Raw genomic sequence first — 113,996 nt, 5'->3', positions numbered from 1 at the left:
CGAATTATTTACTGCCATGTTATGACACGAGGAAACTAAGGTTTTACATGAAACATTATACATACTGTTGTAAATATAGTGTGGAAAGGTTCCCCTTCTTGCACAATGCAGTACTGTTCTGCAGACAGAAAATGCAGCCTTAACTGTGCTGAAATGACAAAAAGACCAAAAAAAGCAAAAACAAACAAAAAAAAAAAAACAAACAAAAAAAACATAGAAAAAACCATAAAGACTATTGAATATATTACAGAGTTACCTGCCTGTTATTTAAGCGAATAAATATCTATATATGAGGAAGAACACACCTGTATACTGTAGACTAAATCTGTACGGAAATCTAAGAGAATTTAATGGGAATTAAGTCCAACACCTTTTGTCTGTATGAAAGAAAAAATACATCAAAGTATTCTACAATAATAACTTTGACAAAGTCTCTATGGTCCTGTGTTGTTTGTTCACAATTATGATGATGTGATGTATGTGATGAGAGTGACACATTCTCTGGGTAATGAAATATTGAGGGCAGCACGGCAGTATAGTGGTTAGTGCCCCACAATAAGAAGGTTGCGGCTTTGGTTCCTGGCCTGGGGCCTTTCTGTGAGGAGGTTGCATGTTTCCTCCCACCGTCTAAATACATGCATGCTTGGGTTAGGTCTGAGTAGATCTGAGTCTGAGTCTGACTGGGAGTGTGAGTGTTTGGTTGTCTCTGTGTGTTGGCCCTGTCGACTGGCGACCTGCCCAGGGTGTACCCAATGTGAGCTAGGATTGGCTCCAGCACCCCCCGCGACCCAGAAACGTATAAACAGTAGAAGATGAATGAATGAAAGTGCAGAGCAAAATACAGGGGGGTAATCAATGGGGTGCCCCAGTGGCACCTGGTAGTGCACTTAACATTAGGGCCTTGTCCTGATCACAGTGGCCCGAGTTTGAACTTTAAATCTAGCCCTTTGCTGTATGTCACCCCCACCTGCCTCTTTCCCGCTGTGGGTGTCTGGATTTAACTAAGGGCTATTTGCAGGCTCATTTTGTCAAGGTTAGAACTTTCTCTGAAATCTGCTCTGAAACAGATTTTTAGGTAACAAATTGTTTCCTTGTTATTTTTTGACCACAACAGCAGCTAAGATTGTTTTCATGATGTGTGTGCGAGAGATCATGGCAAAATGTGGTCCTCCAGACAGCTGCTGTAGCATGGATATCTTGAGGACTGTGTATGTCTGGGTGACATCACAACCATTCACATACCCCAAAAATGAAAGCAGAGTTCAGGTGTTGCCCCAGCCTAACCCATGAGCCATGTAATACCATAGAACTACTTCTACTCATTGGTCAGATCATGGCTCGTGTGATCTGTTCATGAAATGATCTCTAATGGAGGAATCTGAAATTTGGAAGATATAATTATACTGGCGGGCAGCATTGGCAGTGGTTAGTGCTGTTGTCCCACATCACAAAGGTTGGTTGGTTACTGGCCTGGGGCCTTTCTGTGTGGAGGTGGCATGTTTCCTCCCACCATCCAAAGACATGCATGTCTGGGCTAACTGGTGTGCATGAGTGGTTGTTGATCCTGTCTGTCTCTGTGTGTTGGCCCTGCAATGGACTGGTGACCTTTCCAGGGTGTACCCCACCCTCGCCCAATGTGAGCTGGGATTGGCTCCAGCACACCCGCAACCCGAAACAGAAAAAGAAAAGCGGTATGAATTAATGGTATTACTGGCATTTGACAGGCATTAGAGAGTGACAGGGACAAAAGGGAAATGGAGGGGCCACAGGGGTCAGCCAGTATTGGTTCTGGTCTCAGTGGGATTTACTGAAAGTTATAAAACTACAGAAAAACAGCAGACAGCTTCCTTAAATCCACTCAGGTCTGGTTGTTGACACTATATGAATCATGTTGTTTGTGTAAATCTCCAAAAACTAAACTTAACTGTTGATGTTTCTCTTAAGTTTGATGCTTTGAGACAAAATCTTGAGTGAGCTTTTTCATTAAATATTAAAAGCATGAAAATCTGTATCAAGCATAGCATAAGGTAAAATACTTTAGGGGGATTATTTCCCCCACCTGCTTATTTATCTAGTCTATATTGTGTATTTGTGTGGGTGTGACACTTAAGCTATTTCATCAAACCATTTCCAAAATGGTGAGAGAATGTTTTTTTTCTTTTGAAACCAAAGGCTTTGATCTTAGAAAAATCATGATGCAGTGGACACACCTTCTCATTCAAATGAATAGAAAAGTCTGTACTGGTCTTTTGGCCTGTACTGTACATGTGTGAAATAGATGCTCAATTTCACACAAAACAGGAGCTGAATTCATCCCAATAATAAGCTTAATTGTTTACACAATTGGTAAACATTGGTATAAATGTATGAAAATTTACAACTGCAACTGACAAATATTCAAACCCCTGCACAAATATCACTGCTGCAACCTACCCCCCTGCTGGGGTGGTTTGGAACACATGTTTGGGAGAGTTGCAACACTTGTAAAACAAGAATCAGAAAGTTACCACACCATGGAATATGCTTCAAAACAACTGTGCTGGGGAAAGAAAAAAAATCCGGAATAATGTCTGTCTCATTCTCTTTCTACCATCACTCAAACGCACTTTCTGTTAAACTTATGAGGGTGCATTTGTGTGTGAGTGTGAATGAGTCTACTAGAACAAACTTTCATGACAATATGAATCCTTAATGAATACTGCATTGCACCTGTATGAAAAACACACTTCCTTTGGCCCTTCTTTGTGACCTCATAAGATCCCTTTTTAAAAACATCAGCAGGCACACCTTCCACTGCCTAGGTATGGTGTAAAACCATGAAAGTGTTCTTATGTTTATGTTAAGAGATAGTTGTAACACTTTTAAAACTCGTGTTACAAGCCACCCCACCCCTGTCAGCCATCATTTAGTTAAGTGTATTGGCACAGTGGTTTGATATTAGCTACACTTTTACCTACTTTAAGTCACATGACTTAATCTGCAATTGTGTAAGTGCTAAACAACATTTAGTTTTGGTCTAAAAGATTACTTTCATAGCTCAAAATCTTTTTTCTCAGTTAAATCTGCATGCACCTGTATCCAGCCTTGACAACCACCATGTGAAATTGGAGATGAAGTGGATAAATACTGTAATGTAGTGGTTCTCAAACTTTTTACACCAATTACCACCATAAGGACCAAAACTAAAATACAGTAGCATAGTAGGCTAAGCTTGTTGCAATCACCTCACCTCTCCCAGTCTGCTCACCTGCCCATCAAGTCGTCAGCCTACAGTGTATATCAACCCCAGCCCTCCATCCACTCATCACCAGATCATTGAATCCTCTTCAGTGGTAGCAGACTCTTCAGTCTACCTGCATATTTTGGGTTTCTCTCTTGGCTGGTTGGTTGGTTGGCTTATGCTAACTATTGTTCCTTTTTTTCCAGCGGGTACTCTAGGACCTACAGTCGCCTGCTTCCCTGCCTGCCTGCCTGCTTGCCACCACCATCTGCCTGCTTCTGTCTGTTCTTGCCATTCTCCCTCACCCAGCTCAGCTCTCCAGACCATTTGCATACCACTAGCACACTTTGAGAAATACTGCTTTAATGAATATATGACTTGTATCTCTTCCCTGATTGATGGAATTGGTGATGTTACAACTCTTCCCATGTTACAATCATGTCTGGTCTCCCTTACTATCAGTTGCATCAATTTATGGTTACTTAAATAAGCACAGATGAGGCTCAAAAAAGTGCATTTTATTCCATGAAAGATTGAAACAAAAATTAATCATGTATACACACAAAACCTTTATTAGTTTATCAAAAATATGGGTCTACATCTTTTTGGACGTCTGTTCACATCATTTTAATAAAATTACTTAGTTTTATGCATCCGGCCCCACAACAATAAAAGCTGTTAAATTAGGCTGACCAAACGTCCTCTTTTCCCCGGACATGTTCACTTTTTACGTCCCAGGGTTTTTTATTAATTGATAATGTCCGGTTTTCCTTCAATGTGTGTGCCCCCTGTTGTCATTGTTTAGGTTAGTGTGTGTGACGTAATCCCGAGAGGCTGCCTGTGGGCGCATCTCCAGAACTCACAACAAGAAAGCAGCAGACACCGGCGGTGCAGCTGAAGCACAAATGCACATTCACAGATGAACTGTGAAAAAAAAGTTCTTTGTGAGCAACTGAAACTGCTGGGAAATATCAGCTCTGCAGCAAAATATTCATGGGTAGACAAGGAGGATGAAGAAGATAACCAGATTTAGTTTTTTGTTTGTTGAAGTAATATCTTGTGAAGGTATTTTTTATTATTTTACATTACGCTGAACATTATGTGAGAAATATTTTGCTAAAGTTGGATTTTCTAATACAGAAGAGGTATTATTTAGAACATTATTTATCATTTATTTATTTGTCCTCTAAGACTTGAGAAGAGAGCTATTACTTTACGAGTTGATTTTTCTAACACAGAAGAGATATTATTTCTATCTTCTATCTTCTATTATTATTTTAGTCCATATATATATATATATATATATATATATATATATATATTGCAATTGAGGCATAATAAAGAATGTTCAGTAACCTCTGAAAAGCCTATCTGAATTTCTGTCTTTGAGAGATATTATTTTTTAATATAATAAAATATTCTATCCATATGTATGAAATTTAAATATATTAAAATGATAAGGAATCTTTGCGTAAACTGCAAGTATCATTTAAGCAAGCAAGCTCTGTCCACTGAGGCTTAGGTTAAGTTGCATTCACACAAGCAGAATGTGAGCCAGTCCCAGCAAAGTGTGGAACTTCTACAATACAGAACAGTATGGATAAGATGGGTGAGATGCTTGGTGCTGTATTGAATAATCTGGCTGCTTCTCCAAGGCCCACTACCTCCCAGTCTGTGACTCCCACAGTTACTCATTCCAGAGAGGGAGAGTCTCAGGGCCTCGAGGCTGTAGTATCTGCAGTGACAGTTCTCACTCTACTATGATCCACTGTCAGCTACAGCTTGTGTTTCCTGTGTCACCAACCTGGCCACATGAAACTTCAGAGCCCTAACATGTCATCCTCTGTGACTCAGTCTGCCCCAGCCTCTTCTCCCCATCAGGGAAACTAGACAGGCCACATTCTGAGGGACAACGTGAGTCTTAGTGAAAACTCCCTCAGTGATGATTTACAGTCAGTATATGAGTCAGTCTGTGAGAGTCTTCTCAGCCATAAGACAGTCATCCTCCAGAGCACACAGCGTTTAAATGGCAGTGATAGCTTATTTTACACACCTGTAGTTATCAGTGGATGTGCAGCTGTGACTGCCATGTTAAACACAGGTTCTATGGCATGTTCTGTGAGTGAGGTTGTAGAAGAAAAACTCATTGCTGCCGGCACCTTGAGCAGTGATGTTGAGCAGGATCTAGATGTTGTTCTAATTGGATGTGGAGGACAGAGAGTCCATCCACAGAGAGTCTGTGATCCACAGCTTAAAGTATATGGATGTACAGTGTAGGTGCCCACATTAGTTGTTCCTGGTCAAATGGATAAGCTCATGATAGGGACAAATGTAATCAAGTATCTGACACGTAAACTAAAGGAGTCAGACAAATACTGGGAAATAATCTCTTAAATGACTGGTCCTAACACTGGAGGGCACAACGACTTCCTTGCCATGCTGGCCGGTGTTCATCAGTGGAAAGGTGAAGACGTGCCCGACATCGTGGGCACAGTCAAATTCACCAGTGCTGTAACACTTACTTGGACATGAACATCTGGTGTGGGGGAAGCTCCCAGAGAAGTCACGTGGGCCCCTAGGCTGCGCTGTGGTTGTTGAGCCAACACAGTTTCGTACTATTCCAAGAAATGTTCTTGTTGGCAGAGTGGTGACTCCGCTGTGGGGTCCCTATGAAGGTCATAAACCCAACAGAATAGGTCAATTACAATCAAGAGAAACATGTTACAGCTGAACAGTCAGATTGTCTGACATGGCTGAAGCCATGGCAGAATGCGGCTTGAGTGATTTGTATCTTGATTCCTGTGAGGCGACAAGTTGCTATAAAAAAATGATGTGCACACTTGTTATGAAATATTCTGACGTCTTCTCAAAACACAGACTAGTCTGCAGTAAAGTGAAGGACTTTGTTCATAAAATCCACCTAGTGGATGAGAGACCTTTCGAATTCCCTTACAGGTGTGTGCTGCCAGCTCACTAACAAAAGCTACGGATGACACTAAATGAAATGGAAGAGAAGGGCATCATCAAAAAGTCATGTAGTGAGTTTACTTCACCACTTGTCTTAGTCTGGAAGAGAAATGGAGAACTGCACTGATTTTCGCTGGCTCAATGCTCGTACAGAAAGACGCACACCAGCTTCCACATCAGGCAGATTGCCTTGCTCCTCTGGAAAGTAATGCGCTGTACAGCACTATGGATCCTATGTCTGGGTTCTACAACATCCCCCTTCATGAAGAGCACAAGAAGTTCACTGCCTTTTCCTCACCTGTTGGCCTTCATGAGTATAACAGGATCCCTCAAGGACTGTGTAACAGCCCGGCAAGCTTCATGCGAATGATGATGATATTTGGAGATCATGAGCTTGCTCTACTATCTCAATGACTTGCTGGTTTTCGCACCTAATGAGGAGGAGGCTGTAAAGAGACTTGAGATGGTCTTTGAGCGGTTGCAGGCGCCCAACCTTAAGCTGGCCCCCAAGAAGTGCCACCTTCTCCGCCACTCAGTCCATTTCCTGAGCCACATCATTAATAGCAGTGGTGTGTCAACGTACCCTGCCAAAGTAGAAACCATAACTAAGGTGTCCAAGCCAGACTTGATGTTTCCTGACGGCCAAACACCATGCCCTAAGAAAATCAAGTCTGTCCTGGGCCTGGCCATGTGGTACCAATGCTTCATTCCAAACTGCTCCACTGTAGCAAAGCCTCTCTTCGGATTGGCATCTGAAACAAAGAACAACAAGACAAACAAAAGCAGAGCTCGTAAGCATGTGGGTACTTATTAAAAGCTGACAGCTGCAGACTAGAGCCCTGAATGTAACAAAGCTCTACAAAACCGTAAAGATGCCCTGTAATGTCATAGTGACTCACCTTCTCCAAGCCATTCATCCTCTCCACCAACGCCTCGTCTGATGGCTTAGGTGCTGTGCTATCCCAAGATATTCCAGGTGATGAACTGGCTCATCTCTTAGCCTTAGCTAGTAAGACCTTGAAAAAGGCCCAGAGTAATTACCCTGCTCACTGGTAAGAGTTCCTGGCTCTGACATGGGCAATTTGTGAGAAATTCAGCCATTGGTTTAAGGGTCATGTTTTCACTGCTTGGACAGACAACAACCCCCTTGCCCATATCCTCACCAAACCAAAATTAGATGCATGTGAGCCGCGCTGGGTGGCAAAGCTAGCTGCCTATGAGTTTGACATCAAATATGTCCCTGGGCCAAAAAATGTTGTTGCTGATGCCCTTAGTCGAGAGCCGTTTGCAGGGAAGAAGATCAGTGAGCGCCTAATCCATGAGCCATACAGATGTCTACTAAAGGAATTTGAGAGTCAAGCTGAAGGAGATATTCAAGAGGTCTTCAGGTAGTCAAATGTTCATCAAGCTGTCTGCAAACCTTCACGGAAAGGCAAGGTGGCAGCGCCTGAGAAATCAGCTCCATCAGTCAGCTCCCTATCTGCAGAAGAGGTGTCAGCTCTCCTCAGCTGTCATAATGACTGGGGTACAGCTGTGAGAATCAGATCTTCAGTGCTGGTTGACCACATCCAGAGTGTAATGTCCACTGGTCAAGACGTATTACCATCTATCTCCAAGCAAGATCTCAGAGAAAGATAGCGGGAAGATGCTGACCTAGGAAGAGCGATATTCTATGTTGAGCAACATTGCAGAACATCAAGGAGCGAGAGGCCCAAGGAAACTGTGAGTGCTCTGAGACTTATGAGGCAGTGGGAAAAATTGGTGATAGAAGATGGTATCCTGTACTGTGTGTCTAAAGATCCAATCACCAGGAATACGAGCCATCAGTACATTGTCCCCTTGTCATGAAGAGAGGATGCTTTACTACTGCCCTGACCAGACAGCCACCAAGTAGTATAGAAACTGTGGGATAACTTCTTCTGCTATTACAGTTTCCCTGAAAGAATACACTCAAATCAAGGTGCCAACTATGAGAGTGAGTCAGCCCTTCTTCAGGTTTCCGGTGTAAAAAAGTCCCACACTACAGCCTGTCATCCAATGGGAAACGCATCTGCTGAGCGCTTCAACCGTGCATTGGGGAATATGATTAGAACTCTCCCACCACGAGCAAAACATGTTTGCCCTCAGAAGCTACACACTTTGACATTCATGTACAATTGCACCATCCATGAGACGACTGGATTTCCACCTATCTATCTCATGTTTGGCTGAGTCCCCCGCCTCCCTGTCGACGTTCTGTTCAAATGTGCTCTGAGAGACAACAGTGACGTTTCATTCCCACAGTACATTGAGGAGCTGAAAAAACATCTCCATGAAGCCATGATAATGGCAGAGAAACATGCCAATGATGAGCAACGGTGGCAGGCCAAAATATACAACAGGAGAGTCAAAGGAGTGGAGACTGAATCTTGATCTGTGACAGAGTTATCCTAGCAAACAAGGGAGAGAGAGGTCGAAGAAAGTTGGCAGACCGATGTGGGGATGTGGTCTACACCGTAGTCAGCAGCAATCTTCAGACCCACACCTTTGAGGTGGGGGTCGGATGCTTCCATCTCAGGTCAGAAAAAAGTTGTCCACTGTAACTTGTTGCTTTGTGTAAACTTCCTGTCAGTCCTGCTTGATGCTGCTGAAAGTACCTCACGGAGCTCATCCTGCTTCATCATGCTTCAGATGAGAATGAGGCTGCTGATCTCTCCACCGAGCAACACACACAATCTGACTGTACCTCTCTCACTCCCTCCTGCGCTTCAGATGAGAATGAAGATGTGAATCGCTCCAGTGAGCAACTCACACCTGACTATACAGTGGACCATACTGCCTGCACTCAGCACTGGGTCTCAGATACCTTTGGTGGACACGCATCATTTGCCCAAAATTTTAATACCACCTGTGGACACCTGTATGACTGATAATACCTGTGAAGATGTGTGTGCCAATGATTCATCTTCAGCTAGAGGTGTCCCCCAAAGTGACCCAGCGCACACTTCTCAAACAGTTGTGCATGATCCATGTCCTGAAACTGTGCCAGGACTAGAGCTGGCCATGTCGTTAGACCTGTCAGTATGTCATCCAAACTACACCCAGACACTGCACTCATAGACTAATAAGCTGAGAACATGGGTAAATTCCTTGTTTAGTCTGAACACAGTGTAGCCTGTTTAACTTCCTCCCTAGTGAATTGTTGTTGTTTTTTTAAAACATGTTTTCCTTTTCCCATATCTCTGAGTCATAATATTGTAGATGGTTAATTTGAGTTTAATACAAGAAGTGTATTCAGGCACTTTTTATGTCATCTGTGATGGGTTTGTGATAAGCGCTACACTACAGAGCCCCAGACATGACATGGGGGAAAATATATAACGTGCGCACGAAATACTAACTGTTAATTAATAGAGCGCACCTTCTCTAGGCACAGAGAGAGGTGGGACATTCTCCAGGAATTTGTTGACATCAGTGGCGGGAGACAGCAAAATTGTCTCAGAGGCTAAGCCACTGTCTGTTGAGATTGTAAGGATAGAGTTCCTTGTGTGTCTCTTGGTTTGGTATGACTTATTGCCAGAGATCAACTTTGCAAACAAGGCGCTACAAGCAGCAGATGTCTCAATGGACACAACCATTAGAGTGATTGATTCTATGAAAGAGTTTTGCTCAAATATAGAGAGGAGGGTTTTTAGAAGTCACTTGACATTGAAATGGATGCTTCTCCAGATTTCCAAGAGAGGTGTTTTAGGAAGCAAAAGAGGTTCCAAGATGATAATTCCAGCACTGGTCATCATGAAAAGGAACCTGAGAGGCACTTTAGGTGCATGGTTTTCAATGTCATCGTAGACACAGTCCTGCAAGAGTTGTCTGATAGGTTTTCCAATCTTCAGCTAGTGTCTTAGAAATTCAAATTCATCACTAAAATGGATCACATGACAAAAGCTGAGCTGGAGGAATCAGTTACCAGATATGCTCTGACTACCTGTGATGTTTCCAGAGGTATAATTCAAGAAATATACCCAGCAAGCCATCTCCTGAAGGGTTACAAGGCTCTTGAGAAGTTAAATTTCCTCATACAAGAGAGTCTTGATATGGTGTTCCCAAATTTGACATTAGCCCTCAAAGTATTCTGGACCATTCTTCTGACAGTTGCATCTGCCAAGAGATTCTTCAGTATACTGTTAGCATGGACTTTGCAGTTAGCTTGAGGTTAATTATTTGAAACAAACAACCAGAAATCTAGTGAAGTTGCTTAATGCATGGGATAAAGCTATGACATTTTAATGTAAACTGTGTAGGTCGCTTGACTATTGGCATTCATAAAGTAAATGTACTTAATCTTAGCTAACCTGAAGGGAACATAGGCAGAGTTAAAATTGCAGCGCCCAATATACTTTAAGTTTGCAGTATCAAAATATAGATTTATTGTAACTTAGGGTTTAGTTTTCAGGGATCAGGGTGACATTTCCTTTTTGAAATCTTCTTTATGTCCCATCCACTTTACAATTTTATTTTTAACCACAAGCCATCAACACCATGTAGAAGCAGGATTTTTTTTTTTTAAATCACTGAATTGAACAGGGCCGTCACTGCACATAACTGCCATTAATCACCATTATCAGTGAAGATTTTTTCCTGCATTTGTGAGATTTTTCTTTAACTTATCTTGTAAATTAGTGAGGTTTTCCTCAATGTTTCATTTGCTCTCATTAATTTGATTTTTATCATAGATTGGTGAGTTTTCAACATAAGTGTGTAGGGAGTTTTTTTTTTTTTTTCATTTTAAGCCAAAGTTACACCCTTGATTACAATGCTTTGGAAGTGCAGATACAAAGAACAGCAGCTGTGAAAAAAAAAGCAAAACTATTTAAACATTATAGACTAAAACATGCAAGAACAGAACCATTTCCTTGTTTACATCAGGGATGCCTATGTACATTTAAATCAATAAATGCACTAAAAGTGCACTTATCCCACATTCACACCAAAACTCCAGATCAGCCACCAGGTGTAGATAGTAACATAGCTTAGTTTAGCTGTTTGTCATGTGGGTTTGCTGAATCTTGTTCTGAGAAAGCCTTGTTTACTCACCTGCACTCTGCACATCTAAAAGTAAACCATAAAGTCAGGTGCCCTTACAAAGACTGTAACTTTGAAAGTAGTATTTACTCCACTTTCAAAGCACACAAGAGTAAAGTACACAAGGAACAGAACTGGAAGAGGTTTAAGGCAGAAATCATTGGTGATGATCATATTGTAAGCCATGACAGTCGGGATGCACAAGAGCAAATGTCAGATGCAGGCGATATGGAGGACTTAGAAGAAGTTAGTGAGTACATGTACGCAGAGAGTTTCCATTGGTAAATACCATTGAATATGTTGTAAAACAAGGCAGAAAATCTCTTGCATACGATCCCATTATTCCCATGTTACAGAAGCTGCTGAAGAAAAATTATGTTTTAGACAAAGCTATGTCAGAAAATGTCCACATCCCAAATGAATACAGATCATACACAGATGGGCAGTACTCTACTGAAAATTCACTACTTGCAAGGGACGAGTTCAAAATTGCTCATGGCCTTTACATTGATGACTTCAAAGTAGCCAATCCTCTTGGAACATCAAAGCTGAAACACAAAATGTGTATGCAAATGTGCAATACCTCCACAGTCAAAGAGTGTGGTTATGCAAAGGTTCTGCAACCTCTCATGTATGACCTACAGTTGCTGGACCAAAATGGTGTTTACCTTGAGCAACTCGGTGCAAGTGTGAAAGGCACGGTTTTGTTTGTTGCAGCTAATAATCTTGGTGCCCACTCCCTTGCAGGGTTCCTGGAGAGCTTTGCTGTCAACAACTTCTGCAGATTCTGTTCAGCCAGCAGTAGTGATGCTCAACAACAGGAGGTATGTTCTGGTTTCTTTCAACTCAGAGACAAAGAGTACCATGATAAGCAGTTGCAGGAGGTGAGCAAGGACCCAGGATTAAGTAGGACCTAAGGTGCGAAAGGTGCATGTCCTTTAAGAGAGAATCTCAAGCAATTTCATGTGGTCAGTGGGTACCCTCCTGACATCTTACACGATATCTTGGAAGGCATTGTTCCAGCTGAATTGTCCCTGTGTCTTACAGACCTGATAAGCAAGAGGTATTTCACATTAGATATGCTTAATCAGACTATCGGGCATTTTAGTTACACATTTACTGACAAAACAGACCGATCTCAGATGATTGGAAAGGTATTTTCTGCCAAAGGGACATTGGTGGAAATGCACGAGAATTGGTGTCTCATAAGAATCCTTCTATTTCTTGTTGGCTACTGTGTCCCTGAGGGTGACAACACTTGGGAAACTCTCATGCTCCTCAAAGACATCACTGAACTTGCTGCAGCACCAAGGCATACTGAAGAGACACTGCATTTCCTGGAGTGTAAGATAGCAGAGCACAGACGCTTGCTACAGTCAGTATTTCCAGGTTTTCGTCTAAGGCCAAAGCACCACTATGTTGAGCACTACCCTGAGCTTATAAGAAAATTTGGTCCCCTGTCTGAGATTTGGACAATGCGTTTTGAAGGAAAGCACTAGTTCTTTAAAAGGGCAACTGGCACTACTCAAAACTTCAAGAATGTTGCCATGACACTTGCTACCAAACACCAGAAAACAATCAGTTACCATCTTGACTGTAGTTAATTTTTCAGACCATCAATTGAGATGACAAAGGTTACCCCAATTTTGCTTGCCTCTTTGAGTGTTCAGACAGTTCTTGCTCAAAACAACACCAAGGTCAGTGCTTGCTGTGTCATCTCTGTGTGTAGATGGAATCAAGTATTATTCAGGCATGATACTCTCTGCTGGCTCATGCTCAGGTCTCCCTAAATTCGTTCAGATCAAAAAAAATTTTTGCAGCTAATGCAGATATTCTCTTTGTTTGCCAGAAGATGACAGTTTGGTACATGGAACATTTAAGATCTTATCAACTTCACTGTAATGATGTCACTACTCTGTCGGTGATTGGCCCCTAAAATCCTGATCGTGTAAAGCCTAATAAATTCCTTAGTCAAGCTACCAAACTGACAGTTTTGCAGTCAGTACTTGTAATGTACTGATCCAAATATGGTCAGTCTTTATTGTCCTTTGACAATTATTTTCTCTAAAGCTTTTCCTTGTAAGCATCTAACTTTCATGGTTGTGTCCTCTACTTGTCTTTCTAGTTCTTTCTCTTGTCAGGATATAACTGGCAAGGACTTGTACAGTCAAGACTCCAGTAGGAATTGTATGCATTGATGATGAAAGTCCTCAGAAGAATGCATCTAGAGTAGGAATCATCCTGGAAGGGAGTGTGGTGATGGATGAGCTGGCAAACCTTCCTCAGGCCTTCTGTGTCCTTTTTGGATTTATTTACGCCCTGTACCTAGATTATCCCAAGTACATGAAGAACACTTTCTACTTTGTCCAACAGGTGATGCTCAACCTCAGGAAAACTGAGCTGGCACCCAAAATTCAGACACTGAAAAGTCAGCTCCAAGTCTAAAATGGGGCTTCAAGCAGTTATGCTACTGCTCCAGATATCAAGTGGTTAGTTTTTAATATTACGCCTTTAGAAAAGTGTGTTGCTGCAACTGGATCAACGACCCATGATATCAGTGCCAATGTTGTCAGATAAAGTGCAAAACATGTCAACCAGGTTTTTTAAACCAATGTATCAGCAGGTCAGAGCAGCACAGTTTGTGTTCAAAGCAAAAATCTTTTAAAATTTCAGCAATTTGTAGCTTATTCTTGGAATATTATATTTCTGTCTAGTAAAAATCCTGATAAATAAGATGATTGTATATTTATCATGTCCTGGTATTAAGAAAAGTTTTTAGTTGCCCCACTGTCAGTATTTTTAACTCAGGATGTGGTTTTGAATGGTGACTTTTTCTGCTGCCATTTTTTCAAACTTTTAGAGCGGTATATGTTTAAGTTTAATTAAAATAGAGGGATACCCAGCATATTCATCCAGATCGTCTATATTTTGATGTAATTTGTTGTTTAAGCATCAGAAGTGCTGTTGTTAAACAGCTGAAAAAACCTTTTCATCGTTTATGTGAAATATGTTCTCAGGAGCTAATGATTTAAGGTTGTTGTCCTGTCTGTTAATGCATGGGCCTTCCAACCTGAGTTTTGAGTAAGGCATAGCATTCCTTCACTAGACTTAAAAATACTGACTATTACAGAACTATTACAGACAGAGAGGTTGGAAACATCTGGTTATATGTTCAATGAATGTCATGGTGTAGTTTGAAGTTAAAACTTCTACAGCAAAATAAAAAAAGAGAAAGAGAATGCAATTTTGTCATTTGTTTTTTTGTTTGTCAAAATTAATATTGCTACTGGCTTAGAATTAAATCAAATTGGAATCAGGTGTCATAAACTCAATATATTAAGTTTAATAATTATACAAACCAATTAATACTGCTAAATATTTTCATTTAAATCAACTTGGAATTTTGTATTTATAGGGATATATATATATATATATATATATATATATATATATATATATGAAACAAATATCATGCATTGTTCTTCCCCTCAGCTACTCTGATCAGAGCGGTGTCCCTTGCAACGGTTTTACACTAAGCAACCAACTGCAGGAATTATTTTCTGTTGTTGTAACTCCTATCTCTGATCAATAGATGGTCGTATTCTGCTCATTCTCCATATTCAACCTTTAATGTTAGCATTTTGTGGTGGTAAAGCAGTGACATGTAGACCTTACAGTCATTATCTCTCTCCTGTACACACATACACACCTTGAACCCTGCCCCCCCTGTCTCACTCACTTGCATCTCCCATCTGTTTCGCACACAAATGCACACACTCTTCCTCCTTCATACCTTTCTCTCTGACACACACACTCCTTCATCCTTTTCTCTCTCCATCGTGCTCATGCATACACATGTACACACACTAGTAAGTGTGCTCTGTGATGCCGTCAACCAAATTTGTGACCCCAGGGTCTTGGGTACTTTTGACCCAGCGCCTAGCAGGTGATATAGTGACTACCCCACTGACAGCAGTTTTTAGTGTGTACCGTTCTAAAATGAGAAAAACAAACTCACCAATTGAATGTCTACTTGTTTTTTGTACTCTAAAAAAGAAAAAAAATAAATCATAAAGACTACCAAATTATGTAATCACATCTTAGCCCACTATGACCAGAGAGACAGAGCAGCACATGGCACTGTTCAATATATTTCTGGAAATTTTTGTTGTGTTTCTGGAGGGGAAAATTCTTCAAAAATTGGTTATTTTGTGTTAATAATATACTGTTGCATGGTTCAACAACACTGCTGAAGGGAGCAGCTTGATGTTATTCCAACATCTTTTATTGGCCACCATGTTTTGGATCACTATTGGGTTGAGCTCATGTGTAAATTGTGTTCACCATCAACAATATGCAAACAGTCACATCTTTTCATTTCCAATATGCATTTCATAATTGCATTGGTGCAGTAGGTATTTATACAGTTTATACTTTTGGGCTTTATAGTTAATCCATGCTAGAGGTGAACTATGTGGTTCCTTATTAGCCCTCAAGCCCTATACCTAGCAGACTGTCTACTTAATGTACAATTCATTAGTACTGCATTTAACCCATTATATGAAGGGTGCTGGGTTCCAAGAAATATCAGACGTGTCAACCAGTGAACAGCAAGGGTGGGTGGGTGCGGGGGTTATGCAGACTCTTCCACTCTGGTCAGTACAACTGATGCTGCAGTTTTTAATCTGACAGCACATCCTCAAACTAGCCTGCTGGAAGAATATACCCAAATCTGGTTTTAAGTAGGCTGGCTCTCGAAGAGCCTGTCATTGTGTTGCTGTGGCTGTCTCTGTTTCTATCTGTCCAGGGTACAACACAACCCTGGAGTTTTCGAACTTTACCAGGGTTATCCATTTACATTTGCCTCCTTTTGGAGACTGAAATTGCAGAGTAAGGTGGACTCCAGTGTATATGCAGCGTGATGTGTTTTAAAAACACATGGATCCTGAGTTCTAGCTCTGGCCATTGACAAACCAACACAAACAAAAATGGGGTTGAAACCATTACAGTCTTCCCAAATGTACCCCTACAACCAAGCAGGAACATCTCAGTGGGGGCTGTGATTCGCTGATGAGTGGTAGTGAAAACACGTCAAGGCTTCACTTGACCCAGGAAAGTTTCAATGACTGGATTTAACGCACGCAAATTATTTGAAGAAAATGGGGCTAGACACAGAGGCTGTTCAGTAAATATTTGTGGGCACTCTCAAACTCTGGGTTTTGTACTTTCATCAAATGAAGTCTTGGTCATTTTTTTTGACAACCTTTACCAGACTTGACCCAAATGATCAGGAAAAGTAAGATGTTTATCGGCAGAGAGCTTTGCTGTTCAGAAAGAGAAAGAGAAATGCATTAATATCAACAGTACAGAGCTAGACACAGAGCTGACATTTATAACTCAAACTTAATTAAAATATGATTTATTTTTCCAACATTTCTCAAAACTTCAATTACTTCAAAACAAAATGTATTGAAAGTTATGTACACATTTACATTTCATTCCACTTCACCAAAATGGGAAATACCATTACTTAAAGCAGATCATTAAGAATGTATTTACTGTATAAATGTAAATATATACTAGACATGATTCTGAGACTAGCCTCTGGTAGCATTGCTCTCAGCAATAAAGCAGCTGTAGTCAGCCCCTTCCCAAAAATGCTGCATGAGCTAAACTGCCCATACCTACATATGTTGTGGAGTTTTGGTAAAATTGGGTCAGGTATACCATTTGTTACCGATACTACCTTTAAAAAAATACCAGGGCACGTTGCAGCAGCTTGTCCAGTCTCTTCGCCTTCCACCAGCAGATTCCACTTTAGCATAAAGAAAAATAGGTGGTGCTAAATAATTGTATTTTTTGTACAGCAGTGCAGGTTCACAAAGAAATGAGCTGTTATCAAAATTATGAACACTTATCTTGCTTCTTTTGAATTGTTCCAATTTGACTGCTGATTCAATATCTCTTTGTGGACCTTCACCTTCATTTTAACATCTTAGCCTTGAGGATTCTTTGTCTTAACTCTTAGTTACATGTTAAATAAAATAAATTCAACTCTTATAACAGTAGAGCATTAACAACAGAAATGATACAGAGAATCATCCACTATCTTGGAACAAGAACTTCCTAAAGACAGAAGTACTTAAGGTTGCTGCTGAACACGTCAAGCCATTGAAAAAAAGTCTTCTCATCTGATCCTTACCATGGAGTCAAGTAGGTAAAGGTGTTCAGAAAGCCACTCATCCCGCATGGAAGATCAACCATTACCTAGAAGAAACTGTCAACAAGGTTTAGCAGTAACGTGTACTCAATCCATCAAACAAAACACATGCACATTCAGCAGTTCTTAAAATCAACAGTGTTGCTCCACCCTCAGGTTCAGTATACTGAGCCAGTCTCAATAACTGAAAACAGAGATAAGTATTTGACCCTACATTGTCAGCGATGTGGCTGCACTCTCTGCACACTTGGTGCAGAACTCCACTGAGACATGGTTCTTGTCCACATGCAGACACACACCACCAGATATCTCTTTCTCCTCCACTTTCACGCACTTCCTTGGTAGGGCATAGTCGTGGTCGTTTGGGTCAGGCCCCTGGAAAAGCGAGGAAGATAATTTCATCCCATTCATACCGCTCAGCCTGGACAAGAGCTGGGCTAACATGCTCTCATTGGCCAGCACAGCTCTCAGGTACCTGGTCTCATTTTCCAGTTCTTCCACTCTGTTGGTCAGCTGAGAATTTTTCTCTTTGAGTGCATTGTTTTCTGTTGATAGGATGCCAACTTTCTTCTCCAGGCTGTTGACATATTCTTTCTTCTTGAGTCGGTTCAGTCGGGCAGCGATTGCATTTTTATTTATCATACTTGCTGACTGGTTTTGTTTGTTCTTGATTTTCAAATGCGATGACATTCTCTCTGGAGATGAGGCTGTTGAAGCTTCAATCCGAAAATCTCTATCCTTTGCACAGTAGATACCAAGATCAGCCAATTCCATGTCAGAGACGGGAGACTCTCTTTCCAGTGTCCATCCTTCAATTCCAAACAGGTCATCTAACTCTATTCCACTAGTGTCAATACTGTCAGTTGGGAACTCCATAACAGGACTTGGCAGACATTCTACTGTTTCCAATGCATCTGCCACTTCAACCTCAAGAGGCACTGTGTTGATTATGCTGCCTCTTCTTCTTGTAATCATTGTGGCTTGGCAGTGGGTCATAAGCAGTTTACAGATGATGTCCGAATTTATCACCTGTGGAGCGAAAGAAATATACTGTTAGCGTGCAACACTGTGTGTATACTAATAAGACATTGCAAAGAAAAGCATGCCAGCTTCAGTCAGGGTGGGACCAGAAAGGTTCTCAGCTAAAACCTAAGAGTACTTTTCTTTGAATCGAAAAATAAAAAAATTACATAGCAAGAAACTGCATTTTCACTTCAATCCAAGACCCTGGGGTAGATTAAGACATTTAAAATACTATACTTTAAATAGCTTTATGATAGTTATGCAACCAGAACAAAAAAAAAAAAAACTATCGGGCAAAATTACGTCTAATCTAGTAATACAGCTATCATTTAAATGTTTAATCCATAAAAACATTCATAATGTCGTATACGTAACTTTCTGAGCCTGGAAACTCCCATTTTCTAAAAGGCGTGTATTGGCGAAACGTATTAGCAACGTAACTGCCTTCGTTCCTTATGTTAGGCCCGTTAGCATTAGCATTGGTACATTTACGACGTTGAGCGGCGGATGGCCTCTTTTTCACCCTGTCGCGTACTTCCCTATCAATCCTATCAATAACACAATCTACAAAGATTGAAATATGTTATTTATTACCTCGAAACACCTTAAGCATAACCTTGTCAACAAGGCTTTGGGTAGCACACTTTCTCTAACGCGCAGTGATAATTTATTCAGTATAACATGAACTTAAATTAAGACATACTTATCCACGCCCCGTTCCAAAAAAACTAAAAACGTTAACATGTGCAATTGTGTAACCGACATGTTCACATTCAATCTCCATAAACGCCAGCAGAGGCTGAGAGGCCATGAGGCACTTACGTTAAAAAAAGGTCATGCGTGACGCATTTCTTGAAATAGACCAACAGCTTACCGTGCTCTTTATAAAATAAGTACAATAGAAAATAGCTCCAAAAACCCAATCCCTCGATGAGACGATGTTTGGAAATCAATGTGCTTCGAGTCGTTGAGAAATCGCAGGAAAACGAACAAATACGCGCTTTCAAATGCAGAACACCGTCGATCTGCTAGGTCACTTCCGGAGAAACCCTTCAATATAAAAGTTGAACTTCTTGTTCTTCTTCTTTGAGATTTTAACGCATCTGGCATCCTATTAGTTCCATTACTGCCACCTACTGGAACTAACTTTATCTATTGTTTGGATTCTCCTTATCAATCCAGCTCTTAAAAGAAATTCAAATAAATATCTCCGGCCTTGCCCTCTTTCCCCACATTCCAGAATACTTTTAAGATCCGTCCCTATCATTCCTACTTTTCCCATCCCTGCCAAGATGCTTAGTCTTTGCTTGTTATAACTTCTATACTTTTTCAGCTGTTTTACTGATGTCACACATACCATTTGGATGTTTTCCAATTACATAGTCTGCTGTTTAAATTACTGTGTCCTATTCTGATTCTACTCATTGCTACCATTAGACTTCTATTTCCTCCTCTGTATCTCTCAATACCCACTCTATTTTGTATTGTATGAAGATGTCTTCCCTTTGTTTCCTGATCTGAGTATTGCCGCCATTCAACATTGATTTTCTTCTATACAATATTGTTTCCCTCTGATTTAGAAAGATAACAGTTTAACTGATAAGAACAATACAATTTCAACATGACGGAGTGATGTAGCCTCACACCTTTCAAGAAATGACCACAGGAAATTTTTGACACAAAAAAAAATTACAAAACACATAGAAGAAAAAACTTTGTATTTGTCAAACTAAGAACATGCAGGGTAAAAGCCCTCCATTACCAGAATTTGGGACGCCTCCCATACAGTGAAAAAGAAATTAATCACATTCCCTCAGTAAAGGTGTTTTTTGTTTGTTTGTTTTTTTTTAAACACACGTGCACAATAGAAGAAGAAAAAAAAAAAAAAAAAAAAAAACACCCAGTGCTTACAACACCCCCCCCCCTTTTAGAAGGCATTCAAATTAAATGTATTTACACAAAAAAAAAACCCACATGTATTGACTGACCAAGTAGACTTGCATGGCAGGTTTAAGAGAGGTGTCTGACAACATCGCAGTGAATAAATTTCACTGCCATGCCCATTTCTATCATAGTCTTGTTTTACCGCATGCAGTGGATGATGTTCCATATGTGTTAAATATCTGCACTAGTTCAACTTTTGTCTAAGCTATATACAGAAAATATTGCAGAGACTGCATGCAAATAATGTTTTGTAAATGCTATAAATTAGAGCTGTGGAATCCTTCTGCCTGTAATATACAATATTTGGACTGTTCAGGTGGACTGACGACATCACCTCATGCTCTGGGATATTATTTAAAAAAAAAATAAAAAAAAAAATCAGTATTTGAAAAATCAGCCTATACATTTCAGTAATTTGGTGTAATCCTAAATCATATAAGAGAAAAACAAAAAATCCTCAGTGACAAAGCAGGAACCGGTGTGGTGGTCCTGCCTTATAAGTCACACAGATAATAGCTTTATGTATTGCAATGCTAAAATCAGTAAATCAACTGCTTGACATATTTATTTTAAGTCCACGTTAAATTGTTGACTGTTTTAATCAATATCAAAAATTTAGTTTATTTTGTTAAACTGTTAAATAATCGGAATCATCAGACAGCACAAGTGCATCACAAATGTGTTAAAAAAGTTGCAGCCCAGACTTCAGCTTATTAACATCACTGTGATTCCAAAGAAGGCCCTCAGCTGTTCTTGCTGGAGCAGAGACCCCTGGGACACTTCGTGTTGTGTTGCTCTCCATCTCCACTGGTTGGTCAAAGACAGTCATTGTTGAGTAGTTTGCCACCATGAGGGATGAAGGGTCATCTGACTGTCCAGGGACTTTACCAAGAGGATAGTTCTTCCACAAAACTTTATCAGTACACAGTTGCCACGGAGAACCTCTAAGCAACTTGGCCTTTTCAGCCTGAAGATCTGCCCACTTGTACTCCTTAGAAGACTCATTCCTCTCCAGGTCAGCCTCAGAATGCCAAGGTTGGCGGTGGTTCTGTGATTGTTGAAGCTTCTCGTGCAAATTCTCTACTGTGTATATGGGCTGTTGTTTCTCTGCTTGAGAGGGCTCAAAGTCTGTGTGTGTAGTCTGCGTGTAGATGGAGCATAGCTGGATCAACTTTTGTCTTGTTTCCAAGGGGAGCGGATGCTCCATGTCATCCAAGATTAACTGTAGCAAGTGAGGAGTGCTGATACAGGGGGCATCCAGGCATGCTGTGAGTAGCTGCTGCCACCGCAGATGGATACGGTTTACAAAAATCCTGTCCTTCATTCTGGCCTTCTTCTGCCCCTTTGTTTCAAAGTGGTACTCAAATTTGTTGCTGTTACAAAACATGACTTCTGAAACCCAAGCAGAAAGGTAGAAAGCTCTGTGACTATTCTGCTCTTTGGTCAGTAGCTTCAGTTCAACAAAGAGCCTCTCCAAGAAGAGATGAACAAAGGCTGGTGAGTTGATCATCTTCAGGAGAGGCAGCCAAAAATGCAGGAAAGTTTGAGGGAGTCTGGGTTCAGTGGGACAGGGACTGGGACTGGCACTGGCACAGGTGTCACAGCCTAATGTTTCGAGTTGCTCGGCAGTGGGAATCAGAAAGCCATCTTCTAACAGTACATCAATAAGCAAATCACTTGACTCTAAAGCAAACTGCTTGATCTCACCAAGCAACCAGCTCATTTCTGCAAAGGGGGCAGGGAAGAAGCTCTTGTCTCTGTCTACAGAAGGTCCATCAAAAGACTGGTACTGCTCCTTTTCAAAGGAAATCAGAAGTTCCCGGGCGTTCTTGTACGCTTCCATTTCTTTTTGCCTCGCAATGAGCTCATCTTCCTGCCGTTTAAGGTCAAACTCCTCATCCTCGCCATCCGACTGTGACTCCCAGTCCTCATTAGACGTTCCTCCCAACTGCCTGGACCAGTACTCATGCTGAAGCCATTCCAAAACCACCTTACATCCTTTTCTGCACCATTTTAAAGCGGGAAGTTTCCTGTGAGTGAAATCATGCCTCAGGTCTACAATCCATTCTGGGATGTTCAAGTTCCCAGCCAGCCGCCTCAGTGACCGGGCTACTCTTCCCTGCTGTCGCTCAGTAATCAGGTTGACAAACCTCACCAGAGCCGCTCCGTACAGCAGGACCAGATCATCTCCGTCGAGTTGTCCCGACCGGTCCAGCACCTGGCACCGCACCAGGTCCGCCGTGCAGTCCACTGCCACGGGACAGCCACTGGCAAACCTGCACTTCCAAGCGGATATTCTCTGCAATGCGTACTTCTGTAAGGCAGAATCCTTGGAGTAAAGGTACTCTAGAACCTGGTCCCACTCAGCTTTGTTGATCCAGGCAACCACATGGCGTTTTTTCTCTGAGCTCCTTTTCTTCATTTTGATGTCGCAATTGACTCAATATATCACCTTATATACATAGAAAAGACGTTCATCCGAATAATACCTCACAAAAACAAGCATATGGCGCATACATGTATATATATATCGCAGTGCAAGAAGTTACCGTGAGGCGCGATTTAGTCACCTACCAACGCAATCACATTCCGGAAATTGCGTTTCACCTTCTTCGCGTATTCGTGAGGTTAAGGAATAGCGAAGTTGTGGACAACCGCCACCAACTGGAGTGGGAGTATGGATCAGGACTTAAACTTTATTATAAAACGATCTTAACTAATTGGTTACATTTAAAAAAAAATAGATTGATAAAACTAAAAGTAATATGGTAAAATGACACATTTTCTTGGCTACGCGTAAGTAATGTCCCTCCCCAAATCCAAGCTTTGTATCACAGTACACTTGTAATTCCAATATTCTACCAGTAGGAGGCAGACCTCAATTATACCGATCCCAGGCTGCCCAGACGGAGAAGACTAAAAAGAAGAAGGCGGCGGCGCTGTTATGTTTGGAAAATGGCGGGCAGCGACACAACTGAAAATCGCCTTGCACGGTTTGTTTATGCAGCACTGCAGGTAAAAAGAGGCTAAGTAACGTTTAAAGCTTTTCAGGTGTTGAGTGATTCGTTGACAGTCTTTCCCTGTCATATATGTCGAATTCCTTTCCAGCTTAAGGGTTGTGTGTTTCTCAACAAAAATATTTCTTCAAACACATTGTAACGTGTTATCCAGCACTGTGTTGCACCATGATAAAAAGCGGACTCCGTCTGTGTCACTTCCCTTCAAACAGTTGAAGTTAACGGCTGGAAATTATATATCTGAAGTGGCCAGAGAATATGGCAAGGCAAGGTTATTTATAAAGCACAATTCGTACACAGAGTAATTCAAAGTGCTTTACAGATACAAAAAAATTACAAGAAATCATGACATAAAATGGTCCAGTTTCTGCTGTTTGGTTATTGATAATAATGGGATGTGGGGGGGGGGGGGGGGGGCTGTTTATTAGCTCTTTTGTTTTGGTGACGTTGAGGCGGAGGTGCTTGCTGTCACATTACTCGGTGAAGCGTGTGATGGTTAGCTTAGGTTACAGGTTACAGTAGTCCGAAACAGAGTGGTCGTCTGTGAGGAAGCCAATGATAGCTGTGTTATCTGAGTGGGGAGATAGTGGAGCTAATGCAGAAGTTTATATAGCCTATAATGACAGAAATTCTATCATTCGAGTCTCCCTCAAAAATGTCCCAGTCAGTGCAAGCCAGAGAGCCTTGGAACTGGGTAATGGCATCCCTCAACCAATGTGAGGCACTGTAATGTCGTAGTTTATGGTATTTCAGTAGCTGCTTTTACACTGGGAGTAGAGAGATGATGATCATCTGTTTTATTTTCCTACATGAACCACCAACATTTTACTGTTGTTGCTGGACCTAGATGAGTAAGGTGGTGCATATTACTGATTACTCTGCCTATGTTTTGTCTGTTGAGGCTGTGTCCTGTCCTTTGGTGGATGGTCTGTACCTGCAGGAAGCAGACAACATGCTGCACCTGCTTTGTACACCCTCTCAGCACCGAACAGACATAGTAGCATGGATCTGCAGCAGGTAAGACAAACTACACGGAACATCCTCCCTGTTCTTATCTATTAAAAATCATCTAAATATGAAAATATCCCTCTCTGCTCTGTCTTGACCCATTACTTTATAGAATCAACCCAAATTTTGCCACTTCCAAGGGGATGTCAACGAGATCCAAAGACCCTGATGTTTTGATTAAAGGTTTGGTTGGTTGCTGTCTTATAAAGATCAATTTTCCTGAACTGTCTCATATGTCTTTTGATAGAAACTTTTACGTAAACTATTATACTGCTGTGGTCTGTCTTTGTACACAAAGAAATGGCTGTACTTGGGCAGGAGCTGATGCTTTGCAGAGCAGGTGACCTGGATCTGATCAGGGTGAGGGGAAGCATACAACTAGTATGGATGTAATACTTTTTTATATATATATATATTTATATATTCTTTACAATAATACACAACACAAATATTACATTTTTTTGTTTGCGTCATTTGTTTAGGGAGATACAAATCCTCTGAGGCAGCTTCAGTTCTTGGAACAGCTGTTGACTCTGATCCCAAAGTGTAGTAAGTCTGCTGGGTACAGAAGGGATGAAGAGTTGCTGCTTAACGAGCTCTATGCAGTAGAGAACCTACCTCACCTTATGCAAATGCTCCAACCCACATGTGACCCTTGGCCTGCACACATGAAGTTGGTATTCTGTCTTTGGTTATCCTTGTAAACATAACATATTGGTCTCCCCTAGGTTTTGGTCTGTTGCATGTAATCACTCTCTTTTAAGTCCACTTTCAAAAAGAGACTTCTGTGGATTTTTGTGTGTATTGTTAGGGTTATTATTAGGGTTGTAACTGTACGCTAAAGGCACAGTTCAGTTCGTACCTCAATTTTGAAATCACAGCTTGGTACGTTTTTGGGGACAAATATACAAAAATAGCAAAAAAACATGTATGTGGTTTTTCATTGTAAAATTCAAAACTTAAAAAATTAAACCTAACACTATTCCTTAAGAAAATTATGGTTCTTTTTAAATGAAAACATACCTGGGCTTAGGTAGGAAAATGAAAATAAGTAATGAAAGATTGATTAAAGTTTGGCATGTAGAAAATTTTGACTGAATTGTTAGATTAATTTACTCTGGCTTGAAAACAACATACAGGGCTTTGCGATAGTGTTCTGTCACCTGAAGGAAACAATGAGTGACGAGCAGTTTCACTTTACTTTAGCGTGGTAATATTTTCAGTATGTTCGATACACGTACCGTTACACCCTTATTTTTTACTATTATTATTACCTAACCTCTCTTATGCATTCTTAATCTCAGAGCTTTATGTAAAGGCACCAAGTCATCTGCTAAGTCAAGTAAAAATGATGCTGACGTTGGTACCCTTCTTGAGTTCACTCAGTCGGCACTGGAGCAGGCACAGTCTGAGGTAAGTCATGATGCAGTAGATGATCCTCGCAATATAACAGAGCCTTCAATTGAAGCAGGATATCCATGCCATGACATGACATGTCACTACCTTAATGTCATCATAGCAACAAGTTCTCATTTCTTCTTAGTGTGAATACCTGATCGATGAGCCACAGAGTCCCATCATCTTCTCTCCAAACTCATTGCGTGTGGCAGCTTGTGACCTCCAGCAACTTATGGCTACTTTCAGCCATGTTTATGAAACAGACTTGAATGCTTATTGCAGCAGAGACTCCCCCAGCTTCAGCACAGAGACAGCCGTCTTCCAAAGAGTACATCGACTGCTGCTGGCCTGTAACACGGTACATGAATCCGTAGATCTGTGCTATAATAAGCCTGGGTCATAGGAGTAAGTTGTACTGATATTATTTTCTATTTTTCAGGAGCTGGAAATGCTGAAGGAAGTATCAGAAACTTCTCTGTTTATGAGCGAGGGAGTGAACAGTCTACAAACACATCCTCACCACCAGGGAAGAGGAGAGAATCACATGTTCTGTAAGTAAAAAAGAAATGGCCACATGCATGCTCACTTTCTTATTGTGTGTTGTTAATACATAGGTTCTTTTTTCCTCTTCAGTAAACAAAAGTGGAAGAACCCATCAAGTAGAGCGTTTCTGTCACTATGACATTCCTGATGACAGCAACTTCAAATCCTCAGGATGATCTTTGATTGGCTAATAGAGTAGGAAAAACTTAGTGATGTAATATGATGGGCAGAGTCTGTACAACTGTATCATGAAATGTTCAGCAGCAAGAGCTGCTATTTGCCCTCTGCGGGTGAGCTGTACTTATCTTTGAAAGTATTGACTTTAAAGAACTGTTTATTTTAGGTTCATGATGTCATTCACATCAAAATGCTAGCAACATCATATTCCTTGGAATTAGCTCCATGGGGATGAGCTAATGGCTTCAGTGAGTGTCTGATGTGTTGGGATGACTGTAAAGGTAAAAGAAGATTGCAAGATCCTGCCTTTTCACTACAACTTGCATTGCACTTAGCAAAGCTCTGTAAAGGTATAGATTGTATTTGCAATAAACTTTATTTTAAACAGCAACCAAACTCTATGGTGTAGTTTTTTTATTTATTTATTTATTTTAGTAAAATGTATTTTCTGTATTGTCATGCCAAACATGTTTCCTTGCAATGATATTTCTAGGTCAGGGCAACACTGTTGAGCAGCAGTGCTTCTATGATAGTTTGATACGGTTTTAAAATACAAAGGTCTGCTGATAGAAACATCTTTACATTTTCATTAACTCTTTTTTTTTTTTTTAAGTCAGAAGTTAAACCTAAACTTGTTTCAGACTTCATCCTTCTTTTTCCGTTGCTGTTCTATCATTTTAAATAACATCTGGGGCTGAATAAAACATACAACTTAAGTACATCACACACTTGATTCACTGAAAGACAAAATCTCCAACAATCATCACCACCTTCTTTCTTATTTTAATACACAATCTCAAGATGGTGTGCCAATCTTTCCCTGCTGCTGACTGGTTCAACAATTAAATAACAGACAATTGCTCAGCTATGATATCTAATGTTCCATTGATAGATTGTATACACTAGAACACCATGTGATCTCACGGCTTCACGTCTCTGTTGTGAAAGAGTTCAGTGAGTCGTCATTGGCAGTCTTCCCATATGGACTGAAACCGGTTTCATTACTGTGGGATAGGTAAAGGGTGAATTTATGGAATTCCCAGCAGATGCTGAATCCTGGTCCTGAAGCAAGATCCTTTCAGTCCTGGACGTTCATTGGCACTTTACCACCCCAGGGTTAGAAACCTTTTTTGGCCAACCATTCCTTCAGCTCCATATCATAATGACCTTTGACTTTCAGAGTCATGGTGACCTCGTTGACCTGTGTAGGCAGCTCTTTTCCTGTCACCTCCTTCAGAAACTGCTTCACATCATTTTCCAGAGCCCAAATGTCCCCCTCCACTTTCCGTATGAGCGTTAACTTGCGGCTGCCGTTGGTCAGGTCCGTGTAAACTGGAATGTTGTGCATGCGGGAGCGGCGGATCATGTAGGGCAAAGACGGCGGTGAATCCGAAGGAGGAATCCAGCCAGACGGGGCAGGACCGGCGTGTTTAGGTGGAGTGTGGACCCGAGACGGCGGAATGAGCCGCTCTACGAACTTGTATTCTTCCGTAGATTCTAATATCCCCGCCTTCTTTCCCTCTGGAACAATGTTGGACACAAGCCTGACAGCGGCCACGGAAGGGCCAGTCCGGCTGTGCCGATATAGTTGCAGCGCTCCGTGCAGCACGATGGCGCGGAAAGTACAGTAGTTCGCCATGTTATGTAGTTTGCCAGTCCTGTGACCCGGAAGTAGTCACGAATTTCCGGTACCGGCAAGCAAATGTCGTTCCGTTCTATTAAACAGGTGATCATACACATTACTTATTTCTTTTCCTCCTTCTTCTGAAACCTTACATGATATACTATTGACATTTTAAAAAATATTTTGCGCATTTTAAGTAGAGCTTGGTGTATACGTTAAAATGATAATAAAAACATTAATCAATCATCAATCAATAAAAAAAACAGAATCTCTACATAGTCTGAGTTGATGAAGAAGAAGATTTTAGTACAGATGTGTAAATGTTTTGATCTTAGTTAGAAATTAGTTTCATTTTCTGCCGTTGTTATTCGACCATTTAAATAAAAGACGAATTCACCTAGATTCATGAAATTACGCCCCCGCTATTTTAATCCCCTAAAACGTATGTCACATAAAGCTGTTTTGTGTTAAATGTCAAATTGTTTAAAAAGTAATGCTGAGCAGAATAAATGTTTCTTGATAATTTCGTATATAATGTTACGGCCCTGAGCAGTGGGCTTTAGGCCTGGGACACACTTATGTGTGCGTGGCGTGAAAGCACGCTTTAGTATACACAGAGGCTGCGGCGCTGCTGCGCGCTGTTGTGTTGTGAAGTATGTGAACATATAACGAAATAATAAATAAATGAATAAACAAATAAAATAAATACTTTTTAAATACAACAGGATACACAGGCGCTCACAGAGGCAGCATGTCCCAGGCCTTTTAGTTCCCTCCTCCTGCGTGTGTGTGGGTGTGTCTGTATATATGTGTGCCGAATAGGACTCCTTCAGGGGGCGTGTCTTTTCCACCCCAGCAGGGATCCCCCGTGGCTGATTGGTGTCGGGACAGCACACACGAAGTCCGGTGTAAGCTCATTAGCTCAGCTAATGAGGGCAGACAACATTGGTAGAGCTCATAAATATCCTGTGTGGTTACTGTGAGTAATTACTTCGGTGTATCCCAGGGTAAAGAATATACAGATTTCCAAATATATCCAAGTGTCTTAAAAATAAACATGAATAAAAATAAAATAAACATAAAAACACTGAATTTACAGTCCCTGCCATCGGATTGTGTGTGTTTTTCCCCATTGCATGAAGTTGGCTTTTTGTTTCAGTTGCGTCATGTTGTGGGGATTTGGGTACAGGGCACTATGCTCTGTGGTAGGCTGTATGCACCTGGCGTGTGGATGAAGCAGTGTTTTCTGTGTGCCGAAAACAAATACCACCGACCCTGGTTGCATGGAAATTCATGAAAACAGTTAATAAAAAAAACTGTGAAGACATTTGAACTGATTTGATTTTAGACCATAAAAACAAAACAATGAAGTCTAAGTTCTTGGATGATTTGGGGAACAAAGAAGTTGAATAGCTGAACAATAAGCAAAATATGTGTATACATTTTAGTTTTCAGTCACTTGCATTTTTTAAAACAAACCTTTTTTGATATGCACTGTACAGTACAATGGCATCTACTGAAAATGTAAGTAGTAAGAGAATAATATATAGCATTTGAACCTTTTTTGCACTTGCTTGACTTTAGATTTACGCCAATGAATAGCCACATCAATAAATGAATGATAAGACTACCTGATGGCACAGACATGGAAACCAAACACATGTTCAAAACAAGAGGAATGTAGCTGCACAGGTCTGTTACTCCATGAAGATATCATGAAAAAAAAACATGTGGCTTTGAATTAAAGGCAGGGGGTTCTTGTCATCATTGGAAAGTGATGTCAAAGCAACAGCATCGCTGTAACTGCTGCACTGAAGAGACACAGGATGGGTGGGGTCAGTGTCCCTGTAATTGGAGGAGTTGCTCAACTTGTCAGTCCTGTCTTACCCTCCGGCGCTTGACTTCCTCTGAGCCACATGTAGCAGTGAACTCCAAGGCTATGAGTTTCATCAAATCAGCAGAGAGGCACAGTCTCCTAAGAGCTGCTCTGGAGTTATCAGAGAAAGGAACATGGACAGACTGAACAAACAGGACACACCTCTAAATAACCTGGACTATGTAGAGGTAAGCCAGACAGACTGACAGATACTTCTGCCTTAAAAGTGCCCGTCATATCGTCACCCTCTTAAAATAATTGCCTTAGTCATTTTTTTTACAAAAATGTTTTTTTTTTGCCTAAATATCATATAATGGTTCAGTTTTTTTGTGTTTCCTGAAAAATCTGAAAAAAATGACTGGCGATTATTTTAGGAAGGCGTCAACATGTTCTACCCATCTACCTATCTGTCTGACTGTCTAACAGATGGATATCAATTGAAGTATATAATTTATTTTGTCTAGGGGATTTCACACTTATTAGATCTGGAGTACAAAAGAATACTAAATAAATTGTTACTAAAACAATTAGTAATCGCAATATACAGAATATGGCATAATAGGTAAAGCTGTGATTTATGTTTTTCAATCATTCAAAGGATGGGGACAAACCACAGGTTACCTGACCCCTAAAAACAAAGTGGTGTCATCTCGTAGTGAGCCCTGTAATGGCCAGATATAGATTCCAAGGGTAAACTGTTCAACTCTGAAAAAGTCGAGTGACTCCACAGACATGAATTGACCCCTTGTGCCTTAAATTAAGTTTTTTCTTGCCACTGCCAATAAGGGCTTGCTTCTATAAAGAATTTGATCTACATCTGACCTTTATGTGACGTGCCTTGATATACTGTTACAGTTTGATGGTATGTAAATAAATTTGATTTGATTCGTGTGGTTCCTGACCTGATCTCTGGTTTGGGACCACCCCTCTAGAGTTGTTATACAGGAATGCCAATGTTGATACACCTTTGTACAAAATCAGTGTTCTCTGTCTATACTTGTCAGCTGGACATAGGTGAATGAAAGCTTTGTGAATGAGAGATAGTTGCATCTAGGTGTGATATTTCCAGTAAAGTCCTAAGAAAATTTCCTTGAAGGTAGGAACATTTGACCTGGAACAACAGCTTATCCCTCTAAAACACACAGAACACACAGAAAATCTTCTGCTCATTACAGCCAGTCAGCTTTAGTTAACTCTGTCTCTCTCTCTACACTTTGTGTCAGTACATGTTACAAATTGTTAGGATTCTGGTTTTGTAGGATGGAAATATGCATGTAGTTTCTCGTTGACTCTCTCTAGCCCAGGTGAGTCATAATCAGCTTTTCTGCCACCTCCCATTTCTCCTCTCACAGCCACACCTAGATACACAGTGACAAAGAGCATAACTTATGTTTGGTTTAAACCAAGTGTACACGCAGGGAACAGAAAAAAATAACAATTACACCATGGGTTAGGAGAAAACCATTTTAATCCTCCTCTGTCAAAAGTGGATGTGCGACAGTGGCAATAATGTTGTACCTATGTGACTTTAACAGAAGCTTAAACCTAACTTTTTTTCCTAACCTGTCCTCTCTACACTTGCAGGCGGTCACATTGCGTCCTGGAAAAGCGCATCGCCCCATCAACCTAAATCACTATGCAACTAAAAAGAGTGCAGCTCAGAGTATGCTGGATGTTGCATTGCTGATGGCCAACTCATCTCAGCTTAAGACTGTTCTCTATGTGGGGCCACAGTATCGTTTCTTCATCCCCCTCACTGTCTTGCTGTCACTGTCCATCACATTCCAAGTCATTGTAGGACTGCTGCTTGTCTTTATTGGCAAGTGACTCTAGGTTTTTACATCTCTCCTTAATCTTGCTTGTGTTTTAAAACTTTTGTCCAGGGTGTAGCAGGCATAGAAAGGTTTACTAGTTTTGGTCAATTAAGAGAAGACACCTTGACAAAGAACATCAGTAAGTAATTAATTGGTTGGTATCTGGCCAAGTTAACAATCCAGGTGTGATGAGTTAAAAATGGCTTCCTGCTTAGTAGAAATATAATGCTCTGAGGTTCCTTCTGCACAACAGCACCAGCTTCCTCATCTTCAGTTCACAAAGTGCCTGTGCAATAAAGAGCACAAGAAGTCAGCTGTTAAATGATGACTGTTTGCAGGAAAAACCCGGCAGAGAGATCAAGTTCGGTGATTCAAATTTAATAAGGTGGCAGACAGCTAACAGCCAGGCAGCAAATGGCTAGTCAAGGAAGGCATCCTGCAGTCACTCTCTCAACTTCACAAAACCATTCATTATTTATTTTTCTTTTTTTTCTGCAAAGATGGAAATAGGAAAATGCGAGTCTATAGTTCGGAGCTATAGTTTTAGCCACATAACTTTTCAGCCCACAGGCAAACTGGTGTCTGGTCAATCATATAGGCTGCTAGTGGTACTATGTTTACATTACAGATATCAGTCTGCATGATAAGAAAGCTATTTGTTATTTTTATCCCCATTTTAAGTGTACTCATACCTATATATTACTAATACTTGGTTTGGATTATTGTAATATCTCACAGAAGTCTTTTTGTTATCTATAACTAATCCAAAATTAAATGTCCCTCCAGTCTAGCGTTGTTTCTTTGCCATTAAAAAGGTTCTCTGGCTCCTGTGCAGATCCAATTTGTTTCTCATCACCAACTCTATATGTTGATAAACTCATTTTTGTTTGTTTCTAATTTTCTCCCAGCAGTCAAGTATGATTTGAATGATGTACGGAAACAAGCCAAACTGAACACAATGAACAACGCAGCAACAGTGTTTGTCTTCTTCACAGTTCTCATCAACATCTTCATCACAGCCCTTGGCTTTCAGGGCCAAACTATCAGGTGGGCTGTAACAAAACACAGTTACACACAATCTCTCCTATATATATATATATATATATATATATGTATGTATATATGTATACTCTTGTGACTTTGTTCTTCTTATTTGTTTTTCTTATTCCCAGTTCAACTACTTCACATTTGGTGGCAGTCCCAGAGACTCGGGTGGTCCCTCTGCCACACCAAAACATAACTGTTGGTCTTTAGACCAAAAAAACAAAACATATCCTTATTTGTTATATTAAAGTGCAGAAATCTCAAAGGTTGTAGTGGGACAGTGGAATTTTTACAACTTGTATTTGGCCTCCCTAATAAAATGATGACTTGGCACACAACCATCCTTGATTTCCTGCATATATTTAATGGACCTACGATCACATTATTGCATAAGAGAGGCTTTTGTGGAATGTTGTCTGAGTCCAAGATAGCTGAAGAATCACAAAACAAAACTTCAACCTGCATCTCAGGGTCCAAATTATTAACTTCAGTACAACGGAAAATGATGACCAAAAACCTCTGTTGAACAATTCAACAGACCAGTGTGCCAAGTGTGTGATGTGCCTATCTGTTACCAAATGCAAAAAATCTACACCTTTCCTAGCAAAACAATTAAATCTTTTGTAAATTTTTATTGTATTATATTAATATGTTGTGTCAATGAGTTTTGTTAAATAATTATCTTTTTGAAAAAGCCCATAATCTCTATTGTTATAAATGCATTTTTTATTAAAGCATATGGAAAACAATCATTGTTTTTGATTGGTCAATTGTGCAAAAGACATGGAATACACAAGTGTTTGCATGGCTGGAAAAGAGAGTGCAAAATTTTACACAACACAAAATAGAAATTTAAGGCAAGGGAGCAACAATAATTCTTCAATTTTTTTATTTTACTGTCAGTAAGTCCCATGAAAAGACCAATACCTTGACAACAACAAGTTAATCTCTATGTCCCCATACTTGCTGACTTTCCTGTTCCGTCTATGGATCTGAGCTCCAAGCCACTGCTTCCAACTGAAGATGGATATTTTTTAGGATTATTTCAGCAGTGGATTAATCCATAATTTTGCTACTCTGGTAGGCATGTGTAGCATTCATCTCTATTTTTTTTTCTTATGTTAATGGTGTATAGTATTATTAGCATTGCTATGGTCTTATGCACAGACTGTGTTGTGTGGAATAAGAAAATAACAACAAAATAGACATAAAAAACTGTGATGACACCTGAAATTCTAAAGGAGTAGAGAAGCCTTTCAACAAACGTTGATATTTTGACAACAGATCAGATCACTGAATACCAAAAGTATTTTCTTCATTGCTTGTGACTCGACAGTAAATGTAGTAGCCAACAGCAGCTAACACAGATAAAAGCAGAAGCAGCAGCCACATGCCGCCTCCAGATTTTCTGATCTGGTCCTTAGATTGTATTGGGCTATGATTGGCTGTTCTTTTTGTCACGTGAATCAGGGACCTGTGTCACAGGAGGAAAGTACAGTTAGAACAGGTGACAAAGTCATTTGATCAAACACAATTTATATATTATATAATATATTTATATATTATAATATATAGTTTATATTAAAACACCAGTTTAAGACTCACTCTGTTTCTTGGTCTGATTCATCACTTTCATCTACCTTGGCATTGCCTCGTCGTTTTAGTCTGTGGAAGAAAACTTTGCACTTGGATTTCAATTAAGTAATGACATATATGTATTATTTTTAGTGGTTTCACTTATTAATTATCTACTATATAAAAGTTCTAGTATTCCGCTTGAACCCCTATCAACTTTCACATTTCCAAGTCACCATGCATGCATCTTTGGAATATGGGATCAAGCTGGAACAGACAAATTCCAGGCCCCGCATCTAGGAATCATACCCATGCTGTAAGACAGTGCTAATTGCGCCACCATGCACCCCTGATTTTGACGAAATAAATATTTTCTATGATCAAATCTAGAGAAAACAATGCTGGTAAACATGTGCACCATAGCAGTCCCCAGGAACTTCCAACATTTCATCCAACTGGTTAGGTTTGAAATTATTGCCCCTTTGTCCCACCAAACTTAACTCTGCTTCAAGACTCTCTTACTCATTTTACATTGTCTTTCTCATTTATTTTCTACCGCTTATCCATAAGGGTCATGGGGGTTGCTGGAGCCAACCCCAGTACCTCCCCCAACATTCCAGGTGAGGGCAGGGTAGATCAGATCACCAGTGTTTCACAGGGGCAATGCACAGAGACAGGCAGAGATGAACAAACCATTTACACTCAACATGCATGTCTTTAGACTGTGGAAGGGAAACCGGAGTTAACGGAAACTCCACACGGAAGGGCCTAGGAATCGCTAACCACTGTGCCGCCGTGCAACATATTTGATATGTTTGCCTTTGTGTGTTTTTGTGTGTGCATGTGAAAGCTTTACTCACGCATCAGTATAACCATCACGTTTTACCTGTTAAAGTGAAACAGGATTCTCTGTGAAATTATTTAGAGTCAAAGAGCAGAGAAGTAACAAAGAGACAGGGACAAGCTCACAATTAGGACTCACCGGACTGTGGTATGTAATGTAGGTTATTTCCTCCTCTGCAAAGTAAAAAAAGACCACTTTGAAAACTCAGTGAGATATTCTAAACACCTTTTGGTTCAGTTCAACATATATGTTGAGTTCAAACTTAGATTAAAAATGTTTACTTTCAACTAAGTATTGAGCAAAATATATCACAGGTAGGAAAAAATCTGTGTAGGTTTTTATGTGTATCAGAGAAAAAAAGAAGAATGCAGAGTACAAGTTGGCATTCAGCTAGTGGTTAATCTTTAAAAAATTATCAACCAGATGCATTGCAGTGGATGTGTCATATTATTTTATAAAAATTTAATTATTGATCTATTATACTGAACAGAAGGGATAGCATAGTGTGATTTGATTATTTTGTGGATGTCTGTTGCTCCTACATGATTATTAGTTATGGGGATGTGAATAATAGATACATGAGGAAATCTTAAAAAGTTTTAAGAATGGATGTATTTTGAGTATAAATAATTTTCTGAACAATTTTCTTTTGTTCCTTCAAAAGTTTTCAAACCAAAAAAACTATTAGTAATTAATTTTCAGGATACACTGTACAGTCATTAAAGCAAACTGGACTAAGAATAAATGGAAGAAAAATAAAGTGAGTTGTCTTGTGTGTCCTTTGAGGTCAGCCAAGCTGTCTGGGCAAGAGCTGAAAAATAATCTGGTAGAACATCAAAATGAGGAGACACTGATAACAGAAATGTAGTGTTCACAGAAATTGCAAAAAATTTAATTGCTAAAAAGCAGTCAAATCAATTAATAAAAAAATACTACAATTGGCCAACACAGTATCTTTTCCGACTGTGACAGCTGGAAGTTTGAAATGCTGATGAAAATAAATACTGCCAAAAGTTGGAGATGCATCTTCTCACAGGCTGAGAGCTTCTTACCTTCTTCTCTGTAGTAGGTCTTATCAGAGGAGGCTTTCACTGGAGCGTCCTCCATGGCCCTTTCAAGCTTCTTTTCATAAAGACTTCGAGTAGAGTCTTTGTTTATACAAACATATCAACAGTGCTTAACAACACAGTGGACATCCAACCAGGTTTAGGGTGCAGATTTTTTCTATGTATTCTCTTGTTAAGGTCTAAAGTCTCCTAAAAATACAGACATCTAGGTTTTCATAGTCATATTCAATGAGAATATGGCTATTAAATAAAATGGGCTATCTATGTACGCTGAAATTGGGATGGATTACAAATCTCACTTTGAACTCAAACTGTTTAAGCACGATACTGATGGTGTGTTAATGTGTTTTCTTTACCTACTATAGGTCCATGTTTGATGCCATACTCATCAAGCAACTCAGCGATCTCCTCCACACTTTTCTCATGCAAAGCCATCTGCCGATAGATGGATAGTTCGAAAAAGGAATGAATGAAACCAGTCGAACAGGAACCGTAATTTAATATTGTTCGATATAATTTTGATTGTTTAAACAATGAAGCAATTGCCAGAAAGCTCGAGGAAAATGAAGAGTAACGACGTAAACAGACTTCCCGGCTTTTTTTTTTTTTTTTTTTTTTTTTTGTCCAGCGAGAAGCCATTGCAGACAGACAAAACTGAAGAGCTTGCTTGAAGGTGAAATGACATTATATCACTCACCTTTAATAAATATTCAAAAGCCCTCAGTTGAAAACGTGGCTGAAATCGGGGCGAAGCTGTTCAAGCTCATAGACCGCTTCAGGCACAGTGGGCGTGTCCTTTACGGATGACGTACCACGGGCCGCCTACATTTGGACTGCTCAACACGATTTGGATTAAAATTATTGCTGTCATTCCTTTTTTTTCAAATTATTTATAGTTATTTATATCATATAACATTTCTGCGTGTCTGTCGGACAATAATGTCTGAACAAAGTAAACTACATAGATTTTAATCCTGTGTGTGTCTGTGCCAGAGTCAAGTAAAAAATCATCGACATTGACTTTCATAATGTCAGTCATGTCTGTGTTTTTCCTCCGTGTCTGTTTACATCTCTGACTGTGTCTGTATGAACTATTTCTCATATAGTATGGCGCACCCACCCGGGGGGGAGCATTGCTGCACTAAATCAAAGTGTAACTACACCCCCTTACAGTAGGTGGCAGTGTCGCTTCCATAGGGCTTGCCATGAAACAGTGGGAGAAGAAGAAAGACCTACGTGTGTCTGTGTGTGTGTGTGTGTGTCTACAATCTGTGGCAGCAGACAGCATGAAACCAAATATTATACCCCAGTCACACTGATAAGCCGTTTGAGTTTTTCCATTACTCTTGCGAAAGTGTAGCGACAAGGATGGAGGTAGTACAGTGGGAATTTAAGTGGCGACAACATCACCTGGGGGAGTTTCAACCCCAGGAAATTAATGAACTTAATCCCTCCAGGGGACACAAGAGTAAGGCACACAGGTTCAACTAAACACTGGCATGAAGCCAGAAAGGTGCAATTTTTTTATTTTTAACAGTATCTTTTAAAAGGACAAGTCCTCAGGAATAAAACAATGACCAGAAAATCACTGTCTGCGTTGGTGGAGGGGCAGACCAGCAAAGGAGCGGGGACTGGTCCAAAAAGAAGCCCTACACACCCCACATGAGGCAAAGGGAAAATATCACTGCAAATTAAATGATGAGTGGTGGGGGAGGCGGGCACACCACCACCAAGAGGTCTGCCTGCCACCGGCTCGCACCCCACTGCTCCTGCCCAACAGAGAAACAGTTATCGCCAACCACACACAAACACTATACCCCAGAAACTAAAAAAAATCACAACTAAGCTCTCCCAAATAAAGTCAAACAATCGTCCATCCTAATCCTCACAGAAGTTATAAAAGACAAAATAATCAATTATCCAATGAAATCAATAACAACAACAAAATCTTACATTACCCAGGGGTTGGAGGACATGCCTGTGTGTAGCTTATGGCAACCAACTCCCAGACCACAAACAAACCTCAACACAAAGACACAGGAATGAAAAATCAAAAGAACCTAAAGTGAATTGAAACTAAGAAACAGCACGTAGTGATCCCACTAAAACCTAGCTGTAAGATATAGTCAACTTGTGAATGATCAAATAAAAGACGGTTCTGGAAAGCCTTGTGCAACCAGGCCAATTCAGCCACATTTAAGCATGGACAGAGTCAGCGGAGACAGAACAGCAGCCTGCAGGTGGTGGAGGCTGTATTTATTTTGGTGTTGCATGTTGTGTTATTTGCGGATGATGGTGTGATGTGGAAAAGAGGAAGGAATATAAATCATACTGTAAATAAGATGCAACATGTAGTAGATACGGTTCAAAAAAGCAGATGTTTGACTATGTGGTATTGCGTGTATTGTGTGTAGGTCTGTAGGTCTGTGTGTAGTATACAGTATCAAGCTCTAAGGGCTTGTAGTGGAGCTATAAAAACTACACCTGTGGCAGCTCTACAAGTGGAGCTGGGAGAGATGCCTTTCCATCTTAGGCAAGACCAATTATCTCTTGTGTCATTAAAGTGGATCATTAAAGAAAAGGCAAGAGAAATGGAGTTAGATCATTCAACTGTGTGTCCTACAGTATCCTACCCTGCTGTTCCTTTGTGGACCCTTGAGGCATCCTGGAAGCAAAGAATTAAATTCAAGAAATGAACACATAGAATGGTATTTTCATAACAAGTATGGAGAGAAGGTTATTCTGCTTAAAGATATATCACAAACAGAAGATAAGCAGGAGGGGGCTGTATTTTTTTATCCCTAAATTAAGAATAGCTATAATGAAAAGATTAAATAATAACTTAGCTGTATACACAGTAGAACTGATGGCTATTCTTTTGGCTTTGTCATGGAGTGAAAGTAATAGCCTCAGACTTCAGATCAGCACTGCATGGCATCAAAAATATATAATCACAGTCTAGTCAAGATATTATACTAGAAATAGTTCAATTAGCAAACATGAATCAGGAATTAGTGTTACAGTCCTGTGGGTTCCAGCTCACATTGGAGCCACAGGGAATGAGTTGGCAGATCGGTATGCTAAGAAAACTACAGAAAAACCTAATGTTAATATGGAGATTACTTATAGCAAGGCTGAAATCAAGAGTATAGCAAAAGGAAAAATGAGAGAGAAATCTGCAGAATCTGTGGGACAATGAACACACAGGTAGACATTTATAATACATTCAAAGGACTGTGGGATGGTGTAGAAATAAAAATGGAAACACACAGGAAGAAGACATAATTTGCAGAATGAGGTTAGGTCATACTTGGTTGAAAAGTACTGTTTCTAATGAAAAAACATGTTGATAGAAACTGCAGTGAATGTCACATAGCATAAAACAAACCATAGAGCAAGTTGTTGAAGCCTCAACTAGATACCAGTATGAAAGACAGCAGTTATGCAGGTACCTTGAAGCTTAGCATATGCCCTTAAAGCTCAGTGAAATAGTAAAAAAGCAATCCAGTGAATCATGCTTTAGGAATTTGTTTTATTTTCTTAGAGAAACCAGATTATTAAAGAGAATATAACCTACTTTTTTAAAAATTGAGGAGGCTAGATAATCCAGGTGTGCTGTAATGCACACCATTCATTGCTTTCCAACTAACAATTTAAAAAGAAGAAGAAGAAGAAGCAGCATGGAGGAGAACAGAAGCGGACGCATGGCCGTTGCCTCGCTCTGGAACTTTATTCCAGAGCGAGGTATTTTCAAAACTTTGTGGCCTTAAATTTATTTTAATTTGCAGCTACAATATTGAAAAACATCCCCTTCAAGTTGTCTAATTTCCATAAACAAATGCCTCTTTCCTGGTCTTTAATTTACAAGCACAATTTCTCATCCCACAGATACTACATTTGGAACAACAGAGATGTTTTACACAAACATAAATCCTTATTTTTGGAAAACTGGTTTTTCCACGGAATTCACTTACCTAAGCAGCTTTTTAACTCTGAAGGTGTTTTAATGTATTCCTGTGAACTTCTGAACAAGTATGGTATTCCCATACCACCAAAATAATATGCTCAGGTATTTGATGCAATCCCATCTGGTGTCATAATGCTTCTTAAAAACTCCAAATCTTCTCAACTGACCTTTCTGAATTTAGCTCCTGCTGATACTAAAGTGGGCCAAACCTGTTTTTGCACTAAATGAAGAAATAACAACCGTGATATACGTGCTTTATTTCAAAAGGACTCAAATGTGGTCTCTTACTTGAACAACCTCACTCCAGACCTGAACTGGAAGAAAATATGGTGTCTTCCATCAAAATATCTTATCTTAAACAAGGCCAAAGAAGTGTCTCTTAAAATAATTCATCGGTTTTATCCCTGCAAGTTATTTTTACAGATATACAAAAAAGACATTGATGTGGACTGCTCATTCTGCCAACAAAACAAAAGGGATCTGTGTCACTTGTTCTGGTCCTGTTCTTTCTCTGATGTTTTCTGGCAAGAAGTCTGTACATTCATTTCCCTAAACACTGACTCAGAATTTTTTCATATAATACAAAAAAATAAATATATAAATAAAAACAATATAATCAGTCTAATCCTGTTACTTGCTAAATACCATATCCATAAATTGAAATTCTCTAACCACAAACCATCTTTCTTAATATTTGAGAGGGAATTCAAACAATGCATCACCGCAATCTCCCGATCTAAAAATATAAAAGCCATCAAAACTATTGATCTTTGTACCCTGTATGATACCTGCGTGAACTAATTTGTTGTCTTTTATTGTTGTCTACAATCTGAATCCCTGGCATCGTTATATGTTCCTGCTCTTGTCTCATCTACACCATTGTATGTCAAACCCTCAAATAAAGTTTGATTAAATAAAAAAAAAAAAGAGGGGGGCCAGCCACACTGAGCCACACTAAAATGTGGACAAGCAGACAGATGGCTCACAGATCAAATTCTGTTTGACTCATTGCCTGAAACAGGACACAAATCTCTACTACTTTGGACGAAATTGTGAGGCTGTCTCTATGTGCCTGTGAGGACGATTTATTCATATTTTTTCTGATAATTTTCCCCTCAGCCCTCCACTACACACCACTCTTAACACTGAGCATTCCGTGCCATACACACTCATTATAAACTGAAAATTTGTCAAAGTTTAGCAAGATACTTTAACATTTGCTGATAAGCGATATGAAATAGATTAAAACTGGGATGAATAGACAAGACTTTTGTCAGTGTTTTAAGCTCTGCATGTTACCCCCTGTGCCCGTGTGGGTTTCCTCCCACTGTCCAAAGACTGAATGTTTGGGTTAATTGGTGACTAAATTGTGTGTAGGTCTGAGTGCAAGTGGTTGTTCATCTGTCTGTCTCTGTGTGTTGCCCCTGTGACAGACTGGTGACCTGTCCAGGATGACCCTGCCCTCACCCAGTGTGAGCTGGGGTTGGCTCCAGCACCCCCTACGACCCAGAAATGGATAAGAATGAATGAGTGAATGAGAAATAACAATAATTATCATTGCAGCATATGCATAAAATGTATCAGCCACACAATGAAAACCATTGTGTTTGGCCACTTGTTTATTGCAATATTTATTTTAACGTATTACTTAGATTCACTGACTGCGTTGCCTGTCATACAGCTCAGGATTCAATACCCCGACTGGGAACCCAGCTATAAGACGGCCACAAACCAATTGTATGCTTGTGCCAGTCCGAAGCCTGGATAAATGGGGTAAATGAGGAAGGGCATCCTGCATAAAACTGGCCAAATCTAATCATGCAAGTCACACAATGTTGATTTACTGTGGCGACCCCAAATAGGGAAAAGCCAGAAGAAGACAGATTCACTGACTGGAGTCAGTGAACCAAATCTGAGTCTGCAGTGTTTTTTTTTTGGGCGTGTGTGCGCATACATATAAATATATACACACTATAGTGTTATCAACCAATAAAAAAAAAAAACAAACAAACAAAAAAAAAACTCTGATCCACAAATTTGTTGTCAGATTCAATTTTTTTTTTTCCCCATAACTTTGATTTTGGTGAGATATTGGATCATTTCAACATATTACTAACATGAAACCATGTAAAATAGTTTGGATCTGTCAGTAAAGTACTTGACTGAATGCACTAATTTTTCAACCCTAATCACCTTTCACATCCATGTTCAAATGGGCAATTGAGAGCAACAACCTGTATAATTGCAGAAAAAAGAAAAATAAATTTAGCTTTAATTCAAGTTTTCTGCTTGTTACTTTTACAGTAGAACCTGAATTTATCAATTGAGTTCATTCATGGAGAACATTGCAAGTTTAAAGACACCAAACACACATCCAATTGACTGGCAGAAAAATACTTAGACAACTTTATTGTTTATCAAAATACTGTCATAAAAACATTTTAAAGCCTTTTATTTAGGACAGAATTCTTTTTTGTTCTGAAACATAGATTGAGCACAAAGCAAGCTGGAAGGATGAAGGGAGGGGTGTGGCTGGTGGTGGAGGGGGTGAGATCCAAACACTGAGCAGAAAGCCAAGCAATATCTGTGTCCTTTTTGGTCAGTTTCTCAGCACATGACAAATCAAAACATTGTCTGCAGCTCCTCTGTCCAGCACAACTTTCGAAAATTCCCTTTTTAAACCTTTTTAATTTTATGTGACAAAAGTTCCATAGTCAATGGTGTACTCCCACAAATCATGTTGGTGTTTGTTCTGAATCAGAGGCTTCCTGTATCTGAAGAGCTTTACTGCATAATCATGCAGAGCACATGTTGGGATAACACACATTAAAAAACACACAAAGTATTTCCCAGCAGCGGTGTCGAGAGTGCATGTGTGAAACAAACCACAAGGTACTGTGAAATGTGCCAGTCTCCTTCTGCTCACTTTTGTTGCCCTATCCCTATCTTTTTTTCTGAATTATTTCCCTACTCTAGTGCATATTACAGCTTTAAAATCAGCAGTGCCTAAAACCGGATCATGCCCGCAGCAGGTAAAACAGGGCCAGTAATGAGCAGTCAACATGTCAACAAAAACTAGCCCTGTGTTAGTATCCCGAGAAGCTGTTTGAATCATACAAACAATTAAAGGTCTTAAAACAAAGTGTGTCTTACGTATAAAGCCCCAGGTCAAGAAAGCAAGCTACTTCTTAACTCTGTCCATATATAAGCTAATGTAAAACTGAATCCATTAATTTGTATTTTTGTAAGAGTAGCTCCTCCAGTGTAATCTGTAACCTTCCATCCTGTGCTGGCTCAGCTGGGCCAAAATCTTCTGCTGCTACACTATGCTAAGCTATCAAACTACTACCTAATCACTAGTTCAGATACAACTGCAAATATCTATGAGGGGAAATGTAAAATAGGGTAAGACGCAATTAACTGCGAATTTACAATAAATGTCAAAGGTGCTTCTTTCTCCTCCCCAAATTTACTGACTTCTGATTAATCGAAGAATGAGACAGGAAAGGGAATCAATGACCATGAAGAGAGGAATATTCAGTGTTTTTCCATTTATCTTTGGACTGGGTTACAATGAGGTTGGTTCTGTTGTTTTTTGTTTTCTATTGGTTAAATAATCATAGATGCAAAAAATAATTGTAACATGAGAGGGGCTAGGAGCTGTAAACAATGATTGGTTAGGTTGTTTGAAACAGTGGTTTAAGTTTTCTAATTGTGGAGCCGAGATTTAGACAGTGATGTGGTAGGGGCTGCCAGGGATGTGGTCTTCACCCCATTTGACCACCAGGATGTACTCCCCTTTTTCTTTCAGCTGGTAGCTGACATTGTACATGCGATTGCCCAAATGTTTCACTAGGATCTCCTCACAGGGGACTTTGGGACCATCCACACCAACTAGTAGCATGTTACGACCTGTGGAAATGGAACAGATGAGAACTTGTCATTAACTTGTGTTACCACTCTTTATAAAAAAAAAAAAAAACAAAAAAACAAAAGAGAGACCACTTTGTTTGTGCCTCAATGGTAAAGTTTGAGCACAGAAATATGGCATCCATGGCATCTTTTCTTTTCTTGTTCTCTCTCCATCCCTCTACCAAGTCCTTCCTTCAACCTCATTCTCACTCTTTGTCTCTCTCACTGCCTCTGCTACTCTTTGCCCCCCCCCCCATCTCTCACTCTCTCTACCCAATCGGTCAAGGCAGACGGCTGACCCCCTGAGCCTGGTTCTGTCAGAGGTTTCTGCCTCTTAAAGGAAATTTTTCCTTGCCACTATCACCAAGTCCTTTCTCTGAGAGGGATATGTTGGCTCTCTTTAACAACTCTATAAAGAGTCTGGTCTAGACCTGCTCTAAGTGTGCTAAATGCCTTGATGCAACTTTGCAATGACTTGGCACTATATCAATACATTTTATTTGGTTTGAAACATTTTTTCACTTCAAAAAATTTTATTCTGTGCTATGCGAAATAACAACAGAATACATTGTGATCTGTTATCCATGCCACAGTATATGCATGAATCTGGTGGGCCAGGTATTAAAATTGAACCATGGAAGGAAGAAAATACAAGTTTCTTTCTTAGACAGTTTGAATTAAATTATGTTTGAATTGCTGAATTTGGAATGATTAGCTATTAATTTGGGGAATTTGCTAAACTTTTAAATTGTGTGTTTAAAGGTTTTGTGGTCAAAAAGTAGCAGCAACATTACAAACAGTAGTTTGAATGGATTATAAATGTCAGACTGCTTTCATGCTAATTTGGAAACTAGTAGTTCTTTCCCTGCAATATTTGGTGATTTCATCACATCTCACTGGGAAATAAAAGCTGGGCAACTGTGTGACTGGGAGTGACTCTTCATTGTAGACCATAATAATTTTGGGTGGGTAGTAGTTTAATCATGTATGTATAGATTCTGATTTATGAATCACCACTAACAAATAAAATAACTGCTAAGACCAATCACATCAGCTCCATACTTATTTTCCATATATTTTTTACTCTTTCCTCTGGCTTCATCCTGTCAATCAATACAAAGGAACTTTTTTTCCAAGATATGTTTTTCTATTTTTGGGAGGGTGAGCGGGTGGAGCATTCAAACATCTTTGTGCCTAGATGTGCTCGTGTTTGCTTTGGTTTGAGACAGATGTACACACCTGCTCTGCTGCAGTCAACACTGAAGCTATTCTTCTGCCCGATGAAGCCCTTGGTCAGGCCCAGGCCCTTGGCCACCACCTTGCTGGCATCCGACTGGATGGGGGCTCCCTGTTGAGAACAGCTGATGGCACGGGTCACAGGGTCAACCATGACTGAAGAGGTTTCGTGCATGCTGTGGCTGGACACAAGCTTGGAACCTGGAAGATGCAGAAGGAAATTTAAATGCATCCTGAAGGTAATTACATTATTTTATTTTGAACATTTTAAAATCTGTCTCACCAGTAATCTTGGCTTTGAAGGGGCTGCCAACAATGTGGTAAGGTCCCCCATATTTGATGGAGATGAGATAGTTGCCAGGGGCCATTGGAGTGTATGTGACCCTGTAGCCCTCAGGGCACTCCACACAGTCCATCTTAACCTTGGAGGGCCCATCAATGGTTACAGCTAAAGCACCGGGGCCTGCATTGCTTGTGTTCACCACAAATTCACAAGATGTTCCTGGATGCAAATAAGACAATTATGAGGCTGACGTTCATAACGAAGATTCATATAGTGAGATATAACCCTGTTTAACTATTACTGTTGTGTAGATCAGTAGTGTGTTTACCTGTGGTGCCTCCCTCCAGTCCTGGACCATAGGCAGACACCATTCCAGGGTCTCCAGCCTGGCCTGTCTCTCCAACTCTGATCTTGAACGGACTACCAGGGATGTGGCTGCCATTAAACTTCACATCAATCAGGTACAGACCGTTCTCCCTGGGGATGAACCGAACTGCGTACTTATCTGAAAAAAAAAAAAACCAAACAAACAGAGGAAAGATAAGGTGCATGAATAATGACCCATCGACTTTGACATAAACTCAGTCTAAACTCTCAGATGATGTTTATACGAGTTGGCTATGTGGTTACCTTGGTCAATCTCTGTGACACAACACTCCTCCAAAGCGCCAGATGGACTATGAACCTTTGCATCAATCACACCCTTCGCTCCATTTAGGCTGACAGCAAATGATGCTGGATGGTTCACCTTCAAACCCGACTCCTGCTTGACAACACAGACTAATGCACTCAACACTGTGTCACCATTATTTCACACCAAATAACTATCCAACTTCCTGACCATAACTATTCGTAAACGCAATCCTGCATATTTACTAGAACAGGATAATCCACATAATATTCACTTAACTGCAGCTAATCATCTTACCTGGAGATCGCTAACAAGGCTAAAGAGGAGGGCTGTTTGGAAAAATTAAGATGAAAGAGCTGTGTGTGAGTTACAGAGAAAGTGGGAAGAAGAGGGAAAGAAAAAAATCTCAGAAAAGCGTAAGAGTGACTGTTTACTGTAAGCGTGTTCTATAATACTTTACTATAATATGAGCACATGTGAGTACAGTTTTGCTTGTGTCCATGCAAGTGAAGCTACATCATGAATGAAAGTTTTGTATGGAAGTCTATTTAGGAAAAAAAAAGTGAAAAAGTAGTGGCATTAAAAAAAAAAATTCAAATACATACTATAAATAATAATATTGTGAGATAATTAATAATTTTTTTCCCCCCACAATATTCACTAATTTGCTCCTCATTCTGACTCACCACAAGCATTTATACTTTTATCGTTTCCTTTTTGTTCCCTGAGAAACAAGGTTCCAAACTATGGTTTGTATTTAAACAGAGACAGAGGAGAAACAGCCCATTTCAGACCTCTTTAACCCCTTAGCACCTCATATCACCTTTAGAGTTGGGAGGCTGTTGAGAGCCTTTAGAATGAGGCACGAGAAACACACACAGTCCTCTAGTATCCCAGAGGCCCTTGCACTGCCCAAAAACACAGCAGCAGCAGCAATAGCTGATCCTATGTTTATAGCACACAACTCAACTTATAGATCCCTGACCAGTCTTGGTCAACTAAAAAAAAAAAAATTCAGTACTCTGCTATGAATATTTACTTAGCGCAAATTCTTAAAATATGCACGCCACCTGCCTTTGTTATCAACTCTACAATATCAAAATCCTCCTTTGCTGAAAAATATCTTTTAATTGTGTAAAAAAAAATAAAAATAAAAAAAATTTATACTGTCACAAGTGGAACTTACAAGTCTTTTGTAATGCATTGTGTTGTTTCCAAACTCTGACTCCTGACTTTATATCTGACTAAGCAAAGAAGGTCAATCTATGATCTGCTGCTGCATTTTGGGCTGTGTACTGTGGCCTGGTGTGTGTGCACACGGATGTGTGTGTGTCTCAGAGCCGCACCTGAAGACTGGCAACAGTGAGACGACGGGCATCATCGGACGGTGAGGCCACAGGGACGATGAAGGGGCTGTCAGGGATGTGCTCATCATTGAAACGAATGGACACCTCATAGTCTCCTAAAGGAGATAATCTCATGTCAGAAAGCCACCAAAGCAGTGATACACATGGGGTCGAGGGATTAAATTTCTTTGTTAGAAACACAACATTTATACTAAAAAAAGAACATAACTACATGAAGTGGAAAAAAAGACAGCATTAAAAAAAACACCAATATACAATCCTGTAAATTTCTTCTGTAGCATGTATTCAGGTCTCATCCGTTAAGCCATGCCGTCTTTTCTCTCACCTGGCTCCTGCACAATGTAGGACACTCCACTGGACCCGTCTTTGCGATCTTCAAAGGCGATTTCTGCTTTGCTGGGCCCCTCCACAGCAATACTGAGACCTCCAGCTCCAGCTTCCCTTGTCCAGATACTGAACTCAGCTACACGACAAAAGGGGCAAAAGAAGGTCAGGTATACCTTTTGTTATGATAGCAATCAACAATAAAGCCACTGCACTAACCTGGTACTCCAGCCTCTGCTCTCTCCAGGCCTGGCCCCCCAGCACGAACCTTATGAGCCCCGCCCTCTCCCAGTGGGCCAACGGTGAATTGGAATGGGCTGCCAGGCACATGCATGCCATTGTATTTCACACACACTGTGTGCACCCCAGTCTCAGTGGGAACGAAACGAATGCAGTAGGTGTTGTTTTCTCCTTCCATGATGTCAGCCTTGTGAATCTGGCCAGATGGGCTGGTTACCTGTGCAGTCATGTCCGCTATGCTGATCTCTGGAAAGACACATTTGATTTACCAAAAACCAGATAGATATATAAACAGCTGCCAATGTATATTGTTAAAGTTCTAACTATGTACCAAAAGCAAAAGTTGTAAATAGCTCTTTCAAATCAGAAAATGAGCCATGAAGAACTGACAATTCTGGATATATCTTTGATAGTCACAAGACATACCCACAGCTATAATTTGGAGCTTGGTTTCAACCATAACGATTTTGTAATATCATTTCCTGTTTTAGTCACCTGGGATCTTGAGGCTGAGGTCGCACTGGCTGCCTACATTGGCAACTGATGCTGCTCTTCTCTTCCTGGTGATGCTCTCCTTCATCCGGCCCTCGCCTGTTACCTTCACTGAGAATGCACTTCCTGTGTGTGCGTGCACCCGCACATAAAAGCAAGCACACGCGCGCACACACAATTAGGAAGAAAAATTCAGTCAGTTTAGTACAAACCAGAAGAAAACTGCTCTGTGAATACTGGCTGTTTTAAGGCAAGTACCTGGCACATGTTGGTCTGCAAACTTGATATTGATGATATAATTGCCCGGTTCAGTGGGGCAGTATGTGACCTTGCAGGTGCCATCTTCCTGGTCCTCAGTGTTAATATCTACTTTACTGGGTCCCTCAATGGATAGACTAAGACCACCATAGCCTGTGGAGGAGAAACATGACAGAATGGTATTAAATAAAAAAATCTGGACAGCTGTTTGAAAAATTACAGGTGTAGAAATATCTTAAGAGTCTACCTGCATCACGAGTGTCAATGATGAATTCAGCAGGCTCAAAAGTCCTGGCCTCACTCAGGCCCTGGCCACTCACACGAACACGACTAGCATCACCTATCTCTGACTGGTTGATCATAACAGCAATGGGGCTGTTGGGAATATGGCGACCATTCTTCTTGATGTTCACCAGGTGCTCTCCAATCTCCTTAGGCACAAATGAGATACCTGTGACAGATGCATGCAAACAAATGAGGGGGAGGGTTAAAATACAGAGGAAAAAGATACACAGATCAGACTTCATGTCAAATTCATATCTCCTCTCAAGCACTCACCAACATGGCCATTACGCAGCATCTTCAGCAGACAGGGCTCCTCACGACCCGAGGGTGTGGTGAGGGAGGCAGTCAGCTGACTGAAGTCAAGCTCTCCAATATCCAGTGGGATATCTGCAGCTGAGCCCACCTTCAAATGGGACATCCTCATGGAGTCATCACCTGTGGGCAACAGTTAAGTTGAGCTGACTGCATTACTACACACAAAAAAAATAAAAATAAATAAAAAGCCTCCTCCACTGTATTAGCTTAATAGACTATTGAAATAAGCTTTGTTATCTCATCTTAACAGTGCATTTCAGTTGTTGAGCACCAAGTCTTAAGTCGAAATTCAAGTAACATGAATTTCGACAGGATAGCAACAGTTAGATTCACTGATTCAAAAACTTGTTTCATGAACATTTCAACCACTGAATTGCAGACGTTCTTTTTCTCTGCTTTTGAAAAGTCAAACAGCAGATAAAATTACCAGTGATCCTTGCAGAGAAGGGGCTGCCAGGGATGTGTTTGTCATTGTATTTGACCAGGATACTGTAGTCTCCTGGCAGAACGGGCAGATAGGACACAGTGCATGTTCCATCCTGGTTGTCCACACAGCTGATGTCTGCTTTGGATGGACCCTCAATGGCCAGAGACAGACCACCTACAAAGATGTGCATGTGTAATTACATTTATCTGTGTTCTAATTTCTTTTTTCCTCTTTGGTCAGTGGTGGTGTTTAGGATGTTTTAAGGTTTAAAATAATAATTATATATAATGTGTACATCATAAAAATGTCTGTACGACTGCTACGTACCCTCTCCAGCATCTTTGGTGTTAACAGTGAAGACAGCAGGCTTATTGACAGTCCCATGAATGAGGCCTGGGCCATAGGCACTAACATTACCACTGTTCATGTAATCTACATAGAACTGCAATGGGCTTCCTGTGAGAGACAGGGAGTGAACATGAAGTTGTAGTTGCATTTCTCCTTGTTCATTTTCATAGATTTTATAACATGCATATCTGCAAATGCTTTAGATGCAAGTTATACCAGGGATGTGGATGCCGTCATACTTGATGTCCATCTCATGCAGTCCAGCCTCAGTGGGTGCATACTTGACGGTAACAGTGCCATCCTTGTTGTCTGTGATGTCAGGCTTGGCCACCTTGCCTGATGGCATTCGGACCTCACCTTCAACAGAGGACAGGAACATAGTATGAAATATAGACATGTGAGGTCCAATCTGTGCTTTCTAAAACACAGAGATGCTCATTTTACCTGTGATCTCTCCCTTCTGGATGGTGAATGGGATGACCAGGTCAAATGGCCTAAGTCCTGCCACATCCAGACCATTCATTCCCATTGGTCTGTCAGTCGCCTAGGAGACAGAAGCCATAGATACATTGTGAAGAGGTTGTGCTGGGATTACTGTAACGTTGTCGAAACAGTGCAGGACAAAAAGTCATAAAAAACCCCTCCAAACACAAAGACAAAATGGGATTAGGCAACTGAGATGAAGTGATCGACAAAGGAGATGACAATGGTAATCTTGGTCAGGATGATGACACCGACACACACACTGCGAGAGAGAATGAAATGAAGACAAAAACACTGACAGCTCATAGGTAGCCATTTTGTAAAATGTGAAGCATGACTTGGGCACATTGAGGATTCCCAAAATGGCTGCTTTTGTCTCATAAGCAAGCTGACATGGAGCACTGCTGCAGAGCTGGGCTGCAAAATGATCTGGATAAAATTTCCCACATTAAGAGGGGAAATGGTCTCCTTTGTTGCTAAAAAAAATTATGGACATGTTTTGTAACAGCAGCTTTCAGGAGAAGAATATAACTTTTTTTGTATTATACAGCTCTGTTTACATTGTCTATGTCTTTGAAGAGCCCTGTATCTGAGATGAAAGGAGTAAATGAAAGACAAATCCCCCTCAGAGATGAAACACCTGCAATGAGAGGCAGCAGACACTGATACAGATTGGTGGATGGGTAAAGATGATGCAGATGAGAGAAAGGTTGAAGTGAGAGAGTAGACAATAGAGGAAGTTAAACAAATGTGAAGCTGACAAAGATGAGAGAAGCTCGATGTTTTAGGTACCCAGGGCTGTTGAGCGTAGTACTGGGGCATTTGGCTCTGCTGCATGAGCTGGTCTGATGGAGCTCCTTCCAGTGCCTGACAGGGGGAGGAGTGGTGTGGGGGGTATGCAAGGGGGTGTTGTAGGGGACGGAGAGGGTAAAAAAAGGACAGATGGGATGGGAAAAAATAAAACAGTAGTCAAAGTGATTTAGGAAATGTGTGGGACCAATAGGACCCAATCACGAAGTGTCTGTAGGAAGAAACAGTACACGTGAAGGTAGATATACTCTTATATACACAATATACACTTGATGTTAGATGTTAAGAGCCACATCCTAAATCAACACAAGTCAAATTTAAATGAAATCTATCCAAAAACATCACATCTTACTGTGGTTTGAAAGTCACATTTTCTGTTTTTTTTTTTTTTTTGCTGTAGAAATAACATGCACACAACACACATCACTCACCGTGACTTGGAAGGGACTGTTGGGGATATGCTCCCCTCCAAAACGGACGCAGATAACATACTCGCCAGGCTGTGGCGCCGTGTAGAAGATGTCAAATGTGCCATCTTCGTTTTCAACAACATCCACATCAAGTTCAGCCCCCTCGGGGGTGCACACACTGCAGGTCACCTTGCCTTTCCCCGCAGCTTTGGCGTCCACTGTGATGACTGTCTGCTCTCCGATCTGGATGGTTGGGCCAACACCAGCGCCTTAAATAATTGAGAGGAGCAGGTCAATGAGATGTAGTTTGTTCTGATTTATTTTTTTTTTCCCCCCCAATGACGCAAACAGGCACACACTCCCTCTCAGCATGCAAGTTACACACACAGGGCCAGGTTAAACTTGGATGAGGTCTAATCATGTTACTTCCATTTAATGTACATTGTTTCCATTGACTCATGTTATGATCATACATTTTCTATGTAGAACTGAAAGCCAGGCTGCAAAAGTGCCATTCCACCATGCCATCCTATCTCCTCTGTTAGTCCATTAGTTTGTCCAAAAAACATGAGAGGACAGAGATATAGAGTTATGGGAGAGGGATGCTATGACAAATGGGACAAAAACAGGTATAGGAGAGAAAGACAGAAGAGGAAGGAGAAACCGCAACAGAGATAGAAAGATGGGACGTCCCACTGAAAGCTACAGTAGTGCCACTATCCTCCATGCTGACAGAAAAAGAGAAAATGGCAGAGCAGTTCCTCTGTATGACAAAATTGTTCATGAGCCTCTTACCTAAACCGTGACCACCGATTGAGACTGATAATAGGAATGGTGAGAAGCAGGGGAGCGAGAGAGAAAAAAAAAAAAGAAAAAAAAAAAAGAAAAAAAAAAGAGAGTGACAAATCAGGTGGGGGTGGGGGTGAGTGGGAGGCAATAACTGTGCTCCAAACACTTCGATGAAAATAAAATGGTGATGGTGGAGTGTGAAGCAGGGAAGGGGAATGGTGTGTATGTGTGTGCGCACCAGGGCCTTGGATGAAGGAGGTGGGGGGTGTAACTGAGGAGCACAGCGTGAAAAACACAACAAACCAATGCAAAAATAGTTACGTGATGAGAAGCAAGTACACCCAGAGATGAAATCAAATTCTTTCAGGTTGGAGAAAACATGTATTTTTACTTTCTTTTTGAGAGTTTAGTGATGATAAAAATAAATACCTCTCATGCCTGTGTACCAACTATGAAATGATTGCCATCAGCTGCTTAGCTTGCTACAAAGGAACCATAAGGCATGAACTTTAAAAACTTGCATCTACGGAAGAAAGTCTGTCTTATAAGAAACTGAAAATAACTAACATACAGTACAGGCCTAAAGTTCAAATGAATAGGAAAGTGTGTCCAAACATTTGGCCTGTACTGTATGACACAGGACCAATGGCGCAGAATTCGATTTACTGGACATTGGTTCTGTTTGAGGCAGAATCATCTGCTTATCCCTGGTGTCCTACATGTGGAATAAGAAAAACAAAAAACAAAAAAAACAATTGATCTGGAATTCTGGAGATCTGGATTAGGCCCGCTTGAATTTGGCAAGTATGGATGAGTAAGATTTGAATTTCTGAGAGCTTGAATTTTTTTACTCTGGGCTGCATTGAAAAAAGTCAGCAGCAAGGAATTCAAAGGCTTCCAAATTAAAAAAAAAAATCTAGAGAGACAGATTTGCTATTATAAAGTCACATATAACTATTACCTATTTCCTCTAAATTGTAGTCAATATGTAACTAATAACTGGAACAATAAGACTACATTTCTTTAATGACAGAATGAATGAAAAAATATGAAACACTTTGGAATGATTTTGTGTTTATTCATCACTTTGAAAGGTATCCTGTGCATTCTGTGCATTTTAGAGAGACTACCGTTAAAGCAAAACAGGGAATAAATGACCAACAACTGCTGGTCAGGGATGATATTTGATCGTATGAATTTCAGAGAAATTCATATGATCAAATATGAATTTCATCTTAATAGAGAAAAAAAATTAGTAATACGTGTTGTAAATTAACCGTGCTGTACCTGTCACTGTGCACTTGCTAGCATCTCCAGTGGGCAGCGCCCTAATGCGATAGGGTGAGTATGGGATCTCGTCCCCTCCATACTTAATGAGGATGGTGTATCTGCCGGTCATGTCTGGCACGTAAGACACCAGGTAGGTGCCGTCATGGTTGTCACGTATGTTGGCCTTCTTAGGTTTCCCTTCTGGATCCTGGTTGGAGGGAGTAACCATAATTTGACAACAAATACCAACATAAGGTGTTTTAATTTTTCTATAGTGTGAGCCCTCACAGTGATCTGCACTGCCAGTAGTCCCTCCCCGGCATCTTTGGCATCAATAGTGAACTCCACAGGCAGAGAGGCTGGCACTCCAGTGGTGTTGAGGCCGGGTCCGCTAGCACGCACCTTACTGGCATCGTGGGTGGGCAGCACCTTCACTTTGTAGGGGCTAAGAGAAGAAGCAAGACAGGTGTCTGGTTTTTCCTGAGCATCAGCGATAACGCTATAGCCTAAAGTGTTACCGTATGCCCAAGTGAAGTGGACCATTATCCTATTGAGTCAATGATTCCCTTCCGGTAAGCCGCAAATATATCACAAATGCTTCAACAAAAATATTTGCAAAACAATACAAGAAAATAAGGTAATAACAAATACTATACAAAATGTTTTATGACAAAACATTAAAAACTCAATTCTATGTATTCTTTCCTCATATCAACCTCATCGACCATCTGGTAAAAGAGTAAAGAAAGTTGCACTATTATTCAGTGCTTAATTTATAGAATGTTAAAAATAAAGACATAGAAGATCATTTGATTCCCATGTTATTCTAAGGATTGATGCAAAGATGTTCAAATGGGTCATGAGCCAATGAACTGGAAAAGGCTACTATGCCTGGTACTGTTGTGTTTTGTGAGGTCACAATCACTTTGACAATGATGAACTGATTACATATTAGTGGTCAAAGTGAATATCTGTGCCAGATTACTGAAATATCTCGCCTGTGAGAGCAGGACAGACAGATGACCTCTGACCTCAGGTGTCACCAGAACAGATGCATAGAAAGTGAAGAAGAATAAATATATTCTGATCATACTTTCAAAGCTGTATACACTGAATTGCTGTCATGTGCTACCTGCGTGGGATCTCCTCATCAGCATATAACACATTAATGGAGTAGGGTCCCTCTCTGGTGGGAACATAGTTGACTGTGTGAGTCTGGTCACCGTTATCCACCACTTCCACTGGCTCTACCACACCTAAACACACACAAAAGAAAGTTTCCTAAGTGTTTCATTCTATTCCTTTTTGTGTGCAATTGCTTTATTCATGAACAGACACATTTGAACACACACTAACCTTTTGGTCCCTGTACACGGACCTGCAGTGGGGCCACTCCGGCTTTAGAGGCATCCACTGTGAATGCCTGAGGAATGTTGGCTCTGACATTGTTGCCCAGTCCTGGACCCTGGCACTTCACCTTGGTGCTGTCCACAGTGTCGCTTACAGGCACAGAGAATGGGCTCCCTTTGGAGACAAATTGTCACAATATTTAGACAACATATTTCAATGTATCCTAACAGCTAAGTAAGTAAGATAATGATGTTTTTAAAAGCTTTAAAACTTTTAACTTTAAAATCTTCTGCTTCCTTCTTTGTCAACGTGCCCATTTGTACATTTTTCAAAACATAACAGTGGTATTCATAGTATCTCTCGAGTCAAGAAAAGCAACCAAACTTAATTTGTGCTCAAATACAACCTGATTAGTGCTGTATAACTTTGGGATAACCCAAACCCCTACACAGCATATGACAACTCTTAATGACACAAAGGCTGTAACAATTCTGAGACCTGTGATGGGCTGTCCTCCATAGGTGATGTTGAGATTGTATGTGCCAGGCTCATATGGGACGTACTCCACACTGCAGCTGCCATCCTTGTTATCAGTGCAGGACATTTTAGCCTCAGATGGACCCTCCATAGCTAGCCCAAGGCCACCGGTACCTGCTCCTCTGCAGAGTTAAGATGAAAAAAAAGAATATATAAATAAATAATAATACAAAAAAAAAAAAGAGCAGGAAAATCATTGCATTTTCCATGTGGAACTCTATCAAATGTTTCATCTCACTCACCGGGTTTCCACTGTGAACTTGTTGGGCTTGTTGGTGATGCCACCTTTCAGACCAGGACCATGCACACGCACACGAGCTGGATCACAGCCTTCAGTGACACCAACACGGAATGGACTCTTGGGCACTGGAGAGCCATCATAGCAAACCTCCACACTGTGTGGGCCTTATAGATTCACACAATATGAAGATGGTGTTAAACTCATGCATCTGAGAACCTAAACCCAAGCACACATTATGACAAACTCACCCTCCTCATAGGGGGTGTACTCTACAGTGTATGTCCCATCTCCAAGGTCTGTGATCAGGGCATCTGTACGGCTGCCAGATGGGTTGTTAATGAGGGTTTTGATGTGGTTACCTCCAGTCTGTGTGAGAGCACGAGCATCCACAGTGAAGTCAGTGGTTGCCTCACGGAAAACACCTATGAACACAGACCAGGGAATATGTGTCATTAGAGACTATGAAAAGCCCTAACCAGCCTTGTTACCAACCTCGCATGAATACATAAATGCAAGCAACCATAATACTAAATAAAATAAAAATAAAATCACGTCTAAAGTTAGATTAGATTAGATATACTTTATTGTCCTGAAGGAACTTTCTTGTTGGCTAAAACTGCAAAATAAGATTTGATCACTGTGGCATTGATCATTCATCACTATGTACCCTATCTTTGACTCAGCTTCTTTTTTGGGCAACCTGCACCTATCTGGATTCCCATCTCTCCAGAGATCTACACAGAAACCCTCTGGCTCAGCATTGTTCACTCCAGCACCACCTGCTTCCCTTCCCTTGTCCATTCTTCCACATCTTCCCTGTCCTTTATGCCCACCTATATTCACTGAGGTGTAGTGCTGCCCTCCCTGACACACAAAGGTCATTCCACATGGTCACATTTATGATGGTCACACACATCCACTAAAATAAAATATTTAGCTGCAAGACTATAACTGCATCAATCGCATAAAAAGTTGACACGCCCTGTGGTGTTATACTATGAGGACGATTGCAGACCAAAAAACATATCCACTATTGCACTTTGTCAGAGAGAGAGATTGTGTTTGCCGACAGCGAGAATTCTATGTGCTTGACATTTTCTTCGAAGATGGATTGAGGTAAGACGTAGTCTGTCTGTCCAATGATTTCCCTTGCTATTTTTACCTGGGTTAGAATTTTTTAGTTGCCATATCAGGCTGTCAGGCTTCCAAGCATTATGAAATTAAAGCATGTTCTTTTTTTGTCAGCTTTGAACAGCCTCAGCCTCCAGGGGAAAGGAGTTCTTTAAGCCAAATACAACAGAGAAGATCTACGTGGTCACACCATTTTTAGCTTGTTATTCCTAAAAACACTGAGGTACTTGTAGGAGCTTACTTGTTCAATTCTGCAGTTTTTGATTAGGACAGGATCATGAATGATTTGTCCACAAGGATCAAATTTTATTTTTTTTTTCGTTTTGCAGCTGTTTCATTGTTCTGCAACATGTTCTCTCACCTTTGCCCTCGACTCCTGGTCCAAACACACGGACTCTACTTGCATCAACTGCAGGCTCAACATTGAGCCGTGCAGGGAAGTTGGGCACATCCTGTCCACCGTAGCGAATGGTGAGTGTGTATGAGCCAGGGTAGAGAGGGATGTAGGTGATGGTGTAGGTCCCATCTCCATTGTCCTGGATGTGAACTTCAGCCTCAGTGCCACTGTCTGAGATGATCTCGATAGTCAGCTCGGCTGGGCCAGCGTTGGTACAGTCCACAATGAACTCCCCTGTCTCTCCAACCTTGGCACGCTCCAGGCCTGGGCCTGAGCACCGTACCTGAGAGCAGATGTGAGAAGTGACAGAGACTAATGAGTCCATCAGCAATAAAATCACTTGAGTTTAATTTTCTTGTTGTTTATTATTTCTATGTGTTCACATCAGCATCTGTCAGTATTTGTGGTTAACCTTGGAGGGGTCTGTGGCAGGGTAAGCTGTGGGGGTGAAAGGCGATCCAGGAATTGGAACTCCGTCATAGGTTAGTTCAACCTGGTACGGGCCAGCCTCCCGGGGGATGAACTTCACCTGACTGGTCTCTGGGCTCAGCCCTGGCTCAACCTGGAGCAAGAATTATGACCTAGAGTTTAGCAATTTATATATACTAAAGCTGTCGAAATAAACATGTTAATCCAGATATATATATTATAAAGCAGCATATTTCTTTCATAACTTGATTATATTATAATCAAGGGTTTCTCTCACATCACATTTAAGCTTCTGAAGACTTTTTCCATACCTTGCTAGCCACTGGCTTCCCTGATGGTCCAGTCACCTTGGCAGCAACCTTACCCTGACCACCAGCTCCCTTTGATTTGACAGTCACTTCTTGGTCTTTACCGACGGTCATCTCTACAGACAGATCAGAGACAGCAGCGTAAATTGAAAATATGCTTCTAGATGACTGCTATATGGTTGAGAAATGTTCACTTAGCAAGTTAAATATCTGAGGTATAAGATAAAATTTTCAACTCAAGCCAAAATCACAAGGTAAATTGTCATATACAGTACAGGCCAAAGGTTTGGACACACCTTCTCATTCAAATGAATAGGAAAGTCCCCAAACCTTTGGCCTGTACTGTTTTAGTACCAAAATTGATAAATAAGACACCTTTAACTCAACATTTCTCACTTAAAATGCAATGCATTATATACACTGGTGCATCCCCTAGACTGGTAAAATGCAGTGAGAGGTTGGCTGAAACTGAGGGTGATGCTCTAAATCTGAGAAATGGACTGATGGACTGACTCCATATCTGAGGTTTGTGGGATTCAATTAAGTATTCAGCTTCATTCTATCAAGTAGCTCGAGGGTGTGTTCATTTAAAATGTTTAGTTGTTGTTCTTGGCTTAAGGTTAAATGTCTGATATTAACATATTTGGAGTTGAGTTAATGCTTATTAGCCTGAAGTGAATCCTACACATTTTTCACATGCACTGTTAATGTGGTTGGTTTGAATTATTTAAAATAGAATAAATATTGCCAAAATAAATTTAAATAGTTTGTTCAAGTGTTTATAAATGAATGACTACTAATACATATGAAACCCTTTTAACCAGTGCGACAACCCACCCAAAGTAGGCTACACCTGCAATGTATTGACCAAGTTTTACTGTAACTCAAAATCTTGATTTAGCCAAAATTATTATAATGTTAAATTATAATGTGCTTCCTTACCAAAAAAAAAATAAATAAATAAATAAATAAACTAAATTACAGAAAAGAGTGAGTAACAAAAAGAGTGTTTCGCTCCATGGTAACACAAAGTAAGATTAAATTAGGCTGAAATCAAAACATTATTGAAGAGTCATGACAGGAGGGTGCATACTGTCTCCAAGGCCTGTGACGTTGATCTTGTTGAGGTCCAGTGTGGGTGCCACAGCAACATTGAAAGGGCTCTTGGGAATGTGATCCCCACTGTAGGTCACAGCAACTCCCAGAGGGCCCTGGGGCAGGAGGTGAAGCATAGAAACATCACAATATCACATAAATTATATAAAGAGTAAACAGAATTAAGCTACTGTGACTTATAACATAACAGCCAAAGAAACCAAAGGGATTGTTTGATATTCTGGGAAAAGTTCATAAAAAAATAATAATAATAAAAAAAAAAGATGCCTCCTCTTCATTATGCAGCTAGAGTCAGGAGTTATAAAATGAAATTAGCTTAGAGTGAGGCTAGCCAGGTTATAAAAAAAAAAAAAAAAAAACATGAACAAATCCCCCCCAACAAAAATGAAATATTCATGTTCAAATTAAACACACAAGATGCAACTTATAAATGAGATTTACAGGCCGTTTCCATTTTATTTTTAAATGCTAAGTTAACTGCAGTGTTATACTTTGTGCTAGACATAATACAACTTACATACAACTCAGGAAAATAAAGTAAGCTCGTTCAATACCAAACATTAGCATTACAAGTGCACAACTTGGAGACTGATTGTGTTAATACATGTGTGAGTCCTTGTCTCATCTTACCTGCTGCACGGGTGTGTATTTTACAGTGTGTGTGTTGTCATGGTTGTTGATAATTTCAAAGTCCTTGACAACTTCTCCTTTGGTTGGACCACTGAAGTTACAGTCAAGGTTTGCTTTTCCTGCCCCTTTTGTGTTCACGGTGAAATGAGTGGGCTTGTTCAACTCAACGCCTGAGACAGAGAGAGAGAGAGAGAGAGAGAGATAAAAAGTTAATTTAATAGTTTCATTTGCATGTTCAATTACTTTTTTGTTGTTGTGTTGATGTTTTAAACTTAATGCTACAGAATAAATTCTAGAGGTTTCATTGAATGAAAAGAAAAGCTAATTTGTTTATATCAGACGTGACCATTGATATAAACGAAAGAAAGAATGAAAAAAAAAAAAAAAGTAAGCTGCAGATTTTAATGTAGAGGTAAAAACAGACACTCTTACCACTGCGGCTCAGTCCTGGTCCCTCTGCCTTGACTTTGCTAGCATCATGAGAAGGATCAACTTTAACCCTGATGGGCGTCATTGGAATAGCCTAAAAACCAAACATAAGTTGCACTGCATTAAAACATAGTCTCAGTCCAACATGTGAGCATTCTGATCTCATTCATGATTCAAACTGTGCTCAATTGAGACTCGCCTGGTCGGCAAACAGAACCATGATAGTGTAGCTGCCTGCACCAGGAGGAGTGTATTTGACAGTGAAAGTGTCATTGTCATTCCTGATGATGTCAAAGTCAATGTCAGCTTCTGCAGGTCCCACCACTCCAGGGGCGCACTTGATTCCTATACTGATGTCACCTGAGCAAAGGAGACAAGTCAGTTGCCCTTCAAGTTGTCTGCTGAAACCATTTTTGCCTCTTATGTCTAATTCTTTTTAAACGAGTATTAAAAAAATTTCCTGTGAAAGCTGCTTGTGTAGTTTAGAAAAAACATTACAGGCAACTTTAGCCTTACCTTGACCAGCTTCTGAGCAGTCCACAGTGAAGTATGTTGGCTCGAAAGCCTTAAGCCCAGTCTTGGCCACTCCAGGTCCTGAAACTTTCACTTTGTTGGGATGACAGCCTGCCCCAATATTCATCTGTTGTCAGGTGCAAACAGATAAGGAGACTTTTGTTTGATAATGGGTCTTTTTCGTAAAGAGCAGGACAACAAAATTCTTTTGTGCGTGCACTGACTCTGAACGGGCTGTCAGGTATGTTGACTCCTCCCCAGGACACCATTACAGTGTGTTTTACAGGTTTGCGAGGGGTGTAGGTACAGGTGTATGTGCCATTGCCATTATCTTTGACCTGGACATCCACAGGCGTGCCTTCACCATCCTGTGCAGAGTTGAAAAACCAGAGCATAAAGTCAGGCAATGGTAATAAAATACTATAAATATCAAGGAGTAGAAAACAGACAGGGGTCTCTGAGGGTCTGATTCAGGTGTAGATAACCCTACACAGGCACTTCATTTCCTAAAACACACCTGAGCCATGATCTTGAGAGGAGCTTTTCCTCCTTGTTTGGCATCAACTGTGAACTCAGTTGGCTTTCCAACAGCCAAACCACTGCTCTGAAGGCCAGGTCCATATGCCTTTATCTGTGGAGATACAGTTCTACATGTAAGCTCTGTGATAAAAAAAAAATACTTAAGCAATAAAAGAAATAAACAAAACTTTCAAATTGTGCACTACATATACTTTTGTGCATACCTTGTCAGGGTAGAAGTCTTTGCCTGGTGGATTCACAATCTCAGCCATGAACGGAGAGTGCTGGATGTCTTCGTTGTTGCAGAGTACATGCACAGCATACTCGCCAGGTTCTGTGGGCCAGTACCGCACGTCACAGGATCCATCACCCTTATCGTCACATTCAATTTTGGCCTGAGATGGACCCTCCACAGAGAAACCTGTCCAGAGCAAATAAATAAGTTTAGAGGAAAACATGGATGCAACACATAGCTGAGGGAGCATGTCTACACTCTGTGTGTGTGATTGCTGCTATCTCTTACCCAGGGTGCCAACGTTGTCGCCAACAGCCTCCACCACAAAGTCAGCAGATTTGCCAACAATGCCCCCCTCCAGGCCTGGACCCCAGGCCCTCACCTTCTGCTGGCCAGCCTCAGCACCAATCTTGACCTCAATGGGACTAGACAGAGCAAATTGACATAATGATCAGCCTATATGAAAAGTTTAGCTGATTCAGTTGTAGTTTGATTCATTGTTATTGTTCAACAAAATTGCTATGTACCTGCGGGGGATGTGCTGTCCTCCCCAGGTGATGGTGATTGTGTATGTTCCAGGGGTAGTGGGGTAATATTCAAATCCATAGATACCATCTCCAAGATCTTTCCTTTTACATGGCTCCTCAAGACCCTCTGTAAGCACAGTGATGCATTAGTACAGTATAATGAGTAGAAAATATAAGAAGTCTATTTTGAGAGTTTTTGCTCATCTGAACGGAGGGTAGGGTATAGATGTATACAGACAAAGCAAATTTTGTATAAAATTATCAATTTCCATCTCCAGTGAGTAACTTGACCAGTGTGTAAAGCTGATCACTTCTGCCAACAGAAGGATTTTCTAGCTGCTGAATTAAAAATTAGTTTTGGGAAGAGAAAAATGTACAAAAAAAGTAGTGGCTTCAATAGTGATAATTATGACTGGTCAATGAAACAAAACTAGGCATATAATATGATGCTTAATGCTTGATAAATACTACTACTGATAAATACTTTGTCTGTACTCTGTGCTTAGTGCCAAGTAATGCAAGTAATGTTCATCATCTTTGTTAAGCCTGTTATCTGGCTAACATATGCTAATTAGCATTAGACAAAAGTGTCCTACTTTCTCTACTGCAGGAAACAAGACTGACTGTTAGTATTGAGAGCTAACAGTGAAGCTGTGTGACCTTAACTAAAGCAAATTGCTGAAAGGGCTAAAACACTGCTCAACTGCTAATCAGGTTTGTGACAAGGAACTCACATCATGACAAAGAAAGGTATTTGAACCATTGTTAAAATGGGTTATGTAGCATCAGAGGAACAGCATTTCAACTAATGCAGTGCTTCTCTATGGATTTATTGAACATCAAACTTGGTATCAAGAGATGTTACCCTAGATTGAATGGATAAATCCATTGGAAATGGCAAATGGCAATGGTGGTGTTTGCATTGAAACTCACTGGGGCCCTTGATGGAGACCTTAAGCTCTCCAGTTCCAGCTCCTTTGGTATAAACCTTAAAGTCTGCAGTCTCCTTCACCCTCAGGCCCTTGGGCTGCAGACCACGGCCTTTAGCCCTGCAGAGGCTGGGGTTACATGCTGTGGAGAGAGTGGGTGACAATGAAGGAGTGCATGAGCGTAAGAGACAGACCTCCTGGGGTTCTGATTCCAACATTAAAATCGTAAGAAAGCTCAGTTATGGTTTTGGTGAGGAATGAAGAAATGAGGTGTGGGATGAATGATAGAAAACCAAAACACCAACCAACAGTGCAACCAATGAGAGGTTAACAACTTACAGAAACTATTCTTTCCCACCTTGCCTCTACTCTGCACACAATTCTGTGGCTCCTGTTCATCTAAATTATAGACCACTGCAAAGTAAGTAGCCTTTATCTCGACACAGGAAGTGGAGTATCTCTCATAGCTCCTAATTGAGAGTGTTTAAAATAGGAGCTGCTGAGTCACAGTTGGACACCCTGCAGGAAGGAAACTCCACAGGAATAGAGGCTACAGAAAGAGGCACAAGATATTTTCCAGGGGTGGACTATATGACCCTTTAGGAAAAAAGGACACACAATGACATTCTATTATATTCCAGTCTATTTTGTTTTCAAATGGTCGAGTGTGTTGTGCTGTAGAATACTACTATGACCATTCATTCATCGACCGCTTATGTTTCCTGGTTGCGGGGGATGCTGGAGCCAATCCCACCTCACATTGTGTGAGGGACACCAGGGTTACCTATCCAGGGTGAAGTACACTGAACCCACAACTTTCTTGTAGTGCCCATACTATTGCTGCTGAAAATACATTTTAAAGTTTGTATATGTTGTTAAAAAAATATTGATTAATAATGATGGAACTTAGACAACTAATTATAAAAGTAATATGTGTTTTGAAATCACAACTGTTCTTTTTTTTTATTATTTAAAGACCCTTATTTCATATGTTTTTAGTATTGTTTATATCCAATAAAGAGGCATTTGTGGTTTTAAGGACCAAAAACATTCTCATTGTAGTTTCTCTTCTCTCAGGCTCTGCCAGTCAATCAGAAGAAGGGTTCTAAGGCTCTATGGTCTTAGAGTAGATAGATAAACAGCTTTCAGGTAATCACTTATAGAGCTTAAATCCAGAAAGGCTGCATTGGGAGGATGGGAGTGTTAGTTCTCAAAGAGGCACTCCCAGTTATAGTCCTACCACATCATGCATCTGTTATCTCAATTCTGTCAAAAAAAAAAAAAATCAATAATTTTGAAAAGCGCTAAATCTTACACAATACTGGTCATTTGTATAGGCATCTTTTTGAACTGTCTCAGTGTGTAAACTACTAGAGCACTACTGAACTGGAAGAAATTAAACATCTGTCTTCTGGCAAATTGAAACAGCAACTTCATGGCATTATTCATCAATCTAAATGTCAGCACATGTGGGTGAGTGAATGAGTATTTTCTCATGGATATAGTGAAAGCTCCTAATAAGGGCACAACATTGGGGATGCCTGAGTCATTTTCAGTTTAGAAGCAGATGACACACACACAAACACACACACACACACCACACACTTATATAGAGTCAGTCTATGTAGGGAAATTAAGAGATGCATTCCATAAGAAAACACACACAAAACAAGGGGTAACAGTGAGATATCTACACAGACACACTGCTGACCCACTCATGCATGGCCTTGCACATGCACACGCTCAAAGTGGGTACCCAAGAGAGATCCCAGGAAACAGGAAATGACAGCAGAAGGAAGAGGCCGTTCCAAAGAGAGGACAGATACCACCAGTCTGCTATCAAAGAAAGAAGGAAAAGAAGGAGGGGAGGAGAGATGATACAGCATCCAGTACAGTGGCAGGAAGAGACAGCAAAGAATTTGACACAATTGAAGGAAAAAAATATTAATATGAGCAAATATAAAAAAAAAAAAAAATTGCCACAGTGAACTTTGTTACAACTGACAGCTAAGAGATCCTGAATGTGCCCCCCCCCCCCCCCCAACACACAAGGTAAATATAGGAAAAAACATTTTGTTGCATCATCCTATACAAAAAGAACTTATAAACATTTCTGTCAAAAGTATAACTCTTACCCTCTCCCACATTGACTGTGAAGGGACTCTTGCTGATCTGACCACCTGCGAATGTGACATAGATGGTGTGTTGGCCCTCCTGCGTCGGTTTGTATGTGCAGCGATAGCTACTGTTGCCCTTATCCTCAATGTTGCAAGTAACCGTGTTCTTCTTGCCAGCAGGGTCCATGATCACAACCTCTACCTCACCAACACCGGCACCTTAGTAAACAAGGAAGGAGATGAGGAAACAGAAACAGAACAGACATATTTCAGTGAAGACAACATGAAAGGAAACCAAACCGCTCTCATGTTGTCTGTCATTACCTGCTGTGTATACATCAAAGTAGGTGGTCTTGTTGGCAATGTTGCCTGAGGGCTCAAGACCTGGTCCCTGGGCTGTGGCCTTGCTAGAGTCACCCTGAGCCATGCCAACCTCCACTTCAAAGGGGCTCTTAGAGATGTGCTGGCCTGCAAAGAGCACTGTCACCTGGAGCAGAAATAAAAGTGAGATGTGTCTTGAGCCTTAAGGAATGATTTTAGTCATTAAATGTTTTGAATGCAATTGTGGACTGCTGGGAGACATCTTAGGCCTGAAAACTAAATGTAGAATGTTGTGGTAGAGGATCGTTGATTCGAGGATAATGATTTTGAATCCAGTTATAATTTCTGCATTGTATAACTAGTTCAGGTATCATAATTTTACACAGTGTATAGTCATATCACAGTCACAAAAACTCCTACCTTGTGCATGCCTGTTACTTTAGGGATGTAGAAGACAGAGTAGGTGCGGTTCTTATCATTGTTGGCTGTTACTTTAGCCTGGAGGGGAAAAAAAAAAAAAATATATATATATATATATATAAAAAACAACTGATGCCAAATACAATTTGGATTCTCTATGTGTGCTGTACATATTGCTGAATTGACAAATACTTTGACTTGACTTAAAATGAAATAATCTCACAAGGACCAGTCCCTGACCTCCTCTCTGTGTCCTGCAGGATCCTCGACATAGACCAGCACCTCTCCCATCCCTGCACTGATGGTCTCCACGGTGAACACAGCTTTCTTCATCACAACATTACCTACAGGCTCGACACCTGCAAAGAACGGGATAGTGCACTAATATCAGAGATGGTTCTAAGCTGACACAACTTGACTAAAGAAAACTACTGAAACGGGACTCTTAGAAACATTTTCTAATGCCACAGTCTTAGAAATCTACAGAATATGGATGGGCCTAGACTCCTTTTTAATGAGTCCAGCCTGTTTGAAAAGCATGTGGCATATGTAAATGTGCCATAATCTGATTCATCTGTTCTAGGTACTGCATTTTTCTGTGTCTGTGTACCTGGTCCATAGGCACGAGCCTTCTTGGGGTTGAGTTTGGGTCGGAGGGGTGCACCAGGCTTCAGTTTAGCCTTGGGGAACTGGGACAGGTAGGTCATGACTGAATGTTCATCCACATTGGGATCAACAATCTCTTCAGGGGTGATCACCTGAGACACAAAGACAAGACGCGCGAGTCTCAGAATATTTACACATTTGCAAATTCAAGAGAAGGGAGGATAGAGCTGTACAGGCTAAGCAGTGCTTGATTAGTTTCCATGGAGACAACTATACAAAACAATCAGGTGTTGTGATTTAGTGATCAAACCACATGCCAACCTCTGCCTCAGCTCAGAAAGTACCTGTGGCAAGCTGACATGCAAACTGGCTGGCAACCCCCTTCTTGCAGACACACGCAACACACTGTCTGACTTTACAACCCACAAAAGGCATAAAGGGAAGAGATTGGGCTAGTTTCTTAGCAAAAGCAGAGCTTAAGGAGGAAACGGTGGCAACCACAGAGCCAACTGTCAGCATGCTACACTGTGCCAGCAGCAGAGATGTTCAGGAGTCTTTTTTGTTTTTTTTTTCCCCCAAATACGAGTCAAGAGACAACTCTGCTGGTTGTAATGAGCGTTCTATCATATATCCAGTGTAATAGCAACTAACTTTATTAAGGACATAATGATCCATAGCACACAGGACAAGCATTAAAACAGAAAAACAGATAAACAATATTTTACATAAGGCTGAGACGCCAAAGATTCCATCTTTGAAAAGAACCTGACTGAGCTCTGAGCAGGCTTGGTCAGCGTGGAAATTACGCTATTCACAGAGTCCGACAACCTGCACTTAGATCTGTACATCAGATTACGCAGTACAGCAGAGCAGGTGGGCACATCAACACTGAAATAATTGGCTTACACTGCTCCATTACGGTACCTTGAGCAGCAGCCTCATCCCATCGTTATATGCTACATTAACTTTCTGCATACTGCTCCTTCTATAGCGACGCCACAAGTGGGCAGTATACATGGGGGTACAATAAGCTTTAAAAAGTGTAGTACTTTCATATTAGTGTATTCGCTTGCGCATACATAGCACGACACTGCCTGTAAATGTCCCGATCATCGGACAGGTCATCAGTAATGTGGTGTCCTAAATATTTGGCCTCATTACATACTTTGAGGACAGTGCCAGACAGACAGAAGTCAGGAAATGGCAGTTTGCTATCCCCTTTCCTCCATTATGTTACTTTTTATAGCATTGTAATTAATATCAAAGTCTGTGCCATATTACGAGCAAACCCTCAATAACTGTTGAAGACCAGCACTATATGGAGAAAAGATAACTAATAATAATAATAATAATAATAATAATAATAATAATAATAATAATAATAACAATAATAATAACAACAACAACAACAACAACCACATAATAACCACTTCATGTATGCAGATGATTATCTGCATACATTAAGTGGTTGATGATGATGTTACCAACCTTGCAGCCTGTACCACATCTGCTAAGCAGCTTTGATAGGTCATCCATATAAATATTAATAGGAAGGGAGACAGAATGCTTCCCTGTCTAACTCCAGTGCATACGCTAAATGGAGCAGACATACAGTCACCCCACTGTACATGCATTGCCTGATGAGCATACCAAAAAGCCAGAATCCTTATCAGATATTTGGGAACTCCTCTAGTGTGCAACTTATAAAATAATTTTTCATGGTTCACACAATCAAAAGCTTAAGAGACATCGATAAAACACATCAACATTGTGGAATTATGCCTGTTATACAGCTCTAAAATCTCCTTTAGAGTGAAAATACACATATCTGTCCCATGTCTAAGTTTGAAGCCAAACTGGTTGTCAGATGTCCAGGCAAACTGTTCTAGCCTATTCAATAAGGTCCTCTCCAGGATTTTGGTTAAAATACTGACCGGAACTATAGGTCAATAATTCTCACTGCTATTTATTTTCCCAGCTTTGTCTTTAATAATAAGCACCAATACAACAGATAAAATGGAATCAGCCACAACACCATGAACTAAAAACCCAGAAAAACAAATGGCAAGCAGAGAACAGAGTTTTCTACTTGCAAATTTTAAATGCTCAGTAGATATCTTGTCCATACCACATTGCCAATCAGAAGATTAAATGCATGTGAAACGTTGAAATGCTTTGAACTGATATTAATCTGACAGATCTTGTGTATTGGGAGCTTCTTGATCCAAACAGCAAAGGCCCCGGTAAAGGGAGATGATGATAGATAGATGGATCGATAGATAGATAGATGATAGATAGATGATAGATGAATTTTGGGTTGAGAGAGAGAGAAAGAGAAATCAAAACTTTAGGGGAAAGAGGGGGCAATATGTTGCAAAATGCACAGGTTTTATTTAAATCTGGGCTGCTGTGGTTAGGAAGACCCTTTTTGCCATAAGCGCTACCAGGGTTTTGGTTAGTGCGCTTTTATTTCTCATTCCTAAATTCCATCTTGTAGGTATTTTACCTGTGGGATACCCAACCAGTCATCAGCTTGCTGCATGGCCTCACGGGCGTTGTCCACTGGTTTGGTCTGATCCCACTGGTCCCAGTCAGGACACAGACCTGCAGGAAGAGAGTTTGACTTATTATAGATAGCAGGTCGTCTGTCTGTCTATATACATATATATGTATACATGTTGCCTCTCTCTCTCTGTCTGTCTGTCCCTGTCCCTCCTGCTATTAATTGACTCAAATTTATTGAGAGAGAGAGAGAGAGAGAGAGAGAGAGAGAGAGAAAAAAAAAAAAAAAAAACTGATTACAATTTTCCAGAATCAAAGCTTTGTTTTCTTAATTCCACTGCCACTAAACATTGGTTATACTGTTGTATCTCACATGGAAATTAATTGTAATGCATATGATGTATGGATCGCCACAAACAACATGGAGCGAAGCTCAGAAGAGACGAGGACAAAAAGGCAGAAAATTTCTAAAGCACGGGAACACTTTAAAATGGCAACAATTTAAAACTTTTTTATATAGATAATTTTTATACATCCTTTTACCTTAATACTTGTAATGGCTGTTTCAGCTGGTTGTGGAATAAAGGATAAATTGTTTGTTCTTTTTAGACTTGTCTTTTCACATTTTTACAATTTTTTTCACCTAGAAAAAAATACAGCAGATAAACATAAAATGCTTAACCTCAACAAGATATCTGCCCTCTTCCGCTCACTGCGTGATATGATAATGACACATCCTGGTAATGTCATCCCCATCAGCATTAATTCCCTTCTTGATAACTAACAGTCAGGTCTTTGAATTTTTATTTTTGGAAACTGCAGGGGCATGATTTGCTGTAGGGACCAAAACCTTATGTTGTATGTAAACAAAAAACCCCTTTATGCCTCACTTTCCATCAGTTCTCCCTCTCTCCTCACTTTATTTTAATACAACTGTTCAATAGTCCTGCTCTTCATGTCTACCACCCTGGATTGTTTCTCTCCCACTGATGAGAAATATGCATGTTTTTATTGAATTGACCTCAATTCTTTGGTTGCTACTCACTGTCATAGGAAGACTTAAAGATATTAAAGATGTGATAATCATTGCCAACTCAAAATTTACCTTTGCCCAATAATTTGGTTTCTAACAAGTTTAATTGGTTAGTGGAGAGTTTAATGGAGATGTAAAACCACTTCACCTTTACACTTCAACACACACTATGTTATTCATAGACAGTTTCTTAGTTTGTAAGGGGAAACTTTTGTAGAGGCATTTAGTTCTTGTTTCTTAATGTGGGGGGGAAGCCAACCAATGCCATGGTGGCGGTAAAGCACCATTGAGTTAGTGGGTGGCAACTGTCTGTTGTAAAAAAAAGATGAGAAGTAGGGGAAGATAACCAATGCTAAGCCTCGTGTAAGTCACATGATGAATTTCTACATAAAGAATTTGAAAAAGCAGAAGAGGTCAACATTAGCACTGAGAAAAGTGCACGACCGCTGTCTACAAAAGCATGGGAGCATTTTACATTGAAGCCTTCAAATAATAATAATAATAATAATAATAATAATAATAATAATAATAATAACGTTTTGTGCAAAATGTTCCCATCTGATCTTGCATGGCATGGCAGCAAACCACTCGTTAGTTGCAGCCCTACACAGAATTTCCCTCACCTGGAGCACAGCTGTCAACCAAGGCACCAAGGGCCCGGCCGGTTTGCCAGTCTCTGTTGAAGTTGGTGATGGGGAGCTCGGGCAGCTTGTTCTGGATCCATCCCAGCAGCCTCTGCTTGGGCGTCTTCTGCTTGCCATCATCCGCCTCTTCCTCCTCATCCCACATGGGCATGGAGATGGAGTAGTGCAGAATCAGGGTCCAGATCAGACCCAAGATGAGCTTCAGGTTCCCATCCACAATGGCTTTAGAATCTAAAAGAAAGTGAGAGTAGAAGCGATATCTTTTTACCGCGCTAAAACAAATAATGGATAGACACATTCTTGTTATTTAGAAAAGGGAGACTTGAGTGGGACAAAGACATCTGAAAAAGATTTTTAAGTGTACTATTAATTCAAGAGCATGGTAAGAGTTTGGCTGGAAGAACCCAGCCAGGTTCTTCAGGACACCTCAGATCAAAAGCAGACAATTAAAAACCCTGCAACTATGTTGGAGGCTCTGTGGAGGCTTGGAAGCCAACCAATGCCATATTTTCTAGACCTGCTTTAGATTGAGGCTTTTCTAGGATAACAGAAATGCAACTATTAAAGACATTATAGGATATGCCATTCCAAATTACTGTTCTTTGTATTTATCAAGTCAATATTGATCAGGTTGTACAAAGCAGAGATAGATATTTGGTAAACATGCCACTTACAGCCAGCAAAAAAGCTATAACAAGAAACTGGTAACCCTCCTGAGCAGTGGCGTGCACAGACATTTTGGGGGGCAGGTGCTCACTGAAAATTAAGAGCACTTTGTGCTGCATGTGGAACTGCCTGCTGCCTTATTATAGCAGTGCGAAATAAAAAAAATAAAAAAAATTACAAGCAGCACATGTTGAATGTAATTGCGTGCTTATTTATGTCAATATGTTAATAAAAATACTTGACTTTTTAAATTGGACTGTAGCACCAATCAGTCAATCATTGTTTGATTTCTCTGGAATAAACACAGAGGGTTTTAGCAAGTTAGGCAGCTACAACAAAATATCAGTGTACTGGTTGCAAAATAAGAAAAATGTGTTTTTTCCTGCCAGAACAAAAGAAGTTAACAAAGTGTCATTTTGAAGTGAGGGGCGAAGAGTGCAGCACTACCACTCTTTAAAGCAGCATCCTCCTTGATGTCATGTCTTTAAAGATTCTGATGATCTCACTGGCTGGTGGGGCAGTGGAGGAGCTGTGTGTGGGCTGCAGCTGTGCATTCACGTTGACAAAGTAAGAAAGGTGTGGGCAGGGAGGGGGGCATATTAACTGGGGCCTTATTATCACCCGCTTTTAATTGTTGAGCATCTATAGATGATTGTCACCATGGGCCACATACACAGTTGGAAAAACTGGAATTTTCAAAAGGGCACTTGCTCGGTCCAAAGGGCAAAGGGCAGGTGCTATAGCACCACCTAGTGTCTACCTGTGCACACCACTGCTCCTGAGAATGAGAAGTGGTTTGAAGTTATTCAGGAATTAAAACATACCTGTTAAAAGTTCAGGGTAATATTTTTGACAAGAAGTAGAAAAGGGGGATCACTTGCATGGAGCAACATGATAATGACTGACTGAACTGTTTAAATCACTTAATTTTTGTAAATATTGTGTTCATATCGAGACAACTAACTGCGGACAACTGACTATGTTGTACCTGTTCAGTAGTGTTTTGTTCTTGAACATGTGTGTAAATGTTGTGGCCATATCTGAAAACACAGGTAAGAATAAAGTATTTAAAAATAAGAGAGCGAGAGAGAGAAAGAATGATTTTTAGGTGCTGCCCTTATTTAAAATTCAGTCAGGTTACAATGACCACAAAGAACGTAGATTTAAAAAAAAAAAAAAAAAAAAAAAAAAGGAAGAGAAGACTGGGACTCTTTTCTTTGAGCTTCTACTCCCAGATTAGGAATATGTGATACATGCCTTCAAATGTGAAATTCCCTTCAAGAACCTCAATATTATCTGCTATCTCTGTATATCTTTAAGGAGGCGTGCATACTTGGAAACCATCATCAATGCTCTGGTCTGGGATTAGATTGTGGTAATTTATGCTGACTACCAACATGGTATTTGGCTAAACTGGCTTCAGACTAATGAAAAGACTCAAACACGTCTTTTGCAGTTTGAGCCCAGCAAAGCCTTTGATATTGTTGAGAGTAGATGTATAGGTTGGATTATGTGATCTAGTCAATAGTTTGTTTACATCATCTCAGGAATCATCATCACATCATATCAGGAAAGGGCTGAAATATTTGTACTTGATACCATATGAAGATGGCACCATCATTTCTGTCTCTCTAAAATGAACATTGTCTGATTTATTCTTTCCTTTAGGCAGAACAGCGGCATAGTGGTTAGCAGATACCCCATAACAAGAAGGTTGCGGGTTTGGTTCCTGGGCCTGGGGCCTTTCTGTGCAGTTTGCATGTTCCCCCTATGCCTTACCTGAGTTTTCTCCAGGTACTCGGGTTTCCTCCCACCATCCAAACACAATCATGTTTAAGCCGATTGGTGAGTCTAAATTGCATGTAGGTCTGAGTGGTTGTTTGTCTATCTGTCTGTCTCTCTGTGTTGGCCCTGCAATGGACAGGCAACCTATCCAGGGTTTACCCCACCCTCACCCAATGTGAGCTGTGACTGGCTCCACCATCTCCTGTGACCTGGCAAATGGATAGGTGGTGGATGATGAATGATTCTGTCATTTAACTTTTAAGTATTAATAGATACAAAATAGAACGTCATTGCCTTTATTGCCCCTGCTCTATTGTTCCAGCTTCTATTAAAGACATGAAACTGGAAAAAATTGTCAAACTTTCTCCATCTGAGACGCAGGTTATCAGACAGGAATAGAAACTGTAAAAGAAAAAGCATTATGATTAGTGTTATATGAATGTTCACATGGAAACTGCTGAGCAGAAGTGACAAGGGCATCACAAGATGCAAATGGTACCTGTTATTTGAGTCTGGCCACCAGATTCCACTAAAAGTTTTGTTTAGTTTAGGATTATTCATTAATTTAAATTTACATTTGTTCATTAGACACCATTCTTTCTTGCAACGCAGCTTCTGTTAACATGTTTGGCTGATTTAAACACACACAGACACACACGCGCATTGCACAAGGAGCAGTTGATCAGGAAGGATGATTACTCAGGTCCAGCACCACGGAAAGGGTGGAGCAGTGTGTTTGTACATCTCCTAGTAGACAATAATTAGAACATAGTTAAGGAAGAAAAGTCCTGGCTATGGTGAGGGTTTGAGGGCAGATTCTGATGCTTATCAAAAGTTGCACAATTTATGCCTACAAGGTTTTAGACTTTCTCAACAGAATGTTTGAAAAATCTGCAATCATGTTCTCACAGGAGCTGTGTCATGTGGACAGTTTACCTGAATCTCAGATAAGGGAGCATGAAAACAAAGAGCCAGGTTACATTAACATCTTTGAATAGGAAAGCTTTAGGCTTTTCTCGTGCAGTACTAGTCACATCACTGTCCACTTCATTTATATTTCAATTTTTGTCTAAATTGGAATAAATGTTGGTAACAGCACCTTAACTTCTACAACAATGAGGTCTTGCGGATTTTTTTTTTTTTGTCTTGGATATTTTTGCATAAGAGGGCCAGAGCTGTGGTTGGGGCCTGAGGCTAATGAAAAGGGAATATTTTGACCTGAATGATCTTTGGCAAAGAGCTGCTGTGAGAGTTTGTGGACAGTGCTTGCAAGGAAGGGAATCTAAACCAAAGAAGGGTTCGTTGAAGGGAATTTGATGAAAATGCAGAGGCGGACAGCAAGCTTATCGAGAAATAAAGGCTATGAGAGGAAAAATCTAATGTTGAGACGTGCGTATTTCAATCAGATGACTTGAAATCATAGGAATTTCTTGAGTACATGCAAAAATATATTAGGGACATTTCCCACTTAATGCCAGTTTGAGGCTTGTCTGAATTTACAAGCAGTCATGAGATGCATACCCCACAACATGACATACATGACACGTGAGCTACTCGCAATGGGGAAGAAAAAAAAAAAAAAAAAAAACACAGTTTGCAAAGAAAAGAAAAAAAGAAGAAGAAAAAAAAAAGGAGCCTGTTTATATAGCCCATCACCATGGGAACTTTGACAGAGCTGGATTGTTACAGCAATGGAGTGGCAACTCCGGCTGTTAAGGAATGGCAGGGAGCAAAAGACAAGGTAATGGAAGACACAGCAGAGATGGGAAAGAATGATTGTAAAAGAGATCGGGTGAGAAGAGAGAAATGTTGCCTGAGGACAGAGATGAAATTCACTGACAGGTATAAATTGACATTTGTTCTGATAGGATGGAATGAATGCTGCTTGCATTTGCACCGCAGGTTGACACTTGCAGCAAGAATGTAGATCGACTAAATGAGGGGTGTGTCACATAGCAGCCTGTCAGAAGATGACCAAAACATTACCATTCCTCTAATGATAACTGAAGCTTCAGTTATCAAAAAGATTTAATTTCATTTTCCACCACACCATTGACCGACAGGTTCAGTGCGATAAAGGTCCCATGTTGTATAAAAGCAGTTGCCCATGTTTTCTTTGATTATAAAGCAGGTTCTATATTAGTATAGTGAAAGTATCACTTATTTTTTATTTTCACATACTGCTATTATTTAGTAATGCAAATTTAGTGGCCCCAGTCATTAATCCTCTAAGCATCTTATGTTTTTGTTTTGATTCTTAGTGCTTTCTCTTTCTTGTTCTCTCTCAAGCTCTCCCTATTTCTCATCCCAACCAGTCGAGGCAGATGGCTGCCCACCTTGATCCTGGTTCTGCCAGAAATTTTTGCCTCTTAAGGGAAGCTTTTCCTGTAAAATAGGCAGAAACGTGCTTGAGGTTTCTGGTCCTTAAACTTTCTTTTCCTTGCCATTTTTGCCAAATGCTTGCTCATGGAGGGATTTGTTGGGTCTCCAGTCGATAAAAAGTTTGTTCTAGACCTGCTCCATATGTAAAGTCTATTGTTGCCAAATTCACAGTCATCGTTATGATTTAGTGCTATATAAATTGTTTTGATTAAATCTCAGTCAGAGATATGCTTACAGCCTGCATCCAGAGACTGAGCGCAAGCACTGTGTGATGTCACAATGAACCAGTTCTCACTCAGTCAAACCCTGCCCAGCTTGACCCACATCTCAGGATTTGGTTTCTGTACATGGTTAGAAGAACTCTACTACAGTTTAATTTGATCACTCAGAAAATGGTCAGCCAATTAAAAGAGAATCTCTTGACGACTTTTTTCCAAGATGAGAGGGTGAGAACCTCTGATTTGTACCAGAAAGGAGATGTAAAATTACACTGAGGTGGGTCTTAGTTCTTAAAACCACAAATATATCTTAGAAATAAACACTTTAGATAAAATACATGTATACTATAGACGCTTTAACTGTTGGCCAACAGTAATCTGAAACTGTCCAATGCAGAGCAACTAATAGCTGTTCTTCCGTCTCTTCTTCCTCCTCCTCCTCCTCCTAGGTTTAGTTAGGACATATATTTGCTCAGTATGTCTGATAATGTGTGGTTACGTGTTGTTCTTTGATTCGTTCCCCTCTTACAAAAAGCCACTAAACATGCAAAAATCTGCCCGCATTCCTGGCAGACCACAGCACACTAACCCTGACAGAACCCATATACGGACACAGACTGCCGCAGCCTCCTCTCTGCTGACTCATACCCCCTAACCCTATCCCAACCCCCAAAACATTTTTGCTGGTGTGTGCCTTCATGTATTGTGTGTGAGCAAGAGACAGTGTACTGAGGCTACTGTATGGGGACTGTGCATATCTGTGGCTGGCAATCCTGTTTTGCCCTGAAAACTTCCATGACCCATCCATTTGGCCACTTGTCCAAGTCCAGCATGACATTGCTCTGACATCATCATAACCCCTGACCCAGAGCCTGACTTAGTCCCAGGCTCTCAAAGACGGACAGAGAGGGAGGAAAACAAAAACCACAGTGAGGAGTGACAATGGGGGAGAAACAGTTCTGCACAATATTCAAGTTGCACTGCAACATCTGGAGCAGATTACTTCTGAGATCTTGTAAGGAGAAGGATGAAACAGCACTGCAGGTCTGGAGATTTGTGAGGTCTTTCCTACATCTCATTGGCTCATAATATCTTTATATTTATAAATGTATTATGTGACCTTCACACTGCAATGTCATTTTGATGGAGTCAATGTGCACTTATAGCAGAAAATGGCCCAGCTCAATCCACTCTCATTGCTTTAAAATAAGTTAATGTGGCAGCAACATGCAAGGAAAGTGCTAGCCCTAATCAGCATTGCTACTGAAGAGGTTAGCCCTAACCAATGACCCTGCTATCATCTCTTTCCTTCAATAATTAAAGAAGCTTGGGTGCTAAGTTCACCATCATCCAGTAGAAGAATCTGTGGACAGACTCGTCACCAGTACTACAGCAGTGATTATTTTTATCCAATAATTATAATGGAATCTGAGTGTAACCAGGATAATTTCCACAAAACGTTTGCCTGGTTTGAGCAATGTACACCTCATGTCCTACATATTACACATATTTATTTTGTCCACCTGGCAGACATCTTCGCCATTTAGACTAAACGAATGTTCTGGAGTGTAGCAGAACAATGGTGCCCACATGGAGCCAAACGCACGAACGTGTGCACGCATGCACGCACCTAGAAAAGCGGTAGAGAAAACCCAGTCTCACAGAACACAACACAGTGAGGAAATTTCACACATTCCACACCCCCTGCTCGCTCGCTCGCTCACTCACTCACTCTCTCTCTCTTTCTCTCTCTCTCTCTCTCTCTCTCCCTCTCTCTCTCTCTCTAAAATAAATGCCTAACCTATAGATACAGAAGAACTACATGACTGTGACATGAACTCAGCTTGTAGTCTAAAACATTCCAAAAATTTAAATCTTTGACCTGAGATCTCTTTGCTTCACCTCCCCTTACCCCCCCCCCCCCCCCCCAAAAAAAAAAAAAAAAAAAAAAAAAAACCCACACACATTACAGCTACTACAGCACCTCCTCTTCATTTCTACTCTTTCCAGTCATCCTCCCTCCCCTGCTCTCCTCCTCTTCACTCCCTCCACTGGAAAAGTTCCTCCTGGTTTTTAGCCTTAAAAGGGCAGAAGCAAACTGGATCTTGGCCGTCCTCCCATTCCCTGGGCTCTAGTTACAGACAGGGAGGAGGGGGAGGACAAGAGAAGGAAAGGGGGACAGGCAGAGAGAAAAGAAGGAAAAAGTGCTATGTAGGACAAATTCAAAACTTTGTTCACAAAGGATGGGCTGAGATATGTTCTTTTGAGTAAGGAGGAAATAAGGTAGGCTGAGATAAATTAATCTGTGGAGAGGATCAAAAAACAAAAAATGGGAGGAAGACAGAGTGGCATGATGAGGACAGGTTAAGACAGGGGCTGAGGAGGTGAGAGGAGGACTCATGCATCACATGAAATGATGAACAAGGAGTTTTAATAAATACAATACGGCTTTGATTAACTCCTCCTTCCCTGGAAACATCTGGGAACCACAACCAACCATAAGAACAGAGTTTGGGTTCCAAGTAATTGATAGTTCTCAGCCTGGCAAAAATGATTCAGGTCTGGAAAAGTAGAGATGCTCCAAATGTGTTTCTGGCAAAAGAGCTGAAGTGGCATGCGCAACATATGTAGGTAAAATGCAAAGCAAAAACTGGCCAGTGTAGTTTTAATATTTATTTATTTGTTTGTTATAAACACATTCAATGAAGTACCCATTGCAGTTTTTATGCTGTTATTTTAACCTCATGTAAGTGCTTCAGATTATTGTGAGTGGAGTCAAAGATAGGTGGATTTATGTTTACTTGTTCAGTCTGAACATGAAGCATGGGGTGACGCGGCACGTTTCCAACAATGATGTAATGCAACAGCCTGAATACCACTGTGCTGAATGTGAATGCACACTCTGCTGAGCCACAGTATCCACTTGACCAGTCCCCTTTTGCCTGTGCAGACAGGAAGCCAAGCTAATGATAATGAGCTGGCAGGAAGTGATCCATTTTGACCTAACAGGGTGGCTAAATGCTCCATTATCGTGCTCTCTGGCCAACATTCCTTTCCTCCCAGCACTATCGCTCTCATTTCTATCTTGTTTCAGAAATTTTTACATCATATTTGATGCTGCATGACGCCCCTAACACAAGCAAATTCTTCACAAAGGTTCCATATACTGCTTGGTCATTAACTGATGGCTGATGATGCAGTTATAAGAGCCCTAGCAGCTAACTGAGCATTACTGCTGTATTTACTGAAGGATACTGATTTTAAACCTTCATAAACTCGTGTTTTGGCTGCACAGGGGAAGCAGAAACAACAGTGACATGTTATCAACCTTTTTAAAAGGGTCAATTTAAATATGTCTCAGTGAAATATCTGGCTATTTAGCTGCTAAATTTGCCATAGTCTCAACCAGTTAGACTCTACAGTTCAGAATTCTGTGTACCTTTGTGTGGACTTGAAGGGCAACTGCCTGCATGCTCAAGGTTCCTCTAACCCTTAAGCTGCAGTTTATTTGGGATCTCTGATATTTATTTATTTTTTGTTTTTGACATAAATGGTTTCTTCATTGATTTTTCTTTTTTGTTTCCGGGGGGGGGGTTACTCACAGGTAAATATTCCGTGTTGGCTGGAAATATGTATGTAATCAGTTTTCTTCAACTCACACGTCAGAAAACAAAGAAATGAGAATAACTTGCCTTGATTACTTGGGTATCAAATTTGGAATGATTTTCTTTAGAATGTAACATGGCTTTAAGGCCACTTCGATCAGCCAATGCCTAGTTTTTCAAAAACAGAGCGTGTTTGAATCTTAAAAAAACTGTTTCTATGTATATCCGTCTTATCAGTAAAACAAGGGACATTTTAGTATTATGTCGAAGTGTACCGGGAGGGGCCGATTTGTTGCCACACTAGCGTCTGTCTCAACCTGCAAAGACAGGAGAGCAGCCAGGTACAAAGTTACACCACAGCTCTGTTTATGTTACATCTTGTCTATGATGGGAGGAGTTTGGCTCAATTCTGCAAACTCCACATAGACTCACTCAAGAGCCCTTTTGAAAGGTTGTAAAATCTGGGCTGCACAAAAGCCAAGATGTTTCAGAAAAGAAGATGGCAAAGTAGGAACATTGACAATTCTAATCTCCTAAACCATCTGAATGTGAAAACCTCATTGGGTGTGCACACATACACCAGCAGACACAAACGCACGAGTCAGATGATGCCAAGTGAAATAATTGAGTCTGTTCAAACATGGGTAGAATGAACACAGAGGAATCTGCAGGTAAGCAGTCTCTCTGCAAGCACAAGCAAAACATGCTCACTAAAGGTTTAAAAACATATGGATGAACTGATGATTGCAACTAAACACGTAAAATGCAAATAGAAAAAAAATGACAGTTTGAGACACAATGCAGAGCATGTGTCTGTCATAGTCAGTCTCTCCCCTGGTACACTTGGCTGGGTAGCAGCCTTGTCACTTGTTCACTGTATAGCAGAATTGTCCTCTGCGTCCATCATTGGTCATGTGTGTCTGCTGATGGTGACATATGGTGATGGTGTGCTGGGAACTGTGGGGTGGGGTGTTGTTGGGTGGCTGCTGTGACATCTACCACATCAAACCACAACTTGTGTCACAGTTTGGATTTTAACTGGATTAAATAAACCAGATACCAAATGTTAATCAGTGAGCTTCAGCATTTCTGCAGAGTGGCTTTTGAAAATTTTTACAGAGCCACATTGGCCATTACTCCCATTTCTAGCTTTTATGCAAACTCAAGTTTATGAGCTTCTGATTCCAGTCTCATATTTAGAGCTCCAACACTGTTATTGATTTTTTTTTCCATCAACTTAGGAAAAAAAAAGAAGAGAAAAAGAAGCAGTTACTCCACTTCCCCAAATTCTTCACTTTTATCTGAAACTATTCATCCATTGTTGTTCCCTCTGTCAATTAAAAGGAACAACTTTGGGTGTAGCACTGTGGATTTGGAAATAAATGCTATTTGAAGATGTCACCAGAGGCTCTATGAATAACTGACTAGCTTCTTTTTACTCAAAACATTTTATACTATAATTGACTGATTTTTTTTTTCCTGTTTGATTGGCTTTAGGGTGGTGCAACTTACTGGTGGTATCGTGAGCAACTCATGGGGACAGTGTTATAGTGCTCAGTGGCGCACATCTACAAACATTTTTAGCATTCAGACAAAAAATAAGAAAAGGAGAACTGAAAGGGGTATGGACATCAAGATTCAGAATAAAAACAATTGGAAATGCATCATTCACAAAAATGTGAGGTTAAGATACAAAAGGTGATAAAAGTAAATGTTTAAAGTAAAATTAAAGTTGGTACAATAAGAGCTTCAGACCAAAGACGTTGCTGAGTACTGATGGCAGTTTGCTAACTTGTGGTGAGGGTTGCTGCCTGGGTGTGTCCATTTTCTGCAATGAAAGGAGGAAGTAAGAGGAGAGAGGTCTGCTCTCTCATCTTCAGATTAAATGACTCAGAAGGAGCAGCTAGGATAAGAGTGAGTCAGGCACAGACAGACGGCTAAGTATGATGGCTAATTGCAGTGCCATGAATACAAGCAGGGCATTGTTTCATTAGTTCCAACAGTTAGCTGGCAACAGAAACAGAAAATGCAGGGAAAGGGAATTTGGCTTTAAGAATAAAAAAATATATATATACCTCCTGAATTGAGGAGGGTCATTTCTACATTTCAAGTGAGACTCTCACAGCTCATGCACGTATATTGATGATATCCTGTCATCAACCACAGCCTTGAAAAATGTCACCTCTACTGATGGTGTGACTCCACGTTTTCTCTCTGCTGACTATTGGGGTACGATAGCATCACTAAATCACTTGTTGCCTGAAGCAAAAAGTAGTAGTGTGTGCAAACCAAGAGCTAAGGTAAATATCCCCCTGGGCATGAAAGGCACCAACTAATCTGATTCACACGGGTTGAGTCACAAACCTCGTCTGCTTTCAAACCACAGGCTGTGTTGGTAAAATTTTTTTTGTGGGACAGCACAGGTGTTTTCTGTTCTTCATGCAGGTGTGTGTGTGTGTGTGTGTATACGTACGTGTGTGTTTGTGTGTGTGTGTGTGTTGCCATTTTCATACAAAAACTTAACCATGACAAATCATGAACCTTGAGCCTTCAAGCATCTTTGAGAGTCACTCATTGTCATACAGAGAGAGTCTGTACTTTCCTGGTTCAGCTCTTTAATACATTCACAGCCACACACACCCACACCCACAAACAAATGTATACTCATCCCTGTCGTGAGGCGCTGAATGCAGGCATGTCACTGAGTGTGAGCCAAGCCCTGTCTAATGCTGTGGAGACCCAGCCTTGGCCATGACATAAGCACAGACAATATCTGTGTGTGTGTGTGTGTGTGTGCGCGCGCGGATCAGCGCTCCTATCTCACTAGGCCCAAAGTACATTGCGGCCCACAAACTTTTCCTCGGACGGGCCCAGCCCGGCTAATGCAGCAGGGGAACAGAGAAAGCCTAAAGCTCCACAGCACACAGTCAGACCCCCTCCTCCAAACACAACCCATTTCAAAACTGGACGTCCAGAGACAAAAGTGAAGACAAGCCTGCCCCCCCCCCCCCCCCCCCCATGAGTAATGCTACCGACACCCCCCTGCAGTCACGTCTCCTTCGCAACTGTTTTCACCACAAAGCGGACACCTTTTTGCTCCACTTTTCTCCTGCAGGGCCGTACGCATGAACTGCTTTTTAAAGCACCGCGTCTGAGTGGCACTGCCGTCCAGTTTGCGGCCTGGCACCACCCAGGTTCATTTCTTAAAGGAAACCAAATGCGTAAGCACCGACACCAGCAGAGCTGAATGGACGCTGGGGGTGTGTTAGAGGACAGTTGCAGCTAAATGGCACTCATTCGCGCCGCGGTGTGTGTGTGGTGTGGACCCACCTATGGACACCAACTTGATGTTCTCCTTGTCCAAGAATTCCAGGGCCACCGACACGTTCTCCAGCTGCATCTGTCGGAAGGTGGGCCTTTGGTTGTACTTTCTGAACATCTTCTTCTGGGACAAGACCTCCAGGAGCCCGATGAGACGCAGCCCGTCGCTGAGGTCCGTCTGCAAGTTGCCAATCCGCTTGTTGACGCATTTCAAGTGCTCGTTGCACCAGCGGGTGAAGGTGTTCTGCTGGATCTTCTTCCACGGCGCATCCTCGGCCAGGTCCTTCTCCGTGGCGGGCATTTCTGCGTCCTTATCCGTGGAGACAGCGTTGGGAGCAGGCGCGGCGCTCTGGTGGAGTCGGGGGTGGGAACCACTCATTTTTATGGCCTCCGCCGTCTCTCGGTTCGCTGGCTGGTCTCTGGGTGGAGTCTGCTCAACTTTACGCGGCCGCTCCCTTTCTCTCTCTCTCCCTCGTTCGTCTGTTTGAGAGCGAAGAAAAAGAAAGAAAGCAGTCAAGACAAGAGAGTGACTTATAGCCTGGAGACAGAGTATTCTGTTAAAGAGGAGGCGGCTATGGCAGAAAAGGGAGTTGTTCTGGATGAAACTGCAACTGTCCAAGCGAGATACTCGTCCAATGAGGCAGCTGCTCTAATTGGACAGTTTTCATGTACTGGACATTGGAGTATAAAAAAATGGACACACTTCTTACTTGATTCCCATGGCAGGCATTTATGTAAGACTGGGGAAGAAGCGGCAGTGGTGAAAATGCAATCTGTGTATTCCTCAACACATTGTCCAATACATAACACAAGAGAGCTGAAAAAAGTGAATATATTTTACTTTTGCAGTGTTTAAGCTGAAGCCATATATATATATGATTATTATTATTTCCTCCAGCTTTGACACCCAGAAAACATCTAAATGCAGTTAAATGCAGTTCTACATCTCCTCTCTCAGGTTTCTGGATTTCAAGGAAATTAACTCATGGAACATATCAGAGGACAGGCTTTGACTGTTTACTTTGCAAGCTAATGAAAACTTTTATTTCTGGTAAACACTTGGAAAAAAATAATTCTGAGAGGTTAAACAAAACAGTCCTCCAACCTGAACCACGATGCAACTCATCGTTTTCCAACCCTCAGATGTGACTCATAGAAGTGTCTCCTGAAATAAAAGCCTGTACAATGAAGAACTAATACTTTCAGAGTATTATTTGCTTTGCAATCAAAAACATTTGGAGGTCTAAGGTACCATTTCATTGTATGTACCTTTAACGTTCTTCGTCAAGTTATAATGGATCAAAAAAAGCTGCAGTTCAAAAGATTTTACACATCCTCCATCCTCTCATCACTTGTCACAGTAATCTTGTAGCTTCTGGAGGCTGTTATCTAAGCAGGCAAAAATAAGTAGTGCCATGCAAGATGTTGAGAATCTGGATCAGAATCAACTTTACTGTCTTCACAGTGTGCTTATACATACAGAGGATTCAAGGTCAGTTTTCCAAGAAAAAAGAAAAAATAAGATTCCATCTGAAGATATGAGCTCATGTACTTCTCCTGAGTCCAAGGTTGCAGTGAAATAAATACTTGAGACATCCAGAGGGCTATGAGGATCATAAGTTCACAGTGTTTGTTTTTATTTGTTGGCCTGAATGCATCTTTGTTTCATACATTTTTGTGGCTTTAATCAAGGACAGTTTGTTTACTGGTGTAAATTTTCAGTCTACATTCCTACATTTGACATTTGTGTGATTGTCAGTGTACTGTAGCTGCAGCCTTATCTTTTAAGAGGTCACTGTGGATAGGCCAGAGATTGGCTCTCTAGCCTTATTCATCTCCTCTGTTTATCTTTGCTGAGTTAACAAACATGAGATCACATACCAAGTATGCACTCTATGATGATCAAATGGCACCAGGCTCTTTATCAATCAGGGTTAATCTCTAAGTGTTATTACCAAGGGCTCGTTTGACTTGTTTCTTTGTTTGTGTTGAGGAGACAAATTTGCTTAGATGGATTATGGGATTTGTAGGGTCACTCACACTAAGGACTGCAAGTCAGGCTGTCCTGACATTGATATTAATTTTTCACCACCATCAGTGCAGTACCAAAGAGCCCCTTAAATATAATGCACTCATTTAATGATATTTGCATCTCAACACCAAACACAAACATTCGTGTCATTAAATTCATTTTCTTTCCTTGAATAACAGAGCAGCAGCAGTTGGGAAGACAGATGGAGAGAAGTGACTCTGCAGCTTTTTTGACTAAATAAGGAACTCAGTGCCAGGAGCCACAGTGTGGCCAGAAGCCATAAAGAATGCTGTTCCTTTGCGTGTATGTGTGTGTTTGGTCAAGGGAGAATCTGAAGAATGCCGCTCACCCCTGTAACAGCCCTGAACCCTGAGTCTTCATAACAGCTCAGTGAAAGGGTCCTATCAATGTAATACACACAGTATCTGGCAGCAGCGTGATTAAAATAGATTTAGATAGTTTGGTACATAATTTGATTACTTATTTACTTGTGTCAATTTTATAACCTCCGCTTGAGTGAAATTGTAATATTTTAATTTCATTTAAAATTAAAATAAAAAACTTTGGTGAAGGGGCAGTAATAGAACAGGGCAAGTTAATAGCATCAGACTTTAAGTGAGACAGTTAGAAACAGCCAGCAAACAGCTCTCCTGGTGGATGGACGCACAAATGCAAACAAAAAAGTGCAGTTTTGCCTGGATTTAGTAAAAACTGAGAACATATTCACTGTGGAACAGACTATTGTTTCACTGGAATTCACCAAATAAACAGGAGACAAAATGCAGGGCGGGGACAGAGTCGACCAAGATGCATCAAAATGTCTCCCAATCTAAGGAACTCTTCCTCCCTCTAGTGATTCTTTGTGGAACTAAATGTACTTCTGTATTCTCCCAAGCCAGTGTTTTGGGAGTAACATTCTTCTCTTTTCTTTACCAAGTGTGTTTTGTGTCTGTTTTTAATAGTTATTTTACTGCAAACTGCAGCATACTGTGGTTACCACACAATGTTTCCAGGGAATTCTGGAGGTGAAATCAAGACATAAACAGTGATACAAACGTCCACAATGTTGTGTCATGATACATGCAGAGCAATGTAAAATTACAGCTGCTCATACATCACAAATGTAAGAAAACTCATGATGGTTATTTCACTGGTGTCTAACTCTCATCACTTTAGTTGAGGTAAAGGTAAACTGGACCAAACCAAGGATCTGATAGTATATATAAAATACAACTGTATTGTAGTGCAGTTTTTTGCTGCTTATGTTTTAGTGCTTTCATTCATAATTCTTTATCAATTTCAAAGGAGCATTGTACTTTTCACTAAACTACACATATTTAAATAACTGCTGCACTTTAAGATCTTACCTGTAAACTATGGAGTTTATAAGATATGATGCAGTACTTTCTTTTAAACAACAGAGCAGAATATAAAGCTCCTAAAACTAATTGTGTTTAGGCAAATGACAGAAACATCTAATGATACCCAACCACACAATATATTATATACTATACTATACTATATACATAAAATGCTATTTATTTTGTTTGCTTTTATGTGCATTTTCTCTCCTCCTGCTCTCATCCTCTCCCCATCACTCTACCCTCCCTTTCCTCCTCTTCACTTTCTCTCTCACTCTCTCTCCAACCCAACAGGTCGAGCCAGATGGCCGCCCCTTGAGGTTTCTGCCTCTTCAAGTAAGTTTTTCCTTGCCACTGTCGCCAAATGCTTGCACATGGGGGGATATGATGTCTGAATCGTCACAAACAACACGTAGTTCAGAAGAGACGAGGACAAAAAGGTAATTAATTTCTGACGTGTGGGAACACTTCAGAAATAAAAATAAATAAAACGCAAAAAATAAACATGAAAAAAGTACATGCATCCATTGTGGTACAGAGCTTATTAATAACAAGAGCACTACTTCAGTGATATCTGCAATACTCCTATATTGTTATTGTTGTTGTCATTCCTATATAGGTAATTTTTTATTGATCCTTCTATGTTTATACTTTTTATGATTGTTTCAGCTGGTTCGGGAGTAAAGGACAAGTTGTCACATTTTTTCACTATTTCACTATTCAAATAATTGTTTAATGCAATCAAAGAAAATAATCATAGATTAATCAATTACAAAAATAATCCATAGCTGCAGCTCTAGTCTCTTTAATAACTCAATTAAGAGTTTGATAAAGTGCCTTGATATAACTCTGTTGTGATTTGGCGCTGTATAAATAAATTTGATTTGTTTTGATTTTGTTCATAACTGCTCTAATTTTTAATAAAGTAACATTTAGAATTTATTTTGATGATACTTCAAATCATGAATTTTTTTATGTCTTTCATTGCTAATGGAGAAGAAAACACTTAGAGCACATGAAGATTGCGTGAAGGTCCTGAACACAGAGCATAAAACCAAGAGTGAACTGAATTAAATCCTACTCTTTTATTTCTCACCAGTCAAAACTGAAGTGCAAAGTGCTTCCCCAATACTTCAGTACTACCATACTTCTTTATCAGGCGAGAATGGAGTCATGAGAAAATACATCCAGCCTGACAGAAGAGGAATTACACTGAGGGGAGGTGTTCTTGACGCTACCTGATGATCACATGGAATATGAATATATTAGGTGCTGAGAGCCAGTGCTGAGATTGGAGATTGGATGAAATGAATGTGATCGTCACCTCTGCCCCCTGTGCATTGCAGCAACAGCCTGCCATGCCTCCAGTGTCTCACCACACACGAGCAGATGCAAGTCAATCTGAGAATTCAGCAGAGGAAGTTTGATGGGCGATGAGCGTGCGACGCTGCCAACCACTTGAAATACACACAAACCGCACACACACACAAACAATGGTGTTTGGGGAACAAGTCAGATGCACAGATTACAGTTACGGTTTTCCCCTTAATTTCAGACGGTTTTTTGGTGGTACTTGGGCAAAAGTAGATCAAGATGTGTCAAGTGAGGACAGGTTTGGTCTAGATGTCTGTCTCACACTTTCTCAAGTGTCATGCTCTGCTGTTTTTCTTCGTAGCAGCTCATAACCTCTGAGTTATCACCATGTTAGGAATCAAAGAAGCTGCAGCTGTTACAGTCAAAACCTACAAAGTCCTTTGGCCTGCAGTGAACACCTAGAGCCTTGGATCTGATATCAATCTTCTCAGCTGTGTTTCAGATGAACGGTGTACAGTAATTTTATGAACTCAATGTGAAATCAGCTGCCAGAAAATGCTAGAAACCACTAGTTATGTTGACTTTGAGAACAAACAGCCACATTCCTAGAGTTAAATCCAGTTAAGACATTTACAAGCTCAGGATAAATATATGATGTAGTGTGGAGACGGTTCTATTGGAGACAGTTGGACTAGTTATGATTGCAATAAACTGATCTAATCTTACAGATTTCCCTGATGCAATGATTTGTCTTGTCACATTAATAACAGTTACTGTGTCGACAGGAAAAAATCATTACCGCCACAAATCCCATATGTATTTTGAGAAACCAGACCACATTGTAACATAGGGGTATGAAAACACTTGGATGTAGATTTTTGTGGCCGTTAAATAAATAATTCTGCAATAAAAAACCTGATTTAAATCACACACATCCCCCCTGGTTTCACTATCTTGCACATTTGTCAGCGCTTTGGTGGCAATACAGAAAAATGTCTCCCCACAGATTTGCTTTAGCATTTCTGAAAGTTTGTGTGATGGGAAAATACCGATGAAACCAACAGAGCTGCCTCTGGCATGGTTCTTAGACATGGCACACTCAGGTCTAAGGCTTCAGAACAGAAAATTCACTGGTGTCCATTATTGCCCACATCTATGCTGATGTGTATTTCACAAATCAGCTGTCAACGGGTTACTTTAATTTAAAGGATCTGAATCGTCCGAAAATAAGGAACAGCTTCAACTCCAGTTTGATTAACTAGAAACATGTTCAGTCGGGAAAAGCGTGATATATTTAAATGAGAGAATGAACTGTCATATGAACATGACGTTAAATCTACTAAACATAGACCAGTTTGCGCGCCGGCTCTTGCTCTTGTGAGACTCGCTCTCGGCAGCGGAGGGCGCAAGTGGTCACCCCCCACCACACACACACACACACACACACACATACACACACACACACAGAGCACAGAGCTCAAGTGCAGCCAGTGTCCGTATATTACCTTATTTGGTGCGGAGCCCCCAGTTGTTGCACCGGGCAGATCCTTCGGCCCGGTACTGCAGCTGCTGAACGGTGCGGGGCGTGATGCTCCCAGGCAACATTACGTGCAGGGCTGCGAAAATGAGTCTCATCACCTTACTGACCGCCGCGGAGTCCGGGTTACACCGGGGTTAAACATATACCGATAAGTGCGTTGCGTTATCAGGTCATAAAGTAAAAAAAAAAAAAGGCTGAAGTTAAAAAGATAGTTTTATTAGCAGCGCACAAGCCACTCCGCACCGCACGCCAGCAGCGGATAAAGGCAGCGCCCCCCACTCAACCCGCTCCCACCGACCGAAACACACTCATCACACATTTTCACACCAGCAAACACGCAAGAAAACTTAGGCTACTCTACATGAAGACTTAAATAAGGAAAAACAACATATGCCACAGTCCATCACACTCTCACAGACACACATCCTCATTGAGACACAACTTACATATGTTGTACTCTGTGATCCTGAAGTGCGTGTCTCCTCTGTCTCTCCGCTCCGCTCAGTCAGTGCAGCCTGCAGTTACTCTGACCACAGAGGGTGTGTTTGTGTGTGTTTGTGTGTGCCTGTGTGTATGTTCGTGCAGTGTGTGTCTTGCACCAAGGTCCCGGACGTCCCTCCCCACGAGCAGTCTCAGTGGGGGGAAATGGGTGTTATCGGTTGCACCGGTGTTGTAAAGGAAAGAAAAGAATATCCCCTCCCCTCTTAAGCTCTTTTCTACCTCTACCTCTGCCTCTCCTCGATCACTCTCTCTCCCTTTCAGTCCTCCGCAGCCAGAGCCTTAATTGGTAAACGGGTGAAGCAGAGGTGCTGTGGGTGTTACTCTCTCCCACTTTCTGCTCTGTGCCTTTTTTTAAATACTGGTGACGTCATGACCGCGCCTTCGGGATTTCAAAGTAGTGATTTCACGGGTCCGTGAAGTGCACCTATCTGCCCCATCTTCTTTTCCTCTTGGGGTAGACTCTCTCTCTCCTTCTCTCTGTATGTGTGTATGTGTGTGAACTTTTGTGAGGACCTCTTTGATTAGGGAGTGACTACATTTTGGCTGGTCCACGCTACTTCTAGGGTTAGAGAGAAAGGGGGGTAGACAGACAGATGGAGAAAACAAAAGCGATGGTGAAAAGGAGAGGCTGTCTCCTCTGACTGCTTTCTGTTCTCTCTTTTTATTCTATATTCTATTTATTATTTTTTAGGCAACATAGTGAACAACATGGGGAGTTGAGCTTTCCTCTGTCAAACTCTGATTACGCGTGTTGGTGTGAGAGCTAGAGCGAGAGAGTGTGCTTGTGTGTGTGTGTGTGTGTGTGCGTGCGCGTGTGTTTACCCAAACAAATAAGATTCTGCTGATGTAACAAGCTGCACACAGATGATGTCACTGACCGACTGGACAATCTCACAAGCACCACAATGGCAAACATCTGGTTCTTATTAATACGAACGGATTCACTCACACACACGAAGGATTTTTACAGCCTCTTTATAGAAAAATGAATCCTGTTAAAGGGATAAGTTGAAAATTCAGCCTTTGTGGTGTTTTAACTCCATAAGCAATCATCTCTTTTCCTTTCGCTCTCTTCTTTCCCCTCCTTTATCTCTCTGTCTGTGGAGTCTTCTCATCACCTTGACCACTTCCTTCATTATTCCTTCTAACATCCTGCCACCTCTCTTTGCTGGACATTTTTTTTCTTCTCTCACACACAAAGAACAACACCATTTCTGTGAGGATCACTGGTGTCAACACAACTATTATTTAAGAAAGGGAAAACAATGTATTTATGTATGAATATATACCCATAAATATGAGGATGTATATTGCTATAGCAATCACTGTACCAACTTTTACAACAGTTGGTACATTCATTCATCTTCTACTATCCATTTCTGGGTTGCAGGGGGTGCTGGAGCCAATCCCAGCACAGATTGGATGTGGGCAGTGTACACCTTGGACAGGCCACCAGTCCATTACAGGGCCAACATATATAGAGACAGTGTCACAAACTACGGCAGACAGTCAGAGCACTCACAGAGCATAGCTGACAAAGGCAGTGGAAAAAAACATTTTAATGCAAAAAAAGGCAGGGCTGAGCGATATGGCCTTTTATTAATATCTCAATATTTTAGGCCATGTCACAATATACGATATATATCGATATTTCACCTTAGCCTTGAATTAACACTTGATACATACAATCACACTGTATGATGATTCAAAATGTCTACATTAAAACATTCTTGTTCATACTGAATTAATTTATGCTAATTCTAATCTTTCATGCAAAAAGAGGGAAATCACAACTAAGTCAAGTTGTAGTCTTTGATGTGGCACCAGTCTCAGATGTTGTGCGAAGTTTCAAGCACTCTTCATTTTCTAGCAGGTGGTTTCTCAAATGATGATATAAATTTGTTGTACTGCTACATTTTGAAGCAACGCTTTTGCGACATATTTTGCACATTACCGTTGTTTGTTCGACATCTTCCTTTGTGAACCCAAACCACCGCCAAACAATGGATCCTGTGCTGTTTTTCTTTGGAATTAATTCATCCTCCTCCATGTGTTACCATTAGCACCTGCTGCCACTACCTTTCTACGGGGCGAGGGCGTGTGATGTCGCACGCATGACAGTATGCAACTGACGTAAGTAACTAGGTGTGCTTTTTTTATCTCTCTGTGAGAAGTAGAGACGAGAAAGAGTGTGAAAAGTCTATAGTTAAATGTCCGTTGCTAAAAGCAAATGCGTGACAATGTATACTTGAGTTTCACGATATAGTCATTTTCTACATTGCAGAGAGCACAAGCCGCGATACATCGAGTATACTCGATATATCACCCAGCCCTAAAAAAGGGTCAGTACATGGGAAATCAGTCAAGGCAAGCTAAGGTATAAAAACGCTAGGCAAGAGAAAAACTGGGAATCCAAAGCCTAAGGTCAAAAGACAATGAACAAACCAAGCCGGAACGCTGAAACTAACACAGATGATCTAACAAGGACACACTGGGAAAGGGAGGTTTAAATATACTCAGGGAGAGGATAACGAGACACAGGTGAAGACAATGAACAATCACTCACAGGTAGAAAAGATACTAGGAAGCAGCACAAACAGCATATTAGCAGACCTGACAAAATAAAACAAAAAGTCCAAACAGAACCTAATGGGACCTGACAGTACCCCTCCCTACAGCCGACACCCGATGGCTGCCCATCATGGCGATGGTCCCAATGGAAGTCCTGGATGAGGGAGTTGTCCAAAATGTTGCTCGCAAGCACCCGTGACCTCTCCTCCAGCCCATAACCCTCCCAGTCCACCAAATACTGGAATCCTTGGTCCTGACGACAAACAGCCAACAGCTTTTCCATGGTGTAAATGAGTCCAGCATCAACAAACCTGGGAGGGAGAGGAGGTCTGGTAGGAGGGACCCGAGGGCTTCTTCTCACCGGCCAGACTTTGTTCACGTGAAAAGTTGGGTGTACGCAAAGGGATCTGGGGTGTTGCAGTCTCACAGCAGATTCATTAATGACCTTTGAAACAGGAAATGGGCCAACTTATGGGATTCCACTTGAGTAGGAGGTCCTGTGTGGAGAGCCTAACACTTTGTCCTGGATGGTAGTGGGGAGCCGGCCTTCTTCGTCGGTCAGCATTCCACTTGTAAATCTACAAGGATTTTAGTCTGACGAGCCCATAACCACGTCCTCCTGCACGTTGGACTGTGGCCATGGCGAAGGAAACAAGAACCTCCTTCTCCAGGGCTGGGAACAAGGGAGGTTGGTATCTAAACACATACTGAAAAGGGAACATCCCAGTGGAGGAGCAAGGCACTGTGTTAAGGACATATTCTACCCAAACAATTAACTTGCTCCAAGATGTGGGGTTCTGTGATGTCAGGCAGCCGAGTCCTGCCTCCAGCTCATGATTGAACCACTCCATCTGCCCATTGGATTGAGGGTGGTAGCCTGAGGTTAGACTAACAGTGGCCCCCAAGAGGTGACAGAATACTTTCCAGAACTGTGCCACAAACTGTGGGCCTCGGACAGATAAGATATTCCTGGGAAACCCAAATACTCAATGCACATGATGCATAAGAACCTCAGGAGTTTCTTTAGCAGAGGGCAGTTTAGGTAGTGGTATGAATTTCACCATCTTAGAAAATCTGTCAAATACTGTGACCACTGTGGTGTTGTCTTCAGACAAGGGCAGATCTGTGAGGGCTTGAGGGGAATGTCAGACCAGAGGCACAGACAGTGGCTGGAGAAGTCCGGCACTGGATGCTGACTTGCTCTTATTGCATTCACACTCTGGGCAAGCGTACTCAGCAACATCACTCCCCATGTTGGGCCACTAGAACTTCTGTCAACGGACCAGAGTTCTGCAGATACCAGGATGTGAGGAGGCATGAGAAGTATGAGCCCAAGAAATAACAGGGCCACTAAGACTAAGGGTAACGAACAGTCTGTTCTGCAGTACCTCAGGAGGGATGTCTACTCCCTGAAGGGCAGCAGCAACCTGGTCTTCAATCTCCCAGGTAATACCCCCAATGGTGCAAGAACCTGGTATGATAGTGGTCTCTATGGGCCCTTCTCTAGAGTCTTTAAATAGTCTTAACAGGGCATCAGGTTTGATGTTCTTGGAACCTGGAATGCATGACTGACAAAAGTTAAGTCTGTAGAAAAAGACAGCCCACCTTGCTTGCCTGGGGTCCAGTCATCTGGCTGTCTTTATGTATTCAAGATTCTTATAATCAGTTCAGCTTAGCAATGGTTGTTGAGCTCCCTCCAGGCATTGCCGCCACTCCTCCAGAGCCATCTTAATGGCTAACAGCTCTTGGTCTCCCACGCCATAAATAGCCTCAGAAGCAGTGAACTTGTGTGAGAGGAAAGCACAGGGATGCAACTTATTGTCCTTCACTGATCTTTGGGAAAGAACAGCCCCAGCACCCAAGTAAGAGGCATCCACCTCCACCAAGAATTGTAAAGATCTGTTCAGAAGAGCTAAAACCGGGGCAGAGATAAAGCATTTTAGCAGAAGGAAGGGAGCATCTGCTTGTGGGAGCCAGGAGATCTGAAACTTAGAAGAGATGAGAGCATACAAGGGGGAGGCAAAATGGCTGAAATTCTCAATGAACTTCCTATAAAAGTTAGCAAGCCCCAGGAAGCGCTGAACCTTCTTTCTTGAAGTTGGGGTGGGCCAGTCCTGAACTGCTTGGACCTTGGCAGGATCCATGCTGACCTGTCCCTCAGGTACTATCAGACTGAGGAATGACACAGATGGCACATGAAACTCACATTCTTCTGCTTTGACAAAAAGATGGTTATCAAGCAATCTCTGCAGCACTTTCCAAACATGGGTCTCAAGGTCGTAAGAGAGGATCAGAATATTGTCAAGATATACAAACACAAACAAGCTCCAACTCCACTTCATAGCTTTGGATTCTCCTATGCCCACCGCTGCCCTTGATGGGTGTCTCCTGTACTCAGTTGCTCACCGTACTTCACCAGTTAAACTCACCTTCACCTTTTGGTCCAGACAACAGACAACCACTCACACTCAGATATATGGACAATTTAGAGTCACTAATTAACATAAATGCATGTCTGGATGGTGGGAGGAAACTCGATTACCCAGAGGAAACCCATGCAAGCAATGGGAGAACGTCCAAACTCAGATTTTATTTGGATTTTATTTCAGATATGCAGGAGGTGAGGGAGAAAGCATTCCGGAAAATTTTGTGAAGGGGAAGGATGTAAGTGACGAAGAGAAGGGCCACAGGACAGAATCCTGGGGCACCTGTATGAACTGAGTACTGCCTAAGAGGTAGGAATGAAACCAATCCAGGGGGGTATGATTGATGCCAAGGGAGAAGAGTCAGCTGAGGAGAATGTCTTTTGCTAGTGAGTGAGCAACTGCTAAGCAGACTGAAGTTGACAGTGATGATTTTGAGTTTGGCAGAGGCATTAGCTTACCTAGCTAGGCTGATGAATGCACAGCAGTCAACAGCTCGACTGGAGCTTTTCTGGCAAGGTGGCAAGAGGTGTGTCATGGTTGTAGTTTTGTTGTGGGTTTTTTTCTGTTCTCTCTCCCTCCCCCTCCCGTTTCTGTTTTTCAGGCAGAGTGAGTGTGCTGTGGCTCTGCAGTAAGGCTCACCTGTTTCACATCCACTAATCATTCCTACCATAAAAGCCTGGTCAAGTCTCCACTCCTGTGCCAGATTATTACTGTTGCAGTTGTCCTCCTGTGAGCCTCTAGTGCCTCCGTGTCCTCCAGTGCAGCCTCTGTTTGCCAGCCATCTACAGCATCTACTCCAGCCAGCGGCTGTAGAACGAAGTAAACATGCCACAGGATGGTGGAAGAGCAACAGGAATGTCCAGAAAAGTGCAGACACATACAAAATTTGCTGGTCCACACAGTGACTGCAGCAGCCAGGTGGATCTGTGTAGCCAGGGGCTGTGTTCAAGTCAGTGGGGTATTATTTTGTGCAGTGCAGTGCAGACACAAAACACAGGAGCGACAACAACATCCATACTTATTCAAGCAAAGTGATTACTTTAACTCACACAAAAGTGCTATTACCGTATTTGGTGGACCATAAAGCGCACATTATAAGGTGCAATATCAATGAACGGGTCTATTTTCATACATAAGGCACACCGGGTTATAAGGCGCATAATAAAATGTATATAAAGCGAAGCACAGTATGTACCAATATTACAAAAAGTGGCAAGCGTACTGCATACTGTTCTCTGATTGGTTTATAGTTGCCAGCAATAGCAAACACCTGAAGTTAAAAACCTAAGCGCAACAAAACTCCATACATAAGGCATACTGGATTATTAGGCGCACTGCCGATTTTTGATAAAATTTAAGGATTTTAAGTGCGCCTTATAGTGCAAAAAATATGGTATGCAGTCCATGCAGGCCCTAAAACCATAGGAAACACTGGTGAGCAGCGGCAGCAGCACCTGATGAAGCATCTTGTTGCTATGATTAAAACTTTAAATGGCCATGTAGTCTATATAAGAGGAAGACCCCAACAAGAGACTGCTAACAGCCAACAGACGCCATCACATTACATTTATCCCAGCTTCTCCTCACTGGCACCCTGTCTGATTTACAATTTATTGTAAAATGTTAATGATCACTTTCAAACTTTGCAGGGCATCTGTGGTATTTAACAGAGGGGTACCTTCATAATATCATTAATGCCTTCTTTAAACTGAGATCTCTCACCTCTGCAACTCCTTTGCCACTTCCACCTCCTCTTCCTCTCCTCCTGTTATCCTCCCACCAAAGCTGAACTGTAAGCAGAGGGCACAGCCGAGATCCAACATTCTTATTTCCTGAGCCAATGCTGAGCTGGAGAGAACATGTACACACACGCACGCACGTGTGTGCACACACCCACACACACACACACACACAGACACGGGAAAGGAAATGTTGTGCACACCACTGCAGCCTCACAGCATTCACTAAAACTATGCTGATGACAATTCGATCTACAATGCATGTAAAGAGTACCCCCCCCCCACCTTTTGAAGTTTCAACTTTTTATTGCGTTTATAAATGATTTCATGGTCAATATAATTTGGCTTTTGTTGACAAGAATTTGAAAAAAAAAACAAACAAACAAACAATAACCCCTCTTTAATATCAAAAAGAAAACAGATTAAAAAAGAAGAATTATATAAAAGGTAAAGTAAACGAGTATTCACTCGCCTCAGGTCAGTATATAGTGGATACACCTTTGGCTGCAATCACAGCACTGAGTCTATGCAGATATGTCTCAATCAGACTGGCGGTCATCTGGACACTGCTATTTTTCTCCATTCTTCCTTGTAAAACAGTTTAAGTTCTGTCAGGCTACTCAGGGATCAGGCATAAACAGTTCTCTAAGTCCAGTCCCATATCATCAATCGGATTGAGATCTGGGCTTTGACATGGCAATTTGAGAACATTCACCTTGTTGTCTTCCAACAATTTCTGTGTTTGCGGTAATGTGCAGTGTTTGCCATTTACCAAACATAGCATTTAGTTTGATGGCCAAAAAGCTAAATTTTGGCCTCATCAGACCAAGTAACCTTCTTCCAATTGACCTTGGACTCTCCCACATGCAGTTGGGAAAATTCCAGGCAAGAGTGCATGTGAGCTTTTTTCAACAGTACCTTTCTTTTTGCTAGCTTCGATTGGTGAAGAACTCGGGCAACAGTTGTTGCATGTGCAGTTTCTGGGCCAGTGACTAGTACTAACTACTTCAGAGAGGTTGTAAGTGTCTTCGTGGCCTCCCTCACCAGCCTTCTTGCCTGATCGCTCAGTTTATGAGGCCAGCCAGCTCCAGTCAGGTTTAAACAAGTGCCCCCTCCTTCCATTTCTTAATGATCAATTTAGATGAACTCTGTGGGATGCCCAGTACATTATAAAGCCATTTTATTAATTGTGAATGTACTTGCATCAAAATAGCTGGACCTCAGTTGAAAAAGCTTCTTTTTTTTCCTTTTTCTTCTTTTTTTCAACCCCAAGGGGGTTGAATACTTTTGTATGCCCTAAAACAAACCTGTAAAATGACATCTTACACCACCCACTATTTTGTGTTTAATAAACTTAGGGGTGAATATTTTAGAAATTAGAATAAATCACAAATGACGCCAAAGTCCACCATCATTTGCGGAACCTCAGTTCTATCTCCTTGCCTTATACCAGGGACCCTTCGTGTTCAATAGAGCAAGTTAAAGAGTGTTGACACATCAAAGCTGCTCTCAGTGGACTTTATAACAGGTGATAGAATTTATTTTGCACTGACTAATAAACAGTTGAATGGAAACATGTTCAGTAACATCATGATGTTAAGTTGGGTAACTTCAGCATTGGATAACTAACCAGCCAAGCATCAGGGAATATTCACGGATATCTTCCATTTTAGGGTAGAAAAATATTGCATTTGACAGGAACTGTGATATGGGACAGTGCCAGTCAATCCAAATTTAGATGCTTGACCTGTCCCACATGACTGGAGAGGCGTGGCTGTGAAAGTCTGGATTTGACATTTCCCTTAAGCCAGTCTTCAGTGTATATGCCCATAATAAGGAAGCAATAATCATAAGCAGATAGTTCACCAGGAACGATATGCCAAGAAAGTGATTGGTAGACTGATTCACATATCAACACTTGAGTTCATCAGAATGTCCCTGTCTTTGACTTCATCATTATTCTACTATTGTATAAAGTAGTTTCTTATTGTTGAGTGGTAACTGCTGAGAATTCATACCATGTCCAAAGATCTGCACAGGCACAAGATCTGAAATGATATCATACTGAATGTAATGAAAAAGAAGGTAACAGACTTTTCCTGATAGTCCAGGGCTCAGCAAGTGATAACTAGAAAAAAGAAGGGTTTCACATTCTCAAAGTATGTGATAAAATTCAGGAAAATCTAAAAGAGAGAGTAACATTTAGGAATTCCAAGGAAATCCAAGGACAAAGTTATTTTCAAGTGAGTTGCCAAACTAATCTGGATGTTGAATCTATTCAGGCCCTTTGACACACTCATGGAACTATAATCCCATTTCAACTGCAGATGTGTGAATAAAACTAATTTAGGTAATTTAGAGAAACACAAGAAACTTGTGCGACAAAAAAAAAGTAATATTCTTTCTCACTTATTTGAGGTTATATATAGGTTAGCTTTGTTCTCAGTAAATGGCTTACCGGTACAAAATGTTTATTATGTTCTCAGTACTTACAATTTATCACAAATAGATATATAAATATATTTTTTGGATCTGATGCATCTGATGACTGCATTATAGCCTAGACCAGAATATTGAAATCTGTCACATCAACAGATAGAAAAACATGTTTTTTTAACTTAGTAGTAATAGTAAATATATCGTAAATATGACGGGATGAGTGAATAGGTGCAAGGGTGAGAAAAAGAGGTAAACACTGTAGACCGAGTTTGTTTTAAAATGAAAAGAGAAAAAAGTAAAGGAAAGCTAAAATGACAGTGAGATAGTTTCAGAGAAAAATCACAGAGGGACTGCATGACAGCTTCATAACAACGCCTCTGTCTGTTAGCCAGTAAAAGAGCTATAGTGGTAAATTGTTTAGCTGGAAGTAATGGTGGAGTTGGCCTAAAATTGTCCTTGTATACATACACACACACACACACACTATAAATGCTGATATTGATAAACTGAGGATTTTACACAAATACTATATCACTGCCAAGAGAAAGGGTTTAGATCTTAGGTTAGACTCTTTAACAGCACATTAAATCCTACTTGCAGGTAATGAAACAAATATAGTACTTCTGTTCCTCATTGTCTCATCACCCCCATAAGACCCACGCTGAAAGGCTCTAGCCCATTCACATAAAAGTTGCTCCCTAGAGTAAATATGGAAAAATGTCAAATGGACTGGAGTCTATATTTAGACGAGTGAAAATATAGAATGACTTTTATAACCAGCTCAGGCAGACAAATCAGACAAATCAATCAGAAGCCACTAATAGAAAAGATGGCCACTAAGTACATGCAACCAGAATGATGTGACACTAATTCTCAAATCTCTTACATAACAAAAATTTGATAACAATTGATAGTTACATCACAGATGACCTGGTATTAAAGAATTAACAGCCAACATCGACAGAGTTCGGCTGTTCTCAATGAGTTTGCTTCGAGAACCCATGATAGAAGGAGAGGTATGACCAACATGGAGTTGGCACTATCAAATGTTGACACAAGGATTACTGAACCCAAAAATGCATGGCTCAATTTGCAGGATCAAGCTTAGAACAAATCAAAATTGGGTCAAAAACACAATACCAACACACAGAGTACAAAGGCTGTGATGCTGGTTTGAATTTAAGAGCTGGTATATACAGCGAGTAACTTAAGTATTGAACATGTCACCATTTTTCTCAGTAAATATTTTTTCAAACCTGAGCTGTCCATAAATTGTGTGTAATAAAAAAGAGAGACACAGGGGAAAGGTATTGACCACACTTGCTTAAATTTATTTAATACTTCGTACGAAAACCTTTGTTGGTAATAAGAGCTTCAAGAAACCTCCTGGATGGAGAAACTAGTCGCATGTATTGCTCACGTGTGATTTTGGTGAAGAATGGGAAGTTGGATGTACCAGTGCCCCTATCTTCCTCTAAGGCTGGCACCTAATCCTAATCCTAAACCTACGCCTACAACCCAGGTTCATGAACCTGGGTGAGAGCCAGAATGGCTGGCTGACACTGATGACCTCTCTTCTGGACTGTAGCTTTTCCAGTTGACCAAATATAGTTAAATCAAACATCTGACTTCTTGATTTTTTTGCCACTGCAGATAGTATCCCATTATTTTCAAATTATGGGACAGCAAGCCATTGTGATGCAATCTTCAAAACAAAAGACAAACAAATAATGGATGATATCAAAGGGGACCAAACAGAGCAATGTTTACACCTCTTCAGATGGCCATATGGTGGTTTTCTGGGTTGCAATAGTGAGTGTTGTAAAGTTGCTTGGTACAATGATGATGCAGTAGTGATAACCCATTCCATCATCTCTCAGACCAGTAACTGGTTTACAGCGTTTCCTCCACTTTATCCTCTTTAGCACAAGCAACAAGACGCCATATACAACCACACTATTGCAGAGCAATAGTTCTGTCATTACAGCACAAGCCACCACTTAAAATCTATTGCACTTGCAAGGACACTCCTTCAAAATACTCACATGAAGTATCAGCTCTGAGGAGTTAAAGTCATAAAAACAGAGTCAGGGCTGTATACAGTAATCTCCCTGAGTTACTGAGTCTGATGTCTGCTGCAGTCTGACTCACAGATATGCAAGAAGTCAGAACTTCCAGAATAATGAGATGGTCGCAAGTGTGTGTGTGTGTGTGTGTGGTTTAATGTCCTGCATACATGTGCTATGTGTCATGGAAAATGTGTGAATATCTCTTGCAGGGATTTCCTTCTGGGAAAGACCTCTAACTCTACTTGTGAGTGTGTGCGTGTTGTCTCTCACTAAATACACTGATAAGTAATCAGGCTCAATGTTATGTGGGTTACTGTTACTTTAAATTGCCTGGTAATAAACCTATCAACATCTTTACCTTACTGTAGCATGTTTGGATGCTTATTGTAAGTATTTGTGTTTCTGAAAGCGGGTCCACCCTGTGAATGCTTCTCTATCTGTGTGTGTGCATTTGCATCTGTATTACTATAATAACTATATAAAATAACAACAACAACAACAACAACAACAACAACAACAACAACAAAACTATAATCAAACCACAGTCGTCAGACTCATAGGCAGAGCAAACTGAAACTAAACAGAAAACAACTACAGGCTCTTTCACTCTCTCTCTCATTAACTGTTGGCTGTCCAAGACCGGAGTGGAGGCTAACTAGTTCTCGAGTGAATACGGGAAGACAAGAGGACAATGTCACAAAGATGTTGAGCATGTCGTGTTGGACATCATTCACCAAGGGCTGGAAAACTGCAGCATTCGTCAAACTAAACGGCATGAGTAAATCTTCATAGTTGCCATTAGGGGTGTTGAAGACAGTTTTAAATTCCTTTCCCTGACCTTCACCAGAAGGTGGGCATTTCCAAGTTCAAGTTGGTCAATATTTTAGCTCCTAGTATAACTTAAAACACTGAAAAAGTGAGGAGGAGGCAGTACCTGTACCTTATGGTGTTAAGCCCTCTGTAGTCAATACCATTCCACTGTAACCCAGATTTCTGCTCTGCTGGACAGATGTATGTGTCGCAGATTTTGGCTTGATCCATGGTTTGGCTACTGCTTGGTGCAGTTGACATCAGGTGAGGAAGGCATGAGAGAGAAATATCAAGAACACCTTTCTCAGACAAGGTGTGGAGACAACTGGGAAGCAGCAGCAGGAAATACACGAAGATGACCTGTGTAAGCAACTAAGACCTGATCCAGAATGGGACCTGCCATGTCTGCCAAGTAGGGACAAATAAGGAGCAAGAGCAATGAGTCCCTTTACTTGGAAAATGGTTAATCCATTCATCCAGCGCAGACATCAAAGGTGGGATAGCAGACAAAAACAAGGAAGTGAAGCCACCCGGACACTCACAAAATGTCCATTTTCCATGTACTGGGAATGTCATCGACTGGAAATGTTTTGGTCAATTACTGGAAATTTAGAAAGTAACATTCTAAAACCATTACACCTGCTCTGAAAGGGTTTAAGTCATGAAATTAGATAAAGTAGTTAGAGGTTTGTTGTCCAAGTAAATAAAACATCATATTTTTTAAACGTTTTAATGAGGACTGTGCAGTCCTATGTGTCAGATTCCACCTGTGTATACTGTGAGGATTAAACAAACACATTGAATGAGATCAGGTTTGGATATGGAAAACAGGAGTGAAGCTGGATCAACTGCTGCTTATTTCGACTCCGCTCCAAAGTCCAGCTCCGACCCTCTCTAGGCTGAGCTGGATTGATGGGAAGAGAGAAAAAAAAAGAGGAAAATATAGACAGAGAGAGAAACTTTGGATAAATTCCCAGATCTTCATGTCCTGTCAGATTATGAACACATGAGTGTATGTCTGTGTTCATGTAATCAGCACATGCACACTCTTGTGAACTGCTTGGTAGAATGAACTTTTTGTGAGGAGTCAAGCTCTCTGTAAATATTGTGTGTTTCTTATGTGTGTGTGTGTATATTTCAGCATTCCAAATGGATATTGAAATTAGGCTAGAGCACTTTTCTTTAAAAGGATACCTGATTGAGCTTGAATGAAGCAGACTATAGGAATCAGTTGCTAATAGGTACTGGCCATTTTGGCCAGATATATGCAATTATGGGCATACGCACACATACAAACAATAAAAAAAAAACAAACAAACAAACTCAAAATGAGATAAAAGTGAGTCCAGTGAGGATAGTGGTTTCTCTCAGGGTGAATCTCCTCTTAAGTTTTGACTATACTCTATAAAGTGTCTTAAACCCCTGGAACTGTTTGTTAATATAGGTTGGGGACATTTAACAACCTGGGGATCCACATACACAAGTACATTTAAGCACTCTCGACGCCCTTCTCCATCTAGAAACACAGCCTTTTAAGGTAAGCTCTCCTTGCCTGTCCGTCTTTGACTGTGCTCACTAACTCTGCTCGACTCTTCCAGCAGCACTCCTCACTCCCAAATCTCCACCAACACCACTGTCAACATAAATACCAACGACCCCCCCATCCCCAACGTGATTCTGACTTCCTTATTTTTTCTATTTCCCCAAGCAAGCCTCATGGAATTGGAAGCAGCCCAAGTGAGGAAAGGAGCAGAGCAAACAAACAGGCTTGCAGTGATGCAGAGAAATGATCCCTTGATATCAGGTCAGGATGAAAAATGGCATTGTGTAATGGTTTCTCTGCGACGAAGATTGAGAACCCCTTGTAGTTTGTAGTTTGGTGGCTTATGCATTTGTGTGTATATGTGTATTGCGTGTATGTGTGTGTAGTAAAGGGGGAGATGGGCTGCAGTAGTTGTGTTCATATAAGGGGGGTAGGAATGCGGAGAGAGCTGCTATGAATGACTGATCTTCCTCCTGCTCTCTCTGCCTTAATTTCCCTCCTCCTTCCTCTCTTGTTAAGACTCTGTTGCTTTTCAATGTGTGCAAAGAAAATCTACATGAATGTGAACATTAAGGGTACACATGCACAAATACACATAAAATATACTTTCACAGAGTCATGGTTCAATAAACACACAGATACATCTCTGGGTCAGATAAGGTCATGTTGCAGAAGTTGCCGGACACTAATGACATCGTCATCACCTTCTTGGCTCAATGACTCAGTTATGGGTGCGTGACTGTGTGTGTCTGGGATTCTCTGTGTATGGGTGTTTGTGTGCAGCTTTCTTGCTCATCCAGGTGATAGTGTGTGAATCATGTGCATGACATAATTGCTGCACAAACGACACTGGTAGGGCAAATAACATCTGTGTGACCCTGTTGTGTATGTGTTTGTGTGTGAGTGAGAGGTAACTGTGTGTTTATGGAATCCTTCTGTCTCTCCATCAGTCATCCATTCTGGCTTGCTAAGTTAAAGTATTATGAAATATAAGGTGGCAGTTGTTCATTCTCTCCACCTGCATCAGGGCAGGATTCACTAGAAACAGATGTTAAAAGAAATAAATAATGATGTCATCCTCAATGATTGGTGAGCAAAGGCATTTGAAAATTATGCGTTCCTTGTGTGCAACTGAGTGTGTATTACAGCAACATGCATGGATAAGAATGGGTGTGTGTTTTTGTGTGGTGGGGTAGGGGGAGGGGGTGAAAGGGGGACTTAAATACTATTTCTAGTAAGGAAAAAAGAGAGGAAAAGAGCAGAGAGGAAAGAGAAGGGAAGTTGACCCCCATGATCTGTCTCTTTGGCTTGACATTTCACCCCTTCCTGTGCTCAACGAATCCCTCCCACCTATTTTCTCCTCTATTCTTTTTAGACATGCTATCACCATGACTCAGTAGATAATAATGCCAGTCAGTTTCTCAACAACTAGTGAATGAATTGGAATAAATCACGTTCCATCTCATGGAGTTATTCTGTGTAAAAATGTTATGGACAGAGAGAAAGACAATGAGCAAAAGGTTTCGTTTCCAAAATTGTGCTGTTATTGAAAACATTTCGCATATTAGATTAACAATTACTGGGCCTACTGGAGTGTGTTTCCTGTGAGGCTCCGTACAGTGTGACTTATATTTTTATTCTGTCTCTCTTTGTCTCTATCTCTCTCTCTCCCTCTTGCTCACAGACACACACACAGGAATCAGCCAGACTGATCGTAGGGCTGCTCCCACGTGAACAACATGACATCATATGATCTCATTACCGAAGCAGCTGGGTCTTACACATAGACTTGCAGAAACATGACCTGCAGGGAGACAGACAGACACAAAGACAGGAACACTGACATATTTTAGTATTACATTTAAATATATCTGATATACTTTTTTGAATTTTTTTTTTACAGGGCAATTTACGTAGAATCTCTACTCTAAGTCATTTTTCCTGGAATCTACTTAATGTCCTTTTTTTAAAAAAACAATTTTTATATTTGCTTAAAAAAAGACACCTCTCAACAGAATTCAGGACACATATTTACAGTAAGTTATTTGGCCCTGTGGTTGGTCACTAAGAGAGTGACTGACATGAAGCCACGACACAAGTGATTCCACCAATGGGATGTGGATGGTGGAAAGGAATGAGTCAGACACAGTTGTTTATGTTTTTCATGGCCTTGGTTCCTGTAGCAACCTTTCATTTTCATTTCCTGGTGAGCAACATGGAGACCACATGCCAGTTCAGCAAAAATTTCTGTTGTTGCCCAACTGGACAACATCAAACAGCACCAACAGTGGTAACCATGTGCCATATTTTGTCCATCAGGCACAGAGACCTGTTCCTTTCCCCATGAATATTGTTTTCACCTTTTCATACAAGTCTGTTTGTTTGTTTATTTATTTGGCAGAAATGTTCCACAAAAAGAGCAATGAACCAATTTTAATCTAATTTTGAGGAAGAATGAAGCATGAGCAAGGAAGTACAGTTAATGTTCCTACAGACATGTTTTACACTGTACAAATGTTCTCTGCTATTATTAATGTTTTGTTTAACATGGTTTCCCTCATAAAAAGTGAAATAAAAAAATTGTGTCTGAGGCTACGGTACTATTACTTTATCACTGAGAAAGCTGCATCAGGCCTTAAGCCCCACACCACCTCCTTGCTCCAGGTTGACAGATGAGAGAGCAGAATGTATGAAGATGGTTAGAAAAGGATTCACCCAAAAAACTCAGTCACATGTTTGAGCCTCAGTCAGACACAGACTCAGATGATGTATATGATGTAATTTGCATATTTTATTTCTTCATGTTGTCTTATAAAAGGCAGTAGCTGATACAGTGTTTAAGTCACAAAAATAATAATTTCAGATGACTCAAGGTTAAAATTAAGAGGGTGAAATAATCCCAAAATCAGTAAATAACACAACATCATAACATCAATAATCAGGTTAAGACAACTTTAAAACCAACACACATGAACATAGACAATGCTATGGTCCTCTCAAAGGTGGGTTGTATGATCCCAAGGAAGCTGGAATATTTAGAGCAAAGAAATTGCTGAACCTGACCAGCGCTCATTACCTAACTCCATACAGAGAATATTTCAAGGGTCTCAAACTCAAATGAGCTGGGGGACACTGCTGCCACCGTCATCTCATGGGAAAGCCACTTAAGTTTTTGAGTAATACACAAAAGAACAGATATTTCTGAAAATGCAGTGTTTTTTATACTCTCTGTCTACTGTCTATGCTCATCATCCATTTTTATATTATATTTTCAAAGTGACATATTTTTCCTCTTTTTCTGACAGCAACTTTTTTGTCTTCTTAATTTCCTGCTTATTCCTCTTGTCTTCTGTTCTGGGCCACACTGTAAGGCTCTACATCTGGGCTCTTTGTATTTGTTTCAAAAAGTGTACTTTGTTGAAATTATTTTGCATTTACAAAATAAACTGGACCCTGGAGCAGCAAAGACACCCGAGGGTAACTGCAAACAAGGAGGGAAAGACGGTCAGCAGGACTGGGATGACGACTAGACCATGAAGAGGAAGAGAGGTCGAAAGCCCAAAGTGTTGATGGGGGTCGAACAGAACAGAGCTCATCACAAGGATGGTTGGGCCCCTGAGAAACAGGAAATTAGAGAAGAAATGAGTGACAGCAAGAGCTCAGATCATGAGGAGGCGGAGGAGGTCAGAATGCCACAGTGAAGATGGAGCCAGTGAAACCAAGATTAGCTCATCCTCTTGAGAAACGTTTTTGCTCTTCTGATTTTTTTAATGATTTAAATTCCACAAGAAGTGATTATCTTATTTATTGTGGGGTTAAAACTAAATAAAAAAAGAACAAAAACCTTAGGGCCCGATTTATACCACTGTAATGTAGAGCTTTCAAGCAATTAAAACTTTCAGTTTGATTAATCTCCATTCCTGACTGACATGAATGAAAAAGTTACATTTTGAATATATGTTGTTGGAAATGAAGGATAAATGTCAGGAGGTGGATGTATGATTGACGTGCTTTATTCATGACAAATCCAAATGAAGAGTTACAAATCAAGCTCTTTCACAGGTTCACAGAAATTGATTATTTTTCAAACTGTATCTAAATGGAAAATTTGTACAGCTTTTGAAACTTTTTTAAGTACTTGGATATTCCTGTTATAATGTGTGTGTGAGTCTGTGTGTATCTGTGTGTGTCATTGGTCACCAGATACAGACACATACTGTAGGACCATTTTTGGTCCTTGCGTTCTTTCCAGCGTCACACTGTCATCCTTGCCATTCAGCAGAGTGTATCACAGACATATGAATAGTCTGGATGAGATTCAGACAACACAGGAGGACAAGAAAAGACAGCCAGGCTGCTCAGGTTTGTTAGTTGACCTTCACATGACATTGAACAGGGGACCTATTCAAAGTTGAGAGGCTTTCCTGCTGAGATATTCACTCAGCAATGGAGTCACTCAGCAAAGGAGTGGCAGTGTGTTACCACTTCCTAATCTGGGTTTGGGATAGCCAACTGAGTGTGACAGTGACTCCACAGGTAAAATGTAAACTTTGTCTTCTCAAACTAATTTTAAAGAGCTGAGAGGAAAAAAAACATGATTTCTGGGTTGAAGTTATTTATATCCCTGAAAAACTCCATGATGTTTCGCTATCCTTATAATGGAAAAAGGTACTTTCACACAGAGCAGAGTCAGAATGAGGTTAGGATTCCACACATTCCCCAGTGAGACAGCAGCATTTGTTCTGTGTTAACAGTTTAGAGTTAAGAAATGAGCTCATTGCTCCTCTGTAAGAATTAGCAATGTAGGGCATAGAAGTTTAAGGCGTTTATAAATGGTACAATAGTACCCTCTAATGGACATTTTGATGTCAGTGATGAAAGAACAATATTTTGTCAGGGATGCAAGGACAATGGGCCACTGTCCCATGAAAGACAGCAATGGTCCTAATACAATCCATTCATCATCATTATCATCATCTATATTCCCTATCCATCAGGGTTGTGGGGAGTCTGGAGCCAGTCCCGGCTGCCACTGGATAGGGCACCAGTCCATCAGAGGGGCAACATGGAAAGATCAAGGCTTGAACCATCTTGCCTCACATTTGTATTTGCTAACATTTAGAGTTAGCAAGTAACCTAAATGTGTATCAAATCACAGTTGTTATACAGCACGAAATCACAACAAAGTTTGCACTTTTCATACAGAGCAGGTCTAGACCAAACTCCTTAACTCTTATTCTATTATTTAAAGAGACCCAACAGATACTTGGCGACAGTGGCTAGGAAAAACCTGGGCAGAGCCAGGCACAGGGGGGGCAGCCATCTGCCTCGACTGGTTGGGTTGAGAGAGAGAGAGAGACACACAGAGACACGGGGTGGGGCAAAGTTGGGTAGAGTAGGGAGTGAAATGAGAGCAGGAGGAGGGGATTTTCAACACAGGTGCAAGCAGGTGCAGCCATTTGTTTGGACATCCAGATAGTAATGAGTTACAGTAGTCCAGCCTAGAAGTTATGAATGCATGGACTAGTTTTTCTGCATCATCCCGAAAGAGGATGTTTCTGATTTTTCTAATGTTTCTCAGGTGGAAGAAAGCTGCCCGACTAACTTGTTTTATGTGAGGGACAAATCCTGGTCAAAGATTACACCAAGGTTTCTTACAATGGAGCTGGAAGCCAAAGTAATGCTGTGCAGACTGATTAAATGATTAGATAGGGTTTCTCTGAGGTGCTGAAGGCCGAGTGCAATAACTTGAGTTTTGTCTGAATTGAAAAGTAAAAAGTTACAGGTAATCCAGACTTTTATGCCTTCAAGACACACTGTAATGAATTGCTGTGTGTTAATAGTGGATTTACAACAGTATCTTACTGTATTTTAGAATAATTGCAAAATACTGTTAAATGTTCATCCTTCACATGTAAATTAACAATAAAATCAGTCAATTAACACTAACAGTAGATAACTGTAATTTAACAGCTTTAAACAGTATTTATAATGAACTGCCGTACATTTACGGTGGATTACAACTGTATTTTACTGTATTTTATAAGAAATGCAAACTACTGTAAAATATTCATGTGTACATATAAATTAACAGTTATTGCTAAGTTAACAATAAGATACTGTAATTTAACAGCATTATACAGTATTTTCTGTCAAGCAGTGGAGACATGCTATCATCCCTTCTCAAGTCCAGTCACTATCTATCAGCATCTTACTGATGATTGCGGTCCTATGTTTCTGTTTTGCTGATACCACTTATTTATTGATCAAACTCTCACTGTTCGCTCTTTCTTTCTCCACGTTTACTTTTATTGTTCACATGCAAAATACTTGTTTCCAAGCTAGACTGTTACAAAGTTCTTGGTGGTGTTTTAATGCAGTGTTACACTGTTCTTGACGCTATTTTAATTTAGCGTTTGAGGTTATGCTCATGAGTTCAGTAAAGCCTGTCACTAATGATTTTATTGGAGACAGTTTCTTCCAATAAGTAATTGTTTTTTGCCGTACTCGGATGAAGTGTAATTGCACCTTCATTACAGTAGATGGAAATGGAGCTCTCATTGTCGGAGTGTGCACAATAATTGAGAAGCACTGGTTTAGATGATGAGACTATAGAAGCTAGCTCTGAGAGATTCAGAAGCGAGAATGATTCATTGCAGTTGATTCAGGAGTTGCTGAATTCATCACTGTGTAATGTATGTAAGAGCTGGTGAATTCTTTCTCTGATTGTTATGATTTTATCTGTGCTGAGTAATACAAACTTCTGGCATTACGGATGTGATGTATCCGATCGAGCGCTCAGTGCTCAACTATGTTAGCCTGCGGCAGTCCAAGTGCTGCGATTGATTACTCCAGTTTGGTGTATGAAGTTGAGTTGCCTCTCAGGAACAACATCAAGTTATACCTCGCCTCTGTGTGTATTTTTTTGATAATGTAATTGTTGGGAAAGCATATGGTCCAACCTAAACATTACTTCTTCTAAAAATCTGGTGCACCAACTCATACATTTTAAGATGATCCATAGAGCATATACCACTTCTATTAAATGCTTTAAAATGAAACTGATCACTAACTAACTAACTAAGCTCAGACTCTGGGTACAACAATGCACATGTTTTGGGAATGCTCAGTGATCAATGACTTTTGGGTACAGGTTATGTCGTCACTGTCAGAGCTACTAGGACCTGCAATATTGCCTAGTTCCAGTCTTTGTCTACTCAATGATAACTCATCTCTCTCAATTTGAACCAAAGTAAATTACTGTTTGCAGGCCTAACCACAGCCAAAAAGGCGATATTATCACTTTGGTATAACCCCAACATATCCTTGATGCTCACCTGAATGGCCTCCTATCAGAGCATAGCCTCTCTTGAGTGCACAACAGCACGGCTCAATAGAGCCAGACTCGCTACTGTATAGGCATGGGGAGACATAGCTGTATCCATAAGAGACTACCTCAAAAGAAGAGTCACACCTGTCCCACACCTGTCCATGCAATAGCATAAGACCTTGGACGTTCCAGCTTTAATAGTCTAAAGAAACTCACGGATATGTAACATGTATATGTAATAATGTCTTTTAATGATTCCTTTTCCCCTCTGGCCCACTACTTCTTTTATTTGGTTGGTGAATGTATTCTTAATTTTTCCTTTATGTATATTTTTCCTTTATAAGTGGTTACTTTTTATTATTATTATTTTCTTTATCAGTCTGTACACCGTCCTGATTTTGATTGTGAATGTGCTGCCGTACTGTTGTTGATTGTTGTTTGTGTTGTTTGTTTTCTGTGTCTTTTGAAAATTTGGTCAAGTTTGGTCTAGACCTGCTCTATATGTAAAGCGCCACAACTTTGTTATGATTTGGTGCTCTACAAATATATATATAGCCAGCCACATGGCTGTTATGGCAAAGGTGTCCATCTGGTAGGCCTTGTCCTTTGCGCCATGCTGCCTCACCATTACACTGAGATATACATTTATCGCCTACAGTTTTATTAACATTGAAAAACCTTTGCAGGGGGAAGCATTGGTCCTTTTGAATGCGGAGCTGTCCAATCAGGAGTGAGAGCAGTCTATAAGAAGACTGAGAAGTCAAGTCTCTGGGTCTCTTGCTCTGAGCCTGCATGCTGCTGTCTGTGGTGTTGTGTGGCCTCTGTACTGTAAAAAGGTTTGTGGTGGGAGATTGGAGGGCATTAGGTGAGTTTGGGCTACCCTGTACATTTTATTTCACACACTTAGTTATTGTCTGTCTAGAATCATTAAGTTTATTGGTTGGTGCCATCCCTGTACGTTTTGGCGAAGCTCTTTTGTTAGACTAGACAGTTGTCTTTTGGTGGTTTTCTTTTATGAGATAGAAATTACTTAGGCCTGGTTTTGTTCTATTTATTTCTTTTGTTTGGCACAACCACCTTGTCCCATCCCCCCCACATTGTTGAAAATCTGTTTGTAAATATAAAGAAGAAAAAAAATATGTAAATAAACTATATTTTGCCATCCCTACTATGACTCCATTCAATTCTTTGTTGTCGTATTACTGTCTTGGTTAACAAAGGAATATAACAGGCAGCAGAGGGGATAGTGGGAAGGAGAGGTTTTTTCAGAGGGGGCTCTTTATGTGTGCTTTTTATCCAGAGTGGTATGCAGGGTGTTGGATGTATGAATGGTTTTAGATGGTCCGTATTTTGGGATGTTGGGTTCCATTGTCATCCTCCAGGTTTGCACTTTTTTCTATTTTGGTGATGGTGTATGGTCCCAACCAGGTGTGTTCAAGTTTTCCCCCTTTTCGCTGCTGCAATCTCTTATTTTTACTCAGCACCCTCTGGCCAACAGTAAACATGGATTTGTTTGGCAGTTTTTTGCCTTTTGTCCTTTTTTTTTTTTTTTTTTTTTGACATTCTCCCTCACCAAATTATCGAAGTGCTCCTTTAAGGCAATGCCTGAGGATACCACAGGATTGGCAATCATGTCCTCCACTGAGCTGTCCAACTTTCCAACAGAAAAATAAGCAGAGATTAAGAATGAAATTTGAATGGCCAAATTACCTGACATAAGTGAGACACATCATGCCATACGGTGTAGTCCTCTGGCACATCACATGGATGGCGTGCTTCAAAGCCAAACATCAGGTAGGTGGAGCACATGGTGGTGAGGTGTGGCTTGGTGTGTAGCACAAACATTACTGCATCCAAGTATAGGGTCACCAGCCAGTTTGCGTAATGCCCTGTATAGTCATTGTGGTCTGTAGCATACAAGAAACACGTCCGTTATCTGATTAGTTATTGTAGGCCTATCAGAGCGTTAGAGCTGGCAATCAGGGAATTATTTTTGATGTATAGCGTTACTATTGCTTACCTTTAATTTGGAAACTAATTACATATTTTCCGATGGGAATACCCACCGGATAGCTACCATATTTATTGTAATTCACGAGCTTGTGAAACATACACTTTTCACCAGCACGAACAAACATTCATATGACGCGCATCCTGGCCACCCGAATTTATCAACTCGGGAATAAAGTTACGCCCTCACCCAGGTCGCAATTCTATTGTCTCGATCAGACAAAACAGACAAGAGCAGAGTAAGTCCTTTATGAGTTCCAAGTGGATGATTTATACGATTTTAAAGGAACCAAGCGGCACAGAAGGTTACATGGGTCACTTATTCCACTCCATCAGTAACATGAGTTGTCTTTATATTCCTAATAGGGCTGAAACGAGTCCTCGAGTACCTCAATTACAAAAAAATCTTGCGGGGTGGAGCTTAAATGCGCTCTGTCTCTGTGAATAGACGACGGCAAAAGCAATGACGATAGATGTTGATTGTCTAATGTATATTAATCATTGCTCTTTAACTTATGTAATGACTGACCTTTTTTTTTTTGATTCCTGCAGGTGCAAGTAAATCTGTGCAAGTCCATACTTGCACATAGTTTTGTGGTCCATGACCTGCAACAGACAGAGAAGACAGACAACAAATGATGGTTTGATCCTTGAATATCATGAAAAAAAAAAACAGTAACAAACAACATTTTACCAGATTGTGAAAGTAATGGCATTATGATGGTGTTTTACATAAGACTTACACTTATAAGATAGCCGGCTTTGTCATCCCCGACCATGTCTTTGACCTCCTTCACCCTCATCTGGGTGAAGACCAAGTACGCAGCCAGGTATCCACAGAACTGGTACCTGGTCTGGAAGTCCTTCGGTCTTGCTTTGCTGATATCCTCTGAAATGAAAGCATGACAGAGAGAAGGGTTAGGGTTAGGTTTAGGGTTAGAGTCAAGAGTTGTTTTCTGTCATTCTAATTGAAAAATACATTTTAACATTGATAAAAATATTCAAATGAGTTTTAATAGGAAAGACACATCATCCTGCATGATGGCCCTGGCTGCTGCTCAAGTGGACGGTAGACTGTAACTAACAGAACTGGTTTTTCATTTTTCCAGTTTTTGACATGCAGCCAGATTTT

The 113,996-nt window shown here is 40.7% G+C and overlaps 6 protein-coding genes across 7 annotated transcripts; 2 read left to right on the top strand and 4 right to left on the bottom strand.

Moving 5' to 3' along the window:
- Positions 1–14,682: 14,682 nt before the first annotated feature.
- Positions 14,683–19,528, bottom strand: crebzf (CREB/ATF bZIP transcription factor). The gene is made up of 4 exons (XM_029506600.1): positions 19,366–19,528; positions 17,683–18,497; positions 17,451–17,525; positions 14,683–17,063 (listed from the first exon to the last, which is right to left on the bottom strand). Exons 2-3 carry the CDS (start codon positions 18,462–18,464, stop codon positions 17,516–17,518), a joined length of 792 nt encoding a protein of 263 aa, XP_029362460.1. The 5' UTR covers positions 18,465–18,497; positions 19,366–19,528; the 3' UTR covers positions 14,683–17,063; positions 17,451–17,515.
- Positions 19,529–20,192: 664 nt separating this feature from the next.
- On the bottom strand, positions 20,193–23,020 carry las1l (LAS1 like ribosome biogenesis factor). The gene has a single exon (XM_029506825.1). The coding sequence runs from the start codon at positions 22,855–22,857 to the stop codon at positions 21,118–21,120; it is 1,740 nt and encodes a 579-aa protein (XP_029362685.1). The 5' UTR covers positions 22,858–23,020; the 3' UTR covers positions 20,193–21,117.
- Positions 23,021–23,363: 343 nt separating this feature from the next.
- On the top strand, positions 23,364–26,963 carry haus7 (HAUS augmin-like complex, subunit 7). The gene is made up of 9 exons (XM_029506379.1): positions 23,364–23,450; positions 24,354–24,469; positions 24,573–24,643; positions 24,759–24,820; positions 24,943–25,133; positions 25,765–25,873; positions 26,004–26,216; positions 26,298–26,409; positions 26,492–26,963. The coding sequence occupies exons 1-9, from the start codon at positions 23,391–23,393 to the stop codon at positions 26,575–26,577; spliced, it is 1,020 nt and encodes a 339-aa protein (XP_029362239.1). The 5' UTR covers positions 23,364–23,390; the 3' UTR covers positions 26,578–26,963.
- Positions 26,964–27,121: 158 nt separating this feature from the next.
- mrpl49 (mitochondrial ribosomal protein L49) lies at positions 27,122–28,228 on the bottom strand. Its single transcript, XM_029506380.1, has one exon. It carries the CDS (start codon positions 28,215–28,217, stop codon positions 27,696–27,698), a length of 522 nt encoding a protein of 173 aa, XP_029362240.1. The 5' UTR covers positions 28,218–28,228; the 3' UTR covers positions 27,122–27,695.
- Positions 28,229–30,096: 1,868 nt separating this feature from the next.
- Positions 30,097–33,685, top strand: LOC115046586 (ninjurin-2). Of its 2 annotated transcripts, XM_029507058.1 has the most exons (4): positions 30,097–30,266; positions 31,663–31,897; positions 32,801–32,939; positions 33,065–33,685. In XM_029507058.1, exons 1-4 carry the CDS (start codon positions 30,213–30,215, stop codon positions 33,144–33,146), a joined length of 510 nt encoding a protein of 169 aa, XP_029362918.1. In that variant the 5' UTR covers positions 30,097–30,212; the 3' UTR covers positions 33,147–33,685. The 2 variants fall into 2 exon arrangements, with proteins under 2 accessions (XP_029362918.1, XP_029362917.1); XM_029507057.1 differs by lacking the exon at positions 30,097–30,266 and having other exon boundaries at positions 30,301–31,897; positions 32,804–32,939.
- Positions 33,686–44,116: 10,431 nt separating this feature from the next.
- flna (filamin A, alpha (actin binding protein 280)) lies at positions 44,117–83,558 on the bottom strand. Its single transcript, XM_029507501.1, has 48 exons — positions 83,189–83,558; positions 71,182–71,433; positions 69,530–69,627; positions 67,028–67,175; positions 66,658–66,776; positions 66,418–66,495; positions 66,001–66,163; positions 65,695–65,895; positions 63,564–63,701; positions 62,631–62,757; positions 62,392–62,528; positions 62,093–62,289; positions 61,867–61,980; positions 61,574–61,717; positions 61,353–61,476; positions 61,036–61,196; positions 60,840–60,930; positions 60,408–60,577; positions 59,755–59,872; positions 58,665–58,777; positions 58,337–58,486; positions 57,889–58,207; positions 56,645–56,818; positions 56,398–56,560; positions 56,117–56,277; positions 55,625–55,792; positions 55,401–55,524; positions 54,557–54,713; positions 54,287–54,476; positions 53,006–53,029; positions 52,232–52,479; positions 51,783–51,857; positions 50,952–51,051; positions 50,724–50,864; positions 50,487–50,615; positions 50,160–50,333; positions 49,691–49,852; positions 49,380–49,583; positions 49,133–49,285; positions 48,878–49,000; positions 48,362–48,628; positions 48,144–48,281; positions 47,798–47,913; positions 46,451–46,583; positions 46,149–46,325; positions 45,821–46,039; positions 45,541–45,738; positions 44,117–44,301 (listed from the first exon to the last, which is right to left on the bottom strand). Exons 1-48 carry the CDS (start codon positions 83,556–83,558, stop codon positions 44,117–44,119), a joined length of 7,635 nt encoding a protein of 2,544 aa, XP_029363361.1.
- Positions 83,559–113,996: the final 30,438 nt, after the last annotated feature.

The sequence above is a fragment of the Echeneis naucrates genome, chromosome 7, assembly GCF_900963305.1.
Source record: "Echeneis naucrates chromosome 7, fEcheNa1.1, whole genome shotgun sequence".
Classification (NCBI taxonomy): Eukaryota; Metazoa; Chordata; class Actinopteri; order Carangiformes; family Echeneidae; genus Echeneis; species Echeneis naucrates.
Note: the sequence above shows the minus strand (reverse complement) of the source record. Positions and strands in the feature narration are given on the sequence as shown.

Coding starts and splice junctions, on each gene's coding strand:
- crebzf (XM_029506600.1), bottom strand. CDS start 18,464: ATGACCCACTGCCAAGCCACAATGATTACAAGAAGAAGAGGCAGCATA.
- las1l (XM_029506825.1), bottom strand. CDS start 22,857: ATGAAGAAAAGGAGCTCAGAGAAAAAACGCCATGTGGTTGCCTGGATC.
- haus7 (XM_029506379.1), top strand. CDS start 23,391: ATGGCGGGCAGCGACACAACTGAAAATCGCCTTGCACGGTTTGTTTAT. Junction 25,134..25,764: donor CCTTGGCCTGCACACATGAA/GTTGGTATTCTG, acceptor TCTTAATCTCAG/AGCTTTATGTAAAGGCACCA. Junction 26,217..26,297: donor TGCTGCTGGCCTGTAACACG/GTACATGAATCC, acceptor TCTATTTTTCAG/GAGCTGGAAATGCTGAAGGA.
- mrpl49 (XM_029506380.1), bottom strand. CDS start 28,217: ATGGCGAACTACTGTACTTTCCGCGCCATCGTGCTGCACGGAGCGCTG.
- LOC115046586 (XM_029507057.1), top strand. CDS start 31,588: ATGTTGTACCTATGTGACTTTAACAGAAGCTTAAACCTAACTTTTTTT. Junction 31,898..32,803: donor ACTGCTGCTTGTCTTTATTG/GCAAGTGACTCT, acceptor TTCTCCCAGCAG/TCAAGTATGATTTGAATGAT. Junction 32,940..33,064: donor TTTCAGGGCCAAACTATCAG/GTGGGCTGTAAC, acceptor TCTTATTCCCAG/TTCAACTACTTCACATTTGG.
- flna (XM_029507501.1), bottom strand. CDS start 83,558: ATGAGTGGTTCCCACCCCCGACTCCACCAGAGCGCCGCGCCTGCTCCC. Junction 62,529..62,630: donor GGACAGCACATCCCCCGCAG/GTACATAGCAAT, acceptor TGCTCTGTCTAG/TCCCATTGAGGTCAAGATTG. Junction 46,326..46,450: donor TGTCACAGAGATTGACCAAG/GTAACCACATAG, acceptor TTTTTTTTTCAG/ATAAGTACGCAGTTCGGTTC.